This window comes from Globicephala melas, chromosome 17, assembly GCF_963455315.2.
Source record: "Globicephala melas chromosome 17, mGloMel1.2, whole genome shotgun sequence".
Taxonomy (NCBI): Eukaryota; Metazoa; Chordata; class Mammalia; order Artiodactyla; family Delphinidae; genus Globicephala; species Globicephala melas.
The window spans coordinates 78,695,170-78,799,495 of record NC_083330.1 but is presented as its reverse complement, the minus strand read 5'-3'; the positions used below and the strand labels follow the sequence as shown (position 1 = coordinate 78,799,495).

The 104,326-nt window shown below is 55.1% G+C and overlaps 6 protein-coding genes and 1 long non-coding RNA gene across 26 annotated transcripts; 2 read left to right on the top strand and 5 right to left on the bottom strand.

Annotated features, from left to right (window-relative positions):
* Positions 1-309: 309 nt before the first annotated feature.
* Positions 310-5,116, top strand: LOC132593738 (uncharacterized). The gene is made up of 3 exons (XR_009559533.1): positions 310-496; positions 3,464-3,543; positions 4,434-5,116. It is a non-coding gene; the product is annotated as an uncharacterized lncRNA (long non-coding RNA).
* A 371-nt stretch (positions 5,117-5,487) lies between these two features.
* On the top strand, positions 5,488-41,931 carry TOP1MT (DNA topoisomerase I mitochondrial). The gene is given in 22 exon segments (XM_060287279.1): positions 5,488-9,058; positions 9,577-9,746; positions 10,464-10,582; positions 13,865-13,987; positions 14,477-14,582; positions 14,585-14,663; positions 15,326-15,470; positions 15,755-15,843; positions 15,845-15,898; positions 16,124-16,307; positions 18,149-18,217; positions 18,489-18,576; positions 18,579-18,602; positions 19,083-19,210; positions 19,679-19,773; positions 25,930-26,076; positions 26,546-26,628; positions 27,412-27,495; positions 27,795-27,931; positions 28,871-28,962; positions 32,820-32,907; positions 35,781-41,931. Coding segments are annotated over 19 exon segments (1,848 nt in total). The 5' UTR covers positions 5,488-9,058; positions 9,577-9,746; positions 10,464-10,543; the 3' UTR covers positions 32,902-32,907; positions 35,781-41,931.
* Positions 33,354-48,248, bottom strand: ZNF696 (zinc finger protein 696). 10 transcript variants are annotated; one of them, XM_060287269.1, is made up of 4 exons: positions 43,607-43,942; positions 42,874-42,986; positions 42,526-42,629; positions 33,354-36,888 (listed from the first exon to the last, which is right to left on the bottom strand). In XM_060287269.1, exons 3-4 carry the CDS (start codon positions 42,539-42,541, stop codon positions 35,783-35,785), a joined length of 1,122 nt encoding a protein of 373 aa, XP_060143252.1. In that variant the 5' UTR covers positions 42,542-42,629; positions 42,874-42,986; positions 43,607-43,942; the 3' UTR covers positions 33,354-35,782. The 10 variants fall into 10 exon arrangements, with proteins under 10 accessions (XP_060143252.1, XP_030732073.2, XP_060143250.1 ...); XM_030876213.2 differs by lacking the exons at positions 42,874-42,986; positions 43,607-43,942 and adding an exon at positions 48,068-48,248; XM_060287267.1 differs by lacking the exons at positions 42,874-42,986; positions 43,607-43,942 and adding an exon at positions 48,068-48,248 and having other exon boundaries at positions 33,354-36,879.
* Positions 48,249-48,681: 433 nt separating this feature from the next.
* Positions 48,682-51,596, bottom strand: LOC115863419 (zinc finger protein GLI4-like). Its single transcript, XM_030876289.2, has 5 exons — positions 51,590-51,596; positions 51,388-51,480; positions 50,926-51,329; positions 50,028-50,048; positions 48,682-49,684 (listed from the first exon to the last, which is right to left on the bottom strand). Exons 1-5 carry the CDS (start codon positions 51,594-51,596, stop codon positions 49,337-49,339), a joined length of 873 nt encoding a protein of 290 aa, XP_030732149.1. The 3' UTR covers positions 48,682-49,336.
* GLI4 (GLI family zinc finger 4) lies at positions 51,316-71,072 on the bottom strand. Of its 7 annotated transcripts, XM_030876189.3 has the most exons (6): positions 70,486-71,068; positions 63,964-64,124; positions 62,548-62,699; positions 58,798-58,956; positions 58,006-58,107; positions 51,317-57,323 (listed from the first exon to the last, which is right to left on the bottom strand). In XM_030876189.3, exons 2-6 carry the CDS (start codon positions 64,053-64,055, stop codon positions 56,392-56,394), a joined length of 1,437 nt encoding a protein of 478 aa, XP_030732049.1. In that variant the 5' UTR covers positions 64,056-64,124; positions 70,486-71,068; the 3' UTR covers positions 51,317-56,391. The 7 variants fall into 7 exon arrangements, with proteins under 7 accessions (XP_069900128.1, XP_060143246.1, XP_030732049.1 ...); XM_070044027.1 differs by lacking the exon at positions 62,548-62,699 and having other exon boundaries at positions 51,316-57,323; positions 58,006-58,091; positions 70,486-71,072; XM_060287263.1 differs by lacking the exons at positions 62,548-62,699; positions 63,964-64,124; positions 70,486-71,068 and adding an exon at positions 60,031-60,285 and having other exon boundaries at positions 51,316-57,323; positions 58,006-58,091.
* Positions 71,073-71,078: 6 nt separating this feature from the next.
* On the bottom strand, positions 71,079-75,375 carry ZFP41 (ZFP41 zinc finger protein). 2 transcript variants are annotated; one of them, XM_060287276.2, is made up of 2 exons: positions 73,302-75,375; positions 71,079-72,072 (listed from the first exon to the last, which is right to left on the bottom strand). In XM_060287276.2, exon 2 carries the CDS (start codon positions 71,887-71,889, stop codon positions 71,293-71,295), a length of 597 nt encoding a protein of 198 aa, XP_060143259.1. In that variant the 5' UTR covers positions 71,890-72,072; positions 73,302-75,375; the 3' UTR covers positions 71,079-71,292. The 2 variants fall into 2 exon arrangements, with proteins under 2 accessions (XP_060143259.1, XP_060143260.1); XM_060287277.2 differs by having other exon boundaries at positions 74,837-75,375.
* Positions 75,376-90,184: 14,809 nt separating this feature from the next.
* On the bottom strand, positions 90,185-92,948 carry GPIHBP1 (glycosylphosphatidylinositol anchored high density lipoprotein binding protein 1). 4 transcript variants are annotated; one of them, XM_060287352.1, is made up of 6 exons: positions 92,786-92,948; positions 92,069-92,166; positions 91,672-91,749; positions 91,366-91,485; positions 90,662-90,775; positions 90,185-90,549 (listed from the first exon to the last, which is right to left on the bottom strand). In XM_060287352.1, exons 2-6 carry the CDS (start codon positions 92,118-92,120, stop codon positions 90,314-90,316), a joined length of 600 nt encoding a protein of 199 aa, XP_060143335.1. In that variant the 5' UTR covers positions 92,121-92,166; positions 92,786-92,948; the 3' UTR covers positions 90,185-90,313. The 4 variants fall into 4 exon arrangements, with proteins under 4 accessions (XP_060143335.1, XP_060143337.1, XP_060143336.1 ...); XM_060287354.1 differs by having other exon boundaries at positions 91,687-91,749; XM_060287353.2 differs by lacking the exon at positions 92,786-92,948 and adding an exon at positions 92,527-92,723.
* Positions 92,949-104,326: the final 11,378 nt, after the last annotated feature.

Sequence of the window (104,326 nt, the reverse complement as noted above, 5' to 3'; positions counted from 1 at the left end):
AAACTTAACGGGCTTCAGTAAGTTAAATTCTTCATTTTTTTAAATCTGTAAGCCTTTCTTAGTGTCTATGGCATTTTGATAGTTTTAAAAATGTACACTTTGTGTGTAAAGTACATTTATTTCTAATTTCGGAAGGCGTGCTGCTTTGTGTTGTGCCTGGGCCTTGGAATCAGTTCTGGGAGGGGTGGGTTTGGTTACGCATTACTCAGAATCCTTTGAGTGGCTGCCACCCTCTTGCTGAGTTCTAAGGACCCGGAAGCTGCCGGCTGGGGGCGTCGTGGTGTCCTGGACCTAACTTGCTCACTTCCTGAGGGTCACGTTTGCTCTTCCCGGGGGCCACTTCAGGACACAGTGGTGGTGGTCTCTTTAGTGTTTTAACAGAAGTTCTAACCATTACTGCAACATGGAAATGTTCTCAGTAAAACTCTCTGTCTTCTTGTGACTCGTAGCAGTGCCTGAAGGAAGAAAGTCCATTCTCCATTTCAGAAGATATCAGGTAGGGTTTGTTCTGTGTCTCTTTCCTCTGTGCAGGAGGTGAGGTAGGGTGGTGAGGATGCAGCAGTGGGAGGGGCAGCGACATCACCTTCAGTCCTGAGTCCGGCCTTGGCATTGGAATTGGGACCTGCACTCCCTGTTTTTATCCAGTCTTTGCTCTCACTTGAGCAGAAGTGAAGAATCTGGTAGAACCACAGAACGATTGGTAATGGGAGCTGCTGGCTGCCGCGCAGGGAATCAGTCTTTTGCACGTTCTGTGAAGGCCTTCTGTGAAGGCCGAGGACTGGCCCCCTTCATCTGCTGTCGGTCCTCTCTTTTGTGGTTTTTATTTTATCAATAAATAAAGGATCTTGTCAGAAATAATTGTAAACTAGGTAACAATCAACGTAACCACATCTTTTTCAAAGAATAGAACCAAAAGTTGTTTAAAAGGCATTAGGCATATGGTTGTCTCTGACCTTTCTTTACCTCTCCTGTTTTCTACCACTTTCTTGTCTCAGAGGACAGTATAAATAGCTCTCTTTGTCCAGTAGAACAAAGAAAAAACCTGATGGAAAAAAACCGTGGTAGGTTTTGCTTTTGGAAACTTTGGTGTTGGAAACACGTGTGGCTTGATGACAGGATTTGCGTATCAGTTCATGGTGAAAGGAGTCCAGGCTTCAGAATCAGGCAGTTGAAGCTGTTGTTCTAAATAGTATTTCCAGTTTTGAGTGAAGCACCTGGCCTCGGAGTACAGGATTAGTTTAATTTGATGTTTTCTCTGAGTCATGTCAAATCATGTTTATTAGTTTCCCGTAATCGGGTGGGGGGGAGTGGGGTGGGGGGAGGGCGGGCCCCTCCCTTTTCTGGCTGCCGTTCGCTCCCTCCCTCCCTGCTGGACCCCCGCTGTGAGTGGTGGATGAACTTCTGAGCAGGCCCCTGGATATGCAGCTCACACACCATCGACGTGGGGATCGTTATGGTGAAGCGTCTCAGATGTTAAATGTTGCTGAAATTTTACAGAACTGCTTGGCCAGACAGACAGAAACGTGTGCGACCTAGGTCTAGCTTGTGGGCCTCATCGTGCGGCCCCTGTGCTGTGAACGGAGGCAGGATTTCTCCTGTGCCTGGTGTTCTGTCCCAACTCTTCTTTTTCTCTCATGGAAAATGTCAGAAGTTTTGGGAAACTTTCCTTTTGTGTTTGTTTTTGTTGTGATAACATTCATATAATGTAAAATTCATCATTTTAACCATTTCAGAGTGTACAATTCCTTGGTACTAAGGACATTCACAATCTTGGGCAGCTATCAGCACGATCTAATTGCAGAATTTTTTCATCACCTCAAAGGGAAACCCCATGCCCCTCATTTCCCTCTTCCCCCAGCCCCTGACGACCTCTCATCAGCCTTTTATTTGTACGAATTGGCCTGTCCTGGGTATGTTGTACAAGTGGGTCACACAATATTTGTCCTTTTGTGTCCGGCTTCTTTCACTTAACATATTTTCAAGATTCATCCACATTGTAGCACGTATCAGCACTTCATTTTTATTTATGTAAAAAATTATTTATTTATTTTTGGCTGTGTTGGGTCTCTGTTGCTGCATGCAGGCTTTCTCTGGTTGTGGCGAGCGGGGGCTGCTCTTTGTAGCAGTGCGTGGACTTCTCATTGCGGTGGCTTCTCGTTGCAGAGCACGGGCTCTAGGTGCGCAGACTTCAGTAGTTGCGGCATGCGGGCTCAGTAGCTGTGGCTCGCGGGCTCTAGAGTGCAGCTCGGTAGTTGTGGCGCACGGGCTTTGTTGCTCCACTGCACGTGGGATCTTCCCGGACCAGGGCTCGAACCTGTGTCCCCTGCATCGACAGGCGGATTCTTAACCAGTGCGCCACCAGGGAAGCCACAGCACTTCATTTTTATGGCTGAAAATATTTTACTGTTTGAGTGTAGCGCCTTTTGCTTATCCGTTCATCTGTTGATGGACATTTTGGGTTGTTTCCACCTTTGGGCTCTTGTCAGTATTGCTGCTGTGAACATTCCCTCACAGTATTTGTGTGAACACCTAGGAGTGGAGCTGCTGTGTCTCGTGGTAGCTGTGTGCCGCGCTCCGGCACTGCCGCACTGTTTCCCGGGGCGGCTCCACAATTTGACATTCCCACCAGCAGCGTACGAGGAGCTTGAGTTCTCCACACGCCTGCCAGCACTTGTTATTGTCCATCTTTTCGCTGTAGCCGTCCTAGTGGGTGTGAAGTTGGTCAGTCGCCGGGTCGCGGGCCTCCCTTGCCCTCCGTAAGCCAGTGCCTGGCACCCCAGTGCCTGGCCCCCCAGGGCCTGTCCCCGTGGCGGTGTTTGGGTGGCGGCTGCAGGGGCTGCCCCGCGCTCCTGCTCGGACCTGTTGTGTCTGATCTCTCTGTTTAGTTTGGGTTTTGTTTCTGAATGTGTTTCTTGCAATTACTGCTTCTTCAAGGCTACTCTGGAAGGACCGTTTTTCTAAATTGATGATTTCCTGGCAGTCGTAGTTTTTTTTTTTCTTTAATTTTTAATTTTTTTGGCGGCGCAGCATGCGGGATCCTAGGTCCCCAAGCAGGGAAGCGTGGAGCCTTAACCATGGACCACCAGGGAAGTCCCATGGCAGTCACAGTATTGACAGGGGCCGGGGGTGGGCAGAGGTGGGCCTGGTGGGTGACAGGGCTGGCTGTGCCATCTGCTCTTTCTGCAGCCCCCGCGGGTCTCCTGTCGGCAGGACGTGCGCCAGGGGTGCTTTTGCAGCTGCCAGCAGCTCCTTAGTGTCAGACTGGAGTTGCGCTCATTTGCCCCCGCCCGCAGATGTCCTGTGAATATGCTCATGTTCACCAAACATGTTGTGAAACAGAGAGAGTCCACTGGGAAGACTGGAGACTCTGTAGTCTGTAATGTAGGTTATTTATGTTTTCAGAACGGTAGGTTTCCTAAGTGAGCAGCAGATTTATGTATTTACGTATGGTTTTGTGTTCCAGATCTGCACAGACCGCCAAGCCTGTGAGGACGCGTAACAGTGCAAAGCTTTGCAAGAAACAAGGCCAGGTGACGTCTTCAGGTGTGATTCTCGTGAGCAGCTTTCTAGGCGCTCGTGCTTGCGTGTTTGTTCTTGCAAGTGTAAGAAGACAGTGAATGGGGATTTCCCTGGCAGTCCAGTGGTTGAGACTCCATGCTTCCACTGCAGGGGGCATGAGTTCCATCCCTGGTACCGTGCGGCGTGGGCCAAAAAAAGACAATGAATGACCTTACTGTCTGACTTGTCTGACTTTCTTTCTTTTTTAAAAAAAAATATTTATTTTTTTTATTTTTTATGGCTGTGTCAGGTCTTAGTTGTGGCACGCGGGATCTTTTGCTGCAGTGCACGGCTTCTCTCTAGTTGTGGCATGTGGGATCCAGAGCACGTGGGCTCTGTAGTTTATGGCACACGGGCTCTAGTTGAAGCGCATGAGCTCAGTAGTTGTGGCACGTGGCATTAGTTGCCCCGTGGCATGTGGGATCTGAGTTCCCCGACCAGGGATTGAACCCGTGTCCTGTGCATTGGACAGCGGATTCTTTACCACTGGACCACCAGGCAGATCCCCTGTCTGACTTCCTAATAGGAATGTATTGTGAAATGAGTCTGTGGAGCCTGGGTGGGGGAAGTGGCATTGGAATAGCTGCTCCTCCTGTGCCCTTTCCCAGTGGGGTTTGTGCCTGGGGGCAGTGCACTGCCCTGGGTTCCACTTCTGACAAGGGCCAGGAGGGCTGAGACACAGAAGCTATTTTCTGAAGCTCCTTTGGAGGCAGTAGAGGCGCACAGTCTGGATTTGTTGCTCCTCTGATGGAAGCCTCTGTGGGGAAGGGCAGGGCAGGATGTGGTGAGTAAAGCAGTCACTGGGGTCTGCGACCTGGGTGGGTGCTGCCTGTGGGGTGTGGCCCACTCACAGTGTGCTCTCTCTCCTGCACAAGGTTCCGAGGCTACAAGGCCCTGGGGACGAGAGGAAGATGGCCCTTGGTGATCTCCAGGTGTCCTCTGAGGATGGGGCACTGCAGGCTGTGCCCAGCGGCCAGGATGGTGGGAAGGCTGTGTGGCCCAGCACCCTGGGAGAGGGAGACAAGGAGCAAGTGGACACAAGCCAGGGAAAGGATGGGGTGAAAGTGAAAAGCAAACAGAAAAAAGAAAAGGAGCACATATCGGAAGAGCAAAGGCGGGAAGGGCTTAAGGAGAAAGGTGCTGGGAGGCAGACCAAGGCTTCGAAGCTGGAGGAGGGCAGCGGGGACTGGAGGGGTGCATGTGGCCACAGCAGGAGGGCGCCTGCGGAGAGGGGGCGCGGGCCCAGCGGGGAGGCGGTGCATGGAGGCGATGGGGACGCGGGAGCCGAGAGCCGCAGGGAAGACGCGCAGGCGGAGGCGGGGGGGAACGTCCAGGACGGGGCAGCTAGCCTACACCGAAAAGGTGGGAGAGTTGGTGGGGAGGAAGCAGCTACGAGGGAATGTCGAGGAGGGGAAAGACATGTGGGCTGGAGAAACTAAGAAAGAAGAAAAAAATGTGGTGCTGGTAACGAGTCCGCATCAGAGACTGTGGTTTCCAGAAAAGTCAAAAAAAGGAAGAAGGACAACGTGGGCGGAGCAGGGGCTCCGGAAGCAAAGGAACAGAGACAAGGGGATGGGGAGCGGGGGGGGGATGGGCGGGCGGAGAGGGCCATCAGGTGTGGACTGGGCCGCCCCGGGAAGGACGTACAGTGGGAGAAGCGACGGAGAGAGGAGATAAGTCGGTGTGGCCTGGAGCAGGGCAGAGGCCAAGAGGAGGAGCCGGTCGGTGCAACGTCCCGAGGGAGAGACAGGAAAAGGGACCACGAGGCCACCAAAGGGCCGGAGGAGGAGGGAGAAGGCAGGTGGAGATGGTAAGCCCGCGCCGGCCCCACTGCCCATCACCACCCCCTGCAGGCCGTGCCCCGCCCCTCACCCGGTCACCACCCCTGTAGCCCCGCCCCGTGCTCACGGCCCGCCTCCGCCCCACCCCCACCCGCGGTCTCTCTCACGCCCACGTGTGGGCGTAAAGAGAAGGTGGCTGTAAGTGCTGGCTCTTGCTGCGGCTGCGGGCCTGTCGGGGAGGTGTGGTGGGTAACGCCAAAATACTGTAGGGCGGGGCAGCTGTGAAATGTAGGTGTTACCGGGTGCTAGTGAGAACCAGCGTCCGTGATGCACTTGGCTCTGTGTCGCCATTGCTTTTGGCCAGTCCTTGGCGAGGTAGGTGCTGTTATCTCCACTTACCAGGTTAGGAAACTGAGGTACAGAGAGGTTAAGCAACTTGGCCGTGGTCACAGGGACACTAAGCAGAGGAGCACACATTGGACACCACCGTCTTAACCATTCCTCCTGGGCCGTCTAGCCTGCAGCCACCAGCCGCGTGTGGCTGTGAGCTCCTGAGATGTGGCTGGTCCCGGTGGGGACGTGCTGTGGGTGTAAAGTTCATGCTGACTTCAAATAGTAGGAAAAAGAATGTGAACTCATTTTTTATATTGATCACACATTGTAGTGACAATATTTTAAATATTTTGGTTGAAATTAAGTATACTGCAAAAAATCAAATCGGTTTAAAATTCACTTGTGGCTTGTGTCACATTTCTGCTGGTCAGTGCTGTTTCACACCTTGTGAAGGGGTGCAGCAGAGACCACAGGAGGGGCTGCCCGCTTTGGGATCAGAATGGTCTTTATTGGTATCAGATCTTGCTTTCAGCAACGATATGATTCTGGGGAAATTAGATTTGCTGAGCCTCTTTTTTCTTGTATGTGAAATGGGGTGCTCTTTGTGGAGTTGCTAGTATGAGACATGTGAAGGCTTATGAAGTGGGTGGGTGTGAAGTGGCCTCTCCTTGTGGGTTCGATTTGGATTTCCCGGATGGGTAAGGATGTTGAGCATCTTTTGTGCTTATTGACCGTTTGTATATCTTTGGAGAAATGTCTGATCAGTTTCTTTGTCTATTTTTTTTTTAGTTGGGTTATTTGTCTTTTTATTGTTGAGATGTAAGTGTTCTTTATATATTCTAAACACTAGATTCACCAGATACATGATTTGCAAACATTTTTTCCCTTCCTGTGGATTGTCTTCTCATTTTCTTGATGTTGTCCTTTAAAGCACAAAAGGTTTGAAATTTTGATGAGTCCACATTAGCTGTTTTATTTTTCCTTGCTTGTACTTTTTTAAAAAAAAAATTGTTTTATTTTTGGCTGCGTTCAGTCCTTGTTGCTGTGTGTGGGCTTTCCCTAGGTATGGCGAACGGGATCTACTCTTCGTTGTGGTGTGCTGGCTTCTCATTGCAGTGGCTTCTGTTGTTGCAGAGCACGGGCTCTAGGCTCGCGGGCTTCAGTAGTTGCGGCATGTGGGCTCAGTTGTTGTGGCATGTGGGCTCAGTAGTTGTGGCACATAGGCTTAGTTGCTCTGCAGCATGTGGGATCTTCCCAGACCAGGGATCAAACCCGTGTCCCTTGCATTGGCAGGCGGATTCTTAACCGCTGCGCCACCAGGGAAGCCCCTGTTAAATCAGAATGTGAGTCCTCTAACCTTGTTTTTCTCTTTCAAGATTGTTCTGGTTATTCTGGATAGTTTGTATTTCCATGTGAATTTTAGGATTGCTGTCAGTTTCTGCAAAGAAGCCAACCTTTTGATGGGGATTAGATTTTTCTGTGGATCACTTTGGGGAATATTGCCATCTTAGCAAAATGAGTCTTCCAGTCCATGAATATGGGATGACTTTCTACTTACTTAGATCTTCTTTAATTTCTTTCGGCATGTTTTGTAGTTTAAAGTGTACAAATATTTTACTTCTTTGGTTAAGTTCACTTCTAGCTATTTTCATTTTTTGGTGCTACTGTAAATGGAGTTGTTTTGTAATTTTCTCAGGTAATTCACTGCAGGTGTAAAGAAAGAAAACCAATTTTTGTGTATTGATCTTGTACCCTGCGACTTGGCTGAATTAATTTATTAGCCCTAATAATTTTTTGTTGTTGTTGTAGAATCTGGTGGGTTTTCTATACACAAGATCCTGCCATCTGCAAATAAAGACAGTTTACTTCTTCCTCTCAAATTTGGATGCCTTTTACGTCGCTTTCTTGCCCGTGTGCTCTGGCTAGAACCTCCAGGACCGTGTTGAATAGCAGTGTCCAGTTCTGACCTTGGGGCCATGGCACCTTTGCGTATGATGTAGCTGTGGGGTCTTCAGCTGCTCTGTCTCAGGTTGAGGAGGGTCCCTCCATCCTAGTTTGTTGAGTGTGGCTTTTTGCTTTTATCGTGAAAGGGTGTTGGGTTTTTTTGTCAGATGCTTTTTCTGCATTTCTTTAGAGATCTTACGGTTTTTGTCCCGCCACATTCCCGTTTACAAAATTGCAGTCTGAATTTAAAACACAGTGGCCTCAGCATTCTGTGGAAGGAACAGTGGGCCTGGACTAGAATGTACTTCCTGATTTTAGAAGGATTATGAGAGAATATGTGCAAGGCCTCTAAGCACACTCGGCAGAAGGTGGGCCTTAAGGAGTACCGGCTGCTGCAGTCCTAGTGCGTATGTCCAGCCAGCGGATGCGCGGCTTATTCCAGAACGGTGATGACCAGCACCATGGCCCGCCTGGGTGCTGAGATCCAGCCCTTGCAGCCATGCAGCTGTGTGCCAGTGCTTCAGCCCCCAGATGTCAGCGGGGACTGCGGAGTTGGTGGCAGTAGTGGGGGTTAGTGAGGATGTGGGCTTGTCTCTGCTGCATTCCTCTGGTGGCGGGAGGCGCGGCAGACGTGCCTGGGCCGCTGTGTACTCTCTGGGTGGGCACTGACAGGTGTGCACCTGTCCACTTCCCCCAGTCCCTAAGCCGCATCTTACAGATGCAGGGGAGTTGGACACCTGCCCAAGGCTGACAAATGGTGGAGCCCTGTCCACTGCTGGCTCAGGGCCCACGAATGGGCATTGTGGCCTGCTCCAGACCGGGACTGGCCCTGGAGGGCTAGCAGCTGGATCGTGCTGCCCAGGGCGGAAGTGCGGGTCAAACCCAGGGACAGTGAGTGCGGGAGGGAGGGCTCAGCTGCACAGGGGTGAGAGGTAGTAAGGGGCTGGTCTGCAGTGATTGTGTTACAGGACTTGCAGGAGGCCGCGTGGGCCTGGATGGAGGCGCCCCTGGTGTCTGCACAGCTTCACTTGCAGGCCCTCTGACAGCGTGGAAGCGCCCCTCTTCCATGTCTGGCCTGGTGTGCCGGGCAAGCGTGTGATCACAGAGGACCCACCAGGTGCCCTCGGGAGCTGGGGGGGTGGAGGGAGGTGGGCAAGCGCTGAAGCCCTGTGCCGTCCCCTCGCGCAGCTCCCAGGCGGCCTTCCGGGAGGAGCCTCGGGCCGGTCATGGGCCAGAGCTTCGGGACGGAGGGGTCGGCAGGACTGGACTTGAATCCAGGGCCTGTCCGCAGTATCAGGAGGCAGGCCTGAGAGCACAGGGAAGCGGGCGGAGGAGCAAGGCGGGGACAAGGGACCGGGCGGAACCACCCTGTGCCTGCCCAGTGCCACTGTGCAGCCTGCAGGAGGCCAGCGCGGTCCTCGTTCATCCACCAAGTCCGCCAGGTGCGCCGGGGTGGGGTGGGGCCGGCCCGAAGATGAGGGGCAGGGCGGGTGCGCCGGGCCTTTGCACGTGGGGGGCAGGTTCTCGCTCCCGGGGCTTAAGAGGGCAAACGCAGGGTGCGCCCCGATGCCCCCCACAAGGCCCCCAGACCCGGCGGAGGGTCGTCAGCTGAGTCCAGTAAGGTGGCCGAAGACCCTGGGCGGAGGCTCCGGGAGGGCGCATCCGTGCGCCTCCCAGACATCTGAGCGCTGCATTCGGGCGGGATGGGAGTGCAGGGGGAGCGCACGTTGCTCTTCGGTTTCCCCAAAGGGGATCTGAGACCACAGACGCAGCACGTGCCCCGTCTCACGCCTGCTCCCCTGGGGGCCCCCATTTGGGAGTTTCTTCCCCCACTGTTTTTTGTTTTGGTAAGGTCTATTGCTCAGGTAGCTGCGCCTGGCCTAAGCGCCGTAGTGTTTGGATTTGAACTTGATGTGTGTGTGGTCTCACACTGGCCTCTCATTCCATGTTGGATTCTCAGTTCCTCCGTTTCCAGGAGCTTTGGTCCACTCATTCTGTGCACGGGCACATAGCCCGCGATCAGTTCCCCTTGGTGGCTTTCGTGCTGCGACCTGAGGCGTGCCTCTGCCCACAGCGCTCCCAAGCTCTTTCCTGCGGGATGTGGGCAGAGGCCCTGTGGTCACATGGCGGGTGAGTTGTGGCGGGTGTGGAATAGCGGGAGGGAGGTGGGGATCTCCTGTGCGTGAAATGCCACCTTTCCAAAGAGCAGGCTGGGTTCACACCCTCACGGGGCTGTGCTCAGGGTTCCTGTTGGAGTTCTGACGTCATTAACTGAGTGTTTCCAGATGGTGTCTCACCGCGGTCTAACTGGTCCCCTTCTGTGACCTAAGTCCTATCAGTACTTCCACTTTACCGCCAGGGGCCAGAGATTTGCCATGATCACGGAGTCCCGTCTGCCTCTGGGGGCTCGGGCCCTGCTGGTGGGGGTGGGAGGGATGGTGTCCTGGGAACAGAGGGGTCAGGCCCAAGTGTGGAGCTGGGTTGCAGTGGCCGCTTCACTGGTGCACCTTCACTAGATGCATTCCAAAAAGAGCTGCAAATTACAGTTGCACAAGATTGGGAAAGTAGGTTGGAGCCAGACCTGGGGACTCTGGGGCGGCCCTGAAGGGACCCAGCTGGGGGAGCCTCTCTGCCCCTTTTCCTCCAGGTCAGGGAGGTGTGGTTGTCTAACGAGAGGCGTGGTCTGAGGTCAGGCGGGGTCAGTCCCCGCACCCCTAGGGGGATGACCCCTCCTGTTCCTTACCTAGCTCAGTTGGGAGGTGGTCACGGGGCGTCCAGAGGGATGTGTGGGGAGGACCTGTGCTCAGGTGTGGCGTGAGAGTCGGAACCGTCTCGTGTGTCCTCCAGGTGGGAAGAGGAGAAGGAGAGCCCAGGCGGTGTGAAGTGGACGCGGCTGGAGCACAGAGGCCCATGGTTCGCACCCCCGCATGAGCCGCTTCCTGAGGGAGTTTGCTTCTACTACGATGGTGAGGACTGCATGGGTGGCTCGAGTGACTGTGGCCAGGGACCTGCTTCTGCACCTGGTAACTGGCGGCCACCCAGGCCTGCTCCGTTGGTGGCTCTCCCACTGGGGTCTGGGCTGACCCGTGCACCTGGGAGACACTGGCCCTTTGCTCAGGAGCCAGGCTAGGCTGCTTCCAAGTCTGCAGGCTGCTTCCAAGCCTGCAGTTCAGAGGCTCCCTGAGACATCAGGGGGGCCCTGCCCATCTGCAGCCTGGCACCCTCTCAGAACTGCCGTGCTTGCGGGGGCGGGGGCTGCACATCCAGTGCCCGATGAACCAGGCGGTGTCCTTGAACTTGCCCAGCTTGGTTCTGCCACCCCTGCCTTCCTGCTGTGCTGGCCCACGTGGGCCTGCATCCAGAAGGACCTTCTGGGGGAGGGCCTGAGTCTCTGGGTCCCTGGGTGCTTGGAGCAAGCGGCCTGCGGGCTCCCAGCTGTTACCGTGGGCACGTGCTGACTGGCCCGACCCCGCACTGCCCCTCCCCTGGAGCCTGGCCCTCTTCCTCTCCACCTCTCTGGTTAGGAGCGTCTGCTTAGTTGTTTTTTTTGTTGTTATTCTTTTGGCTGCGTTGCTGCACGTGGGCTTTTCTCTAGTTGCAGCAAGTGGGGCTTCTCTTATTGCGGAGCACGGGCTCTAGGCGCGTGGGCTTCAGTAGTTGCAGTGTGCAGGCTCTGGAGCACCGGCTCAGTAGTTGTGGCGCACGGGCTTAGCTGCTCTGCGGCCTGTGGGATCTTCCTGGACCGGGGCTCGAACCCGTGTCCTGTGCATTGGCAGGTGGATTCTTAACAACTGCGCCACCAGGGAAGCCCCTTCTGCTTAGTTTTGTGCTGCTAGTTTGACCTGTTTCCCCCATTTTCTGCATCTCTGCTAGGCTAAGCCTTCTGAAGGTGGCCCTCCGCCTCTCCTGGGTCAGACCAGGCCCTCAGCAGGGCATGCGTGGGCACTGCACACAGGCCAGCCTTGGTCGCTGGCAAGTCGTCCCGGCTCCTGCCAGGCGCTGCCACAGGGAGGCCTTTGTGGACGGCAGGAAGGACTGCCTCCCCTCCTTCCCCTCCTCTCTCGCTGGGGCTCTTGTAGTGCTTGCCCCTTGCGGGATCTGGTGACCCCGTGGGCTCCTGCTGGGTCACACGTGCCTGTCCCTGGGGGACACTCGGCCAGCACACACAGCCACGCTTTTTCTTTGTTCACCGCGACTCCATCGACGTGGGTGTTGGTTTAGAATCTGGTTTTCCGAGCTAGACTAGATTCCGTGACTGTCAGAGCCCGCCCTGCGCCTCGTGGGCACCTGGGCGGCCCAGCCTTGGGGAGGGGGCGCTCGCAGGGCAGGAGCTGAGCCCCTCGGGCTTTGGCTGCTCAGCTAGTTCTCTGTCCTCCCGAGAAGCTGGTTTTGGGAAGAATTGTGCTGTTTTATCCCAAGTGCCTTTTGCTTACTATCAAAGTAACGTATATTTGTTTTTCCAACGTTTGTGATAAAAATCTTCAAACATACACAACAGTTGAGAGAACTCCGTGGTGAAGCCCCCGCGGCCTTTGCGCTGCTCTGCTGCCTCCCTGCCCTCCACTGAGCCGTCTCTCATACTGATTCTTGGAGTAAAATGTCGGAAGTCATTGGGCAGATGGGAGGGTGTTTAAAAGGTTGCAGCTGCTACAGTTATTCACATCTTTCTGCTTCGGAGCTCTAACTTTTGTCTTACTTTTACGTTACGTGGCGATGTGTGTCCTAAAACTTCTCGTGTTTTTCTATTTTTTTTTTGCGGTACGCAGGCCTCTCACTGTTGTGGCCTCTCCCGCTGCGGAGCACAGGCTCCAGACGCTCAGGCTCAGCGGCCATGGCTCACGGGCCCAGCCGCTCCGCGGCATGTGGGATCCTCCCGGACCGGAGCAGGAACCCGCGTCCCCTGCATCAGCAGGCGGACTCCCCACCACTGTGCCACCAGGGAAGCCCCTTCTCGTGTTTTTCAACTGTAAATTTCCATGTAAGTGTAGCAGCAAAATAAATCATTAAAGCAGTATAAACGTGGGCGATTCTGGCCGTTGACGCCTCTACAGAGGCCTGGCCTGTGCTCCAGGATGCTTAAGCCACACCTGTGCGTGGCTGTGCTTGTCTTCTTAAATTTAGAGCCTTCTCCTGGACTAAAAACGTCGGCTATGTTACGATACAATACAACGTGTGTAACCAAGCATGACTTAAGGGGCAGGACGTTGTGGGTCGGCTCCCTAAATCAGTGTAACTTCCGGCGTCTCCAGGGAAGCCCATGGAGTTGAGCTTAGCCGCTGAGGAGGTTGCCACGTTTTATGGGAAAATGCTGGATCACGAATAAACAACTTCTTTAGCGACTGGCGGAGGGTATGCGCTGCGTGGCCGCGGGCTCTTGGTGTCGGCCTGCTGCTGTTAGACGCTTGCCCACCCTCACTTCTCTCCAGTGGCTGGAAGGCCAGGCAGAGCCGAGCTTGGAATCCCTAGGAAAGGGAGGTTGCGGGGTGCCAGGAGTGGCATTTTCTGGCCCCTAGGAAACAGAGATGCTCGTTGGCAAGCTATCTGAAGATAAGGTGCTAGTTGCTTTTTCTTTTCTCATTAAAAACACAACTGGGTTCTGTGCGCACCTGCACTCATCTCGGCTATACCTGTGGACTCCGCCCTCAGAAAGCACACCCCAGCCCCCCTTCCGGCTGCTTTGGGAGGACACCAGCGCCGCGTGTGTCCCCTTCCCGGCTGGCGGGCACCTGGGTTCTGCCGCAGGGTGTGGTGCGGTCTCACACCTACCCCTGCAGGGACCTGGGGGTTGGTGGGGCTGTGGGCTGTGTGTGTGTGTGGCTGGACTGGGGACCACCAAGCACGTGTGTGTTCCACCGCGCGGGGGGCGGTGGGCCGACTTCCCTGGTGGTGAGTGAGGGGCCCCTAGTGCCATGCACGGTCCACGCAGCAGCCAGAGGGGGCGGTTCTTCAGATGCGGCCACGTGGCCCAACTCCGAAGGCCGCTAGGAGGAAGCACTGGGGCCTCAGCTCCCCGACTGTCCAGCTGCACACCTGGGCCACCTGCCTGAAAAGGCTCTCTTTGGGGGACAACTGCAGAGGCTGCTGGTCGGGGTGGCCTTGGCGTCTTTGCCCAGAGTCTGCTCCTCCCGCTTCTGGGATGTCAGCGTTCCCAGTGGAGTGGGACCCCTGCCGCGGTGGGGGAGGGTCCCCGCTGCCCCTGTGACTGTTGCCTGTTGGATGTTGAGAACACGTGTCTGATTTTGGGGCAGGAAATGACAGCAGAAGAGAGGAAAGTAATCAAGCACCTGGACAAGTGTGACTTCACAGAAATCCACAGATACTTTGTGGACAAGACCGCCGCCCGGAAGGCCCTGCCCAAGGAGGAGAAGCAGGTCGGGCTGCTCGGGGGCTCAGTCTGGCGTGGGCCCCTGGGGCCCTGCGTGGGAGGCTGCTGGTATGCGGGAGACGACCCCCTCCTCTCACAAAAGCCGTTCCTGTGTGATTCTTCTAGACGAGACCCCAACAGGGTGTGGTGAAGGGGCCTCTGATTCCGCTCCGTTATCCTCAGACACTTTTGAGTTACGTGCCCCTAAACACATTTAAAAAGTGCTCCGTCCACCCAGAGCACGGGGACAGTGACCCCGCCGTGTGAACGAGTGGCTCCGTAGTTCATGCTCCGTGGTGACAGTGGACCAGCACAGCGGCAGCCGGGAGCTGGGGGGCGGGCGCCCCGCCCTGCGCTCGGCCCGCCTGCCTCGCTGGGCCTCCCGGGGTCCTGCAGCAGTGAAGGGGCTCTGACGAGTCTTGTGCACCCGGCAGACGTGGGCACCAGTCTCGTCCTGTCTTCACCACTGATGCTACACGCTGTTCTATGAACGCAGGAGCTCAAAGAAGAGGCGACAAAACTTCAGCAAGAGTTTGGCTATTGTATCTTAGACGGGCACCGAGAGAAGGTCGGCAGTTTCAAGACTGAGCCCCCTGGGTTGTTTGGGGCCGCAGCGACCACCCCAAGATGGGGATGCTGAAGAGGAGGGTCCTGCCGGAGGACGTGACCATCAACTGCGGCAGGTGTGCGCGGGGCGGGGGTGGTGGTGGTGGTTGGTCCTGCCTCTCACCCGGGGGAGTGGGGCCCGATGCAGGGTGTGTCTCCGTCACTCCAGGCTCTGTGGGCCGGGTGGGAGGGCACCTTCCCCACAGATGGACGCTCTGCGGCAGCCCACGTGCTGTTTGCTGAACCAGCTCTTGTCACTCTGCCCCCTGCTTGAGGTTTCACTCCGCCAAGAAAGCGTGTCCGTGTCCTTCCAACACAGTTTTCCGCAGTTCAGGTGATCGAGATGGTCTGGTAACACGTGAGCGTTTGGAACTTGCGGGCCACGCTCCAGCAGGAGCTTCTGTCCCTCTGCTGCGTGGGCCGCGGCCGAGCCGGGTCGGCAGAAGCATCCTGGGAGCCCGGGCCCATCAGGAGCCCAGCGGCGGCTTGTGTCCCGTGGGGCTGCTGAGCTGGCAGTGTGTGTGGCCTTGGGCGTGGCCGTCCCGGTTCACGTGTGGGAGCAGCAGCTCTGAGTGAGCCCCTCACACGCCTGGCGACACAGAGGCCGCGACGCGAGGGTGTGGCCTGGGCGAGGAGGCGCCTGCAGTGCCGGCGCAGTCGTGGGAGGTGGCGGCGTTTGGCCGGTGTTTCAGGGAGCAGGGTCTCGCATTGTCGGGTTTGGGTCACTCTCCTGCTGCAGGGACTCCGAAGTACCTGAGCCTCCGGTAGGTCACCGGTGGAAGGAGGTGCGGTGCGACCGCACGGTCACGTGGCTGGCGGCGTGGACAGAGAACATGCAGAACTCCGTCAAGTACGTCATGTTGAACCCCAGCTCCGAGCTGAAGGTGAGCTGGCTCTGACCTGCCGCCCCCGGCTGGGCCGGGCCGCTTTGGCCGGGAGTCCCTGGGGTCGTGGGCGTTAGCGGGCCAGTTCTGAAGTGACACCGTGTCCAGCGGCCGTTTGTCTTCAAAAGCAAGGGCTTTAGATTCACACTGTCTTTAAATTTCGCGGAGTTTGGAGTCTGCTCCGCGGCCCTGAGCTGAGCGGGTGAGAGCGGGCCCGGGAGCGGGGTCGGCGTTGCCTGTTTGAAGGGCCCGGGGTTTGCTCTGCTACTCGCTCCCTTCGTTAGGGGCAGAGAGACCGGGAGAAGCATGAAGTGGCTCGGCGCTTGAAAGGAGTTGCGGGCGAGATCCGTCCTCAGTACCGGGCCGACTGGAAGCCAAGAAATGAAGGCGAGACCACGCGCCGCGGCGCTTTATTTCATCGATGAGGTGCGGATGGTTCCAGCTTTCCCACCTGCTCTTCACAGAGGCTCCAGTCGGTCGCAAAGACCTGGTTGGACGGGCAGCTGGGGGCACCGTGGGGCTCGTGTGTCCTGAGCCGGAGCCTCGGGCAGGTGGAGGGGTGGGTGTGTGCCTGAGTGCGTACGTGTGCGCCCGTCTGTACGTTGTGCGCCTGAGGGGCGTGTCCGTCTGTGCCGCTGTGTGTGTGCACCACGCCCGCTGCGAGCCGGGCATGAGAAGGAGGAGGGCGAGACGGCTGACACGGTGGGCTGCTGCTCCCTGCGCGTGGAACACATTCAGCTGCACCCAGAGGCCGATGGCTGCCCGTACGTCGTGGAATTCGACTTCCTGGGAAAGGACTCGATCCGCTACTACAACGAAGTGCCGCTGGAGAAGCTGGTGAGCGCCTGGTGTGGGCGGTGGGTCGTGCCCCACGCTCGCCCCTGAGATCTGGGTGCTCTCTTTTGGGGAGCATTGGGAGGGCACAGGGCCACGAGGCCCATTTTCCCGTCCCGTCGCGCTTGGTGGCAAGGCTGAACTCCCGTAGGCTGAACTGGACCTGCCCTCCAAGGCGCCAGCGCCGCCACTGCCCTCCTGGTGGGTTAGGGTGGCATTCTAGAGGCCAGGATTCCGAGAGCAGGGTGTTGGCAGGGCTGTGCGCCCTCTGCGGCTCTGGAGAGAAACCTTCCAGGCCCGTGGTGTCTGGAGGTGCCCGTGCATCCTGGCGCGTTGGCTCGAGGCTGCGGCAGTGCAGCTCTGCCTCCGTTGTCCCCGTGCGTCTGTCCCTCTTCTTGTGAGGACACGGTCCTGTTGGAGTTGTCCCCCCACACTGTGACCTCGTCTTGACTCATTGCATCTGCAAAGACCCTATTTGCGAAAAAGGTCACGTTTTGAAGTTTTGGGAAGGACGTGAATTTGCGGGGGACACTGTTCACCCCAGCGCACCTGGGAAGGGTCTTCTGGCCGCTGGGCATGCAGCTCGCTGTGGTCACTCTGGCGGTGTCCCCGGTCTCCCCTCTGTGAACGATGAGCTTCAGGGGTTGAGCCTGCTGGCTGACGGCCATGCCCACAGCGCCTGGCCTCGCCCCTGCCGATGGAGGGACGGATGAAGTGGGGGGGGCGTGGGGGCTAAGTCTCTGGTTTGCAGAGGGCTCTGATGGGAAATCAGGATTTCCACTCCTTCTGGAGTGACAAGCCCTAGAGTGTCAGTCGCCCTGGCCTCCGTCCGGGTGGGCCCCGTGTCACAGCAACGAGAGCAGACCCAACACTGACCACCTGCAACTTACACACACCTTACACACAGACGTGGCTGCCCGAACACAGAACGGGAAGTCTGGGGAGACCGTCGAGGGTGACAGAGAAGCACCCACTCGGGAGGGGCTGCACAGCGTGCCCAGGCATCTGAAACCTGTTCCAGGGCATGAGTTGGTAGGAGCTGCAGGTGAGGAAAGGGGGAGGCTTTCCTTGGGGCAGGAGAAGGGGTTTTAGTAACAAGATAATCACCACGTGTCTCAGTTCAGGCCGCCCTGATAGAGTTCCTGGCCTTGGCACCTCGTTAACAGTGTTTCCGTCTCCTGGTCTGGAGGCTGGAGCCGCGGGCTGTGAGCCGGTGGGGCCCCTTCCTGGTGTGGCCGTGCTTTCTCACTGTCCTCACGTGGCAGAGGGCGAGGGAGCACTGGGACCACTTTCCTGAGGCACTAGCCCAGTCAGGAGTCGCGGTGCCGAGAGCGGGGGCTGTTCCGGTCACTCTGGAGCTGGGCACCTGGCGTCCAGCCCCGTGGGGCACACACACAGCTGCATGGAGAGACAGGCCCAGGCCGACACAAGCCAGGAGAATGTTTGCGCTCCCTTAGAAGGACGGAAAGGAAAGGGAGGGTGGAGGGAAATTGGACAAAGGGACCTTGAAGGTCTTCTGAGGCGCTGTGGTGTCAGACGAGTCTGACTGTGGACGTGGGGTCACCTGGAGGGACCCGGCGTGGGTGACGGAGGAAGGAGCCAGGGTGTGCGTTGTGAGGGGACGGTGCCAGCCTCGCGACGGACAGCAGCCTGGACACGTGGCACGTGACCCTGCGGTGGTGCTGACTGCTCCCTGGGAGAAACCCAGTCTGCTGGTCTCCCAGTTCTGCTGCACAGCTGGCCCTTCGCGCCCCTCGTTTACCTCCATCTCCTTGGCCCCAGGAGGTTTCTTCCTGCCCGGGGCACGAGGGGGTCTTTGTAAAGGCTTCTTCTCTCTGCCGCAGGTGTACGAGAATCTGCAGCTGTTCATGGAGAACAAAGGCCCTGGGGATGAGCTTTTTGATAGACTGACCGTAAGCCTGGGGGGCTCAGAGCAGTGCTGATGGGGTGACCCAGGGCTGCAGCGCAGCTCGGCCTGTCTGCGTCCAGAAGGGCCAGGCTGACGCCACGGGGCGAGCGCGAGCACCGACTGGCATGTTCTCTTGCACGAGAAGGCTGAGGGCCGTCTGTCTAACCACCAGCTTCCTTCCACCCAAAGGTGTGGGGGGGGGGCCGGGAAGAGTGCTATGAAACTGTCCCCAAAGGAGACCACGTTTTGAGACCCACCTTCTTCCCCGTGTTCAGACCGCCAGTCTGAACAGGTACCTGCAGGTCCTGATGGATGGCCTGACGGCCAAGGTGTTCCGGACCTGCAACGCCAGCCTCACCCTGCAGGCCAGCTGAGAGTGCTGACCAGAGGTGAGGGTCCCTGGTGTGGGGACAGGGCGCCCGCTTGTGGGCTGGTGCCTGGCTGCTGGGTTGGTACGGGATGCCTCGTGGCCGGCGTCCAGGGCAGAGTGGAGCTCCCCTGGCCTGCGGGGACGGGTCAGGGATGCGCAGGTCCCCAGGCCGAGCCATCCCCGCAGGGCCACCCGCACGGTCAGGCCCCTGCCCAGTCTCTGCTCCTCGGCAGAGTCGGTTTTGAAGCGCCTGCCCAGCTCTGCGTGTCCCCCCGTTGTGTGCGGGAACCCTCTTCCTGCCACTCCCACCCCCAGCGGGGACTCCTGGACGTGGGCCCCATGCTCTCGGGGGGGATCTGGGGCGGCCTCTTCTCTGCCTCTGTTGGGAGGCCCTTGGACTAGGTGCGGACCCTGAGTCCTGTCCTGTGAGGTCCTTCCTTGGGGCGGCAGCGGCTGTTGTCCTGTGGCTGCCGCTGCGTAACAGACTCCTGTTTTCTAGCTGAAGACAGCGTAGCCGCTAAGATTCTGTCTTACAACCGAGCAAATCGGGCCGTTGCCGTTCTCTGCAACCATCAGCGGGCAACTCCCAAGACCTCCGAGAAGTCGGTGCAGACGCTTCGGTCGAAGGCGCGCGGCGGGCACGGCGGGAGGGCCTCTGGGGCGACTGCGCGGCTCCCCTCCTCTTCCCTCCCTGGGAGCGCACGGCCCTCGGAGGGGCTTGGGCACATCAGGGCTGCCCGGGGCCAGGTGCTGGCCAGGAGGGAGAACCGGCTAAGGGAGGGCCAGAGGCCATCCTGCACGGCCTTCTGGTGTGGAAGGGCCTCTAGCCCAGGAGGGAGGTCAGCGGAGCAAGGGGGCCAGGTCTGGCTGGAGCAGGTGGTATGTCTGGGGCCGCTTGGCCTCACCCTGTCCCCTGGCCACAGAGTGACCAGTCAGGACCAGCGCTCCAGCACCCTGAATGGGCAGACGGGTACCCGAGGGACCTGGTCAGCTGGGCCCTTTCAGGGCATAGGGCCTGCAGGCTGTGGACGGTGGTCCCTGGGGCTGGACTAGCATAGGCAGGAGCAGCCCTGACTGGGCCCCTCTTCTTTGCAGATTGAGGCGAAGAAGAAGCAGGTGGCCGAGGCCAAGGCAGAGCTGAAGGAGGCAAGGGCCGAGCACAAACGCAGAGGGGACGGCAGGTCCAAGAGGCAAGTGTCCGGAGGCCTTGGCCCATCCAAGTCGTGGGGTTGGCCCTGAGCCTGCTTTTGTCTTCATCAGTTCTCTGGTTTTCTTTTCAATCGTATTTTCTGATTCAAAAGATACAAACTATATTTGCGCCCAAACGTGAAGCAGGGCAGAAGTGCAGGAGGAGAAGCGCCTGTCCTCGGGCCCCCGAGCTCCGGGCCACGTGGTTGTCTCCTTCAGAGGCTCTCGGCTCTGGGCTGCGGGCGAGCGGTTCCGGCTCGTTCACAGAGCTGCGCAGCCATCGTCACCGTACATTTTAGAGCGTTTCCATCGCTGCAAACAAACCCCCTCCCCTCCCCCAGCCCCTGGACATTCGCACAAACGGAATCCCACCATCTGTGGACCTTGTCTGGCGTTTCTCGTTCAGCGTAATGTTGCTGAGGTCCACCCGCGTTGCGGCCCGTCAGTGCTTCAGTCGCCGAATATTCCGTGTGTGGCCAGACCACGTTTTGCTGTCCATGTGTCTGGACGTTTGGGTGTTCCCGCTGTGTGGCTTTCGTCGTAGAATTGTCGGGTTACTCTGTAGCGCCGAGGTTTAGCGTTTTACGAAAGCGCGCTCACGCTCTCACCGGCCGCGCGCTGGGGCCCAGTTTCTCCACATCCTGGCTGGCACTGTTCTCATCTTCCCTCGCTTTGGGTACAGTCCGGCGGATGTGGGTTTGCTTTGCGCTTCGCCGCTGGCTGACGACGTGTGAGGCTCTGTTCTCTGCTTACTGGGCATTTGTGTGTGGTCTTTGGAGAAATGTCTGTTCAGTCCTTTTTCCGTTTTTCAGTTGAGTTCTTTGTTTTTTTTTACTGTTGAGTTATAAGAGCTCATTATTCACTCCAGATACGAGTATCTTTTCAAATATATGATTTTTTTTTTTTTTTGGCCGTGCCACGTGGCGTGCGGAACTTCCCCAACCAGGGATTGAACCTGCGCCCCCGCAGTGGAAGCGTGGAGTCCTAACCACTGGACCACCAGGAAAGTCCTCAAATACATGATTTGAAAAGGCTCTCTCCCATTCTGTGTGTTGTCTTTTTACTTTCTTGGTAGGGTGCTTTGAAGCACAGAAATCTTGATAAGTCTAGTTTCCGTTGCTTATTCTTCAGGTATCACGTCTAATAAGGCTTTGCCTGACCTGAGGTCATAAAGATGCATTTCTAGGTTTTCTTGTAAGAGTTTTATAGTTTCAATGTTTGCATTTAGCTAGTTGATCCATTTTGAGTTATTTTTCGTACATGGTGTGAGGTAACGATTCCACTTCCTTTTTGCTCACGTGGACCCGGTTTTCCCAGCTCCACTCCCACCAGCTGAATGGTCTTGACACCTTGTGGAAGATCAGCTGATGGCAGGTGTTTCTGGGCTCCGTTCTGTTCATGTTCATCTGTCTGTCTGTCTTCCTGCCAGTACCACTCAGTCTTGATGCCTGTAAGTTTGAAATCAGGAAGTGTGAGCTCCGGTTTGGTTTTCTCATTAAAGATTGTTTGGCTATTCAGGGTCCCTTGAAAATCCAGATGAATTTGAGGGTTGGCTGGTCACTTTCTGCAGGGAAGTCAGCCTGGGTTTTGATTGGGGTGCGGAGCCGCTGGAGGTCCGTTTGGGAAGTACCGCCTTCGTAACCAGGCCAAGCCTTCCAGCCTGTGAGCGCTGGGATGTCTCTTTAGATGCATCGTTCTTCGTTCATTTCGTTTAGCAAAGTTTTGGAGGACGAGTTTTGCACTTCTGGGGGTTAAGTTTATTTGAAAGTGTTTTATTTTCGTTGCTGTTGTAAATGGAATTGTTTTCTTCATTTCACTTTTGGGTGGTTCCCTGCTGGCTTTGTTGCATGTCCCCGAGCCCACCCACAGGTTCAGTGATTCACCAGGAGGGCTTCCAGGACTCGGCACTGAGCTGAGATCCCTCACAGTGTCAGGACACACGGACGGTTCTCAGGCCCGCGGGCCGCTGCACACGACTCATTCCCACTCCCTGGGCTCAGAGCCGGCGCTTCCGCCCTCCTCCCCAGGGACCAGGATCTCAGGAGTGTCCCCCTTGTTGTTACAAAATCATGTTCGTGGTCAGTCATCATAACTTTGCGTTGCTTTCTTTCCCAGACCTTTCATCTGGGTTTTGTGCACAAGGGGCAGAAGTGTTGCCACAGAGAAACGTTTGTATGCATCTGGGCCAGAAAGACACACCACATCCAGGCGCTGGCGGGACGGACGCTGGATTTTTCACAGATGTTCTCATGTTCATGTAACGTCTATGTGTGTACGGCTGTATCGTCCTGCTGATCCAGTGAGCAGCAGAGACAAGATGGGCTGCATCTGGGGGTCCACCTGCCCCACTGGGCTGTGTGCCGGGGCAGCCCCCTCCGCTGCTACGAGCTCCCCTTACCTGGAGAGTCTCAGGTGGAGCGCCGAGGCATCCCTGGGGCGGCTGTCCCTGTGATGTGCCCCCCCCTGCCCCCCGCTGGCACATGTGCAGGATCACAGCCTGGGCCGCGGGCAGTCTCTGCATCAGAGACACACGGCCCGGCGCACTTGACTTCTGACTGCCCCGCCAGAAAAACGGGCCTTTTCCCGGGGGCATCTGCAGGTGGCCCCAAGGTCCAGCCAGCAGCTGTGTCTGCATGGTTAGGGTCCCACGAAGGGATGCCCTAAATCTGCCAGAACCCTGGGGTCTGAGGTCCAGTCCTGGAGCCTCCATCCCACTCGCTCTCCTGCTGCAGACGGCGCTGGGTTTCTGCCTAGAGTCGGGCCCAGGCAGCAAGGCCCGAGATTCCCAGCAGACCAGTCGCTTTCCTGCAGCAGCAAAGTGGAGACGCCGCCAAGTCCAAGTCACAAGGCTTCCCTGAGCCCTCAGTCGCTTGTCCATCCGGAGGTTAGAAGTTGATCTGCTCCAAAGGGCACACATCAGGCCAGGTCACCAGCCTGGGTCCCATCTCACGAGAGCTCGTTAGAAATCCACCCAGCTCTCCAGACTCCAGGACGTGTCTCCCTCTCGGGAGAACCCCCTTCCTCACGTGGACTCCTTCCCCAGAGACGTCAATAGGGAACTCAGAGTAAGAAACCATCGTTTATGGAGATGTGTTTGCTGCACTCTAACCCTCCCACAGGCTGCAGAACACGGCTGTTGAGTCCGCTTGACACTTTTCCTGCGCATCCTTTCTGATTGGGACGATTCCTCTGGCATTTATGCAGTTACACGGATTTTCCTTCTTCTTTTGGCCGTGCCGTGCGGTGTGTGGGATCTTAGTTCCCCGACCAGTGGAAGTGCGGAGTCTTAACCACTGGACCGCCAGGGAAGTTCCAGCCATTTTACATTTTGTGTCAGCTTTTTACTCTGCGTCCAGATGCGGTAGCCACAAAATACAGAGCCATTGCAAGAACTGTACTGTTTTTCTTTTTCTTTTTTTTTAATATTAATTAATTTATTTAGGCTGCTCCGGGTCTTAGTTGTGGTATGCGGGATCTTCATTGCGGCATGCAGACTCTTCGTTGCGGCACGCATGCGGGATCTAGTTCCCTGACCAGGGATGGAACCGGGCCCCCTGCAATTGGGAGCACAGAGTCTTATGTACTGGACCACCAGGGAAGTCCCTGTCCTGCTTTTTCTTACTGCTAATTTTTTCAAATCCCTAGCAGGTAAACCTTTACAGGGTTAACGTTACAGCTGCCTGGGAAGATCCCAGCTGGAATGGGGGTTGGGGAGGGAGAGGGGAGAGCAGCCGTCTTTTCTAAAACTTTGTTCCAGGCTTTTCTGCTTGGAGGGGAGAGCCGTGTAAACTTCTAACAGTTTTGGCCGATCCAGAGCTCAGTTTTGGGAATCTTTGGGTCCTTTCTCCCACCTGGAGAACAGAAGCCCAGGCATCACCTGGGCTGTATTTTTGCCCCTCACTTTAGCCGTGGTGGTCAGAAGCAGCCTGAGGATCTGAGCCCAGTCAGCTGGGGTTGGACCTGTCATCTCCAGGCTCGCCTTCTCACAGCAGCTCTCCTGCTGTTGCACACTGGGCGAGACTCTGGGCCACTCAGGGGCCAAGGGCGTGTCCTGCCCCAGCCCTTCGTCCTTCCTTTCCAGAACAGAGCTCGTGCCGTGTTTCACGGGTCAGAGTGCCAGCGAATCCCACTTTCCCGCTGACTCCCCAGACCACCTGTAGGTTCCGTGATTCCGTAGGACTCACAGGACCCTGCACGGTCACGGCTGTGACTGCGTACAGTGAAAGGTCTCGTGGGCACCCTCTGCCTGGCACATCCCGACCTTCCAGACTCCGGAGGAAAGCAGGAGTTCAGCGACCTGTACTGTCGGTACACAACTGCGGGCTCTGTGAGCCTCTCTCTTCTTACTGGTTAGGGAGGCGGGCGCCCTCCCGACATCCAGCCTCGTAGGCAGGCCTTTCTCTCCAGGGTTGGTCGGGCCTGCTGTGTTGACTCGTCCTCTGCAGACCACACAGAAGTAGAGTTGATGCGTGTGGGCTGGCCTCACGCCCTGCACCCCACTGAACTCGCCTGTTAGCCTTAGCAGTTTCTTGGCGGATCCCTTCGGGTTTGAGATCACGTCGTCCTCAAGCAGACAGTTTGCGTCTTCCTTTCCAGCCCAGACGCCTTTTACTTCTTCGTCTGCCTGGTGCTCTGGCTGGAACCTCCAGCGCAGGTTGAGGACAGGTGGTGTGTGTGGACCCCTCATCTTGTTGCCACCTGACGGGCCGAGCTCGACTGCTGAGGAGGACGTCAGCTGTGGGTTTTCTTAGGTGCTTTTATCAAGGTGAGGACGTGCCCTTCTGTTGCTTTTGTCGAGGTTTGTTGTTTTCCTGGAAGGTGCTGGATTTTGTCCGATGATTTTTCTGTATCTGTTGAGACGATGCAGTGTTGCACTAGTTGGATTTCGGGTGTCACGTTCTTGCATCCCAGGGATAAATCCTGTTCGCTCGTGGTGCAGAATCTCTTTTATGCATCCTGGATTAGGCTCGCTGTTGTCGTGACGAGGACTTTTGCTTCTGTATTTACACTGGATAATGGTGTGTGGCTTTCCAGTGACGTCTTTGGTTCAGTGTCAGGGTGACGCTGGTCTCGGAGGGACATGGGAAGCGGTCTCTCCTCTTCTGTTTTGTGAAAGTTTGTGAAGAGTTGGAGTTAATTCTTCTTTAACCATTTGGTAGAATTCACCAGTGAACGCCTCTGGGCTTGGGCTGTTCTTTGTGGGAAGTTTTAAAATTGCTGAGTAATCGCTTTGCCTGTGTTCCCCGTCGCGTCAGCACTGGTGGCATGTCTCCCGCGAGCTGGTCTGCCCCACCAGGACACGGTCGTCTGTGGTTTCCCTCATCTTCCTGGTTTCTAGCGGGGTGCCCCCTTTTATTCGCGGCTGCTGTGGCTGTGAAAGCATGAAAGATTCCTCAGGTGCAGGCAGGTGCTTCTTAGTCGTGGGGTGAGTGTGTGAGAAAGTCCGGCCATTAGACCGAAGGGCATTCGTGTTCAGAGGCAGCTGCTGGGAAGGGAAGCCTCCTGTGTCTTCCGGGAGGACTCGCGTGCGCCCCCCGCCCCTCCGCTCTTGGTGGCACCAGCAGCCGCCTGCCGTTTGCCGCTGGCACCCTGGTGTTCGGTTGGTGCCCTGGTGGCTACTGCAGAGCCGTGCCTGTGGCTGCGGCCCACCCTTGTGCACAGCCTGGGGAGAGACCCGGCCTCACACGCTCCGCTGTAGTGTCTGTTGGGGCCGCTCAGCCTCTGAGAGCGGCGTTTCCTCCACCCGCGGTCCTTCCACACGTGTCCAGGTGGGTTCGGAGCCGGAGTTCCCGGAACAAGGACTGGGGTCGAAGTTCACGTGCACGTGGATGTCGTGGCTGTGCCTATCCCGTGTCCTCTGCAGGGTGCCCTGTCTGGCGTCTCGGGAAGGGCGTGTGGAGGGTGAAAGGAGGGTCCTGCCTTGATGAATCCGCTTTTCTCTAAGGCAGTAGGGGTCAGGACTGAGCATCTTTCACAGGTGTGGAAAGGCTTTTGTATCCGATTCGGGCGCTTCCTGTGAGGTCAGGTCTGGGTGGATGGTGCCTGCTTCGTGCCCAGGGGGTTCCAGCCTCCGGGGGCTCCCCCGTCACTGGGCTCGCCTGGCCTGAGTGGGGCTGGGGGGTACCAGCACGGGGGCTTGTGCCCCTCCTTCTCTCCAGCTTCCTGGAGAAGAGGGGATGGCTGCTGGAGAGGCAGGAGCAGCTCGGGAGGCTGAGCACGCAGGCCACAGACGAGGAGGAGAGCAAGCAGGTGGCCCTGGGCACGTCCAAGCTCAACTGCCTGGACCCCCGGATCAGTGTCGCCTGGTGCGTGGGCCCAGGCCACCGTGCCCACTCGTGGCCTCGAGGAGGGGACTGGACCCCTGAGTGGCCCCAGTTCAGTCCCCTGGGCCCTGTGGTCAGCACAGGTCCTTCCTGTGGTGGGACCCGACTGGCTGGTGTGTTTAATGCTGAGTCCTGGGTCACTGGTCCTCTCTGCCCGAGAGCTCTGGGGCAGTGGAAGGCTGGGGTGGGACCCCAAGCCGCATACCAGCCACAGAGAGCCCAGCCTGCCCACTGGGGGTGGGGTGACTGGGTCGCCTGTGTGCCCTGTAAGCGTCCCCTGAGCACCCCGCTCGGAGGACAGCTGGGCTGCACTGGGGGACACGGCCTCCTCCCTGCTGCCCTGGGCTGGTGGCCGTGCTGTGGGTGCTGTGCCCAGGAGGAGCAGGTTGGGTCGCCTGGTGTCCTGACCTCTGTCCCGCTCCTCCCAAGAACCCCGGTCTCCTCTTGGCAGGTGTAAGAGGTTTGGGGTGCCTGTGGAGAAGATCTACAACAAGACACAGAGGGAGAAGTTCGCCTGGGCTCTCGACATGGCAGGCGAGACTTTGAATTCTAAATGAGCGTCTCTGTGCCTCGTCGGAACTTATTTTTTTTCACCATTAAAGCGGATTGGGGAATTTTGTACAAAGTAGTGTCATCACACAGAAGGTGGCTGATGCCCGGCCGGGTGCTTTCAAGTGTCCCCTCCCCCATCAGGTGTCCCCTGGCCTGGCTGGGAGCTGGTGTGGCAGCGTGCCTGGTCCCAGGCTGTGACTTGGGGAGGGCCCGACTGTCCCATAGAGGCCTATGCCTCCCCACTCCCAAACTCTGCCCCAGCACCGGGCAGGGACCCCGAGACACGCTGCACCTGTTACCTCAACAGACGGGACGGCGGGGCCCTGAGTGCTCATTGAGCCTGTCTCTCCCTGGTGGGTGGGCGGAGTCCACGTGTCCCCGAGAGAGCAGCTGGCAGCACGTGGGGCTGTCCTGAGTTCCAGGCCAGCAGGAGCTGGGGTGTCTGTGCCCTCAGGCCACCTGGTGCGGTGCACAGGCCCTCAGGGGCTGGTTTCGGAGTCACAGGGAAAGATCTCGGGTGGGTGTGTGGCACTCAGTGGCCAGGGACATATGGGCGTGGCTGACGATGGATGGGAGTGCCACTGATGTGGGGTGGGAGGGACACCCCTGCCGCAGCCAGGCCTGTGGTCTGCCTGCAGGCTCCTGGAGCTGGAGGTGGGCAGGGGCTGGGAGGTGTCTTCTTTCAAATTCTAGGTTGGGGGGGCAGATAATTTTTCTTTGTAGTTTATACGTCTCTGGCTCAAGAGGCATCTCATCTACACCCAGACCAGGTGAAACTCACCAGAGAACAGCCTTTGGATGGGACTTCCGGGTGCCTTAGGGGCGGGCATGTTTCGTGTGGAAGGAAAAGTAAGTAAGCGTGGCTACAGCGTGGAGTGTAGAAAACTAAGTGGTCCCAAGTCTGCAGATCCTTGTTATTCCCTGGGGCTCTCTGGGCCCTCGCCACTGTCTGCAGTGGACTCCCTGTTTACTGGACCCCACCCACCCCTGTCTCCCAGCTCCTAGTGTGTTAGGGGATCTTCTTTTTGTGGCCTCCTGAAAAAAAAAGTTTCATGAACAGCAGTGAAAAAATTTCAGTTTGCATGTCTGAAAATACTGTCATCCGACTGTCACACTGGACTCACGACTCCATACGTGTAAACTTACAGGTTGCAAATTATTTTCAGTTGTAACTTTCAAAGCATTGTTCCGTTGTCTTCCAACTTGGGACGTGCTGTTGGGAAGTTCCCCGGGATCTGATGCCCAGTGCTCCGTGGGATCTGCCGTCTGGCCTGCCGCCTCTGAGGTCTGCGTCACTGATCCTCGTGTGTTCTCCATGTCGAGACTCCGCATCATGTTCCTTTGTTGTTTGTGGAGGGACTGGGAGGGGCTTTCGCTCTGGTGATTCATGTCTCTTAGTTCTGGGGTAAAGTTAAGATTATTTCTCTGATAATTTCATTCTCACCATTTTGTTTCCTTTTCTTCCCCCTAGAACGCCTGTTAGTCTTAATCTTTCTGTCTTATCATCCACCTCCTTTTTATTCTTTTAAAAAGATTTTCTCAACTTTACCTCTCAACCGTTTTACTGATTTTTTTAAAAAAATATTTATTTTTATTTGGTTGCACCCGATCTTAGTTGCAGCTCGAGGGCTCCTTAGTTGCAGCATGCATGTGGGATCTCGTTCCCTGACCAGGGACCGAACCCGGGCCCCCTGCATTGGGAGCACAGAGACTTAACCACTGCGCCACTAGGGAAGTTCCCTAATTTGTGTGTGTGTGTGTGTGTGTGTGTGTGTGTGTGTGTTTTAGATTTATTTATTTATTTAAGTTGTATTTTTGGCTGTGTCGGGTCTTGGTTGTGGCATGCGGGCTCTTCGTTGTGGCGCACGGGTTTCTCTCTAGTTGTGGCGTGTGGGTTTTTTCTTCTCTGGTTGTGGTGCACAGGCTGCAGGGTGTGTGGGCTCTGTAGCTTGTGGCACATGGGCTCTAGTTGAGGCGCGTGAGCTCAGTAGTTGTGGCGTGTAGGCTTAGTTGCCTCGCAGCATGTGGGATCTTAGTTCCCCGACCAGGGATCGAACCCGCGTCCCCTGCATTAGAAGGCAGATTCTTTACCACTGGACCACCGGGGAAGTCCCCCCTAATATGTTTTTAATTTTGCTTATCACATGTTTTTAAGATTTGTTTCCTTATTTTGAATTGTTCCTTTTAAAATACTACTCTGTTCTCTCTTTTTTTTTTCCTGCAGTGCACAGCATGCGGAATCTTAGTTCCTCGACCAGGAATTGAACCTGTGCCACCTGCGGTGGAAGCGTGGAGTCCTAACCACTGGACCACCAAGTAAGTCCCCTATTCTGTTCTCTTTTAGTGGACACAGTTCCTTCTTGATCTCGTTGAAGTTACTACCTACCATCTCGCTCACCTTTTCTACGTTTCTTGCACTATCTCTGTTTCCTCTGAGTTTGTAAAAAGCTCCTTTTCTGGTTTGACCTCGCATGCGCATCGAGAACCTCCTCAGCTGTCTGGTGCTGGCCTTCCATCCATGGGGATGGGGTGGGGGCGTTCTGAACCCAGGGGAGCCTTGCTGCCTCTGGAGCAGCTGAATGCGGTTGCCACTGAGGTTGGTCTTTATGGCAGGACTTTGGTGTTTCTCTGAGATGGTTCCTGTTCTCTGGTGAGGACCCTGCAGACCCGCCGTCTCCAGTCACGGAGCCTTCCCAGAACTTAAATTGGCGGGCGTCTCACCTCCGGAGGCCCCTTGGCCCCTTGGTGGACTCCTGCCTCTGCCTACTTTATCTTCATAGGTACTGTGGTTCTTAGTTACAGGCTCCTCCTGCCAACCTTACTGTTTTAACTGGACATTGCATCTAGTTAGGTTTACCGTGATTAGGAACCTATTTGGGTGATTTCTACCATCTTACTCTGATTAGTTTTTTTCAGATTTTTCTTTTCCTATTTATTTTTTAGTTGATATAGTAAGTTTTTGTTCATTTTAAATTATTGCATTTTTTTCTTTTGGACTGGAAACATATACACCGTTTATATTTAGTAATTAAGCTTAAAGTATGCTATGCATATTTAAAATCTAAAATTAAAGTGTGTTACAGCCCTTCCCAACAAAGGAGGATCTTAGAAAGTCCCTTCTGCACCCGTGCAGGGCCCAGTGGACGTCCTCACACACAGTGTGGGTTTACACTCACATCGATCTTCTTCTTTGCTCCAATTCCATCTTGTATCAAAGGCTGTCATTCTGAAATCATTTTCTTTTTCTTCTTCTTTTTTTTTTTTGTGGTATGCGGGTCTCTCACTGTTGTGGCCTCTCCTGTTGTGGAACACAGGCTCTGGACACACAGGCTCAGTGGCCATGGGCCCAGCTGCTCTGTGGCATGTGGGATCTTCCCGGACTGGGGCACGAACCCGTGTCCCCTGCATCGACAGGCGGACTCTCAACCACTGTGCCACCAGGGAAGCCCTGAAATAATTTTCTTTTTGTAGTACAAATTTTAGAAGTCCTTTCAGTGAAAACTGCTTAATGAAGAACTGCCTCAGATTTTACTTATTTATATTTTACTTTACTTTTATATATTAATATCTTTTATATTATATTATATTATATAATTATATACAATATATATTATATATAATCATATATAATATTTTATATATTAATATAACTTTTATATATTAATTTACTTATTTATAAATGCCTTATCTATAAAAAATAATTTTGCTGGGCGTGCAGTTCTAGATGGACAGGTATTTTCTCTCAACACACTGAAGACACGAATCCACTGTCTTCTGTCTCTTACTGTTGCCTTGAGCAGTGTGATAGTGTGACTGTGATGATGGTGATGGTGTGACTGTGATGGTGGTGATGGCGTGACTGTGATTGCTGGTGATGGCGTCTTTCTCTGGCTCCTCAAGGTCTTCGTCTTGCTGGTCTGTGTTCTCATTGTGTTGTGTCCAGGTGTGGATTTCTTTTTATTTGTGCTGTTGCATATCATTATACTTCCTGCATCTGTGAATTTATGTTTTTCATTAAATACAGAGACGCCTTGCTGGAACACCGTGAGTGGGGTGTAAACTGCAGAGTCACAGTACTGTGATTGTGGCACAGGGGCCACCAGAAGTTGCGGAAGTCCATCCAAGCAGTCAGGCCCTCCATTCTCAGCTGTACGTTGGCACGACTTGTTGGCAGTTGTCCACTCTGGCTTAAACACTGAAGATATTGATTCTGGGTCTTGAGAATGGCTGGAACTTCCAGGACATAGATAACAATTTCAACAATCTCTCCTTTAATTGATTGTTTCATTGGCCTGATTTTACGGGGAGACTGGTTGAGGTTAAAACGGGATGCAGACACTCATCTTCACCAGATGGGGTTGGCTGTTGTTTCTCTGCCTGGATGGCCCGTGGGAGAGGATCTGCATACTCACGGGGGTCAGTGTAGGGTTTTGCTGTATCTCCTCTCCTTCACTCTCTCCTCCTGGGATTCTTGTCACATCTACGTCAGACCTTATTATCTTCTACAGATCTTTGAACACTTCCTTCATGTTTCCCATCTCCTCGTCCCTGTGGTATTCTGGGCCTCCCTGCATGTTTCTTCCACTACACTAATGCTTTCTTCAGCTGTGTCTAATCTGCTACTTAACCTACCCATTGAATTCTATTTCAGTGATTATAATTTCATTTCTAAAAGTTCTACTTTAAAAGCCTGCCTTTTCATGAGTGGTAGTCTCTTACTGCTTTCTTGTCACTGTGTCTGTCTTTTTTTATTCTTTTTTTTAAAATTGAAGTATTGTTGATTTACAATGCTGTGTTTATTTCTGGTGTATAGCAAAGTGATTTACATTATATATATATATATATATATACACACACATATATATTTTTTCATATTATCTTTCATTAGAGTTTATTACAAGATATTGAATACAGTTCCCTCTGCTACACAGTAGGACCTTGTTGTTTATTTTATATATAGTGGTGTGTGTGTTAATCCCAAACTCCTAATTTAACTCCCCAACTTCGGTAACCATAAGTTTGTTTTCTATGTCTGTGAGTCTATTTCTGTTTTGTAAATAAGTTCATTTGTATTATTATTATTTTTTTAGATTCCACATGTAAGTGATATCATATGGTATTTGGCTTTCTCTTCCTAACTTACTTCACTTAGTATGATAATCTCTAGGTTCACCCATGTTGCTGCAAATGACATTATCTCATTCTCTTTTATGGCTGAGTAATATTCCATTGTGTATGTGTGCATATATACACGTAGATATATATATTCGTTTGGCCAAAAAGTTTATTTGGATGTATGGAAGAACCTGAATGAACTTTTTGGCCAACCTAATACCACATCTTCTTTATCCATTCACCTGCTGATGGACATTTAGGTTGCTTCGATGTCTTAGCTATTGTGAATAGTGCTGTTATGAACATTGGGATGCATGTATCCTTTGGAATTAGTTTTCTCCAGATATATGCCCAGGAGTGGGATTTCTGGATCATATGGTAACTCTATTTTTAGTTTTTAAAGGAACTTCCACACTGTTTTCCACAGTATGGAAGCCAATTTATAGGCCCACCAACAGTGTAGGAGGGTTCCCTTTTCTCCACACCCTCTTCAGTATTTATTATTTGTAGACTTTTTGATGATGGTCATTCTGACCAGTGTGAGGTATTATTACCTCATTGTAGTTTTGATTTGCATTTCTCTAATATAATTAGCGACGTTGAGCATCTTTTCATGTGCCTGTTGACCATTTGTGTGTCGTCTTTGGAGAAATGTCTGTTGAGGTCTTCTGCCCATTTTTTGATTGAGTTGTTTATTTTTTCTGTTAATTGAGTTGGATGAGCTGTTTGTATATTTTGGAAATTAAGCCCTTGTCAGTCACAACATTTGCAAATATTTTCTCCCATTCCATAGGTTGTCTTTTTGTTTTGTTTATGGTTTCCTTTGCTGCCCTTTCAAGCTTTTACATTTGATTAGGTCCCATTTGTTTATTTTTGCTTTTATTTCTTTTGCTTTGGGAGACCTAAGAAAACGTTGCTATGATTTATGTCAGAATGTTTTGCCTGTGTTTTCTTCTAGGAGTTTTATGTTGTCATGTCTTATATGTCTTTAAGCCATTTTGAGTTTATTTTTGTGTATAGTGTGAGGGAGTGTTCTAACGTCATTGATTTGCATGCAGCCGTCCAACTTTCCCAACACCACTTGCTGAAGAGACTGTCTTTTCTACATTGCATATTTCTGCCTCCCTTGTCAAAGATTAACTGATGGTAAGTGTGTGGGTTTATTCCTGGGCTCTCTATTCTGGTGATCCGTATGTCTGTTTTTGTGCCAATACCATGTTGTTTGATTACTGTAGCTTTGTAGTATTGTCTGAAGTCTGGGAGGGTTATGCCTCCTGTTTTGTTCTTTTTCCTCAGGACTGCTTTGGCAATTCTGGTCGTTCATGGTTCCGTATAAATTTTAGGATTACTTATTCTAGTTCTGTGAAAAACGTCACGGGTAATTTGATGGGGATCACATTGAATCTGTAGATTGCTTTGGGTAGTCTGGCCATTTTAATAACATTAATTTTTCCAATCCAACAGCCTGTCTTTCCATTTTAAATCATCTTCAGTTTCCTTTATCAATGTTCCATAGTTCTCAGCATATGAGTCTTTCACCTCCTTGGTCAGGTGTGTTCCTAAGTATTTTTGTTTATTTTTTTGATGCGATCTTAAAAGGGATTTTTTTTTTTTTTTTACTTTCCCTTTCCAATATGTCATTGTTAGTGTAAAGCAACAGGTTCCTGTATGTTGATATTGTATTCTGCTACCCTGCTGAATTTATGAGTTCTAGTAGTTTTTGTGTGGACCCTTTAGGGCTTTCTATATACAGTATCATGTCATCTGCATATAATGACAATTTTATCTCTTCCCTTGTAATCTGGATCTTTTATTTCTTTTTCTTGTCTGACTGCTGTGGCGAGGACTTCCAGTACTGTCTATGTTGAACAGAAATGGTGACAGCGGGCATCCTTGTCTTGTCCAGATTTTCGCAGGAAGGTGTCTGGTTTTTCAAACACTTCATGTGTAACTACTCTCTTGCCTGCATTATCTGGCAATTTCAGTATCTGCAGTTTTTGTGGTTTTATATCTGTTCTTTGTTGACTTTGTAGACCCCCAGTCAATGAGACTCACCTTCCTGTGTACTTGGTGATTTCTGTAAGCTCACTGCTTTGATCTCATGAGCAGGGACACTACAGGGTCTAAGTAGGAAAAATTTTCCTCCAAAGAGCTACCTGCGAGGCACAAACCTGGGCCCTGGCTTAGCATGGGAGCTCCAGGCTTAGCTTTCCACATTACCTTGGCCCAATAGCTGTGGTGCCTGAATGCACTCTGTGGGCAACTCTGCCCCTACAGGCTGCGCAACCCTGTAGCCTAAGCTCACACCATAAATGAAACAAGGTGCCAACAAGAGCCCTAGAACTGAGCTACTGTTTTGGAAGTCCCAGCCAGCTACAGGACCCAAATAATTCAGTCAGTAGTTAACTAGAGCAGACAGTTCCCACAAAGTGGCACCAAACCACAGCTTGACTAGGACGGATTTGGGTCCTGCAGCTGGACCCCCAGGACTTGTGGCCAGGTGACTGCTCAGATTTGTCTTAGTCATTACAGTAAACTTTCAATAACATGACCTCACTCAATTTGTTACAGCCGTTTTATGACATGTACAGAGTATCATCCCCAACAAAGACACCTGTCGCTTCCTATCTGGCAAATAGCATTTGTAGGTATCTGTAACACTACCGTACTGTGATATGAAATATCAGATCATGAGCAGTGAGCTCACCTAGACTACTGTTCTACATACACTTTTTGTCTGATCTCCCAGCTACGAACTGGAAGGTCCTATGGGTAAGCACACTTCTCATGCTCTTCACAGTCCGCTAGTGTGCCCTTACCTTTGCTTTGTACACATTTAATCCATCTGCTCAGGAATCCCCTCCCCTGGGTGTTCACCCCCGTTTTCCCCTTGCCCCAGTCTTGTTTCCTGCCCTCCTGTGTCACTAGTTCCCTCCGTATACTTCTGTTATTGGACTTTTACCTACAGTCCTTGAATGCAGCTAGCACAGTGGCTTTGTGTTTCCTACAACAGTGGCGTAGAGCCTGGACAGCTAAGTGCTTAGGAAATGTCTGTTGGAAGCACAAACATCTTAAACTTGTTTTATCTTATACTACCTTCCTAAGCCTGAGAAGAGTTCTGTATACTCCGAAATGGCATGAAAACAAGTGAATCAGTACCTCCTCCTTCCGGCCAAGCCTATGGTCTCTCCTCTATGCCTGTCTTTCATAAACTCCCCTGCATATTTCATGTACTTATTTTTTTGTGGAGTGCACATCCTGTATCCGGGGCTGTGCTAAAATAATTTTAGCTACAGGGGCTCATACTTTGATAAAAGACACAGACATAAGCATATAGCTTTGATACAGGGTAGAAAGTGATTCTTGACTTCTCAAAAGAGCTATGAAACTGAAAAAAAACACGAAAGAACCCCCAAAACCTACTGATACATGGATAAACCTCAAAAAACATTAAGCAAAGGGAAAAAGACATAAAAGAGTATAAATTATATCACTATTTATATAACGTTCTAGAACAAGCAAAACTATAGTGACAGAAACGAGATCACTGGTTGCCTCTCAGGATGAGGGGCTGACTTGAAGGGGCATAAGGAGACTTTCTGGGGTGATGGAAATAGTCTACATCTTCAGAGTGTGGTGGTTGTAAAGGTCAAAGCACATTGTACTGTTGAAACTCATAAAACCAAACACTTAAGATTTATGTGTTCCACTATATGTAAATTATACTTCAGGAAAAAACCCAGTGCTGTGAAAATGAAATAAATTAACTTCCGAGGCACACGTTGCCATCACGTCTCCTTCCCCAAGGCTCCTCTTTCCTTTCCAGTGCTCCTGGCAAGGCGGCGGCAGACAAACTGCAGGCCTCCACGGGCAGGCTTGGAGACCAGCAAGACAGTTTTATCCTCTTCCTGTGGGGCAAAGTACACAAAGCTGGGGGAGTGGGCAAAAAGTGAAGGGTGTTGTACCCACACTCCAATCTTCTTTACTCAATTTTCCACTCCATGTTCACCCCCCAACAGGCTCACTCCGTGCCGTGAACTCGCTGGTGCTGGATAAGATGAAAGCTCAGGCGGAAGGCCCTGCCACACCTGGCACAGTGGAAAGGCTTCTCCCCAGTGTGGATCCTCTGGTGCCGGAAGAAGCCCGACAGGGCCCTGAAGGCGCGGCCACACTCGCCGCACTCGTAGGGCTTCTCCCCGGTGTGGATGCGCCGGTGCTCACTGAGGAAGGAGCTGCGGCTGAAGGCGCGCCCACACTCCTGGCAGGCGTAGGGCTTCTCCCCAGTGTGGACCCGCTGGTGCTGAATGAGGTTGGAGCTCTGGCTGAAGGCTTTCCCACACTCTTTGCATTCGTAAGGATTCTCTCCGTGGTGAATTCTCTGGTGTCGGACGACGTTTGAGCTATGGATGAAGGTTTTCCCGCACTCGCTGCACTCATACAGCCGCTCGCCAGTGTGAATTCTCTGGTGCTTAATGGCATCTGACCTCTGACTGAAGGACCTGCCACACTCAGCACATTCGTAGGGCTTCTCTCCCGTGTGGATTCTCTGGTGTCTGATGAGGTTGAAGCTCTGGCTGAAGGCCTTCCCACACTCCTTACAAACGTAAGGCCTCTCCCCGTTGTGAATGCGCTGGTGCCTGACGACGTGGGAGCTGTGGATGAAGGCCTTCCCACAGTCGCTGCACTCGTAGGGTTTCTCCCCAGAGTGAATGCTCTGGTGTTTCACCACATCTGAATAGCATTTGAAGCTCCTGTCGCAGGTGCTGCATCGGTAAGGCCGTCCTTTCCAGTGGCCTCTCCTATCGGCTGTGGAGGCTGCATTCAGGGTGACCTCTGACCCGGACACACTGTCCTCATGGCCATTCTGCCCTCCAGTTTCCTCATAAACAACTGGTCCCCGAGGGGAACCTTTGGGCCTCTCTCTAGCTTCCTCATTCCCACAAGGGTCTGGAAACCGCAGTGTCCGGGGAGGCCCCCGTAACAGTCCTGGCACAGCCTGTCCACGGCGCCCCCCTTCTTCTAAGGTTGCCTGTCGTAGCATCAGCCCTGGGCTCTGAGCCCCTTGCTCAGCCACCAAAGCAGCGTAGCAGGAAGCCGGGCCGCCACTCGGTGCCTGTGCTAGGAAAGTTGGAAAAGGGGGAGAGATGCACAACTTAGAACTCTGCTGACGACACATGGATGGCACGGGAGAGCCACGTGATGATAGGGAACAGTAAGACGCCACTGGGCAGCAGAAACCCATTATCCCGCCCGTCCTCCTCCTGCCCAGCTCTCCTCCCCGACTTCTAACACCTGTGGTCGCAGGAATGGACAAGGGACTGGGAGAGAGCTAATCAGCAGGCTTCCCTGTGACTCCAGAAAAGGCCCAAGCCTCTAACCTCAGTCTGCCTGGTCTCACGAGTTGGGGGAGACAGACCCCCAGGCTCTGGTGACACCCTGGTACAGCCTCGTGGCCTGGAATGCAGAGAGAAGTGGTTGGCAGCAGAGCAGGCACGTGTGGCCATGTTTGAAAACACTTCCGGTGTCACAGTGGGCAAGGGGCACTCCTGGCACCTAGTGGGGAAAAGCCAGGGAGGCCGCCCCCAACAGAGGCACCTCCAGCCCACGTGCCCAGGAGTGTGCCCAGAAGGCAGAACCTGGGCTGCCAGACGTCCTAACCAAGAAGCTCAGTCCCCTGGCACAGATGCTGGTCACCACTCTGACACTGGGGCCCAGCCCTCAGCCTCACCTCCCTTCAGGCCGTACATCTCATACTATATGCTCAGGCCAGCAACCCAGACAGGGTGCTTTCTCTTTATTCCTTTTCTGAATGGGATGTTTTTGGTAACCTGTTTTTTCCTCCACACACTGTGTATGGTGGCACTTGCTAAAATCTAGCCCCAAATTGTGAGACTGAAGAGTGCTGTCTGGGCCAGATCTGGTCAGGAGTAGGGTCAGACAAGGGAGGGAGACAGTGGCCTGGAAGTACTGGGCCTGAAGGGTGGCTCCATGGCTGCACCTCTGGGTCATCCCCAACTCACACCCTGAGGGATGAGGTGCAGGGACACGGTGGCTGAACCACCCGACACGGGGGTTCTGTGACTTCCTGGGAGAGCAGTTCCAGGTGTGTTTGGGGAGCCACGGTCATGTTCTCCCCAGGCTCCCACTGCTGAACCAGAACCTTAGGGTAGAGTATGATGGGGAAAAGCTTGAAATGGCATGTGTCTTTGCCAAGGGAAGATGGCCTGGCTGTTAGCACAGGTCATGTGACAATTCAACAACAGCAACAACAGGCAACTGAATATGAGCCCTCCCCCAAATGTGGCCTGAAATCTTCAGAACAGAGGGGCCTGGAGCCCGAGAGGGAGGTGGCCAGTGGGCGGGAGGCCAGCCAGATTGTCATCCACCACACACTTCCTGGTCACCAACCCTGAGCCTAGGCCAGTTGACACTGCTGGGCCCTGGTGAGACAAAGCCAAGAATTAATACTCTTGTTCCTCCAAGCTGGAGGCATAACCCTCCCTGACTTCAGACAATACTACAAAGCTACAGTAATCAGAATAGCACGGTACCTACCTAGGGAGACAAAAGACCTGTATGCAGAAAACTATAAGACACTGATGAAAGAAATTAAAGATGATACAAACAGATGGAGAGATAGATATACCATGTTCTTGGATTGGAAGAATCAATACTGTGAAAATGACTATACTACCCAATGCAATCTACAGATGGAATGCAATCCCTATCAAATCACCAATGGCATTTTTTACAGAACCAGAACAAAAAATCCTAAAATTTGTATGGAGACACAAAAGACCCCGAATAGCCAAAGCAGTCTTGAGGGAAAAAATCGAAGCTGGAGGAATCAGACTCTACTACAAATCTACAATAATCAAGGGACAATATGGTACTGGCACAGAAACAGAAACATAGATCAATGGAACAGGATAGAAAGCCCAGAGATAAACCCACGCACCTATGGTCAACTAATCTATGACAAAGGAGGCAAGGATATACAATGGAGAAAAAGCCTCTTCAATAAATGGTGCTGGGAAAACTGGACAGTTACATGTAAAATAATGAAATCAGAACACTCCCTAACACCCTACACGAAAATAAACTAAAAATGGATTAGAGACCTAAACGTAAGACCAGACGCTATAAAACTCTTAGAGGAAGACACAGGAAGAACACTCTTTGACATAAATCACAGCAAGATCTTTTTCGATCCACCTCCTAGAGTAATGGAAATAAAAACAAAGATAAACAGATGGGACCTAATGAAACTTAAAAGATTTTGCAAAGCAAAGGAAACTACAAACAAGACGAAAAGACAACTCTCAAAATATTTGCAAATGAATCAACGGACAAAGGATTAATCTCCAAAATACATAAACGGCTCATGCAGCTCAATATTAAAAAAACAAACAACCCAATCCAAAAATGGGCAGAAAACCTAAATAGACATTTCTCTAAAGAAGACATACAGATGGCCAAGAAGCACATGAAAAGCTGCTCAACATCACTAATTATTAGAGAAATGCAAATCAAAACTACAATGAGGTATCCCCTCACACCAGTCAGAATGGCCATCATCAAAAAATCTAGAAACAATAAATGCTGGAGAGGGTGTGGAGAAAAGGGAACGCTCTTGCACTGTTGGTGGGAATATAAATTGATATAGCCACTATGGAGAACAGTATGGAGGTTCCTTAAAAACTAAAAATAGAACTACCATATGACCCAGCAGTCCCACTACTGGGCATATACCCTGAGAAAACCATAATTCAAAAAGACACATGCACCCCAATGTTCACTGCAGCACTACTTATAATAGCCAGGTCATGGAAGCAACCTAAGTGCCCATCGACAGACAAATGGATAAAGAAGATGTGGCCCATATATACAATGGAATATTACTCAGCCATAAAAAGGAGCGAAATTGGGTCATTTGTAGAGATGTGGATGGATCTAGAGACTGTCATACAGAGTGAAGTAAGTCAGAAAGAGAAAAACAAATATCGTATATTAACGCATGTATGTGGAACCTAGAAAAATGGTACAGATGAACCGGTTTGCAGGGCAGAAATAGAGACACAGATGTAGAGAACAAACGTATGGACCCAAGGGGGGAAAGCGGTGGTGGGGGTGCGGGGAAGGTTGTGGGATGAATTGGGAGATTGGAATTGACATGTATACACTGATGTGTATAAAATGGATAACTAATAACCTGCTGTATCAAAAAATACATAAAATTCAAAAAACCCCCACAAAAACCCAGCATGGTATTTGCACAAAAACAGACATATGGATCAATGGAACAGAACAGAGAGCCCAGAAATAAACACACACACCTATGGTCAATTAATCTTAGACAAAGGAGGCAAGAATACAATGGTGAAAAGACAGTCCCTTCAGCCAAGTGGTGCTGAGAAAGCTGGAGAGCCACATGGAAGTCAATGAAGTTAGAACACTCCCTCACACTACACACAAAAATAAACTCAAAATGGCTTAAAGACTTAAACATAAGACAGGACACCATAAAACTCCTAGAACAGAACATAGGCAAAACCTTCTCTGACATAAATTGTAGCAATGTTTTCTTAGGTCAGTCTCCAAAAGCAAAAGAAATAAAAGCAAAAATAAATGGGACCTAATCAAACTTAAAAGCTTTTGCACAGCAAAGGAAACCATAAACAAAACAAAAAGACAACCTATGGAATGGGAGAAAATATTCGCAAACATTGCGACTGACAAGGGCTTAATTTTCAAAATATACAAACAGCTTATCCAACTCAATAACAAAAAAACAACTCAATCAAAAAAATGGGCAGAAGACCTAACAGACATTTTTCCAAAGACATACAGATGGCCAACAGGCACATGAAAAGATGCTCAACATTGCTAATTATTAGAGAAATGCAAATCAAAACTACAATGAGGTACCACCTCACACTGGTCAAAATGACCATCATCAAAAAGTCTGCAAATAATAAATGCTGGAGAGGGTGTGGAGAAAAGGGAACCCTCCTACACTGTTTGTGGGGATGTAAATTGGTGCAGCCACTATGGAGGACAGTATGGAGGTTCCTTAAAAAACTAAAAATAGAGCTACCATAAGATCCAGCAATCCCACTCCTGGGCATACATCCAGAAAAAACTCTAATTCGAAAGGATACATGCACCCCAGTGTTCCTAGCAGCACTATTCACAATAGCCAAGACACGGAAGCAACCTAAATGTCCATCAATAGACGAATAGATATGGTACATATGTATATAATGGAATACTACTCAGCCATAAAAAGAATGAAGTAATGCCATTTGCAGCAACACGCAGCAACAGATTATCATATTAAGTGAAGTCAGTCAGACAAAGACAAATATCACATAATATCACTTATATGTGGAATCTAAAAAAATGATACAGAGGCTTCCCGGCTGGCACAGTGGTTAAGAATCTGCCTGCCAATGCAGGGGACACGGGTTCGAGCCCCTGGTCTGGGAAGATCACACATGCCGTGGAGCAACTAAGCCCGTGTGCCACAACTACTGAGCCTGCACTCTAGAGCCCACGAGCCACAACTACTGAGCCCAAGTGCCACAACTATTGAAGCCTGCGTGCCTGGAGCCCGTGCTCCAAAACAAAGAGAAGCCACTGCAATGAGAAGCCCGTGCGCTGCAACGAAGAGTAGCCCCTCTTCCCTGGTGACGCAGTGGTTGAGAGTCCACCTGCCGATGCAGGGGACACGGGTTCGTGCCCCGGTCCGGGAAGATCCCACATGCCGCGGAGCGGCTGGGCCCGTGAGCCATGGCCACTGAGCCTGCGCGTCCGGAGCCTGTGCTCCGCAATGGGAGAGGCCACAACAGCGAGAGGCCCGCGTACCGCAAAAAAAAAAAAAAGAGTAGCCCCTGCTTGCCGTAACCAGAGCAAAGCCTGCGCGCAGCAACGAAGACCCAATGCAGCCAAAATAATTGTTAAAATAAAATAAATAAAAATATGGGGCTTCCTTGGTGGTGCAGTGGTCGAGAGTCCGCCTGCCGATGCAGGGGACATGGGTTCGTACCCCGGTCCGGGAAGATCCCACATGCCGCGGAGCGGCTGGGCCCGTGAGCCATGGCCGCTGAGCCTGCGCGTCCGGAGCCTGTGCTCCGCAACGGGAGAGGCCACAGCAGTGAGAGGCCTGCGTACCGCAAAAATAAATAAATAAAATTAAATTAAAAAAAATGATACAAATGAACTTATTTACAAAACAGAAAGACACACAGAAAACAAACTTATGTTTACCAAAGGGGAAAGGGAGCGGAGGGAGGCATAAATTAGGGGTTTGGGATCAGCAGCTACACACTGCTATATATAAAACAGGTAAACAACAAGATCCTACTGTACAGCACATGGAACTATATTCATTATCTTGTAATAACCTATAATGGAAAAGAACACGAAAAAGAACATGTACATATAACTGAATCACTTTGCTGTACACTTGAAAGTAACACAACACGGTAAGTCAACTATAATTTAAAAAATAAAATTCTTGTTCTCAGAGGTCTCCAGGTGGGGGGACCAGAGAAAGAGAGAGCAGGGTATAGAGTGTGTCCAGGAGAACAAAGGAGGGAGGGGCTGAGGGAGCACAGCAGGCATGGAGGTGGGGAGCTGTGATGGTTAGAAGCTGTGATGGTTAGTAGCAGCCAGGCAGATGGACTTGGGAGCCCCGATTCCTAAGCTGTCCCCACGTCCCTGACCCCAGGATGGCCCTCTGGGTCTGCCTGCCTCCCTCACCTGTGCACGTGTCCATCAGGGTCGCCTCTCTGGGGCGTTCTGTGGACTCAGGCTGGGGCTCTGCTTGCTGCTTGCCGCAGAAACACCAGTAGTAGGACACCTGCCTGGGAGAAAGAGAAAGGAAGGGTGGGGGTGAGGTCAGAGTGCCTTCAGAGAAGGGAGGCTCAGAGCCTGCCCAGAGGGCCCTGAAGGAGCCACCTCACTATAAACCAAGGTCTGAATAAGCAAACATCCCAGAAACTAGTGTTCCACGGGACACCCTCTGGGAACTGTCTAGGCCATGCTGGCTCCCCCACCCCCGCCCCCCAGCAGATCAGGAGCAGAGATAGATGTGGCAGCACCTGTTACCTGCCCACTGTGGTCTCAGCTCCACCAGGAACCAACGAGCACCTTTAGTCAGTCCTCGGATGTGTGGAAAAATTTCTATGCATTTATATTTTTTCTTGATAATAACAAAAGATCTGAATATAAATATATGAAACCAAAAAAGTAACGATCTGAATGGCGCAATTCTGGATTGAGGAACGCTTTTGCTAAGCTTGCCACCAAAGGTAAAGTGTGACAGATCTAACTACACAAGGATATTTACTGTCAAAAACAAAAGGAAAAAAAAAAAAACGGAGGGATATTTGCAACACAAAGATTCATATCCTCAATATCTAAAAACCCACTATATATACATGAAAAAGCACGAAAAAACTAGTTAAAGTTATGGACAGGTAACCAGCAGAAGAAAATAAACAAGTAGCTGGGACCTCCCTGGTGGTCCAGTTGTTAAGGAACCGCCTTCCAGTGCAGGGGACACGGGTTCCATCCCTGATCGGGGAACTAAGATCCCACATGCCACGGAGCAGCTAAGCCCGAGCGCCACAAGTACGGAGCCATGCACTCCGGAGCCCATGCGCCCGCAACTAGAAAAGCCCAGGTGCCACAACGAGGGAACCGCGTGCCTCAGCGGAAGTTCCCCCAAGCCACAACTGAGACCCGACGCAGCCTAAAATAAGTAAATATTAAAAAAAACAATAAGGCTTAAAAACAGTGGCACCTTATGAGCATACAGACAATTAGGGGAAACAGGCACCTTCATACACCGCTGGAAGAAGAAAAAGTGCACTGGACGGTGGATAATTCGATGATTTACAAAGGCCTTAAAATTAAACTGTGATTTCACTTCAGGGAACTGTCTGAGGCTGTCCCGGGGCCTTCACACTGGTCGTCACAATGGGCGGGGAAGGCTGTCCCCGGGGCCGCCCCTCGCTTCCGCTCTCCTCCCGGATGTGAGCCCTTTCGCAGGGAGAGCCCAGGACAGATAAGGGCCCCATGCCCCGTAGGGACGGCCCGTCCTTGCGCCCATATTTCTACTTCCCTCGCGGGCGCGGCCCATCGTCTGCCAACCCCTGCCCAAGCCCCGGTCCGCCACCACTTACCCGGAGCCCCCGCCGCCCGCCGGAAGCGCCGCCTCCCTCTCCCGGGCGGCTCGGGCACTTCCGGTGACGTTCTAGGGCGCCGGAGGACCCGCACTCAGCTGCCCTGGAGGCCGCGGGGTGGGGGTGGGGGTGGGCCTGCCTTCGCGAGCTATGCGCGGATTTCCTAGCTTCGCATGCAAGACCCTCGGTTGCTGTCCGGCCACCTTCACACCGACCGCTCCCGCCCCTGCAGGGCTTCACTTCCCGCACCTCTGGGACGCCTCCCGGACCCCCGCCCCGGGCCGCGTGGCCTCCACCAGGTCCAGGCCTGTGGTCCGGGGAGTAAGCCGGGTTAGGTGACCTTGCTGACTGCGGAATAAGCGAATGCACGGACGCATGAAGTCAGCGCCCGTGGAGAAAGGGGGGAGGGGAGGGCGCCCCGAGCCTGCCCGGCCTGGGCGCCAGAGCCTCACAGCGGCTGGTCCTCCGCAGGTGGATCCCCCTCCTAAGCCGGGGGCAGCGCAGAAATCCCCTTCCTCCCGCGCGTCGGGCCGCTGCGCCACATTCTCCGGGTTTCCCTCACCGCTGGTTTTCAGTGACCACACACTTAAGGGCTTGAAGCATCATGCGTTTATGATCTCACGGCTTCCTTGCGTTGCACGAGTCCGGGCACAGCCTGGCCGGTCCTGGGCTGGGGTCTCTCCTAGGCTGCAGGCAAGGTGTTGGCCACGACTGGGGTCTCCCCTGGGGTCTCACGTGGCGGTGGGCAGGATTCAGTTCCCAAGGTCGGGAGTTCTCTGGGCTCCACACGTGACGTGGGGCTGCAGGCTTCCCACAGGAACGGTGGCCTTGGGGTCCTCTGCAGAGTGGGTACTCTTGTGTTTAATCCCGGCTGAGGAACCTTCACAGCGTCTGCCTTAAACACGTGTCGTGGGGCTTAGGCGACGAATGTCCTGTCCCCAGCCCATCGCTGAGTTGTCTCTCCGTGCTCTGGGCACTTTCCTGTAGATGACTCCTGTGGTCTCTCCTCAGCCACCTCATTCTAACCTGCTTCCAGAAACCCCACAGCCCAGAGAGCCCTTGAAATGACTCCCTGCTCCCTGACAATGTCCCTCCGCAAGATTCTCCTTCTACGGAAGTCTGCTGCTCTGGCACCCACCCCGGGTTCTTAGCCCAGACAGAAGCACGGGTGCAGACTGGCACCCTCACAGCTGGGCTGGGCCTTTGATGGTGGCCCAGTGCCCGGATGGCAGCAGACCTTACCTCCATCAGCTTCCACCCACCTGTCCAGTGTCACCTCTTCCTCCAGCTCCCCCCAACTGTGAAACCAGTCACCGCTCCCTGAACACGCCAGGCTCGTTCTCGCCTCCCTCTGAGCTTTGCCCATTCCCTTCCCTTTCCGCATCACTGGACACAGGTCGCACCTCTCCAGCTGGAATCCTGCAACCACGTGTCCTCTGGGCGTCACGTGGAGGGACATGGTGTCCACGGGCTCTTCACTGGCTAGTGACCATTTTGATCACACGGTCAGTGTCCTCTGGTTTTTTGACCATGTGGGCACCATTTTCCCCTTGCAAGTAATAAATCATCTCGGGAGAAAAGAAAGGCTGAGGAACTGCTCCACACTATAGATTCCTCAGGAGACACAGTGACCACAGGCAGGCTAGGATCCCAGAATGGATGCTGGGTTGGAGGGAAAATGCCACGAGCACAACGAGAAGGCTTGCTTTGTTGAGCATTGTATCAATGTCCAATTACCTGGATTTGGTACCTGCACTGTGGTTTTGTAAGAGAATGTCGTTGAATATAGGAAATACACACTAAAGGGTTACGGTACCAAGAGACATAATGGATGCGATCCATCCTAAAAAGATTCGGGGGAGAAATCTGTAGATATAAAAAACTAAAGGGTACATTTCTGCCATGTGGTGTGAACTAGTGTGATTTCTTTCTACTTTGCCCCATTTCCCAAATTTTCTATGACATATTCTGTTTATATAATAGGGAAAACGGGCTTTGTCAAAAGTTTTCTCAAAAAGTGAAATCTTGACAAACAGCAGTCATTGATGATCTTGTAAAACACGGAGAAAGCCTGTTTTGTTTTTAAGCCCCAAAGCAGATCATAAATTGCATACTGAGTTTGTTTTCCGATGGTGCAGATGAGGCCGACAACCACACCCCAGGACGCAGGTGGCGAAAGGTTTTTTTCTCCAGATGTTCCCACGTGTCCCAGTTTCCTATCACGCACATGTCGCTTCTACAACCAGGTGCCCGGAGGGAGCTTTCTTGTTCAGAGGCTACGACGACGGCTTCCTCACAGGACATGCACTGGCTTTTCTTTTCCGACAGGTTCAGGGGTGCATCTGGGGGCCTGTGGCTTGCTTCTGCTCAGGACCCCTTCCTTCTGGGAATGCTCCTCTCCCTCTCTTCCCCTAGATCACTCTGGAACCCCCACCACCCGCTTCTCCAGGAGCTGGGGCGAGAGAGGGCGCTGTACTCTGCAGCCCGGGCTGAGATGGTGTCAGACCTGGGGAAGGCCGGTCAGCGGTTGGAGCCCGAGGCCACATGGGGCCTGCAGAGATGAGAGGCAGGGAGGGGCCAGAGACCTCTCTGACAGCCTAGAAAATCCAGATTCCTGGGGGTCCTGAAGCAGCTCCTTAATCCTGCGCGCTGCCCGAGCCAGTGCCGAGGGACTTCTGTCGCTTGCTTTGTTCATGGGTAGTGGGACCACTCAGCTTCCAGGACCAGGCCCTGGCCGGTGCCCAGAGGGCCGGACAGGCTTCAGTGGTGCCAGGGCTGGGCCGGCACGAGGTGCGGAGGGCTGAACTCAGGCTGGCCTGAGGCCCCAAGCGCGCATGTGGTCTGTCCCTCCACTAACAGCCCCAGGGGGACGGTGCAGATACCACTCAGTGTGCCTGCTCCCAGCCACACTCTCCTTGAACAGCCCTGCACTGTGTTCATCTCCTCTTCTGATATTAACCCCCAGAGAGGCTGTGTTTCCAGAGGAAGGAGCTGGGACATGGAGAAGGCAATCACCACTCCTCATTCAGTCAAGCCTGACTGCGCTGTGCTGACAGATGGGCACTGAATCTCCCCGCTGGAAGCCAGGGGTCCCTGTTCACCACTGGTCAGCGGCTCTGCTCTGCCCGTCTTCCTCCATCCAGGGCCAACAAAACAGGTGCCACTGGAATGCTGCTGCTGGTCGCTGCGGGTGCAGGACAGAAAGGTGGACGAAGCCCGCTGGGTCTTACCAGTTCCCTTTTACTGCCCTGAGCAGCTGGGGAGAGATGAAGGGCCGAGCACAGTGGACAGGCCTTCCAGCGGGCAGCTGGGTGGCAGCAGCAGGGCCAGGAGGGGAGGAACCAGGTAGTCTGGACCCCCACCAACAGCCTAAACAGTTTTCTCTTTGGGACCAAAACCAGCTTCAGAATGCAAGAGCTGATGCCGGAGTAGCCCTGAGCTTCCTCAGTACCTGCAACCTGCAAGCCGCAACCTTCCCAACTCTGGACTCCCCGCCATCCCCGGGGCCCCTCTGGAGCCTCTCCCGCAATCCCGCCCAAACGGGGCTCCCCGCACCAGTCTCCTGCCAGCCCACCCTATGTGTTGAGGCTTTTCACTGCAGAGGCATCAGTAAACGCTGAGTACATGCCCACCACGCACTGCATTTATTTGTAACAAATTATAAAAATCATAAAGCACACATAAAAATTAAAACATCTTAAAAAGATGATCTAGGGACTTCCCAGGTAGTCCAGTCGTTAAGACTGAGCACTTCCAGTGCAGGGGGCCTAGGTTCGATCTTTGGTCGGGGAACTAGATCCTGCATGCCGCAACTAAGAGCTGGAAAGCCGCAACTAAAGATCTCCCGTGCAGAAACAAAAAGATCCCCCACGAGGCAACTAAGATCCCGTGTGCTGCAACTAAGACATGGCGCAGCCAAATAAGTAAATAAATAAATAAATATTAAAAAAAAAATGATCCAAAAACTAGAAATAAGCTTGCCGACGCATCACAAGGGAAAACCTCCAGTATCGTGAGGGCTACTCTTAGCAAAAGCAACACTCCAAAAACGCGAGCCCGACTTCCGCTCCTGAACATTCGCTCCCACAAGCCACGAGGCAGTCGAGGGGACTCACCTGAGCGCAGGCATCCGGAGAGCCACTGCGGCCACTTCCCACGAACGTTATCCATGTCCGGGCCTGTGCTCTAGCCTCTTCTCACGGCACCACAACCAGAGAAAACACCCACTAGTCTCAACTAAGCTCGAAGCTCCAAACTCTTGAATGGTCTTCTGCTCCTGCTCTCCCAGGGTCAGGCGCCCCGCCCCTTGCGGCGCCCCGCCCCTTGCGGCGCCCCGCCCCTTGCGGCGCCCCGCCCCTTGCGGCGCCCCGCCCCTTGCGGCGCCCCGCCCCTTGCGGCGCCCCGCCCCTTGCGGCGCCCCGCCCCTTGCGGCGCCCCGCCCCTTGCGGCGCCCCGCCCCTTGCGGCGCCCCGCCCCTTGCGGCGCCCCGCCCCTTGCGGCGCCCCGCCCCTTGCGGCGCCCCGCCCCTTGCGGCGCCCCGCCCCTTGCGGCGCCCCGCCCCTTGCGGCGCCCCGCCCCTTGCGGCGCCCCGCCCCTTGCGGCGCCCCGCCCCTTGCGGCGCCCCGCCCCTTGCGGCGCCCCGCCCCTTGCGGCGCCCCGCCCCTTGCGGCGCCCCGCCCCTTGCGGCGCCCCGCCCCTTGCGGCGCCCCGCCCCTTGCGGCGCCCCGCGCGGGCCCTGGCCTCAGAGCGCAAAGTGCTCGCTGCCAAGTGTCGGTTAACCCCGTGCATTTCTATGAAAGGGACAAGACTGTTTCGGGTCGGGGATAAGTACCCGTAGTACAAGCCCGCAAATATTTCGTTCAGGACATGTGTTCGTTCGTACATGTCTTTTGGGCATATTAATCCTATTTTTAAAATAACCCTTAACATGCAAGTCCGTTGGTCGCCTGACAGCTGTACACCATCTTCCCTAGTGCCTGAGCTCTCCTGTAGGCCTCGGCCAGGGCTACCATTAGGGGGACCACGGGGCGCTCAGGCCCTACATTTCCCTTCGTGTCTGTCAGCAGCAAAGCCGCTAGGTCTCCCAGGAAGAGAAAGGGCGTGGCCGCCTTGCGTCGACCTTCTGTCCCGCCCGCGACCGGGACTCTGTTCGCACTTGTTTCCCTGGGCGGCCCTGGGGCGGCGAGGGCTGGGGGAGCGTGCGCGCGAGGGGGCGAGCGCCGGCATCTTAACTGGGGTGCAGGGGCCACCTTCAGCGATGGTCCGCGTGCTGCTCTCCCCGCGCCCCCAGCAGCGCGCGGCAGGCATCCATGGCGTCCACAGCGCCCTCTAGTGGAAGGTCGGCTTGGCGCGGCACAGGCCCCGGTGGACCCCTGCGGTCCCAGTCAGCGGAAAGGGTTCTCCCGGGTGAGGACGCGCTGGTGCCAGAAGCAGCCCGACAGGGCCCTGCAGGCGCGGCCGCGCTCGCCGCACTGGTAGGCCTTCTCCCCGGTGTGGACCCGCTGGTGCTGAACGAGGCTGGAGCTCTGGCTGAAGGCCTGACCGCACTGCTGACACGCAAGGGGCTTCTCGCTGTTGTGGAACCGCAGGTGCTGCGTGAAGTGAGAGCTCTGCACGAAGGCCTTCCCGCAGTGGCCGCACGCGTAGGGCTTCTCGCCAGTGTGGACCCGCTGGTGCTTCACCAGGTCCGACTTGCGGCACTGGGGAGGCTTTTCCCTGCTTGGAGGCTGCCACTGCTCCAGGATGTGGGCCCCTCACGGGGCGGCCTCGGGGCGCACGGCCCGGTGCAGTGCTGCTTCGCCCGCCGGGGCTCCCCACGCCTGCTGGATTCTGAGTGGCTCCTCCAGCTGGGTCGCAGCTACCCGGGCTCCCTCCTGCGCGGTCTTCCTGGCGGGTCACCAGGCTGGCTTCCTCGGGACTTGCCTGGTGCACGCAGGCCTTGTGTGGCAGCCCTGCCCGCCCCTGTGAACCCCGATGGCTTCTGCACGGCCCGGCAGGTCCCTGGACCTGTGGCCCGGACCTTAGAACCTTTGTCCCCGGGACACCCTGCGGTTCTGCCCGGAATCTGCTCCTCACTATGAACTCCGTCCTCATGGTCTGAAACCAGAAAGGGAGGCAGCAAATGACACCAGACTCTGAACCAGAGCACGGAGAGACTTCGACAAAGGCCGCATCATCTCATTTAAATCAGCGGGGCGGGAACAAGGAAATTAGGCCCTCTGTCTGGGATGGGGTTATGCAGGGATCAAGGTCAGGGAGCGGAAGGGTGTTAGAAGGACACAAACTCCCAAAACACTCTTAAAGAAAAAGAAATCTGGGAGCGCTCCTAACCACTTCCAGTTTGGTGCTCTCTGATTCCAAACGATTTTTGCTCAAAAACTCTTAAAGTTAAGACAAAATTTTAAAAAAAGAAAAGAATTGTGTTAAAACCTGTCCTCCTTGAGGACTAGCCTTCCATTTCCGCTGAGATCCGGGGCCTCGCTGATCCCTGTGGCAGGGCAGCAGCGCTGGGGGGGGGGGGGGGGCGCTGGGAACAGCCCGAGGAGGCTGCACACTGAATGACAGATGTTAAGGTCAGGATCTGTGGCCCAAGGGACAAAGACTGGGGCTCGAGAGGGGTGTATCATGTCCCTGGGTCCCCGCCTCCGGAAGAGGAGAGCCTGGCCCGGTCCCCTCGGCAGGCAGAGTGGGGGTGAGGTCACAGCGGGTGACAGCGCTGCCATCGGTGAGATGAGGATTCGTGCTGATCCGTGGAGAGGTCCTGGGGAAAACACACCCCAGCTGTGCAGATGGGGCCGTGCCCAGAGCCAGATGCTCTCCCCAAGGGCACATTGGCCTGGACTTAGCGAGGTGCACCTGGACACTCCAGGATGAGCTTCTCTGAAAGGGAAACCCGGGCTCTCCCGGGATTTTCAAATCTTCCAGCGGACTCCCTAAAATAAGGAGTGGGAGAAGCATGGTTTGGGAACCTGGCCTGTGGCCGTCCAGGCCCTGGGCCCAGCAGGCCGGGGCCGCCCTCCTCGCGCACGGACGAAGCTCGGGCGCCGGGGGTCGAGGCCGCCGGCCATGGTACCGAGAGCGGCAGGGGGCGCGGCTGGCTGGTTGTGCTGACGGCGGGAGGGAAGGCCTGAGGGAGCCGGGCGCGACGCCGCGTCCCCCGCCGGCCCGGCTGCAGGGCCCAGCGACCAGCACCGCGGGGCCTCTCACCCACCGCTCCCCGGGCCCCGGCGGGAGAGCCGGAAGCGCGCGCCGCGCCCACAGGGAGCCCCGCCCCGCGCCGCGCCGCCGGCACTTCCGGGAGCTCTAGGAAGCTCAGGGGACCCTCTCGGGGGTCCCCGCGGGGGGACTCGCCCAGGGGAGCCGCCGGGGGGAGGGCTCCTGGGGCGGAGTTCCGGGTTGAGGCTCGGGGGACCCAGAGAGCCTCAGGGCCGTGGACCTGCGCCCGGAGGCGTGCGCACGTCCCTGGAGCTGTCCGAGGTGCTGGGCTGCACCGCCGATGGGGCCTCGGAGAAGTCGGCGAGGCAGAGACCTTGGGAGGGAAAGAGCAAGGGGACCGGGCGTGTAGGGCCAGGAAGGCCGTAGGAAGGGCTCTGGGGAGGAATGACGCACGCTGGCTTGGACTGAGGTGAGAACATTACCGTCCATTGCTAAGGCAAGTCCACAAACCCTGCGACCAGCTGAGGGAACTGAGTGCTTAGAAAAGAACCGCAGCGGGGAGATGGACCCTGGCCTGACCACTACCTTCAGATCCTGAGGGTTCTTCCTACCAGTGAGTACAGCCAGGCTACGACAGGCCCAGAGGGCAGAGCTGGGAGCAGCTGGCGGTGAGAGGGCAGATCCTGGCGCAAGGCAGAGCTGTCCAGCAGTTCGGGTTGCCTCTCCAGGTGGTGTCTGAGTGGGGCTTGGACCACTGCCTATGCAGATGCACCTGCTTTGAGGGACTAGATGATACCGGAGGTTCCCAAGCCTGGCACACTGTCAACTTCACTGGGGGTGTCAGAACTAAATCCGGATTCCCTGACTCCACCCCAGGCCTACTGAATCTGTCTTCCCTGGTGTGGAGCCTGGGAATCTGTGTTTTTCAGCAAACTCTGCCCCCAGGAGGAGCCTCTGATACTCTTTCCTCAGGGGTCTGGGTCTGGCATAACCCCTCCTTCAGCTCAGAGACCCCTGTCAGAGACCCCTGAAGAACAGTTTGTCTCACTTTCCCTAGTGGAGTTGGAAAAGTCCGGCCAGATCTGATTTAGCCTGCAGCCTTGGGTTTAAGAGATAAAGTCAGGGGATCTGACCATTGATACACTTGGGTGACCCCAGTGACTGTTTAACCGTGCATCAGTGCACAGGCCGCCACCGTGCTGCGCACCGAGGACAGAGTTGGGTGTGATGTGCTGTGTGGAAAGCAGCCTCCTAGATGGGGACATGCACAGCCCAGAGCAGGTGCTCAGAAAGGGTTTACTGAATGAATGGGATGGAAATAAATAAGCGTAATAAACTATCATGAGGGAGGATGTGTATTTTCCAGGTGGGAAGTGGATGTTAACTTCTGCTTCTGGCCTGTGCTCTGCTGGTTCTTCACATGATGGTCTAATTTAGCGCTCACAGAACCTCGTGATGTATCCCATAGAATCACTATCGCCAATTTACCGATGCAGCTTAGAGAGGATACGGACCTTGCCCAGGTGGCATAGAAATGAGCGGCAGAGCTGGGCTACGAAGTAGAGTGAGTGTCCTTAGAAGCTGGATGTGGGGAGAGCCTGCCTTCCTGCCCACCTGCTTGGGGCACACGGCACAGGGCAGATGAGTCCATAGACCACGTCTTGGCTTCCACCTCTGGGCCATCATTAATCTGGGGGTCTCTCAAAGTCCGAAACCCTTGGGATACTGAGGTAGCCCGATATGGAATGTTGCATAGCAACTGAAAAAGACAAGCGCGTGGACAATACTGGTACTGAAAACGTGTGCAGAGGACCTTATGGTTCTGTTTGCTCATCCCAGCATCCTGCAGCCAGCCATGGGTGTGACCTTGAATCAGGCTGAATGACGATCTCTGGGCCACCTCCCTGATTACAGCCCTTGGCCCAGGGACGGACAGCGAGTGCACGAGAGCCCAGCAGGAACCAGCAGAGCCCTTCCCTGGGACGCTTCCCTTACCGTTCTAGTGGTGAAAATAGATACGAATGGGTCTGGGGCTGCTTTGAGCTCTGCTCTGCGTCACGGGGAGAGAGCACATCCGTATCAGGAGGAATGAGGCCAACCCTGTGGCATTAAGTACAGTCTTATCCTTGCTTGAGACGGTTAATTCTATGCGTCAACTGGACGGGGCCACAGGGCGTCTAGATATTTGGTCAAACGTTATTCTGAGTGAGATCAACATCTGAGGCAGCAGACTGAGTAAAGCAGGTTGTTCTCCCTAACGTGGGTGGGCCCCAGCCAATCAGCTGAACGACTGAATAGGACAAAAAGACAAAGTAATACGGAACTCCTGTCTGACTGTTGAGCTGGGGCATCAGTCTCACTCTACCTTTGGACTTGGACTGAAACACTGGCTTTCCTTGGGTCCTGGGCCTGCCGGTTTTCAGACTGGAACTATGCCATCGGCGCTCCTGGGTCTCCAGCATCCTGACTGCAGGTCTCAGAACTTCTCAGCCTCCATAATCTCGTGAGCCAATTCCTAAGAATACCTACCTACCTATCTACCTATCTCTCCAATTGAGTCTGTTTCTCTGGAGAGCCCTAATACATCTTTTTCTTTTTCCTAATTAGAAAACAAATTTGGGGACTAATAGCTTGTCCAACCTTACACTTCAGTGTAGAGTTGGGCTTTAAGTTTCAAAGTCGATTCTCTTAACCATCATGCCACCCTGCTTATATCATGTAAAAATAAAACCCCTTGTATCCAACTGAAAAGTGGCCACATTTAGGCCCAGCTTTGTCGTTATTTCCCGACTCACAGGCACACGCAGCCCGCTCTGCGCCGCACAGAGCCCGAGATGGACTGTCAGCTCCTGGACCCTCTTCCCTGTGCGGGGCCCTGGGAGCTCCTCACAGGGCCACCTTTCTTTAGGGCTCAAGCTCCTATAGGGCTTTTATTTACTTCTAGGGCCGAAAGGAGATACTGCCCCTACACAAGTGACCACTTCCTGGGCTCTGAAATGCACAGGGACCGCTTTCCTGGTGCCTCACTCTGTCTCCCTCAATGTTTACACTCGCCGTGGCCGGCCCTGGCCCCAGGTGGCTTTCTGCTGAGGCTGTCCATTAACAGTGTTCCTGACCTGTCCCTGGTTGTCGACAGAGCCTTTCCAGGAGCCCCTTTTATGGGTTTTTGCTGTGTGCCTGGTGGCGTGCAAAGGATTCTATGGCCATCCTCCCAATCACCCTGTGCGGTGCCAACAGACGGCTGCCCCTATTTCCAGAGGAGGAAACAGGCTCTGTGAGGGACAGTAAGTGCCTGGGCTGGCATCAGGGCAGCCTGGGCAACCCTAACCCTGGTCTCCCGGAGACCAGTGGGTCACTTCAGGGAACAGCATGAGGCTGGCTGGAGCCGAGGACACGGGCCCGGGTGGGAGGGAGCACAGCCCATGGGGTTGGAGATAACAGGGTCAGCGGGAGGCGAGGGACAGTGGCCGCTGAGCTAGAGACACTCGCAACCAGGGCTGGATAGAGGCTCCAGAGCAGGCCGGGGCACAGAGCTGGAACCGGAGGATGACCATGGCGGGGGAGGAGGGGCGTGACGCCTGTGCCGGACACGAGGCAGGAGGACAGTGCAGAGACTCCGGGCTGTACCCACGTCCCAGGAGCGGTCAGGGGTCGAGAACCATAACGTCCTGTGCAGCCAGATACTGATAAACCTGGGCAGCCACAACGGGCAGAGAAGATGCCCTGAGGAGTCCTTGTCTCGGTCCTGCCGGGCGTTCAGGGTTCCCGGGAAGTGCTGAATGCATCAGACGGAACCCTCGAGAGAGAACCGGTCCCAAGCCGGCAAATGCAAATGCCATTCAGCCCATCTCGGCGGGCCGCATGCGACAAGGGAGGACACAGAGCCTTTGCTGAGAGTTCACCTCCTGGCACCGAGGAGCTGCAGCTGGGGGCGGTTGATTCCACGCTCCCCTCCTCTGGGCAGCCTTCCTAGCTTGCACGCCTGCTGCTCAGTGGCCTGGGAGCTCCCGCCCTGTCCCTGTCCCGTCACCGAGGGTCTGCTGGGCCACCTCCAGGACAGTCTAGGACAGTGTGGAGGACCGCCAGGCTCTGCTCTGGGGCTGCCCGCTAAGTCCGGTTGTGGTGCAGGTATCCGAGTCCAGCCTTGGTGCTGAGGCTGCAGGATGACCCTTCTGGAGCACAGGCTGAGCCACCGCTCCCCGGAAAGCCCTGGGGGCTCTGCTCGCCCGCTCCGCGGCCTGGCTGCCCAAGGTGGAAGCTTCACGATACCCAGTAGCCACGTGGTATTAGGGACAGGGGGCTGGGGAGAAGGCGGATGTCCCCCATCTTCCAGGGTGTCACAGTGCACCAGCAAAGACGACTCAAGGAGGTGTTCTGACCCTCGTGGGGGAGTCCAAAGCGCTTGATGGCCTCGGGGCCCTGGGAGTGTAGCCTGGAGAGGCGGGGCAGCCCAACCACAGGGCTCTCCATTGGGGTCACTGGGAAAGAGGATGTGGAGGCGAGGCGGAGTTATACCCTGGAGAGGGGCCGGGCAACTCCTCCGTGTGTGGTGCAGGCGGCAGGGGTGGGGGTCCAAAAGCTGTCCAGGAAGGAGCAGGCAGGAAGGCAGACAGAAGGCGCCCCACCCAGCTGGGCTCTCCCCTTTACCACAGGGGCTGGGGAGCTACAGGGCAGTCATGGCAGATCTGAAGCCGGCTACAGCCAATGCCCAGCTGCAGTCGCCTAGACCTGTCAAGCGGGGAACGCCCTGGGGCCCCGGCTTCCTGGGGCTGGAGGCAGCTATGAAGGCTGGGCAGGGCCACCTTCCACTGAAGCCCGCTGGCCTCAGGCAGCCACCAGTAGGTGCAGAGGCAGGGTGAGAAGGCAAACAGAGCAGATCCGAGGGCTTGCTGCAGAGAGAACATGCCACACACATTCTCCCAGATGCATGAGGAAACCAAACCGCCAGAGACTACAGCCCAGGGGGAGAGCGGGCAGCCCGGGCCCCCCCACCCCAATCTGGAAACCACCCGTCCTGGGGTGCCTGACCCCGCCCTGGCTATGGCTCTGGTAAGTCACGACGCCCGCAGGCCTCGGCCGCTAGGGCACGCGGTGGGCTCTGCCGACAGGAGCCCTCAGGGATAGGGGGCAGCCACGTGGCCTTCCTCCCGCGTCCATCAAGTACACAGACTTTATTCGGGACACGCACGAGATGCCGGCTGCGCCAGCCAGGAGACGCGAAGGCAGGAGCCCTCCGCGGGAACTCGCCTCGACCTCAGGCTGCTGACGCGCGACCCCGCGCCCGCTACTCCCGGTAGTGCACCCTCTGGTGCTGGATGAGCTGGGAGCTCTGGCCGAAGGCTTTGCCGCAGGCGCCGCAGGCGAAGGGCTTCTCGCCCGTGTGGGTCCGCAGGTGCCGGAAGAAGTGCGAGCGGCCGCGGAAGGCCTTGCCGCAGTCGGGGCACTCGTAGGGCTTCTCGCCCGTGTGGATGCGCTGGTGCTCGATGAGCACCGAGCTCCAGATGAAGGCCTTGCCGCACTGGCTGCAGGCGTACGGCTTCTCGCCCGTGTGCAGCCGCTGGTGCCGCACCAGGTTGGAGCTCTGGCTGAAGGCCTGGCCGCACTCGCCGCACTCGTACGGCTTCTCGCCGTTGTGGATGCGCAGGTGCTGCGTGAAGTGCGAGCTGTGGCTGAAGGCGCGGCCGCACTGGCCGCACTCGTAGGGCTTCTCGCCCGTGTGGATGCGGTGGTGCTGGATGAAGCCCGACCAGCCGCGGAAGCGCTTGCCGCACTCGTGGCAGGCGTAGGGCTTCTCGCCCGTGTGGATGCGCTGGTGCTTCAGCAGCAGCGAGTTGTACTGGAAGCTCTTCCCGCAGGCCTCACACCTGTGCGGCTTCCCGCCCCGCGGGCCACTCTGCCGGGCCCCGAGGCCCGAGCCCCGGCCGAGGCTGCCCGCCAGCTCGTCGGCGCGCCCCGGGCCGCCCTCTGTCCCCGAGGCTCCCTGCAGCCCGAGCGGCCCACGCCAGGTGCCTCTCTTCTGGGGGCGGGGCCCGGCCCCCGGCGGCTGGCCTAACGGCCGCTCCAGGCTGCACTCCTGCCCCAAGCTGTCCCCACACCTGGGTCTATGGGGAAGGCTCCTCAGAAGGGTCCTGAGCACCCCCGTGTCCTGGTCCACCTCATCTTCAGGATTGTGCGGCTGGGGAGACGACGGGGCCCGCTCGCGCTCCAACTCGGGATCTGAGAAACGGGAGAGGCGGAGAGCACTCAGCCGCCCACCAGGCTGGCCGTCCGCGGGGACCCCCGCCCCGTTCCAGACGACAGCACCAGGGTGAGAACACACAGGGTGCGCGCGCATGTGGAGGGCGGAAGCCTGACAGGAGATTCAGACTCAGAGCCAAGCAGAAAAGCCCCTGATCCTGAGGACGCTGCCCACACGGCCCCGGAGCTGCTCCACGGATCCCCAGAGGACACCCCAAGGGCTTCTCTAGGGGAGAGAGGCGGGGGGTGGGGTGGGGAGGGAGAGAAACGAGGAGCTGAGGGCCTGGATGAGCGAAGCCCCAGGGGAAGGGGGTGGGGACCAGAGCTCGATTTAGGGGACAAGTGGAGGTCAAGGGCAGTACACAGGGGTGCCAGGACGACTCCCCGATTGCTGGCCAGTGTTGCCAAGTCGGACACTCTAGCCGGACAGGCAGGTGGATATGGGGGTCTGCGCTGCTCTCACAGCCCAGAAAGTGTCAGCAACAAGACCGGGACTGAACGGGGGGAGGGGCTGTGGGGGACAGAAGTGAGCGCTGAGCCAGGGACAAGTGGGGCCCCGGGGCCTGGCAGCGGTGGTGGGCGCTGCACAGAGCCTGGAGTGCAGCAGCCGCAGGTAAACGCGCTTCTGGGCGGGGCCCCGCGGCAGGTTCCGCTTGCTCACCTGGCCAGCAGGTGTCTCTGCCAGCCTGGACCTCCTCCACGTCCCGGAGATCCTCCTCCTGTGGTGGCTGGGAGGGCACCTCAGGGCTGCAGCCGGGGAAGCCTGAGGGTCACAGCGGGGCTGGGGCTCATCTCCCCCTCCTCTAGAACGGGTTGTACCCCCCAACACACCTCGTTGCCCTCTGGAGGCTCGCTGAGTGGGACAGAACACATCTACCTGGGTCCTCGTCCTGGCTACCAAGAGCTGATTTGTGTCCTCGACTGTGAGGGGAGTGAGGCCAGGCCTCCTGTGGGACACGGGGCAGGGAAGGGACCCCGGACTCCCTGACGGCTGCGTGTGAGCAGGGTCCAGGGGCACCACACACCGCAGGGCTTGGACATCCCCCCCGACCAGTTGTCGGCTATTTCCACACCTGGACACCCCCAGACCCTGCCGGGGGGTGGAGCAAGGCGGATGGTTCCATCCCTGCAGGTCCCTGGGGGTCCCCACCCAAACCAGCTTGCCCAGAACTCTGGAGACCATTTTCCTGGCGTGGGATCAAAGGCTCGGAGAGGGAGATAAGGTGACTGACTCCTCTCACACAGGCCTGGCCATCGAGGCTTCTTTTTTTGCACCCCTCATCCCCTAAAGAAACATACTCCAAGGGACTGTCCTCTAGGGAGCCACTGCTCACACAGCTCGACCCCTAGCCTCAAGCACTGCTGCCCGAGTCCCGACCCAAGCACCAGGGTGCAGGAGCCCCAGCGCCCAGTGAGCTGCCTGCCCGCAGTGACGGTGCAGGAAGGCAAGTACCATGTTGATGGCCGTGGAGGTGAAGCTGGGCCTCGTGGCGGTGGCAGGCTCCAGGTGTCTCCGGTGACTCGAAAGTGACAGTGGACAGGACATGAGGGGGCTCCTGACTGTCCCCCAGGGCTGCCATCTTCCCCCAAGGCCTGCTGGAGGACTGCACACCTGGGAGCCGGGGAAACGAAAACCACGGCGACATGAGGGGGTCAGAGGGATGTGCGGGGTGGGGCCGATCAGCCACAGGTGAGCTGGAGGCTCCTCCCCCGGGGGAGGAACTAAGCGCCAGGAGGTAACCTGTGGGGCCCACCGTGCGAGGCCACCGGGGCCCCTGGTGTGTTCTACCATGTGCACAGCACCAGCGCACCCACACGAACTGAGCCCAAGCTCTCCCCCCAGCAATGCCCGCAACGTCCTCCCAACCCAAGGCCTTGCCCATGGAGAAAAGCAAAGCTGGTTCTCCCGGAAAAACCTCCCCCGTCACCGCTGGGGGCCGCTGGCCCTGGGGAGCGCAAAGAACTGACTTTGCCTGCCGGAGCAGGAACGTCCTAGGTTAAATCTTAACGAGACATGTCCAGAGAGGAAAACCCCCCTCAGAGGCCGCAGGCTGGGACCCCTCACATCCCAGCCCCGCCTAGGGTGCTCCGAGCCTCCTCTGGGGTCAAAGATACTTTTCTTTAGTCTGGTTTGCCGGAATAGGTTGGTCTAAAATGAGGATTTTTCTTTCACACTTCCATGAAGTAGGAGGCCTTATCTGGGAGTGAAAAGGGGCAGGGGAAGGATGAAAGGTAATGTACATCCAATAACGGTGCAGGCAGTACCTGCTTCAAGGAAGCAGGGAGGCAGACGCCACAGGGCTCCTCACCAGTGGGGGCCTCCTGGGTCAGCCCCCGACCTCAGCCCCTAAAGATGGGAAGGATCACCCACAGCCAGGTAAGTGGACACACGGTGGGTCTGCAGTGCTGACATCTGGGTATGCCACATTTTAAATATCTGGGAAAGGGCACGGTCACCCCTAGCCGGGCTCTGAGGGGAGGTGGCGGTCACGAAGGGACGCCAGTGCAAACGTCTACGCTGCTGCAACAGGCTGAAGGCGGAGGGGACACAAACGGCACCGGCCCAGGAGCAAACCCTCCTCCACCCCGCCTCCCAGCTTGGAGCCTGTGCGCCGCCGGAAAGAGCCCGAACTCGGGGCGCTTGGCAGCGGAGAGCAGGGTGCCCCGGCTGAGTCCGGCCACGGACCTCGGGCCAGGGGCAGCTCTGAGCCTCTTTTCCATCTGCAAAGTGGGCATCACCACAGCTCCCGTCCCTGGGGTTCCAGGCGCGTGGGGAGGCGCCCCGCAAACGGACACCCGCGATCGTCAGGGGCCAGTGTGCCCCCTGCGTCCCGCCATCCGCGCCCCCCACGCCCGGCCGAGGCCAAGGTCTCGGCGGCTGCGGGGACAACGCGCGAGCGCGGGCTGGGCCGAGGGTGCCCCGCAGCCGCCACCACCGCCTCCCGGCGCCCACTCACCTTCCGATCGGGAGGTAGCCGCCAGCCCGCCCGCCGGCCGGAAGTGCTCCCGCGCCCCGCCCGCCCGGCCTCGCGCACTTCCGGGACGCTCTAGGTCCCCGGCGGACCGGTGCCTTGGTGACCGCGGGGGCTATGGGCGGGGCACGAGGACACCTCGGGGTTCAGGCAGGAGGGAGACGGGGAGATGGCAGGGGAGAGGAGGGGGCTTGTGATGGAAATGCACACAGCCTAATTCTCCTTGGATGTGTCCTTCCCGATGGTGGACAGCGGTGGCCGTGGGCCGGACTTTCACCCTTTCTCGTCTTCAGTCTGTCCCGCTGGTTCAGTTTCAGAGGGATGGGGGCAGCCTTCTGTTATCCCATGAGGGTGGACAGGCCTGAGGGGTTCTAATTACTCCCATGGAGACTTTTAGCCAATCACCATTTTTCTTCCCACCTCTGCCCCACTGTCAGGGTTACCCGCGACCCCATCCCCAGGCCCTGCCAGCCTTCTCAGCCTGGACGTGCACCTTGTCAAGTGTGTAGGCTTCTGCCGAAAGCTGCTTCTCCTCATTTTCCAGCTTCTGAAGCCTCCAGCCGACAGCGCTTACTCTTCTCTCTCCGGCCTCGTGAATCTTCTCTTTGGCCCTTCGCCTAAGTCACGGATCTAACTCGGGTCCCCACCCTCAGCATCCTGGGCTCTTTAGGACGCTGAACAGCTTCCCTGCCCCCCGCAACTGACAATAGTACCTCCCCTCAGTTGGGACAACCAAAAAAATGTCCCCAGGTGTTGCCAACGTCCGCTCCTCAGGGCAGAATCGCCCCTCGTGAGAACATCTGCTCTAACAGAGGCAAAGTGAGCAGGGGCACAGAGGGGAGGACTGACAGAGCGCGTCAGAGCTCAGGACCTGAACGGGGTGCTGACAGGGTCTGGGGGCAGGCAAGGTCACGTCACACTGTAGGCATGAAGCAACGACAGGGCCTAACTTTGTTTCCCAGGGAAAAATGTCCCCTGCTTTTTGAAAGTTCTCTTTACACCACTTTGCTTTTACAAGAGACCTACATTAGTACCTGTTTTCCAACAAAGCCAAACAGGATTTTAGCTTTTTTTGAATAAAGGCAAAAGGTGAAAACAGCGCTCAGCATTTGTTCTGCAGCAGCTGCAACCGAGGCAGCGAGAGCGGCCCCTGCCGAGCTCCTGTGAGACTACACTCAGCACCAAGCTGCCGGGGCTGCGAGCCGCGTCTGGGGGCGTCTGCGCTTCGTCTCGATTTGCCCTGTGCGCTGTGAGCAACACGTGTCCTAACAAGGTAACTAAGTGCCTCTTCGCTTTATGCCATTTCGTCCTTGGAAGGTGTCACAGGAACGCTCTGCTTTTGGATAGCAGGGGAACCTGTATCCAGGCTCAGAGAGGGGTGTCTATTGAGGGACACGGTATTTTGCTGAAGCAAGGGGTCATGCCCATCCTAAGTTAGCACATTCCTTTTCTGATTTGTGTGTTGGTCTCTTACAAGTTTGGTTAAGATGAGGCGGCCCCCAAGAGACACATCCAGAGGCAGTGACCAGCTGGGCCTCTGGCTCTGCAGGCCTGGGCCAGACCTTGAGCTGGGAGATGGTCTCTCCCTTGAGGCAGTGGCACCTCCCTGGGGACTCTTGACTGTGGGGAGAGCAGCTGAATGCAGTGAACAGGTCAGAACAGATGTTTATTGTAGGAGAAAACAAGATCCAGAGGCAGCAGGACAAGGAAGCACTGACGGATGCCCAGGGCATCTGGGAAGAAACGTGGGGACCAGCGCAACAGCCGTCTGGGTTAAGAGAACACCGCGTGAAAAGCAAGCCCCGGGAAAGCGAGGAGAGAACAAAAGAGAACATCTACCCCAAAGGTAGACCACACTTGCTTTCCACGGACTGAAGGATGTGAAAATATAATCAAGTAAAAGTTCAACAAATCTGACTAGTTGGAAAGTTGCATTTCTAGGACTAAAAATAACAGTCAGAAACACTAGACTGGGGAAAGCGTCCGCCCCAGCACAGGCCCAAGGCCACCCGCTGTGCACAGGCGTTTGTAGCCCATGGCCACCTCGGTCCACCAGGGGGGCATGAGGAGAGCAGCATCCCCAGTGCTGAAGCTCTCCAGGAAACAAACACGCAGTAACACCAAGAGGCAGGACACTAAAGGCAAACGGGACCAGAATGCTGCGTGGGTGAGGCTGCAGGGACACAGGCCACGCGGGCCCTCGGGGAGCTCACAGGTTGTGTCGGACGTACCTGACACCGGGGCGGCCCAGTGCCGAGATCGCTGTGGGCAGTGGGGCCGGGGCGCCGGGAGCTCACCCCAAGGGACGGCTGTCCTCAGGCCTTGGAAATCCCCGTCCGTGGAGTCCGCAGTGTCAGCCTCGCCCTGTGGCTGGGCCTGGATCCTGTAGGGGCTCTGGTCAAGGGGAGGACCTCCGGCTCCCGGCTTTGCTGACAGGTGGCTGGAGTTTGTGCGCAAGCAGCCAGGAGGCAGTGAACTTCGAGCTCGGGGCAGGGGTCCTTGAAGACACCGGCTGCCTCTCAGAGCACAGCCCTGACCCCAGGCAGTGGATCCCGGGTCACTCCCGCCCTGTCCCCCGCCATTTCCCTCTCTGGTCCCAACACTGTTTCTGTGGGCCTCGAGACACCCCCTTTACCCCGCCATCTTTGCTCACTGAAAACCCCACCCTCACCGTGACCTCTGTCTGTGCTGCTCCAGAGCAAATGCCCAAGTGCCCCAGCACCAGGGGCTTCCACTGCAAGCAGGGCGACTCGGAGCCCTGGCCTTGCCCCCAGGGCCCAGGCCAGCCCAGTGTCACTCTGCAGCGCGTCTTGGTGTCTAGCTCACCGGCAGAAGAAAGGAATGATCACATCTCGGTGCCCAAAATGGGGACAGACATGAGCGGCCATTAGAAATAAAGCCCAGGTGACATGCTGGTGCCCAGAGCCTCCCCAGGGGTGCAGTGGACCTGGCGAGGGCGACCTGGGCTGAAGCCCGTCAGCCCCGCCTGCTCCGTGGCCCGCACTGCCAGCTTCCCTCAGGGCACAGGGTCTGGCACGAAGGACCACAGACGTCACGTCCCCGGGACATCCGCAGGTGTCCCCACGCCCGTTCAAGCTCCTCTGTGCCTTCGCTCTGACGCCAGGTCATGCCGTCCCAGCGCCCTCCGTGCTGGCCCCGGCAGCGGGGAGCCTGCGCGGTAACTCAGGTGCCCTGACGTGTTTCTGCGGTCGCTGCTTTAACCGTTCTCCCGTGTTCAGTGGGGAGGGGACAACCTGAAGGGCGTTTGCCGGGACAAGCTCCGAGGCCAAGGAGGTTCTGACTTGGCCTGAGCTGTTTCCTCCTGGAGCCTGTCCTACAGCACTCCTGGCTGAGGGGCAGGGGCTGAGCGCCTCAGAATCTCGAGACAGCTCCCTGCGGTTGCTTCCCCTTTTCATCTCACTGCCTTCACGCGGCCTATCAGACGGAACACTTCCCTCCACCTCCACCTGACCCGACGGCAGGCACTGCCCGAGGGTGGAGTGTCTGCTGCCTGGCCACCTGCCCTGCGGTGACAATGCCTGCCCTGTAGTGACAGCGCCCGCGCTGCAGTGACAGCCCTCCGCGCCGTGTCCCCGCACGCCCCTCCTGCAGCCTAGCATGTGCACCGCAGGGGTGTCCTTTCTTACCACGGCCTTTCTCTTCCCTTCCTTCTTGATCTCTGTTCCTCCCTGGAGCTCAGGAACGTGGAAGTTTTGCTAGTTGTGAGGTTCTTTTTCATGCATATTTCATCAGGAACTTCTTGCTTTGGGGCGGATCCGCTTTCACAGCCGAAAAAGGACAGAAATACCTTTTGAATAAATAAAGAAGCGCAATTATCACCTGGTTGATAATTGGGAAATTATCAACAGTTGGGCAATGCCAACGGTGTGAATAAGGCCAGGCTCTGGGCACATGGACACGCGGAGGCTGGTACTTGGTGGGGATAACGGCCACAGGGGCTGGAGGAGAGCAAGGTGGGGAAGGGGGCGTGGGCTGTGGCTCAACCCATGTATCCCACCCTGGGTGGCAACAAGATTTCAAGGAAAGTGCTTCAAAACTTGGGACTTCCCTGGTGGCACAGTGGTTAAGAATCTGCCTGCCAATACAGGAAATACGGGTTCAAGCCCTGGTCCAGGAAGGTCCACGTGAATATTAATAGTGATGGCAGAAGCTCTGTACTGCTCTTTTTCAAAGAGAACGCGGTTTAACATTTAACCTTAAGGTTTAATTTGCTATAGACTGTTTTGTTCTTTGATTTTTATTTTATATTGGAGTATAGTTGATTTACAATGTTGTGTTCGTTTCAGGTGTACAGCAAAGTGATTCAGTTATACATACATATATGTGTGGGTATATATATATATTCTTTTTCAGTTTCTCTTCCCATATAGGTCATTACAGAGTATTGAGTAGAGTTCCCTGTGCTCTACAGTATGTCCTTGTCAGTTATCAATTTTTATATATAGTAGTGTGTATATGTTAATTCCAACCTCCTAATTTATCCCCCCCCCACCTTTCCCCTTTGGTAACCGTAAGTTTGTTTCCTAAGTCTGTGAGTCTATTTTTGTTTTGTACATAAGTTCATTTGTATCATTTTCTTTTAAGATTCCACAAATAAGTGATATTATATGATACTTGTCTTTCTCTTTCTGACTTACTTCACTTAGTATGATAATCTCTAGGTCCATCCACGTTGCTGCAAATGGCATTATTTCATTCTTTTTTATGGCTAATAGTCCATTGTATATATATATATACCACATCTCCTTTACCTTTTCCTCTGTCAATGGACATTTAGGTTGCTTCCATGTCTTGGCTATTGTAAATAATGCTATAATGAATATTGGGGTGCATGTATCTTTTGAAATTATGGTTTTCTCTGGATATATGCCCCATAGTGGGATTGCTGGGTCGTATGGTAGTTCTATTTGTAGTTTTTTAAGGAGCCTCCATGCTGTTCTCCATAGTGGCTGCACCAATTTACGTTCCCACCAACAGTGCAGGAGGGTTCACTTTTCTCCACACCCTTTCCAGCATTTATTATTTGTAGACTTTTTGATCATGGCCATTCTGACCAGTGTGAGGTGAAACCTCATTGTAGTTTTCATTTGCATTTCTCTAATAATTGGTGATGTTAAGCATTTTTCATCTGCTTTTTGGCCATCTGTATGTCTTCTTTGGATAAATGGCTATTTAGGTCTTCTGTCCATTTTTTTTTTTTTTTTTTTTTTTTTGCGGTATGCGGGCCTCTCACTGTTGTGGCCTCTCCCGTTGCGGAGCACAGGCTCCGGACATGCAGGCTCAGCGGCCATGGCTCACGGGCCCAGCCGCTCCACGGCATGTGGGATCTTCCCGGACTGGGGCACGAACCCGTGTCCCCTGCATTGGTGGGCGGACTCTCAACCACTGCGCCACCAGGGAAGCCCTGTCCATTTTTTTTTATTGGGTTTTTTGATATTGAGCCACATGAGCTGTTTCTATATTTTGGAGATTAATTCCTTGTCAGTTGCATCGTTTGCAAATATTTTCTCCCATTCCGTGGGTTGTCTTTTGGTTTTGTTTATGGTTTCCTTTGCTGTGCAAAAGCTTTTACGTTTGATTAGGTCCCATTTGTTTGTTCTTGTTTTTATTTTCATTACTGTAGGTGGATTCAAAAACAGCTTGCTGCAGTTTATGTCAAAAAGCGTTCTGCCTATGTTTTCTTCTGAGAGTTTTATAGTATCCGATCTTCCATTTAGGTCTTTAATCTATTTTGAGTTTATTTTTGTATATTGTGTTAGAAAATGTTCTAATTACATTCTTTTACATGTAGCTGTCCAGTTTTCCCAGAACCACTTATTGAAGAGACTGTCTTTTCTCCATTGTATGTTCCTGCCTCCTTTGCATTGATTAATTGACCATAGGTGTGTAGGTTTATCTCTAGGCTTTCTATCTTGTTCCATTGATCTGTAAGTCTGTCTTTGTGCCAGTACCATACTGTTTTGATGACTGTAGCTCTGTAGTATAGTCTGAAGTCAGGGAGCCTGATTCCTCCAGCTCTGTTTTTCTTTCTCAAGATTGCTTTGGCTATTCAGGGTCTTTTGTGTTTCCATACAAATTTTAAGGTTTTTTTGTTCTAGATCTGCAAAAAATGCCATTGGTAATTTGATAGGGATTGCCTTGAATTTGTAGATTGCCTTGGGGAGTATAGTCATTTTGACAATACTGATTCTTCCAGTCCAATAACATGGTATATCTTTCCATCTGTTTGTGTCAGTTTTGATTTCTTTCATCAGCATCTTGTAGTTTTTGGAGTACGGGTCTTTCACCTCCTTAGGTAGGTTTATTCCTAGGTATTTTATTCTTTTTGATATGTAGGCAATGGGACTGTTTCCTTAATTTCTCTTTCTGATCTTTTGTTGTTATAGAAATGCAACAGATTTCTATGTATTAATTTTTTATTGTGCAACTTTACCAAATTCATTGATGAGTTCTAGCAGTTTTCTGGTGGCATCTTTAGGATTTTCATGTATAGTATCATGTCATCTGCAGACAGTGACATTTTTACTTATTCTTTTACAATTTGGATCCCTTTTATTTCTTTTTCTTCTCTGATTGCCGTGGCTAGGACTTCCAAAACTATGTTGAATAAAAGTGGCCAGCGTGGACATCCTGTCTTGTTCCTGATCTTAGAGGCAATGCTTTCAGCTTTTCACCACTAAGTATGATGTTAGCTGTGGGTTTGTCATATATGGCCTTTATTAAGTTGAGGTATGTTCCCTCTGTGCCCACTTTCTGGAGAGTTTTCTTTTTTTTTAATCATAAATGGGTGCTGAATATTATCAAAAGCTTTTTGTGAATCTATTGAGATGACCATATGGTTTTTATTCTTCAGTTTGTTAATGTCGTGTATCACACTGATTGATTTGCGAATATTGAAAAAGCCTTGCATCCCTGGGATAAATCCTACTTGATCATGGTGTATGACCCTTTTAATGTATTGTTGGATTTGGGTTGCTAGTTATTTTGTTGAGGATTTTTGCATAATATCAGTGATATTGCCTGTAATTTTCTTTTTTAGTGGTATCTTTGTCTTGTTTTGGTATCAGGGTAATGGTGGCCTCGTAGAACAAATTTGGGAGTGTTCTTTCCTCTGCAATTTATGTCGTCTATGCATCTCTGAATTTATGTCATCTATGAAAGCAATCTGTCTGGTTAGAGGATTCTTCAGGCTATTTCCTCGAGTTGGCTTCAGTAACTCATCTTTCTTCTATAACCCACTTCATTTGAGTTCTCACATCTCTTGGTTCGACAGTTTATCCTTCTAATCTCTGATGTATCTGCCATTATCCTCCCCTTCTCACTCCTAATGGAGCTCTCCTTCTCACTCCTAAAGGAGCTCCTTTGCTCCTTCCTTCTCTCTTTCTGGATTCCACTGCCAGGGAATGTCAATTTTCATAGTCCTGTCAGAGCACCAACTTTTATTAAAAATGCTCTCCATTCCCATTAGTCGTATTAATTTCTATAATTTATTGCCTCCATTCTACTTTGAGTTTATTCTGTTGGCCTTTTTTCACTTTTAAAGTTGGATGCTTAGCTTGTTGATTTCCAGCTCTTCTGCTGGTCACATAAGGCTACAAATTTCCGTTTGGCTTTAGTTACACCAGAATTTCTGGCAAGTTGTATTTTCATTATCATCCAGGTTTAAGTATTTTATAACTTTCATTATATTTTTTTCTTCTCTCTTTTAAAAAATTTATTTATTCTTGGCTGTGTTGGGTCTTCGTTGCTGTGTGCAGGCTTTCTCTAGCTGCAGTGAGCGGGGGCTACTCTTTGTTGTGGTGCGCGGGCTTCTCATTGTGGTGGCTTCTCTTGTTGCAGAGCACAGGGGGCTTCAGTAGTTGTGGTGCGTGGGCTCAGTAGTTGTGGCTCATGGGCTCTAGACAGAGGTTCAGCAGTTGTGGTGCACGGACTTACTGCTCCGTGGCATGTGGGATCTTCCCAGACCAGGGCTCGAACCCATGTCCCCTGCATTGGCAGGTGGATTCTTAACCACTGCGCCACCAGGGAAGCCTATGTTTTTCTTCTTTGACTCAGGCTACTTAGAAGGTTTTCTTTTTCTGGAATTTGGGTTTCATTTGAAGAGCAATAGAAAAAAAACCCAAAAAACAAAAAACCCATCAAAACAGATTTATCTGAAAGATTTGGGTTCAGTGCTTGGTGGTGATGTGGTGTCATAATGGTTAACTCAGAAGAAATGGGAAATGAGGCTGTCTGTCTGAACCAAAATGACAGGAGGCAAAAAAGACGGTGGACTGATTTTAGTTTGATTGTGTGATTTATTTTCTCATGTCTCTCTTGTTTTCCTGGCTGATTTCATTCTCTTGAGAGAGGGACTGACGGCTGTCTGCTTGCACAGCCGCCTCTCATGCCTGTGGAAAAATGTCCCCTCACTAAGGACACTAACACGTGACCGGAGCTGACAGCGGCTGAACTGGGGGTCAGCACGGCACTGAGGTCACACACAGTCACTGACCAGGCTGAGCACTGTCAATGCCTCCAAGTCATCTCTGAGGAACCACAGGCACAAGGAGGTGAAGGACGGGCCCAAGGTCCCACATCTCCAAGGCACGAGGGTCGAGTCAGTAACCCCTGGCTCCAGAGACTATGCTCTTTGCCACCTGCTTCCTCTCTAGAACTCGAAGACACCAGATTAGAATGCTTCTTCTCTCCCATCAAATTGGCGAGATTAAAACCCACCTGCTACCTGTGCACTGCTGGGGCACTTATGCAGCACAACCTGGGGGAAGGTAATTTGCCAGAATGATCTCCCCGTCAGCTCATTTCTGGCAACCCGTCCTGTTGGCCCTAAATGTGGAGATGTTTACTGCCTTGTTTTTATTGACCTAAACTGGAAACAGCCTACATGCCTCTGTTAGGAGAAGGTTAAGTCAACATTTTATTTAATGGATCATTACGCAGCCACGAAAAATGCTTCCCATTGGTATTAACGTGGAAACATAATAACATAGAAAATGAGAATTTTTCTATAGTACATGTGATGTGTTGTAATTTACGGTACATTTATACAATATTTTATATATAACAATATATCCATCATGGTATATTATAAACCATCATAAATAAAAACCAAACCAAACCGAAGCAGATGCAGACACCCCTGGAACGTGTCACATACCCTTCATCTGAAACTGGCCAAATCCGGCCCACCACCTGCTTCTGTAAATAAAGGCTTATTGGCCGTTTCTGTGCTGTAATTGCTATGGCATGTCATGGCTGAGCTGAGTTGTGGCAGAGACCTTATGGCTACACAGCCAAGAACAGTTATTATCTGTCCCTTAACAGAAAGTGTTTGTCAACCTGCCAATCTGCATTGTTGTTATTGCTTCTTTGCTCAGCCTTGAGAGCAAACTGCAGATGTCATGACCCTGTGGCCCTTAAGACCTCAGCATGCATCTTTCATGACAAGGACGTTGTCTGGGATGGCTGCAGGCCATCAAACCAGGGAGCTTTGACACTGATGTGCCCCCCCACCTCCCCTGTGGACAGTCTAGACCCAACGTTTGCCAAATGTCCCAGTGACCTCCTTTATAGCAACCTTTCCCCACCCAGGATCACAGGTGTGTTTTCCCTGAGCCAGACCCTGGCACCTGTTTGAACAACTTTGCCTCATCACATCTCCAGTTCCGGGACTGTGAGAGCAGGATCACAGGTCACACCTGGGGCCTGCCTGTCGGGGTAGGAGGAGGGCCTGCCGAGCTGTGAAGCAGAGGTGCGAGCTCAGGTAGAGCTGTTATAACGTCATAGCTTTTAGAAAGAACAAGAGTACAAATCTTAACCTGGAGGGATGTTTCCACTGGGAGCACTCTCTCCTGTCTCCTGATGGAGGGGCCCCCAAGATCAAGGCCATTATTAGTTTTCTGGGTCTAAAGAGCTGAAAATGTAGGTGTCAACATTTTCCTGATAAAAAGCCCTATTACTTCCTGGATAACAGTCACCTCACCCCTCTTATACTGTGCTGGAATTCTGGGACAAACCACACCCTCGCCCAGGAGAACATGGAGCCCATCCAGACCACTCTTGGAGGGAAACCAAGGGCAGGCACAGCATGTGGATGTGAAGGGGGTAGGATGGAAGCTGGGGGCCAAGCACAGAGAAGTGGAACTAACCTGCACGGAGAGCTGGCCCTGGGGGGCAGGCCCACCGTCTCGTGTCTGAAAGGCCGCATGGCAGGCAAAGGCTGCATCCAAGCTGCTGTCAACATCCCGGGGCCTCACACGGCCAGGGCAGGAAGCGCCCACAGTGGCAGCATTTAGTGTCCTGAGTGGTCCACCTGGTAAGTCAAGGCTGCTCAGCTGGGATGATGGCTGATGTGGGAGGACACACAGAGAGCCCAGTTCCTGGGAGCAGGGGCCAAGTTCAAGGAATGGTTCTCCAGAGAGGAGGGAAGGCAGAGGACAAAGCAGAGCACCGCCACCAGAGCCAGCCAGGGGGACACTGGGGTCCCCAGTGCTCGCTGCGGAAGCACTGCCATCCAGCTCAGGGCCACAGGCCTCCTGCCGGGCTGCATGGAGATGGACTTGGGACCCAGTGGGCCAAAGGTCTGCAGCACAGTCTTCAAAGGAGCCGGTGGGAGGGCCGAAGCCAGCATGGGAGTCACAGGCGGAGGTGGCAGTGGGAGGTGCTGACTGTGCTCGGGTCTGAAGCCTGTCCCCTGGACAGCAGTTTGTACACTCGCCTCCCTGGTGCCACAGCTGTGAGGAGCTGCCTTGTTATCATGATGTCTTGCCCTGGAGATTCTCTAGACCAGAAAGGTCTCTGGCCACACCGGTGTTTGCTGACCTGGCTGGGGTGGTTTTCCTGGTGACGGCAGGACCCCCAGCCCGATCAGACGCCAGGGAGGAGGAGCCCCAGGCAGGCCTGCCAGGACAGTTTTCGCGGGCACAAAGCTCTGAGTCTGGATGGCTTGCCCACACTCAGTGCTTCTTCCGTGGGTGACGTTTCCGATGGCGAATAAGACATGAGCTGTAGGCAAAGGTTTTCCCACATTCCTTACATTCGTACGGCTTCTCTCCAGTGTGGGTTTTCTGATGTTTTAGGAGATTTGAGCCACAGTTAAAGGCTTTGCCGCACTCACTGCACTTAAAGGGCTTTTCTCCGGTGTGAATCCTCCGGTGCTTGGTCACGTCGGAGCTGTGCCTGAATGTCTTCCCGCACTGGGCGCACTGGAAGGGCTTCTCTCCAGTGTGGACTCTCTGGTGGCGAACGTGATCCGTCTTGTGCTTAAAGACGCGCCCACATTCGCTGCATTCGTAGGGCTTCTTCCTCTGGAAGGGAGTGAACACAGGAACCCCCTCAAAGTCATCTTTAAATGTAGCACTGAAGGCCTCAAACATGTGTTCCTCGTCCTCACGACTCAGGCTGGGTTCCTTACTGTGCTTTTTGGCCAAAGTGGATCTCTGGTTTGGCTTCTTTTTCCTAGATGCTTTATCTTCCTTGGGAGTGTCCTTCTGAACACGTACTTCTTCCTCTGGGGTCTGTGCCTTCTTTTTTTTGCCTGTGGGCTTTTCCATCCTTCTTGTCCCCAGGAGAGAGGAAGGACCACTGGAAGCCGGCAAGGGCCAAGGAGAATGACCAGCAGCAAAATTCTCCAGCCTTACGAATTTCCTTGTAACTCCACTTCTTCAGAAAGGTCTTGCTTTAGACACAACACTGTATTTTCCCAAGCTGGTAACTGCAGTTCTGGAACAGAAACTCTGCAACAAAGAGAAGAGCACCAACAACCCTTCTGAGGCTGGAGAGAAACAAGACCACAAACATTAGATTAAACGAGTGTTTGGGAGGAACACAGCCATGAGGTCTTTGAGTGCTGAGTTATGAAGGGGCAGATGGGCAGGGAAGGGGTGGGGGAGGCATGGGAACATGGCCCCATTCCCTTCCCTGCTCACGTATCCCACCTGGACATCTAACGAGTCTCAGGCTGGACATGACCAAACAGAGCACTTATTTCCCAGAAACCCACCCCCCACAACCTCACTGTTCCCAGTTTTCCTCATCTCAGTAGATGGCATCATCGTTTACTCAGTTGCTAACTGAGGAATTCTTTTTTCCTTTAATAAATTAATTAATTTATTTTTGGCTGCGTTGGGTCTTTGTTGCTGCGTGCGGGCTTTCTCTAGTTGTGGCGAGCGGGGGCTACTCTTCGTTGCGGTGCACGGGCTTCTCACTGAAGTGGCTTCTCTTGTGGTGGAGCACAGGCTCTAAGCGCGCGGGCTTCAGTAGTTTTGGAATGTAGGCTCAGTAGTTGTGGTGCATGGGCTTCATTGCTCTGCGGTATGTGGGATCTTCCCAGACCAGGGCTCGAACCCGTGTCCCCTGCATTGGCAGGCAGATTCTTAATCACTGCACCACCAGGGAAGTCCCAACCAAGGAATTCTTATTCCTCTGCCAGGGGCCAGCATCTCCACACCTGCGTCCAGTAGGACTCATGTGTACCATGGACCAACGACTGCCGCGTGGTCCCCAAACTGGAGTTTTCCCAGCCCTTTACTTGCTCCTTCTCCACTTCTTGTATTTGGGGCCAGACAACGTGCTTTTGGAGTTACAGGCTGTGGGAGCCACATGTGACCCTCATGGAAGGTACCTCCCATCACTTGGAGCCTGGATTCTGAGCTGGATGAAACTCGCTCCCACCCTCACCCCGGCCCTCCCCGGGTCCATCCTCCACAGAGCAGCCAGTGAACCCCCGTCACATCTCTGCCCAAATCCCCACTGGCTCCCCTCACACTGCTGCCCCTGTGCTTCCCCCCCGCCCCAGCCATCCTTAGGTTTGCCACACATTCCTTCCTGCCTCAGCACCTGGGTGCTCCTAGAAACAGGTCCTGAGAGGAGGTGTTGGTGGTGCTGGCCCCTCACTCATTCAGAGCTCTGCTCTGAGGGCCCTTCTCAGGCAGTCCTCCCTGACCCCACTCCCTGGTTCCCTTACCCGGTTCCCATTCTCCTTGTGGCACTTAACTGGAGCCAACTCATCCACTGAAGGCCAAAACCCCAGGGAACAATCAACTACGATCTTGCTTGCATTGTCTAAAAAATCTGACATTCTCTGTCTCTAATCCCATCTAAAAGAATTCCAACTTCACCACGAGTTCAAACAGGAATCAGTCGGTTCCAGTGGTAGGTGCTTGTAGAAGCGTCACCAGCATGGCTCACGTCTCATTGGTTAAGAACCTTCATCTATTGCTTTTCTGTATTATTTCTGAGTTTTGTTGACCTGCCTCTTCCCTCAGCGCTAACTAATGCAATTCCAGGATAAAGCCTTGACAAGCTTCAGGCTCTTTAACTGCTAGCAGAAGAAATCCTCCACAAGATTAGGAGAAAACACTTTCCAAAGAAAGCAGATCGTGTTCTGAGTCCTCAAGTCATCCCTGAGAAGACCTCCCATGACCTGTGCTGGTCGCCCGATCTACTGGGAGGTCCATCTCCTGACAGGCTGTCTCACCCTAAAACGTGGTGCTCTGGGTGATAATGTCCCAAGTGACATACGTTTTGAGGTACAAATGCTTTGAATTCCCTTTAAGTTAAAGGGGGTACTTGGGCTTTCACCCACTCTCCCATGCACAGAGGCAACGCATAAAATGACTGGACAGGTTTCCCAACTTGACAAGAGTTTGAGAGTCTGGTTTCTTCTAAACGAAAATGCTTAGATACACCTGACTTGGATTCAGGTAAACGTCATTCTCTGAAGGCTCTATTGGAGGTAGCTTCTGGGAGGTAGCATCAGGTGAGAGCCAGAACTGAGGGTGATGGAAGGCCATCTAGGCTGAGGGAAGCATGCACAAATATGGGAGCATCTCTGCCGGGGAGGTAGGCGGAACCAGGGCAGAGGATCACGGCCCCAGTCAGCCAGGCTGGAGTTTGAGCTCAGGTGTAGGAAACAGATGAGAACCAAGAACCAACAGGAAAGTGCTATCAGCCCTCTGGCCCACGGCTCCCCAGGGAAGGCGCAAACTCAGCTTGGCTCTGTGCTGACCCACTTGATGGAGAGGGGTGGTCCTTGAACCCACTGAGCCCGACAACTGCCGGCTGTGCTCCAAGAACTGTGCCCCCGCCAGGACTCCCGTCACTCCACGTGTGGCTTGTCACTGACGTGGCAGTCTCCCGACGAGCCGAGGGCTCTTCAGGGCGAGGATCGTGTCTTTTTCATCCTTGAATCCCTGGTTACTTGGCTGTAGCCTGCACACACTGCTGCTCAGGAAACATTCTAGATAATCGTCTTGTCTGCCTAACTCAAGCTGGCAGGTGCTTAATGGCAGAGACTGGACGTACTCACTTCTCTAAGTCCCGTGCACACCAAGGAATAAAATATTTAATTATTAAAAGCGGCGTAGACCTGAGGTCATTGTCTTGGTCTTTTCGTTTCACAGGCCTGTAGGCCTGATGACTGCTACAGCCACGGAGAAAACTCAATCCACCTTGTCAGAGCAGATGAGAACCCTGGCCTAAAGGCCGGGGTGCTGGTACCTGCTGTGCGACTCCAGTGTAGCTCCTTCACTCTCTGTGCCAGGCCTCTTGTAACATGGAGCTTTGGGTATCCCCCTGCAGCAGGATACTCCGTGGTAACCTCACTTGTCCTCAGAAGCCGGGGTCTAAGGGAGAGGCTGGATTACTAGTGGTGGGAGATCCAAGGGCAAACGTGCACCCAAGCAGTGTGTGGGCCCGCAGCGGTGTCGAAGCCAAGGAGAGGGCGTCGCCTGACAGAGCCTCGCCAGCCTTGGGCCCGGGGACTCCACCTCGATCCGCACGGAGCTGGTCTTCGAGCCTCGCCCTCCTCCCCGTGGCGCCCAGGAGCCTAGAAAGGAGTGCCGTTGCTCTGGGCAGGGGGCCCACGCGACGCCAGAGGGACGCAGTGAATTCCTGCATGGAGGCTGGGGCGGGCGCGCCCCTCGCAGGGTCCCCGGGCCAGGAGGGACGCCTCGTCCCCGAGTCCCGCCGCTCCCCAGCTGCCCAGCGCCGAGAAGCTGCACGGCCGAGCAACCCCGCCCATGCGCCGGCCGGAAGGGCCCGCCTCTGGCCCCGTCCCTTCCGGCGTCGCTCTAGGAGGCGAGGGCCCGGGCCTCTCTGTGGTGCTCCCGGGAGGGCTCCGCCCCTCAGCTGGTTTCCCATTTCAGGCGATCCCCGCTGGCCCACCCGCCCGCTCGCCTTCGGTGCCCGCAGGAAGAGCCCGCTCCCAGCCGGCCGTTTCCGGTGCCGCTCTAGGTGGCGAGGCCCCAGCATCTCGGTGGTGCACCACGGTGGACTCCGCCCCCGAGCCACCTCCTCCCACTCCGCTGGGGTTCCACACGCCCCCTCACGCAGCCACCCTCCCATTAGCTGCACCTCAGTCACCTCTGCGCCCGTTCCCTTACTCTTGTGCCCCCTTCCTCCTGTACTCCATCACTCACTTCAGCCCCCCTCGCTCCCCCCGCACCCCCTTCCTTCTTCTTGTGGCTCCCCCCACTCACCCCAGCCCCCTCCCTCACTCGTGCCCTCCCCGCCAGCCACCTGTTTGAGTTCCTTAGAGGCAGCAGGCACGCTGTGGCATGCGTTCAGTTGCACTGGCCACTCCCTCTGCCTGGGACACTTGTCCCCAGCTGTCTGGTTGGCTAACTCCCACTTCCATCTACTGAGAGCTCACCTCCTAGAGGGGACCCCTGACCACTGACTACCCTGTGTGTATTAGTTTCCTGGTTATCACAAGGTTAGCAGCTTAAAACAATACGTGTTTGTTATATCACAGTTCCTGTGGGACAGGAGTCCAACGAGGCTTAGGTGGTCCTCTGCTCAGTCTGGCAAGGCTGCGGTCATGGTGTCCGCGGGCTGTGTTTTCAGCTGGAGGCGAGACTGTGGAAGGATCTTCTTCCACACTCATGTGGTTGTTAGCAGGCTTCCTTTCCTGGTGGCTGTGTGACTGAGGGCCAGCTTTTTCTGGGCTGTTGGGAGGCTGCCCACAGTTCCCTGCCATGTGGCCCTCTTCATGCTCCTTCAGGGTCAGTGGAGAGCCTATGGCCCGGGTCTGCTGGGGTGGAGTCTCATATGACCTAACGGTAGGAGCAGCCTTCTGTCAGCTCTGCTGTAGTCTGCTGGCTAGGAGCACGTCCTGGGTGCTGCCTGCACTGTTGGGGGTCACATTCTGTAATACCACAGCATTCTGCCTCTTTCTCCACCTTCTGGCCCTCACCCTTCTCTGCATTTTTTTCCATAGCAGTTTCCACTTTCTAACATACTATGTAATTTCCTTATTATTGTGTTTATTATGTTCATCTTCCCTTCCCACGCCAGAAAATCAAGTCTTTGGGGGCGCACGGTTTTGCTTTTCCTGGTGGGGTCTCATTATGTGTGGTGCAACGAATGGGCACTTGACCCTCATGCCGCCTAGATACAGCCTTCTCCCACGTATCTCTGTTTCTAGCCCCTGCTGTCCAGCTCTCTCCTGGACTTCACCCTTGCAGGAGCTTTAGATACCTCGATTTCGAAATATTCAAGACCAAACTCAACTCTGCTTCCTTCTTTGTTGCTACTGTCAACTTCAGTAATATAATAATAGCCAGGAATTTTACCAGCAAAAGCAAGTTTATGTGGGAGTAGCCAGAGGAATTGCAATTCAGGAAATGCAAGCTATGGTGGACCATAGGCAAATCTAGAAGGAAGGAAAAGGGGGGAGTTGGGAGGGGCTGGTCCCACAGCACAAGGGATGGGATGCTGGTCCCACACACGCTGGGCGTGAGAGCTCCCCCTACAGGCTTGAGAAGTCCCCTTCCCTTGGCCCTCCAGCGACCTGCTGGCCACCCTCTCGCCACCGCTTGCCCTTCCACGAGACCCTAGCAAGTAGTGCACGTTTCTGCAAGGCCTGGGCTTCAGGCCCTGAGCTCCCCTGCACCTGACATACCCTCCCGCCTTCCTGCACCCGACTGACCTGTCCTCCAAGACTCTGCTCAGTTCAGCCCTCGGTGTGTGCTTCTGTCCTACCTTTGCAACTTTATGTGGAGTTGTTCTGCCTGTGCGTCTGTCTCTACACATTACATACTACCTATGACTCGGATCAGCACCTGCCTCATTCACCTGTGTATCCCCAGGACCCCAAACACGGCCCAGCCCAGAACTGGTGCAGAATCAATATTATTGAGTGACTGATGGCTGGACAGAGAGAATGCGACTGAGAAGAAGCAGCACAGCAGAAAGAAAGGTGTTCTCCTGTCTCTGAGGAGAGACACAGAGCTTGGCCTCCTGGTGGCCCTGGTGGCTCCCTCCAGCCCCCCTTTGGTGGCCGAGTTGGTCCACCAGGAGCTCCAGGTGATGCCAACAGCATTGGTGTGTAAGGTCTGGTCAGAGGCCATTTCCCCGGCCAGGGAGCCCTGCTGTCACCGAGACCTGTCCCCCGCCCCTCACCGGCTGCTCTATAAATATGTACAGCAACACTGGGGGACGAGTGAGGACGGGGGATCCTCCTTCCATGAGGGCAGCCTCTGTGAGGAGAGCTGGGGGACTTGGAGGCTTTCCTGGAACATCCTTTGCTCCAGGCCCCTGCCAGGTGCTCAGAATGCTCACCTTCCAGAATATCGGCTTCCTTCTCGGTGGGGCGCTGTAGCCCGGGCGCCTACATGTGTTCTGATGTGGGGATCATGGGTGGGGGGCCAACAGGGAGAAGAGAATTCTAGGACACGAAATGGCACATGGGAGGCAAGCTTGGCTCAGCAGGAAAGAGCTGTGCTCACCTAGATTGAATGTTACCCTAACTTGTACTGTCGCTGATACACAATCAGGGAGATTTCCCGCCTCCTTCTCTCCCACCTCCTCACATTTTAGAAGTTACATTATTTCTACTTGGTCAGAAAATACATATAAAGTACATTCTTCCACTCACTTTTTTTTTTTGGCCACGCCACGCGGCTTGCGGGATCTTAGTTCCCCAGTTGGGGATGGAACCCAGGCCACAGCAGTGGAAGCGTGGAGTCTTAACCAGTGGATGGCCAGGGAAGTCCCACCACTCACTTTTTTTTTATGTTAGATCCAAGGTCAGGGCATTAAATGATCACACCATCCATCTTTTTTGCTGAAGTTCCTGTCATCTCTTGGTTGGATGAAGCTTCTGGTACATCCCTCATGTTGGGCTCAAAGGTACAGGGTCCCTTTGAGGTAAGATCACAGTGTGAGTGGCTACACAACCCTTGGTTCACAGTTTCCTTTCTTGTCTTTTTTGAAACTTCTGCTCCATTGTCGCTTTGCTTACTGTTGTGGATTTTGAGAAATTTGATGCTGGTCTCATTCTTCTGCTCCTGGAAAGTATTTGACCTTTTTGCCTGGGAACCTTGACCTTTTCTTTATCGTCAAAATCTCATAGTTTTTCTAGGCGGTCTCAGACTTGGTCATCGTGGCTTATGTTTTTCCTGGTACCTCGTGATCCCTTTCAAGATGTAGATTTAGGTCTTCTTTTATTTCCAGAAACTTTTCTTGGATTATAGTTTTAAGTCTTGGTTCTGTTCCATTGTTTTATTTTCTTCAGGAATTCCAGTTTTCCATACATTGTCTCTTCCATTTTGATCACTTTCTCTCTAACACTTCTTACTTCTTCATTTTTAAATTCTCTTTGCTATTTTCCTGCCTTCCTTATTAATTTCATTCAAATCTGTTCTTCCTTGTGCATCTTGTCATTCAGTCTTCATTTCTGATTGGTTATTGATTTTTCTTCTATGGTTTCCTGAGTTCCCTTATTTCTTCCTGCTTTTTGTTCATTTCTGTTCTGATTCAAGGTTTTTTTTCCCTTCGTTTCCATATCTCCAAATACTTGCAGATATTTGATTCAGTTTGGAGTTACAGTTTCCTTCTATTTTGCTATTGGTTATTTTGGGAATTTTCATGAGCTGAATTGTTTGATCCCCATTTTCTCTCCCTTTGTGTAGTGGTTTTAGAGAGATGGTGAGCTCACCCCTGCATTTCTGTGTACAGAGGTATGGGTTGTTTTAGAAGATTCCTAGCCCAAGAGGGACCTCTTGTGTCAATGTGAAGGAAAGCATAGTTTCGTTACCTGGTGGCTTTTGTTTGTGGAAGAGGGGCGTCAGTGGGGAAAGGATGTGTGATGTTTGATTTTTGAAAACTTTGTCTCACAGGATCTTAAATTCCCCTTCTTGCTTCTTGTTTTACAGGTAACTCAAGGTTCGGATGTTTTCTGTCTTATAGTTATGCCTAGGCATGAGTTTTCTGTCGTTTTATTTGTTCTTTATTGATATTTTGAAGGAAATGTTAGAAGATTCAGATTTATGCTGCTGCTATTACTTCAACTATGTGGAATTTCCTCAATACATATTTTTGAATGAACAATAATAGCTGATGTTTACTAAGAGTTTATTGAATGTTCTAAGCATTTTACATGTGTTATTTTGTCTAATCCTCACAGCAACCCAATGATTTATAACATCTCCATGACATGGCTGAATAAATTGGGGAACAGAGAAGTCAGACAGTTTTCCAGAGGTCGTAGAGCTAGTGCGTGCAGAGCCAAGCTTCTGACTCCAGAGCTTGTACTCTTAATCATCATACCACACACACACACACACACACACACACACACACACACACACACACAGACACGCACAATGACTGTCCTCAAGATATTGTTAAGTAAAAAGAAAGCAAGTTTTATTATAAAAGCAAACAATGGCTAAAACAAAACCTATATTCATGTATTTGTTTCTATCTGTCCACATGAGAACGGAGAAATGTATGGAAGCCCACACACCAGACTAGGGGCCAGCAAACTTCTTCTGTGGAGGGCCATCTAGTAAATATTTGAGGCTTTTCAGGCCAGATGGCTTCTGGTGTAGCTATTCAGTTTTGCCCTGGAAGTGTGAAATTAGCCATAGACAAAATGTAAACAGATAAGGTGGCTGTGTTTCACTGCATCTTCATTTACAAAAACAGGGAGCTGGCCGGACTTGGCCTGCAGCATGTAGTTTGCTTCTCTGTTAACTTTGGCTACCAGACGGGGTATATGGAGATGAGGCAAAAGGAGAGGGAAGGTGAATGGAGAAATAAAGTTGTGCCGACGTGGAAAAAAGACACACGATAATATTAAGATAGAGATGCAGAATTAACTGTGACTATTCAAAACTTAAGTAAGCATATGGATGCATGAAAACGTAATTTGATTAAGCAATGGGGTTGTGGACATATTTTGTGTTAGATTTCTGTTGTTATTTTAATACTGCTGTGAAATTTAACGAACAGAAACATCATTTAAAATGGAGTCAGGAGGCCAGAAGGGGGAGCTCTCACACCCTGTCACTCCACGTCAGCTGCAGACCCAGCAGGAGACGGTTACCGCTTACTACCCAGCAGGAGGAAGGAAGATTTTCTCCCCGCCCGGCAACAGCTCAACCAATGAAAAACCACTAAACTTCAAACTCCCAGTTTCCTCCAATGGACTCTGTTTAGAACAGCCCCTCCCAACTCCCCTTCTCCTCTATAAAAGAGTTTCCTCTCTTTGTTCTCCAGACTTGCCTGTGGTTCCCCATGGATTGCAGGTCCCAAATCGCAATTCGTTGCTGTTCCCGAGTCAACTCATTTTGCTTGTAAAATAAGTGGCTATTTTATTGTTTTAAGTCAACACTGCTTGTTCAGTGAGTAAATAAAAATAACTATTTGGCAACTTAAAATTTGGGATCGTTCATATAAAAATCTGGATTTCTGGGTAAATCTGTATGTTCCGATCTGAAAAAATGAATTATAAATAGTTAATATTCATAATTAATTGAAAATTTCCACAACACATTTACCATTAATTGAAAAAAACCCAAGCCACAAGGTAATAGGTTTAGTAAAATTCTATTTGTGTGAAAGAAACACACACATGTATCTGTGCGTATGCACACGCACACACACACGTACATAGAAAATCCTCGGAAAGGTGAATGTTAAATCTGAGAGTGGTCGCCTCTGGTGAGGATGGGGCGGGACGAGGGCTTTTTACTTTTTGCTCTTATGTATTTCTCTACTGTTTGTATTTCAGTGAATGTATGTTGATTTTATACGTCAGACCCGAAACTGGAAACCTCTGTGTTGCTTTTATAAGTAAGCTAACCCCTCTCCTTTCTTCTGTTTGCTCCTATTTCAAATTGGCGAAATTTGGGGTGTTTCTTCTAAGCATACTTCTACATATTTTTAGCTCAGATATTCCTTCTGAAGTCTGTAAGCATGTCCAGAATGAGAGAGGGGAATGGGAATGGATTCTTTTGCAGAAGAACAAAGTGGCTGCATAGTGGGGGAGACAATCGCCCCTGGGCTGTGTGCCCAGGCCTTTGCGCTCCTGGGTCCTCCGGGCTGGCTGTGGCCTGGGAGGGCCAGGGCACACAGCTGTCAGGGTCAGAGGAACGTGGGGACTCCCGGGTAATGAGGACAGAGCATGCTGCCTGCCCCCGTGTAGCCCCCCCATTGGCACCGGGTTTCTGTCTCTCCCTGCTTGCTCTGGGCCTGCCCTGCCCGGCCCCGTTGGCTGAGTGTTTATCCAACAAGGTGTGGACGGCCCGCTGTGGGCAGTCTCGGGCCGGCACAGTCAGCCTGGCTGTAGCTAGCCCTCCTCTCGGGGAGGCGAGCACTGCTCTGTGCCTTACCTAAAACCCACCCCACCCCCTCTCCAGCCCGAGCCGTCCAGCACCAGGCCAGAGCCACAGCAGCTTCTGAGCCTCGGAGGAGTCATGGCTGGTGCACACTGAGGTGGGCTGTGAGTGCAAACTCACACTCCAGATTTGGGAGAATTAATATGAGACAAAGAAAAAGCAATGTAAGATATTTCGGTACTTTAAAAATATTGATTACACGTTGAAATGATAGTATGTTGGATATATTGCGTTAAATAAAAGTAATTGTTTCTTCTTTAATGTGGCCACTGGAAAATTAAAAGTGACGTGTGGTTCACAGTTCTCGTGGAAAGTTGCTGCCCCCGCCGCGGCCTCTGCTTGACCTCTTCAGAGCAGTGACCACAGTCTGAAAACCATGATATTTATTTACTTATTTCTTTATAAAAATACTTATTTATTTATTTTGGGCTGCATCGGGTCTTAGTTGCGGTACGCGGGCTTCTCTCTAGTTGTGGCACACGGTCTCCAGAACACGTGGGCTCTGTAGTTGTGGCGCACGGGCTTAGTTGCCCCATAGCATGTGGGATCTTAGTTCCCCAACCAGGGATTGAGCCCATGTCCCCTGCACTGGAAGGCGGATTCTTAACCACTGGACCACCAGGGAAGTTCTGACTGTGATATTTATTTCTTTGCTTCTTTACTCTCCCCCAGAATGAATGAACATCCCGGGGTCAGAGACAGGGGTCGGGGCGCTTTTGACCCCAGCAGGCTGACTGCCTTGGAATGGGCCCTGCTGACCGGAGTCCTGGGCAGTGGGTGCCGTCTTGGGTAAAGACAGCACAGTCTAGTAAAAGCCTTTCTCTCAAACCCCCAAATAAGCTCAGGTCTTACCTCGATCATCCCCGAAGCCCCCAGGTCTCAGGCCCAGGCCTCCTCCCTTCACTGTTGAGTCAAGGCTATAGACACAAACCCTCCACGGTCAGCTCGGCCACGGCAGCTACACAGGGCCATGCTCTTGACTGTGAAATGTCTTTGTTTCCATCACCTCCTCTGGCCTCACTGTGCCACTGGTGCTGAACCTGCTCTCCGGAGGAAACAACTAAGGCTCGCAGAGCTTAAGACTTGCCCGGCGTCACACCACTGGACCCACACGCCTGCTGCACCGCCAGTCGTGGGCTGGGGATGGTCACTGGTTTCCTGCCACTGGGGGGTGAGGGCTGCGCCGCCCCTGCAGGCAGGTCGTGTGCAGGCTGCACGGGAGAATGAAGCCCTCAGCACAGCCCTGCTGGGAAAGGGCAACTTGCAAGTGAAGAGCTGGGACAGGGCGGGATGTGCTGGCTGGTCTGTCCTGCACCCTGGTGGTCCCGGCTCTGGGAGAGGCCACAGAAGTGATCCTTATGTGGCCTGTCCACACCGCTGCCTCACATCATGCTCTCTATCCAGTCCAAACCTTCTAGAAGCTTAAAGAATCTTTTCACTGGATGGACCCAACACCTAGTATCTAGAAGGTCAGGCTGGGGCAGAAAGTCTTCGGATCACGCTACTGGATGGGGCAGGATTCAGTGTGAGAAGCCGAGACTTGAGAGTTACATACACCCACGTGTGCGCACACCCACACGTACGCACACCAGGACACATACCACCACACACACACGTACGTACACGTACATACGCAGGTGTGTGATTTGATTCGTTCCAGGGATGTGACCCCATGAGACTGTGGGGCTCGCTGAGCGGCTTTTTCTTCCCGCCTGATGCTGGAGCTGAAGGACTGAGCTGATCACCTCAGCAGGAAGGGAGGGTCTGGCCGCCAAGCCCACCCTGCCTGAGCCCTACAGCCTCAATTTTCTCACCTACATGGTGCAGATAGGAACTTGACCTCAGGGGTCCTCCGTGAGACCAGACGAGACCCCTGTGGGAGGGGGGCCGTTGGGGGGCAAGGCAGGTGCTGGTGAACACTGGTCTCTTTGTTCCTCGGTTGGCAGGACTGTTGCGTCCTTATTCGTTTTTGTCCCTCTGTGTCATTGGTTCCCAAACCTGCTCTTCCTCAGAACCCCCTCGGAATCTTTTAAAATACCTTTTTTTCCAGGTGGCCTCCAAGAGCTGGTGAAACAATGCCATGGGGGTTAGGGTTAGTGACTCTGGTGGTCAGTCAGGCTTGAGCGGCACCAGAGGGCGAGATCCCCTCGGCGCAGCAGTGGTCACCGTGAGCTGTTCGTTGGGAACACCTGTGAGCGCAAAGAAAGCGTTCCCCCGCCCCCCCGCAGGGGTGCTAATTTGACAGTGGGGTGGGGAAGTGGGCATCTATCATTGGGATTTTTTAAAGCACCCCTGGATGATTCTAGCGGGCAGCCAGTGTCCAGAACTGCTGTTCCCGACACACAGGAGTCGAGTGGTCAGTACGATGGTTCTTCCAAACAACACTGACTTCTGACCTTTTGGCGTGTTCCTCAACTGTGTGTCACAATTTATTTAGAAAAACTAAGGTCCGCCCCCTCAGGCTTACACGTGATGGTGAGGGGTGGGTGGTAAGTACATCCATTCACAAATTACATAACCTTTCCCACATTCATCTGCTTACAGACTTACTGGGAGATAAATCGCTAGGCATTACCTGAGCCAGGATGGGGACGGGAATGGGCAAGGGAAACCAGACCACAGCTGACATTCCCCTGTCCTTCAGCATAAATTCACCCTGGGCTGAGTCTGTGTTCCGTCTGCACAGCTTCTCTTTCATTGCAGCTGGTGGATCACAAGCCGTCTGGAGCTGAGGGCTTTCCTGCAGCCACCGCACTCGGGGGCTTCCTGTCCGAGGACGTGCTGAGGCTGGGGCTTCATGGGGCCGCTCCTCTCCAGGACGCCTGCTCTGCAGGGCTGACAGCCCACGTGCCACCGCCTCTGCCACGTACCCTGGGTATTTTCTGGGAGGATTATGAGGCTGAGCAAGGGGACACCCTGGGGGGAGGTTTTTCCACGTTACTCCAGCATAGCCCCCGCCCCAATTCTCCACCTCTGGGTGCCCAGAGCCACCCTGGTCCCGTGGGTGAGAGCGGCTCTGCTCTGGTCGCATTCTTGACACTGAAACACAGTTCTGCACCCCCACCTGGGCCTCCCCGCGACCCGCTCTCAGGCAGGAGCCCTTGATGTGTGCAGGCCTGACGTCTTCGAGTGACATCGCTGTGACTCCCTTCCCTTCCGGTCAGACTGTGCGCCTAGGAGTCGGCAGTCTCGCTCAGCTCCCGCTGCTGGCCAGTCCCCGAGTCCATCGACTTCTGCAAACCCCGGTGGTCATTGGAGGGCGCCGCTGGGTCTGTCCAAGGCCGAAGGCCGGGAGTCTCTGTCCTCAGGAATGTCCTGCTCTGGGGTCACTGCTTCGTCCTCACCCAGTTCTCATGGTTGCGAACAAGGACGGGAAATGCGACCACGGCCATCTGCTTCCTGTGCTAAGAGAAAGGAAGTCCCAAAGAAAACAGCACGTTAAAGGAGCTGGGGCGGGATGCCCAGGACTGCCCACTGGGACAGGACTCCCGCAGCCCCTCGTCCAGCTGGCAGCCCGGCTGAGCCCAGAGGAGAAGGGAACACAGCATTCTGCCTGAGCTGTCTGCCAGCGCCAGGGCTGGGTGGGGACACAGAAGGGGTCCCTCTGCCCACTGGGTTCATTTGTTCCCTTCTCATGGGGGCCAGGGGGTGGGACACGGGCAGGGCACCTGGAAGGGAGCAGGGCGAGTGGGTCCACCCAATGCTGGAAGGAGAGACAGAAAGCCTGCCTCCAAAGGCCAAAGGGCAGGGCCCAGAGGAGCCCTCCCAACCCAAGGGACAGCAGCTCGGAGCTCAGAGCAGCCCCCCAGGGACAGCTCCGGGGTCAGAGCAGACTCCCCAGGGACAGCTCCGGGGTCAGAGCAGTGACCATGGCGTTCACCCCTGGCGTCGGTGGTGCACCAGCGCCTGGCAGCCGGCACCCAGCCAGCCTCCACGGGGATACTAGGAGATGGGCTCCGTGTTTCTGCAGTTTCTTCTCTTCGGAAGAGAGAACTGAGCACAGAGAGGCCGAGCCTCTTGCCAAGGTCCCTCAGCCGGGAAGAGGCCAGTTCAGCCTGGAGGCCCGGCAGGCATCTCACTCCTGTGAGGCAGACTCAGGGTCACCACGGGTGCATGCCCTCTGCAGGGCGGGGCCCCATCCACGTCACACTGGAAAAGCCGGGAAGCCGCAACAGCGTCTGAGCTGCAGGGCAGAGCCCTCACCTAGGGCCACCAGGCTCCGGAAGTTTCCAGCATCAGGCTCTCCAGGAGGGCCCTCTGGGGGGCCGAGCGCCTGCACGGGCCCAGGGTGAAGGGCCTGCTCTGGGGGGTCCCGAGGCCTGAGCGCCGAGGCCCGGAGGCTGGCCCACCGCCCGGGCCCCTCACGCGCCTGCTCTCGTCCAGAAGGAGGCACCTCACAGGGCCGCTGCCGTCGCGGCCGGGTGTCTGAGGAGCTGCCGGCTCCGCGGGCGTCCTCTCCTGCGTGACCAGTGCGGCTAGAGGCCCTTCACCAGCGCTGGGCCCGTTGGAAGCCCACTTCCGGACTCCTGAGAGCGGGGAGGGCTGGGGTGAGGGGCTCCGGCGAGGCCCCCAGACCTCCATATGGGGGGCCCTCAGCGCGGCGGGCAGGTGGGAGCCGCAGGCCGCGACAGCACAACCTCTGGAGGTGTGAGGCAGGCTCAGGGTCACCACAGGTGCATGCCCTCTGCAGGGCGGGGCCAGCCTGGGGGCGGGGTTTGCAGGGGGGCCGAGGACTGCCTCCGCCGACAGAGAAGGTCTGCACACAGGACCTGGTGCTCGGAGCTTGGCTGCCGCTGCCATGGGGCTCGTGGGGGACACAGGCACCCGAGGAGCAGACGGGCCGAGTGCTGAGGAAGCCAGCAGGAGCGGGCGACCCTGCCTGGCCACCAGCTGTGCTCACGAGGGCCGCAGGCGGGGCCCAGGGCTGGGGAGCGGAGTCTTGGAGTTGTGAGCCGTGCTCCAGCCCTCCCCTGCCCACCGCGACCCACCCTGCACCCCGTCTGCCTGCAGGTCCCCCGGCCCTCCTCCCCCACCTCCACCACCCTGGCAAACACCTCCTTTAAATTCAGTTCAGGGCTGTTGCCCCCGTCTGGGCCCCCCACAGAGCCCTGTCTCAGCCCCTTGCGATGGGCTGAATTGGTGTCCCCCAAATCCACATGCTGAAGTCCTAACCCCATGACCTCAGAACGGGACTGTGTTTGGAGATGGGGTTTTTAGAGGCGATTAAGGTACATGAGGTCACAAGAGTGGCCCCAAGCCAATCTGACTGGTGCCCTTATACGAAGAGGAGGTCAGGACACAGACACGCACAGAGGACTGATTACAGGAATTGGGTCACGTGGTCCTGGAGGCCGAGGAGCCCCGCAACCTGCTCTCTGGAAGCGCGAGAACAGGAAAGTGGTGCGGTAAATGCCCTCTGAGTCCAAAGACCTGGGAACCAGGAGCCCGATGTCTGAGGGCGGGAGAGGATGGACAGCCCAGCTCCAGAAGGGAGAGAGAGCTTGTCCTTCCTGACTTTTTGTTCCATCTGGGCCTTGGATGGACTGGGTGGTGGCCACTCACCTGTGGGGTGGTGACCTTCCTTTCTCAGGCCCGCCATTCAAATGTCAAGCTCTTCTGGAAACACTCTCAGAGAAACACCAGAAGTCATGTTTTGCCAGCTACGTGGGCACCCCTTTTAGCCCCGTCAAACTGACCCATAAAACTGACCGTCACAGCCTCCAACAGGGACGCAGCCCCGTGACACCTTCTGACCTCCAGAACCGTGAGATAATTCACGGGCGTGGTTTTAAGCCCCTGAGCTTGTGGTCATTTGTTTCGGCAGCCGTGGGGAACAGGGGCAGTGATCCAGATGGGTATGCCCTCCGCCAGCCTCCTGGGAAGGCGTAGATGCGCTGTGACAAGGCCTGGCTGTGACCGTCTGCTGACACCTCATGCTGGGCTTGGCCTGGGGACCCAGCTGGGTCTTGGCCGCCATCTAGCCAGTTCCAACCTCTGACTCAGGTGCCCTGGCGCCACTGCCCGCCTGGCCCGTGGCCCCCCGGGAAGGCGGCCGCTGTCGGCGGGAAGCCCCCAGCTGGGTCCTGGACCTGCCACCACCAGCTGTGTGACCTTGCCCAGAAGTGTCACTTCCATCGGATGGACTGTTGGGTGCCAGGACAGGGAGCTGGCTGGGCAGCGGGGAGGGGCGGTGTTTTGGGACCGGGTGCCCGGCAGGCACGTCAGGTCCCCGCCCACAGCTGGACCTGCCCGCTCAAGGTACCACTTCCTGTGCTTCCTCCTGTGCCCTCGGGCAGGGGCATGTTAAAGCCCCAGTGAGGGGTCAGGGCTGCGCTTTCTGCTCTCCAGGGCGGGAATCAGGGGCCCAGCTGCACGCAGTGCGCCCGGAGCCCAGAGGAGAGGCTGTCGCCAAAGCAGGAGCCCAGGGCAGGCCCTTCAGCCAGTGGCTTCAGACTGAGCCCGACCTGGCTCCCTCCTGCTGCCAAGGGCCGTGAAGGAGGTCAGCTCCAGAGGTGCACGGTGGGGCGTCTGTGCTCTCAGAGCTCTGGGGGCTTCAGGGCGGAGGGTGGAAGGGAATCCTGTGAATGCGGGTGATGGCGCCCAGTGTTTCTGCAGCGGGTGGGTGTGGCTAACGAGGCTTCTTGTGATGGTAAAGGACTCGGGTGGGGCGTCTCCCGTGAGCTTGCACTCGCAGGTGGCACACAGGGGCAGGGCGTGAGGGTTGCCCTGACAACAGTAGCTTGCTGAGCGTTTATTCTCTGCCAGGCATGGGTACAAGCAGCCCCCTCGGCGGTTCAGTCAGTTCTCACTGCAGACCTACGGGGAGGGGTCTCCTACTTTCCCACTTGGCAGGTGAAGAAGCCCAGCTGCAGGCGAAGGGGCTCACCCGGGGCTGGAGCTGGAGGGTGTGGGCCTAACATTTGAACCCAGGCAGTGTGACCCCCGAGCTCGGCTCTTATCTGCTATGCTTTCTTAGGGACTGTGTGTGCAAACGTGTGTCCACAAGTGTGTGTGCGAGTGGGAGTACGTGTGAATACGTGCATATGCCTGAGAGCGTGTGAGAATGCAAGAAACAGAGAAACCCAAAATAACTAGCTTCAAGATGGCAGAGATTTATTTCCCTCCCAGGTAAAGGGGTCCTGAGCTAGGCAGTGCAAGGCTGGTGTAATGGGTCCAGGCCCCTTCCTCCATGCTGCCCTGCCATTCTCAGTATGCTGCCTCATGGTGCAAGGTGGCTGCTGTGCTCCAGCCATCATTCCAGCCACAGGAAGGAGGAAGGAGAAGAGAAAGATATGCCATCTCTACCTAAGGGATTTCCCCCCCATCCCCAGCTAGGCCTCGATGTTTCCATTAGTAAGGAAAGGGGAGAATGGAAAGTGGGAGACTATTCTGCCTGCTGGGATACTTGACAGGCAGGATAGAGTTCTGGGCTTCCCAGCCCAGGGGATGTTGAGCTGGTGGGGATCAGGGGTCCTCTAAGCCTTGTTCTGTACTGCTCTGATGGGGAAACTGAGGCCCAGGCCCAGGCCTCCTCCTTCCCACTCCAGGGCTCTGTCCTGTCACCAGTCAAGAAGGCCAAGTGCCCAGCAGCCAATGACACCAGCCTAGCCAGAGCAGACACTGGGGAAGCCGAGGTTCTCTACCCGGCCCCCTCCCACTGCTCCCCTCCTCTTCTCCTCAGGAGCCCAGAGGCCATGTCACCCCTCCCTGATACTGGTGGCCTGACCGCCCCATTCACTGCCCCTATGCCCCCAGCACCCACCAGGCTGAGCGATCGGCTGCAAAGTCCCATCTCAACCACCCCTCCAGCCTCCCTCTCTTTTCTCGTCTTCTTCCAGCCCCTCATCCACTCCACCCTCAAATCCCAGCATCCTCCCGGGGTGGAGGGCCCTTCCTCCTATAGGCCAAGGAAGCCTTCCTCCCAAAGTCTCCTCCCCCAGATGGGCTGCCCATCACCTGGATGGAGGTGTTTTGTTGGTGGGAAGTTGGGGAGCAAGTTGGGGTGGTCTCCCCCCAGGCACATGGTGAGTGTTTTCTCTGCCAGGGGTGGGAGCTGGGTGGACCCACCCTGTGAGCAACTGAGGCCTGGACCTAAGGCCCACATGCTGGCCAGCGTGCCACACACAGGCAGGGAGAGGAGGCCAGGGTGCTAGATGGGGACACTGAGGAGAGGCAGACGTGGCTGTGAGGAACCAGTGCTGGCCGGATCATTACAGACGCTTCCAGTTTATTCTCCAAAGCTGGGGTGGGGGCAGGGGAGGGGAAGGGAGGGGAAGACAGTGGGCAGAGTGCTGACCAGCCAGGGTATAAGCCGGGCTGGGGGTGGGGGTGGGACACCCCCCCCCCCCACTCAGAACACCATTGCCTGAAGGCCGGCGAGGAGGCTGAACAGGAGGGCGGTGGCCACGGTTGAGGGTCTACCCCGGGGGCCACCTGCCCCGCTTCCCTGGGGGTCCTGCCAGGGCGGGATGTTGCACAGGCTGGCCTGGCAGCAGGATATGGTCGTCAGGGATCCATCCACCGTCCTGCTGATGGGTTGACATGTGTCTGCACACCACCCCGAGTAGGTGGTCCGGGGACCTGACTCTGGGTGGGAAGGGGGTGGTGGAGAAAGTGCGTCACACTGTAGGGACGAGGCCCCGCACAGACGTGGGAGACGGGCTCCTCCCGTCCGGCTGCCCCGGGGTGGCCTGCTCACCAGTATTCCAGTGGGAGACGATGGTTTTGCAGGTCTTGGGGAGGATGCAGCTCTGCATCTGTCTGCAGCTCTCATCCCAGTGCAGGGACTGGCAGGAGTAGCACCGCAGCTGCACTGGGAGGCCGGGCGGGCTCAGTCCCCAGCGCGCCCCCGCTCACCCAGCCCCCCACCTCCGGCCTCTTCACCTCCGAGGCCTTTTCCCAGCTCCTGTCCCACTCACGCATCCTCAGCTGACCCCCACGAACCCTGCGCCCCTGCCTCAGGACTGGCCCCTTTCCCTCCCCTAGCCCGGCCCCACCAGTGCCAGGCTGCTCATGTCTTTCTGAACAGGACTCCACACCAGGGCCTGTGACTCTCCGGTCTCCCCATCCCGGGCTCCACTGTGCTGCTGTCCTGCCTGGTGAACTCTCTCTAACCTCTCTGCCGCGACACCACTGTCCCTCCCAGGAATGGCTCCTTCTCTAGGCCTCCCTACTCTGGACGGCAGTTGAGGGTCACGGTCAGGGTGAGAAGTGAGGGTGTGCTGAGTGTCAGGGGCCCCTCCTCCCCCCTCCCCCCACGAGGGGAGGGACGCTCACAGGTGGAGGCCCTTGCCTGTCGTGTCCTCACCGTCAGCCTCGCGGACCCTGGCCCTCGGCAGTGCCCACCCATGTGTTGGAAAAGGGGGACAAGTGGCCCACCGTGGGGTCGGGGTGGGCAGGTACCTGTGCCTCTGCTGCCTGCAGTCACGCTGGCCTCGTCGTCCTCCTCGTCGTCGTCCTCGTCATAGCCTTCAGGTCCAGCGTCCACGTCATCATCCTCGACCTCCTGCGTCCGCCCTCTGCCTGGCCGCGCAGGGACGCCTGTAAACCTCCACTACCCGGGCACAGAGGACACATGCTCGGGGTCCAGTGCCACGCCCCCACCCCTCGATCCATCAGCCCCCTTGCCAGTCCCTCTGTCCTCCCCGCCGCCTCCCAAGCTGGTGAGGTCACTGCCTGGGTCTCCGAGCCCCGGCCCTGCTTCCTTACCTGTGTGTTCCTTACCGGCAACACTAGGGGGTGTGTGCTGGCCCTTTACAGCAGCTGGCCCGTAGCCGTCAGGATGGCCTGTCCATTTCACAGAAGAGGAAACTGAGGCTGGGAGAGGAGAGGGCACCCCACAGCCTGCCTCTCCGAGCGGCTGAGCCTGGGGGCGGGTGGGGAGGGACCCCGTGCCCCCAGGGCCTGGCTGGGCCGGGGCTGCAGGTTCAGGGACCCGTGGGAACCCACGACAGCCCCATCCACCTCCCTGTGGCCTCGGCCTCCAGCTGCATTCCCTCTTTCTCCCCAGGCCATGTCTTGCCCCCAGGCTGGGTGGTCCTGGGGGTCCTGTGCGCCTGGACTATGCTGTCCCCCGCGCTGCAGCGTCTCCCCTCGCCCCGAGTACCTGGCTGCCCGCACAGCAGCAGAGCCAGCAGGACAGCCACCAGCACCTTCATCCTGCCGGAGCTGCCGCGTCTGCTCACCCGGCTCCTCGCTGGGCCTCTGGATTTGTGGGAAGTGGGACAAAGGACATTGCCGGGGGCTTCCCGGAGGCCCTGGACCCCCCAGCTCCAGCCTCAAACAATGGGCCTCACACTGGCCCCCGGGCCAGGCACTGGGCCAGGGATGGTCATTTCCCTCCCTGACTCCAGGGGCTGGGTGGGGGAGAGGAAGTCATTGTGGTTGGCCTTGGGGCGTCCCGTCCACCTGTGTGGCTCTGCCCTGGCCTTGAGGCCTCAGCCCAGTAGTGTGGGCCGGCCAGCCCACTGTCCCCTGTCTGGACCCCAAGGACCCGGCCCAGGCCACACAGCCCCAGGAGCCTGGCCTCACGGGCCCTCCAGCTGCAAACCACTGCCCAGGCACCTTCAGCCGTGAGTCGTCATCCGCATTCCGGGGGCCTTGTTGAGAGGATTTCAAAGAAAAGCACAGCTGCAGTCCTCCCGCCGGGCCTGCCTGTCCCGCCAGCCCTGCGCTCGCCCACTGGCTGCCGGCTGCCCTCCCTCCCACCTCGGGGCTTCGTCCTGGCTGTTCCCTCTGCCTGGGATGCTGTTCCTGCCAACGTCCACGAGGCTGTCCCACCCGCACAGGCGCTACCTCCTCAGAGAAGCCTTCCCACCATCACCTCACACCCTATCCTCTGGAGGCCCCTGCCCTCCAGAGCTCCACGCCGACCATCCAGGACAGGGTGGAGGCCTCCTGGGGAGCCGCTGGGAGCCTGCCCGTGCTGCGCTGTGTGTGGGCCTGGGCTGCCCCACTCTCCCGTTCCTCCCCTGCGGGACGCAGACTGTGCTCGGGGACTGCTGAGAAGCCCCTTCCTGGAGGCCACGGAAAGGAGGGGGCGGGGGCAGGACGCTAGATTGGGGCCTGGAGCCAGGGACGCGAGCCCGCCCACTGTCTACGTGAGCCCGCCCACTGTCTGCGTGGCCCACTCCCTGAATTTGCCCAGCCTGAGTTTCCCCAGTGGGTGGAATATTCTCAGGGACCACCTGCAGCAGAGGTTGAGAGCTGGCTCTGGGGTAAGGCCGCCTGAGCCTGAGCCCAGTCCCCTTTTCCCTGGTTCTGTGGACTTCAGTGCTCTCACAGTGGTCGTGGCCATCAAGAGCCAGTGCCCGCTGGAGTGTAGGACGGCTCCCGTCACAGTCCCCACAGGCCAGCTGGATGACATTTCTCTGAAGTGTCAGCCACCAGGTGTCATCATCCCTCCCCCATTCCTCTGGACCAGTGCACTCTCGCCTTCCAGTGGGCACTGGGCCGGCCTGGCCATCCTCAGCTTCTGCAGGAAGCTGCCCGGCCTCCGTTATCAGCTGCCCCCAGCCCTTCCCCCTCTGGAGGCTAAAATCACTCTCCAGCCAGGGTCTCCCTCAGTCTGGTGCTCACGGCCCTGGACCCGCCCTCTTCATTGCTCAGGCCTGTGTCCACGGCCACCCCACCCAGCTGCCCCCGCAGACCTGGCTTCCTCCTGCAGGTGCTTTGATCTGGGGCCACGGGAGCTGCTCCCAGGAAGGGCTCCACAGGGGTTCCCAGAACTGTTAGGGAGCAGGGAGGCTTCACCCACCACCTGTCCCCCCAGACGGGCCCAGCTCCGCCTCGGCCGAGGTGCAAATAATACTAGCACATTTAATTCACTAAGTAAAATTAAATGTCATTTTACTTGTCCTCAACAACTCTAGGGCTGGGTAATGTTACCATCACTGCTTTACCGACAAGGAATTTCTGCAGAGGTTCAGCCCTACGCTGACTGCCCCTCCCCCCTCCCCACCCACCCCTGCCCCAGGCTGCACCTCACCCCTCCTCCCCCACAGTGGGCGCTGCTCCCTCTGCCGCATCCCAGCAAGGGGGCTGGGGGCTGGTCCCGCTCACGAGGACGCAGTCACATGGCCAGGCCTGGCCAAGGCTGGTGGCCCACAGGAGTGCACGAGGTCCCCAGCCCTCAGGTCAGAGTGATTGTGGGGTCCCCCTTCAACCCCCCCAGACATTCTGGCCTCAGACACGCCTGCTGGTGGAGCTCTCTGACCCCAGGCTTCCGTGACAAGGGCCACCCCTGAAGCCCCCCCGGGTGGGGACACGGCTCCCTCAGACCCCAAGGGCCAGGGTTGAGGGCAGGTGGCCCTGTGGGCACCCGAGGCCCCCTTTAGAGCCTCTGCCCTTCTACGTCAGGGCTTTCTCCCTCAGCCTTGCCCACGCGCACCAGCGCTCTTCTTGGGCAGCCTGGGGGCCCAGCTTCCTGCCTGCAGACCCTTGCCTGGGGTGGGTCCGGCCTTGCCTGCTCTGCCCTGCTCGGTCGGGCTGGCTCCCGTGAATGGTCCGTGGGCGCAGCGGGTGTGGGTCCCCCCCTGCCAGGCCTGGCCCCCTCTGGCCGAGTGAGTTGAGTGAGTCACCTTGTTCCTCCTGGCTGGCGGAGCACGGCTTTGTCCTCAGACCTTGGTGCCGGCCGTGGACGGGGCACACTGGCCGTCCACACCCCGTCCGGCCCTGGCAGAGGGGGAGGTGGTAGGGGAAGGATATGAGCCCTGATCTCTCTCTGGGGAGCGGTGTGGCCCCAGTCTGCGCTGTGAACCCACACTCTGGGCCTCTGGGGTCACCACAGTGAACCGGAACCAGACCTGGGGAGGGATGGACAACGCTTCTGACTGAGGGGTGGAGGTTGGTGCTGTGGGTGCGGGAAGGGCATCTGCCCGGCCTGGCAGCGCACAGCCACGGGCCAGCGGGGCCTCTGAAGGCAGATGTGGGCTGCAGATGCGCCGGCCCTCCTGCCCCCCTCCCTGTTCCGGGCTCCTTCCCACCCTCTGTGCAGCCAACTGTCTCCGCCTCTGGGAGCAGAGGGAGGGCCTTCCTTCTTAGATCAGAGTCCAGACCGTCCTCCCCGGTGGTCAGAGGGCCATGAGGGGTCTCTCGTGGGCTCTCTCTCTGCTTCTGATGGCCCCCCAGTGACTGGCCAGGCAGGCAGCTCCCAGGGACGGTGATACGGCACAGCCTCTTTCTTTCCTGAAATCCATAACTGAGAAACAGGCACGTGCAGGTGGGCTGGCCAGAGGGAGCCGGCTCCAGGTGGTCTCGGGGGGCGACTCCCCTGCGCCCCGGGACCCCGTGAGGAGACACATCAGGGTGTAAGGAGCCATCTGTTGATTCCAGGCCCCCATCCTCCATTTGTTCAAGCTGCCCCCGTCCCACCTCCACACGTCCACACCCCAGGTTGATTTCCTCTAACCCTTGGACACTCTCGGCCCATCCACATTAACCTCGGAGAGTCTCACCTCCCCTTGCCCCCCAAGCCCCACCACGGATCCCTGGTGTCCGGCGCCAGCTGCGGGGCTGCCTGTGGTACCCCCCCGCAGCCCACGGTGCCTGTCATCACGCCCTGCTCCTGCACCCTCAGCTTACCCGCCCCCCCCACTTCTATGAGAAGCCAGGCCTCTGGGGGCAAGGGCCCCGAGGTTGCCGCCCTGCCCACCCTGTGCCCAGCGTCACCCACCTCTGGATGGCCCCTCCTCCGGCCTCCCCATCCCCGGCCTCCTTCTCCTCCCCTGTATCTTCAGCTCCCCTCCCTTCTGTCTCCTGGTTCTTCCTTCCCCCCCCCCAATTTTTTTTAATTGGTAAAATACACATAATATAAAATTTGCCACGTTAACCATTTTTAAGTGTAGAGTTCAGCGGCATTAAGGACATTCACATTGTTGTCCATCTACAAAACTGAAACTCTGTCCCCATTAAACACTCATTCCCCATCCCCCTCCCCTGCGTAGAGTCCTCGAGGGTCATCCACTTTGCAGCTCCTGTCAGAATTTCCCCCCTTTCAAAGGCCGAATAATATTCTGTTGTATGTGGAGACCACATCGTGTTTATCCTCCATCTGCCGCGGACTGCCGGGCCGCCACCGTGTGTTAGCCACTGCGAATACTGCCGCTGCGGACACGGGTGTGCAGACAGCTTTTCCAGTCCTTGCTTCCGATTCCTCGGGGTCTGTGCCCACAAGTGGGATTGCTGGATTGCATGGTGATTCTGTGTTTAATTTTTGGACTGGTTTCTCTCCTTCTGCATGTAAACACACTCAAGTGTCTCTCACTGAGAAAATAAAAACAAGTCCCTGAAAAGCCACCCTTTTCCTTAATTCTCCACCCAAACTTCCTCCCATCTCCTTCCTTGTGCAGCTCTCGGACGGCGATGTGGGGACATCTCCACGTGCCAGGAGCTGCGCTCTCGCCGACGAGTGAGCCCTGTAACACCACCACGGACCCCCGGCCTCCGCGCCGGCACGAGGGCCGGAGCACCCAGGCTTGGGCTGAGGCTGCTCGGGCCCCGCCCACCGTCGGCCTCGCCCACCCCTGCCTAGGGCTGCAGGCCTTGGTGTTGGCGTCCCCTGGGGAAAATGCGCCGGCGAGGGGCACATCCTGCACGGCATTTATTTCCCGGCAGTAGGGACCCACCTCCCCTGCTGTTACTGCTGAAAGTAATTTTGTAGGGATTCTCTGCAGCCGGAGAAAAGGATGAAGAAGCTCTTTGTGTCCTGCATCGGGGAGCGGTTACGCGGGCTAGGCGGGGCTGCGTGGCAAGAGGGGGGATGGGGGGGCTTGGCACTCTGTGCCAAGACCTCACGTCTGCACTGCGCCCGCCCCGCGCTGCCCACCCCGCAAGCTCGGACCTAAGACGCCGGGAAGAAAGGAAAGCCACTGATGGCTGAGCTCGGGACGGGGGTCTGCACTTGGCGGGGGGGCGTCACTTAAGTCAAACTTGGCGGCAGGGACGCGCCCCCGCGAGAAGCCAGGGCTGCGGCCCAGGACGAGCAGGCGCCCCTCCCCGGGCCGTGGGCTGGGCCCTCAGGGCCCTCCCGGCCGCAGCGCTTCTCCCGCACAGGGAGGGCAGTGGGACCCGCATCCCGGGACGTCCCACCTGGACTCCCGGCAGGTGTGGTGGCAGAACTTCAGGTATAAGGCTTTTGCCAGCAGTCCTGCTGGGGAAGGGGGTGGTGGGAGAGGGGCGAGGTGAGACCCCTGGGGGGAGTGGGGAGGAGGGGATGGGGGAGCCCATGGGGGGCCGTGTGGATGAGGAATCTGAGACTCAGGGATGGGCGGACTGGCCGAGGCCCTGAGCTTGGGGGGGTCGAGGCAGGGAGTGCAGCTGGGGTGCAGGGCCCTGCCCACTGCCTGAGGAGCTCGCTGAGTGGGAGGCTGTGGCTCCAGGATCCGGTGGGGCGGGGATGGGGCAGGGGATTCTGGGTGATGGGGGCCGGGACACAGAAAGCCCTGGAGAAGGTGGAACTCAGGCAGCGAGCTGCTTGCTCCCAGGGAGCTGGGGGTCTTGTTATGGAGCTGGGCCCCCTGAGCCGCAGGTGAGAGACTCCAGGGCCCAGACTTTGAAGCAGGACTGGGACGGGAGGGGTCAGTCCCCTTGATCTGCAGCCCAGGCGAGGTCCCGCCTCTGCTCTTATTTATTTATTTATTTATTTTTGCTGTACGCGGGCCTCTCAGTGTTGTGGCCTCTCCGTTGTGGAGCACAGGCTCCGGACGCACAGGCTCAGCGGCCATGGCTCACGGGCCCAGCCGCTCCGCGGCATGTGGGATCTTCCCGGACCGGGGCGCGAACCCGCGTCCCCTGCATCGGCAGGCAGCCGCCCAGCCTCGGCGCCACCAGGGAAGCCCCGCCTCTGCTCTTGCTGGAGCTGCCTCCCTCCTGGACTGCCCTCCTCATTCCCCCAGCCTGATGCCTCTTCTCATTCTGGGCTCACCAGGACCCCCAGGGAATTGGGGCTCTGGGATTCAAACCCAGGCTTGGCTCAAGACTCACATCTCAGTTTAGAGCAGGCACCGGGAGGGTGAGATGAGGAACCTCAGGTGAAGGCTAGCAGGTGCTGGTCCGGCCGCCCCACGGGTTTCCGTCTGGGCACGTTTGGGGAGGGGCGGTTGAGAAACCTGCCCCCCCACCACTCTCTCCAGGCGCCTCCTGACCCTCCCTACGGTCCTGGCTCGTGAAACAAGAAGGAGGTTCAGAGGGGCTCCCAGCTCGAGCTGGGCAGGCCTCTCCACCTCTCTGCCTTGTTTCTGCACATGGGTGACGAGGTGGCCACAGCCTCTTTCCATCTGCCATTCAGGTCGGATTAATGCATGCAAAACAGTTCACCCTGCGCAGGAAGGTGCTGTCCTGCCACGGAGCAGGCCCGGCCTGGGTACAGGCACTGGTGAGCCCCTCAGGCACTGGCTGGTCAGGAACGGACTCCTACCTGTCCCTCGTCTCCCTCCCTCAGAGCAGGGCAGCGGGGTCCACCTCCTTGTAAAGGCAGGAGTGGGCGGGCCTGGGGGAGGCACCTTGTCACGCCGCTCGGAACCTGTGCTCCCACCCTCTGCTTCTAGAGCCTTCTCCAGAGCCCTGCCAAGGCCGACTGGGCAAACACGTTGCAGGTTCCACTCTCAGAGCTGGAACCAGAGCTTGACCAGGCCCACTGGGGACCGAGGAGACCCCACTCCAATCAAGCAGTGAGGTGGTGGGCACCATGCACCTCTCAGGGCAAGGGGTGACCTCAAGGCACAAAAGGGGCTCGTGCTGAGGACGGCAGTGACCGCCCCTCCTCTGGGCTGGGGAACCAGTGTCCAACCCTTGGCGCTTCTCCACCCATCTGGGTGCAAGGGCAGCACCCACCACTGAAACTCCAAACCTCTCCCCTGTTGTGCTCCATGGTTCCCCCAGGGTCTTCAAAGGGGCAGCGGACGCTGGGCGGGGGGCTGCTTTGGCCAGAAGGCAGGCTCGGGGGGGCTATTCAGGGCGCCCCTGGAACCCTTCGGGTCCTGATCCACGTTCTAACTTCACTTTGAGACTTGGTGGGTGTTGGTTGTTGTAAAGCAGGGCCTGCGTGAGCAGCTGCCCCCCGCCGTTGGCACGCTCAGCCCCCAGAAGCAGGAAGCCAGCTCCTTTCACCGGAACCCTGGCTCTCAGTCTGCATCATGAGTCAGAGATTTGGGACTTGCCATTCTCCTTCTTCAAGCGTCCAGTGCGTGGAGAGCAGCCACCACATCCGTGGTCCTCGGTTCCACACGCCCCTCGTGGTGGTGCTGCCTCCGCGGCCCCAGCCTCGCCTTCAGTGGGCTCTTCATGCCAGGTGACCGCTCGGGATCACTGCTGTTCTTCTTTGACCCTCGTGGACCCGTAGGCCGCTACAAGAACCTAGGCCCCGCTTTAAGCCCACTAGCCCTTTCGGTCTAGTGCTAGGATTCAGCGCTCTCACTGTCATGGCCCTGGATTTGATCCCCAGTCAGGAAACTAAGATCCTACTTCAGGCCACTGCACCCTGCAGCCCCTCAAGATCAATAAGAGAAGCCATTTTAGGCCTAAGCTATTTTGTGATCTAAGCCTGGCCACAGTGCTTGCCCTTGACCAGGCCAGGGAAATAACTTAACCATAACAGAGACGACAGATCAGTCACCAAGACTCCCAGTTCCGCTTCAAAGGTAAAGAATAGCCTGGCGCACATTCTTGAGCTATGTTACAGGGCTCGAAGCCCCTCGAACAATCAGCCACCAGACTAACTGGGCCAGAAAACTGATGGTGCTGACCTCTGCTGGCTGTCGTGACTTCAGTCAGCTAAGACCTGGCCTCTGCCGACCCAGGATGACTCTTGAATTCAGTGACTCAACAGCACAAGAGTTTTTGCATCTCTTCACTCTGTAATCATCGGTTTTTGGAATAACGCCCCTCAAGCTCACAAGGTGGCTGCTGCAGTTCCAGACATCACATACAAGCATGACAACCCAGAGAAGAAGGGGACCCATTTTTCATGCCATGATTTTGTTTGCTTTTAGTTATAACCAACATAGAGAAAAATGCTCCAATCACAAATTCATGCTGATGAATTTTTACAAAGTGAAAATATCCATGTAATCAGCCTCTAGATCAGAAAACAGTTCACTAAGAGCACCTCAGGGGGCCCTGTCATGTCCCCGTCAGTCACCCCCAAGGGTGAGCAGCATACTGACGTCTGATGTCGTGGATTAGTAGCGCCTGTTTGTACAATTGGAATCGTACTCTTCCCGGTCTGGCTTCTTCTACGCAAGGAGGCCTCTGAGACTCACCTGTGTCGCTGTGGCTGGATGTCATTTGCCTCTTTCAAGTGCTACATAGTATTGTGCCACGTGAATACACCACAAGTTATTCATCTACCCTAGAGTGGACGAGCTTTGGATAATTTTCCATTTTTGGCTGTTTCAAATAGTACTGCTTTGAACAGGCTTGTAGATGTCTCTTTGTTTCCTTCATGAAAAGAATTGTGATATAATTTACATATGGCTAAGTATATAAACTTTAAGTGTACAGATTGATGAAATTAGATATACATATACCATATATGTAGCACATATATAATATATATACATAGATATGCAATGTAGCCACCACTCACATCAGGATGCAGAGCATTCCAGAAACCCGGAAGGCTCCCTGTGCCCCTCCTGCCCGAATCTATCCCCTGAAGTTCCTCACAAATTGTTCCCTTTTAAACCCTGTGTAAAGGGCATCAGCTACTTTGTGTCCCACGTCTCCTGTCCAGCCTTGCTCTGTGAATCACCCACACAGCTGTACGTACTGGCAGTCCATCCACTCCCATGTTTGTTGCTGTGCTGTGTTCCATTGTCCAGAAATACCAGGGTCGTTGCCTAGTCTAATGCTGGTGGCATTTGGCCAGTTGTGGCGTTTATGCAGGACACTGCTCTGGACATACTTTACACATGTTTTGGTGTAAATAAGCCCTCATTTCCATTGGGCAGGTACCAGAGGTGGAATATACGTACGATTAGCTTCAGTCGGTATCACCAAATGTCTTCCCAAAGTGTTTCCTCCAGTATTGCAAGACGGTTCCGGTTGCTCCACAACCTTGCCAACACTTGGTATTGTCAGTTTTTAAAAATTTTAGCCCTTCTGGTGCGTAGTGGTGCTTCATTGTGTTTTTAACTTTCTGGGTGTGGAAATTGATGAACGGATTCTAAAATTTGTGTGAGACCAACCATACATTAGAGGCCTCTCGACTCTCCGGTCTCGTCCTTCCTGCCCTGCGTCATTGCCAGAAGCTCTGCTTGTTTCCTCTCCCCCTAGGAGTGGCCTCTCCCTTGGCCAGAGCCAGATCCACAGGCTCCCGGCGGCCCCAAGACAGCGGGGGAGGCGGTGATGAATTTTCCCGTCGAGTCTACAGATTTTCCACCTCGGGAATTTTAGTCCCTCTTGTCCTTATTGCTTCTCCAGTTTCTAGTGTCTTAAAAGATGGTTTCTGTGATTTATCTGCCTTTTCTGGTCTTCAGTGGGAGCATGAACCTGCCACAAACGACTCTGTCCTCCTGAGAGCAGGGTCGGCCGAGTTTCTCCTTTACGGTGAGGGACCTTTTCCATAAACCCTCCCTTCAGACATCCTCTTTGGCCAGAATTGCTTTCTAAGCCTTTGACTCAACTAATTACCAACCGATGTTTTACCCCACCTGGCTGACACTAGGAAGGATTTACCCCGGGCAGAGGTCGCCTTCACAGAAAGGTGCACACCTGGACAAAACTTGGATTCTGTCCAGGAAAAGGGTGGATGGACGTCAGGGAAGCAATGGGGCCTAGTGGTGTTCACGGTCATTGTCCAATCAGAATGACGCTAGCCATGCACAACCTCCGCAGCTGGGTTTGCAGATATCTGAGGTGCAGATATGGACAAAGTGTCGGGGAGGAATCATCTGAGCATGTATGAAGCCTGACGTTTTCCTAAGATTTCTACCTGCATCCTCTCACTTAGCCCACGTGCTGACCGCATGCATCAGGGATCCCATCTTTACATGGGAAAACCAAGGGGAGCAGAGAATTGCCCAAGGTCACACAGCTGGTGAGCAGCACAGCTGGGACCCCGGTCCTTCTATGTCTGTTTTATAAGATGCAAAATTTCTTCTGATAGCGGGACCCAGCAGGATGACACCGGGAGAAAGAAAGGCAGAACTCTGTAACTTAGAGTGTGGCCACACGGGGTTGCACCCAGGTGCGGGGTACTGCAGGCTGGGGCAGCGTGTGTGGTCTGCGGCTGGGGGTCAGCTGGACCACTGGGCTGTTCCTCACTGCCTGGTACCCGGCGTGGGGCGGTTAGGGTGGGTGCACAGTGGCCTGGAGTGTGAGAGCTTTAAGGAAAGAGGTTGGGTGTGCACTTAAATGGCTGCTCAAGAAGGGGAAATGACCGTCTCCAGCCAAGGCCTCAAGACCTGGTCAAGATAGTGCAGTCAAGACTATATTCGCTGACAACAATGATTGCTTTTGTAATAAGAAAAAAAACCCTCTAAAAGTAAAAAGATATACAAGCAAAACAAAACAAACCTGTATTACAGCAGAGCTGGGACCTGAACCCAGGTCCTTCTATCCCCAAACTCCCATTTCCCCCTGTGACCGGTCCCAGTATCCCCTTTTGGGACTCCTAGATCCAGACTAACTTAAAGGAAGACAAATCTAGTTAGTGGCACAAATTTGGGGAATTTAAAAAATCATTCTCATGCAGTCACTGAGCCATATAGGGACAGGGTCCAGCCCCTCGCCACGTGCACATTATGGAAAATGCAAACATCTTACTATAAAAATGTCCAAATGTTCAGAACAGTAGAGCCTTGTCATATTGTGATTGATAACAGGAAACATATTGGTCTTCACCTGGTCCTGGCACAAATCTCCCCAAACTCTTGGAATTTCCTAAGTGACCAGAGTCTTAAAGGTGTTTCTTGTCATATTAATGAGGTGACTTTTGGAACGCCCCTCGGTTACCTAAGGAGGGGGCTGGTTGCCAGGAGAATCAACTTTGTGGTTAGAGGGTTCCAACTTTCAGTCCCACCCCCAGATGTCCGGGGAGGGGAGAGGGGCTGGAGGTTGAATCGATTGTCAATGGCCAATGATTTAATCAATCAGGGTCACGGCAATCAGGACAGTGTTGTTTCTGTTTTTGTTAGTCCTTCAGGGTCAGTCCTGTCAGTCCTGTAGGGTCTGCCCCGTCTATTGGGGGTTGTAGTGCTCATCAGGTGTTACATACCTCTATTTGTGGTTCATCTGAGTCTGACGTTTGGTCATATTGGCCACAGGGCCTGGGGTCTGGGGTCCCTGGGGCTGGCCACGGATGAAACCTCCTGAGTGCATGTATGAGAACAGACCCCCTAAAGAGCGCCCAGGGCAGGGACACCCAGGAGTGCCCACATGGGGTCAACTCCCTGTGACTTGGGGTGTTTTTGTGTGAGGATGAGGCCAAGCGGCTCACCATTCCTCGCACTGGTCTGGTTGGATCCCGGGGTGGGGGGCAGCTGCCTGTCCCTCCCGGACGATCTGAGCGTGAGCGGGAGAGGAGCGCCCTGCTGTCTGCCCAGCCCAGGAGGCGTCCCCGGGGACTCGGAGCTCAGGATGGCCAGCCGGGGCTGGGGGAGGGGCACCTTCTCTCACAGCGCCTACCGCACTCTGTACTGCTTTCCTGCAGCTGCTGCAACAAATCACTCTCTTGTGGCTTAAAACAACCAAGAGGTTCCATGGGAGGACCCTTCCTGCCCCTTCCAGCTTCTGCGGGCTCCAGGTGTCCCTGGCTGTGGCCTCATCCCTGCGGTCTCTGCCTCCATCATGTGGCCTCTCTCTGTGTCTGTCCCTCTCCTCTATCTTATAAGGACACCAGACATTGGAGATGGGCCCTGCCTTCCAAATCCAGGACGGCCTCATCTCGAGATCCCTAACTTAGTCCCACCCTCAAAGACCCCTTCTCCAAACAGGGTCACCTTCACAGATTCTAGGGGTTAGGAGGTGGACACCTTTTCTGGGGCCACCATTTAGCGCCCAGCACTCAGCCTGTTGGCTTCTCCCCACTATTCTGGGGGTCCTGGGGGCCCAGAGGCTTTCTCTCTCCCCGGGTTCAGCAGCACTGCAGGAAGTGTTCGCTGTGTGAATGTCCCTGTCAACCCTAGGCTGGTCCTCTCCGTGAGGGAGGGTGGTCGGCTCACAGCCACACCTACAATCTTGGACGGCTTGGAGGGATTCTGATGGCGTCGGCCAAAATACAAGGCAGAAAACCCTGCAGCACAGCTCAGGTGTTACCTGAGCCTTGCCCCTCTCCTGCCAGGGCCTGACCCAGAGGCCAGTCCCCTGCTTCTGTGCGCTTCGGAACTCCAGATGCGCAGCAGCAGCCGGTGGGTGAAGAACGCAA

Coding starts and splice junctions, on each gene's coding strand:
- LOC115863419 (XM_030876289.2), bottom strand. Junction 50,049..50,925: donor CAGGGCCTGGACGGCCACAG/GCCAGGTTCCCA, acceptor TTCTGGTTTCAG/ACCATGAGGACGGAGTTCAT. Junction 49,685..50,027: donor CCATGAGGACGGAGTTCATA/GTGAGGAGCAGA, acceptor ATCCTGGAGCAG/TGGCAGCCTCCAAGCAGGGA.
- ZNF696 (XM_030876213.2), bottom strand. Junction 36,889..42,525: donor CCTGATGGACACGTGCACAG/GTGAGGGAGGCA, acceptor CCCCTTTTCCAA/CTTTCCTAGCACAGGCACCG.
- GPIHBP1 (XM_060287352.1), bottom strand. CDS start 92,120: ATGAAGGTGCTGGTGGCTGTCCTGCTGGCTCTGCTGCTGTGCGGGCAG. Junction 91,750..92,068: donor GCTGCTGTGCGGGCAGCCAG/GTACTCGGGGCG, acceptor TGAAATGGACAG/GCCATCCTGACGGCTACGGG. Junction 90,776..91,365: donor TGCAGGCAGCAGAGGCACAG/GTACCTGCCCAC, acceptor CCGGCCTCCCAG/TGCAGCTGCGGTGCTACTCC.
- ZFP41 (XM_060287276.2), bottom strand. CDS start 71,889: ATGGAAAAGCCCACAGGCAAAAAAAAGAAGGCACAGACCCCAGAGGAA.
- GLI4 (XM_060287262.2), bottom strand. CDS start 59,227: ATGGGCAAGGCCTTGGGTTGGGAGGACGTTGCGGGCATTGCTGGGGGG. Junction 58,108..58,797: donor CCTCCACGGCCATCAACATG/GTACTTGCCTTC, acceptor TGTGACCCTCAG/GCTTCCCCGGCTGCAGCCCT. Junction 57,324..58,005: donor CAGAGACACCTGCTGGCCAG/GTGAGCAAGCGG, acceptor CCCGTTTCTCAG/ATCCCGAGTTGGAGCGCGAG.